The sequence below is a fragment of the Mytilus edulis genome, chromosome 8 (assembly GCF_963676685.1).
Source record: "Mytilus edulis chromosome 8, xbMytEdul2.2, whole genome shotgun sequence".
NCBI lineage: Eukaryota > Metazoa > Mollusca > Bivalvia > Mytilida > Mytilidae > Mytilus > Mytilus edulis.
Genome location: NC_092351.1, coordinates 71,741,053 through 71,885,231, shown reverse-complemented (window position 1 = coordinate 71,885,231; position 144,179 = coordinate 71,741,053). Strand labels below are relative to the sequence as shown.

At 31.8% G+C, this 144,179-nt stretch overlaps 4 protein-coding genes across 11 annotated transcripts; 2 read left to right on the top strand and 2 right to left on the bottom strand.

Moving 5' to 3' along the window:
* The first annotated feature begins 25,561 nt into the window (after positions 1–25,561).
* Positions 25,562–39,164, top strand: LOC139486188 (serine/threonine-protein phosphatase 6 regulatory ankyrin repeat subunit A-like). 2 transcript variants are annotated; one of them, XM_071270979.1, is made up of 8 exons: positions 25,562–25,865; positions 28,796–28,939; positions 29,722–29,806; positions 32,045–32,086; positions 33,210–33,423; positions 35,277–35,387; positions 36,570–36,736; positions 38,145–39,164. In XM_071270979.1, the coding sequence occupies exons 1-8, from the start codon at positions 25,848–25,850 to the stop codon at positions 39,041–39,043; spliced, it is 1,680 nt and encodes a 559-aa protein (XP_071127080.1). In that variant the 5' UTR covers positions 25,562–25,847; the 3' UTR covers positions 39,044–39,164. The 2 variants fall into 2 exon arrangements, with proteins under 2 accessions (XP_071127080.1, XP_071127081.1); XM_071270980.1 differs by lacking the exon at positions 35,277–35,387 and having other exon boundaries at positions 25,739–25,865.
* Positions 39,165–41,482: 2,318 nt separating this feature from the next.
* Positions 41,483–83,619, bottom strand: LOC139486187 (prestin-like). 4 transcript variants are annotated; one of them, XM_071270976.1, is made up of 19 exons: positions 83,503–83,619; positions 63,653–64,057; positions 62,677–62,787; positions 61,412–61,623; positions 60,767–60,931; positions 58,867–59,022; positions 57,971–58,053; positions 57,335–57,482; positions 56,644–56,757; positions 54,911–54,988; positions 53,694–53,789; positions 53,152–53,258; positions 52,345–52,414; positions 51,510–51,674; positions 51,006–51,251; positions 50,335–50,389; positions 46,458–46,573; positions 45,152–45,237; positions 41,483–42,866 (listed from the first exon to the last, which is right to left on the bottom strand). In XM_071270976.1, exons 2-18 carry the CDS (start codon positions 64,002–64,004, stop codon positions 45,154–45,156), a joined length of 2,358 nt encoding a protein of 785 aa, XP_071127077.1. In that variant the 5' UTR covers positions 64,005–64,057; positions 83,503–83,619; the 3' UTR covers positions 41,483–42,866; positions 45,152–45,153. The 4 variants fall into 4 exon arrangements, with proteins under 4 accessions (XP_071127077.1, XP_071127079.1, XP_071127076.1 ...); XM_071270978.1 differs by lacking the exons at positions 45,152–45,237; positions 83,503–83,619 and adding exons at positions 67,941–68,040; positions 70,201–70,269; XM_071270975.1 differs by lacking the exon at positions 83,503–83,619 and adding an exon at positions 67,941–68,056.
* Positions 83,620–101,427: 17,808 nt separating this feature from the next.
* On the top strand, positions 101,428–115,380 carry LOC139486208 (heat shock 70 kDa protein 12A-like). Its single transcript, XM_071271002.1, has 4 exons — positions 101,428–102,564; positions 104,310–104,528; positions 112,278–112,428; positions 114,250–115,380. Exons 1-4 carry the CDS (start codon positions 102,190–102,192, stop codon positions 115,341–115,343), a joined length of 1,839 nt encoding a protein of 612 aa, XP_071127103.1. The 5' UTR covers positions 101,428–102,189; the 3' UTR covers positions 115,344–115,380.
* Positions 115,381–117,631: 2,251 nt separating this feature from the next.
* LOC139486206 (scaffold protein ILK-like) lies at positions 117,632–139,262 on the bottom strand. 4 transcript variants are annotated; one of them, XM_071270995.1, is made up of 14 exons: positions 138,864–139,100; positions 135,377–135,542; positions 134,692–134,787; positions 134,093–134,189; positions 132,505–132,585; positions 131,078–131,104; positions 129,789–129,874; positions 128,906–129,015; positions 128,475–128,596; positions 127,469–127,590; positions 126,453–126,527; positions 124,291–124,390; positions 122,787–122,917; positions 117,632–121,384 (listed from the first exon to the last, which is right to left on the bottom strand). In XM_071270995.1, exons 1-14 carry the CDS (start codon positions 138,950–138,952, stop codon positions 121,235–121,237), a joined length of 1,452 nt encoding a protein of 483 aa, XP_071127096.1. In that variant the 5' UTR covers positions 138,953–139,100; the 3' UTR covers positions 117,632–121,234. The 4 variants fall into 4 exon arrangements, with proteins under 4 accessions (XP_071127096.1, XP_071127097.1, XP_071127098.1 ...); XM_071270996.1 differs by lacking the exon at positions 131,078–131,104 and having other exon boundaries at positions 138,864–139,255; XM_071270997.1 differs by lacking the exon at positions 126,453–126,527.
* Between the last annotated feature and the right edge of the window lie 4,917 nt (positions 139,263–144,179).

Here is a 144,179-nt window from a genome sequence, read left to right as displayed (position 1 = left end):
TGTAAATTATTTATATGGTGTCTTCAATCTATTCCAAAATTTTAAACGGTTGTCCCCTAGATTTACAATTTATAATTGTTGCATATCAAATTGTGTTCAGTTTGGCAAACATTTAATGTTAATATAAACTGCCATTTTGATATGACCAGATCTTTACAATAAAATAAGTAACATCAGGCATTTTTCACTAATCTACCAGGTTATGTCAAAACAGTACAAAACGACAAAGCCCCATTATTTTGGTAACTGAAATGCTGCGTTGATTTTATGAAATTACTAACAGGTAAAAAAGAAAGTTTAATATGTGATATAAGCGTGTTGAAAATATTTACGGACGAAACTTTTTCATGAAATCTGCACAAATCCATTTACGTCGGATAAGTTAAATAAAGGTACTCATTGGCAAAATAGTTTCAACGCATTGGTGTAACTTTCAAAATATGCACACTATTTTGGTGATTTAGTATCATATGAAAGCTGAATGACTGGTAAGCATTATATAACACTTGTTGACTGTATATATATTTATCTGTCTGGCGGCGGCGAGGCTAAACATGTTATCTGGCGTCCAACCCTCCCATAACCTGGGAAAGTGGTGTACATGTAACAGTACAGCATAAGAGCAGACTAACAAATCTGTTGAAAAGGGTAAACTCATCAGGTGGATACACATTTTGACTGTATATATATTTATCTGTCTGATAATAAAAATAGTATTAATTTTAAAAAGAGGGTACATGACTTGTTAAGTTTAAAAGTTGTGAAACATGTAAAATACAAAATGAGAAAAGCTTTCCTTTATGCAATGCTTGTCCTTTATTTTACTTTGTCACGTTCATGCACTTTAGATCTTCATATCTTAAAAAAATATTCAAATAGCATTTTCTATCATAACTTTATCGATAGAGGGTTACTGCCCTTATAGCACGAAGAGTCCCAAGTCATACGCATAAATTGAAATCATCCTTTTCACAGATGATATGTTACTGGCAGAGCTTTTTCCTCAAATGTGACATACCGACTTATAGCTGGAATGGAGTAATTTTTAATCAACAGCATTTTCCTATATTAGTTATTAATAAAGAAATATAGTTGAGTACTTTAATTCGCCGTTTTTACGTCATGACGGCTAACCAATTGGAAACTGTACCTATACGCCTTATTTTAAGTCTAGATTTTTTTTATTCGTATTAGCATCTTATAAATTCATGCTGATTTAAATACTACAATGAGAAACAATGTGACAATGATTAAATTTAATAGTGCCAAACCTGTGATTATAACCCGTGTCTATATGCATGCCACAAAACCAGGTTCAACCCACCATTTTTTCCTTTAAAAATGCCCTGTACCAAGTCAGGAATATGGCCATTGTTATATTATAGTTCGTTTCTGTGTGTATTACATTATAACGTTGTGTCGTTTGTTTTCTCTTATTTTTTAGTGTAAATTCACATTGCGATAAGACGTGTCACGGTACTTGTCTATCCCAAATTCATGTATTTGGTTTTGATGTTATATATATATATGTTATATTTGTTATTCTCGTGGGATTTTGTCTATGTGTGTTACATTTTAGTGTTATGTCGTTGTTCTCCTCTTATATTTAATGCGTTTCCCTCGGTTTTAGTTTGTTACCCCGATTTTGTTTTTTTGTCCATGGATTTATGAGTTTTGAACAGCGGTATACTACTGTTGCCTTTCTTTATCTATAGCAAATCCTTATACATCGTTTGGTGATGCGCCTGTCAGATGCGGAACGTACAGATAAGGTAGTAGGTGGTAACAGGTGAATATACTACGGGTATCGGTATCGGTATCGGATTCGACCCGGAACTTGTTAATTATTAGCAATACCAATTATGTGGTAAACAAAAGTGTCTGGAATGAGGTATGTCTTTATCAATACTATTGTCCTTTATAAGCTATATAAAGTTGAATTGTTTGATTTAGTTTTTACCCTATGACGGCTAACTAATTGAACATCGTTATATTAGTATTATAGATATTACAAATCCTAAAACAAACGTTTGGTGATGCGCCTGGCAGATGCAGAATGTACAGATAATGTAATAGGGAAAACAGTACTATTTATTCTGCCATAGTCGTCTGTCTGCGACAATACTAACATTTCCTAAATTTACCATTTGTTGTGATTAAAACCTGGATGAAACAGTTCAGTTCTCCTTAAAGACATTTTGGATTATGATGACTCACAACAACACTGTAGCATGACGAAATGTGAAACCAAAGACTGCAAAACTTGTGAAATTTTAATAACACATGCTGAATGCACTAGTATTTAACCAAGAAGTCATAGTTTACCAGAAGTTACGATGATCTGAATTGTAAATCGATAAATGTCGTCTACGGATTAGAGTGCAACCTTTGCGGATTGGTATACGTCAGTGAAACGAAAGGAAGGCTAAACAAACGTATGTGCGGTCATAGATCAGACATAAACCTCAATGCAAACGACATTCTGTACCAGCATTTCAATCAGCCCGATCATTCCATCGTTTCTATGACAGTTTGCATTATCGAAAAAATATACCGTAGCTCTAACAATCCTAATCTTTCAACGCCTCTCCGTAGACAAAAGGATGACTACTGGATTCGACAATTGGGAACTGCGACACCATATGGTTGCAATTACAAAATTGATGGTATAGGTATTATATCTAGTCCTTCGTGTAGGTCGGTAAATGTGATGAATATTTTCAACTCTACTCCTCGATGTAGACGCAGTCATGGTCATCGTCATTATACATCACCTACTCTGCATTATGTCTCTATTAATGACTTGCTGCCATTAATACAAAAGCCATTAGGTATTCATCACATTCGCACGAAATTTATTCAGTATCCCTTTCTAAACGTCATTCTCTGTTGAATTTATATTTGGAAACCACTGTTATAACCCCTCATTCAAACCAATACAAACTCATAGCTCTAATTTTGGATATTGCAAGTCACAGACTTTTCAAGCCAGTCCGCATTTGGAAAGATGAAAAAGAGAAAAGATCTTTCCTTAATCTTTCGTTTGCCAACAAAGGTCTCGATGGCGTCAACTTCGGTTATATCCTTCATCATAAACTAGTTGAATCGAAAATACCTCCTCATTTCAAATATCAGTCTGTACCAATCATTTCTTTTACCTTTTACCAAACCTATTGCAACTGAAACTTTCAATTACAAACAGGTTTTGGAGGATCTCAATATTGACGACTTCAAATCTAAACCTCCTGATTGCACTTGAGCTAGTTCCCAATTCAAATATAATCCGGCTGGCCACGTTATTACCGGTGACCTCAACATTGTTAATAACACTTCCCTACGAAATGTGTTATCAAAAGGTCCGAAATATCGTGAGCCTAAATCCATCAATTGAAAATACAACTTTAAAATTTTGATGGATTCAGTCGATGATTATACCAGGCAATGGGCTAAGCGCGAGAAGGAAGATGTAGACACTCTTTCAGAATGGATAAAGGCAGTGAGGTCGTTGATACAAATCAGAATTAAAAAACTGATTGGGTCCATCAAATTTTGAATTTTATGCATTTTTAATGCATTTTTTATTTTTATGTATATTATTTTTTTAACTTCTCTGTAACCTTTGCAGTCAGGAGTCTACTTCGTCAAAATTATCTCCCCATTACGCCAGTTCATTTTCACAATCGTAGAAATGGAAGCCATTGTAGGGATGACGCGCTACCAATATTGCTCTTGGAAACCGATAAATTTATCCACATTGCACCATTACGATCCTTATATGTCAGTTGTATATTAAAATACAAATGTATCAACTAGCTAATGAGCATCAGTTAATAATCTTGTCTGCATTGATTCAACTTAAAACTTTTGTCTGATCGGTTGTCAGGTGGAATTTTCGAAAATTCATAAACATTTAAAAAAATTCTAATTAAATATTTCGTGAAAGGGCAGACTAGATTTTTTTAGTGTATGAAGACTATAAACCCTAGTAGTCACACACAAAAAATTAGAATTTTTCGAAGATATGCATTTTCATCATCCAACTTGAAAGACTGTCGTCAAGTACTTTCAGTAAAAAATAGCTGTTCGAACACACCTTCTCTATTTTTGTGACTCATTAGATAGGTATTTCACTTGACCCATATATTTCATCTTTTAGTACTGTGATTTTTTTCTGTTATAAAGTCAACCTGTAGCTTTAATATATAAAAATGATAGAATCTGAAGCGAGACATTGTATGAAATATTCTTACTTTGTACGATATCAAGACAAAATACTCAACTCAAACACGCCCTAACATAAAAAGGTGCACTCGATTTTCTCTTTTCGATACAATTGTTACCCATTTTTTGGAATTTTTTCTTCAGTCACATAATGGAAGTGCAGACACGAAAATTACTGAACTAATAGATTGATATGTTCTCCGTCCGTGGTAATTTTTTCATAAAAATCGGAGGTTATGCATTTTCTTCATTCAACTTGAAAGATACCCATGTCGTCGACTTGATATCTAATTGTTCTGCTTAACTATGTACTAAATAAATTGAAAACTTATGAAAATGGTGTTTTTAAAATAAAACATCTCGTAATTGAGAAGAAAATTGCAATTTTGTTTGTTTCTATTAACTTTTAAAAATTTCGTCACTATAGTAAACAATACAGTAAACATTTATTGCCTTCTCTAACAAAGAGCTTCAATTCTTTTGTTCTATTTCAACCTGGTTTCCGACTGTTTGTACTTGCATGCTTTTATGAGAATAAACTATCTATCTATCTATCTATCAATGCTCATGCTACGTCAATCTTTAAAGACCCAAATGTTGAAAAACACTTATCCTACCTCCATGACAAATATGATAATGTCCCCGCAGATAAAGCCCCAAACAACATCGTTTTTGCGTGTAAAACTCATTACATTAACTGCTTGATAAACGAATTAGGTAATGACAATTCACTTGGAAACTCAACATATACCCTCACGACACTTACCAAAGAGGAAATCCTGGATAATCATAGGTCTGTTCTATGTTCCTTTTGAATTTCAACCAAAGATGAAGAACTGGATCCTCCATCACTTTATTGGATACCTAAAATGCGTGTCCTTACAAACATTGGTATATTGCTGGGTCTTCCAAGTGCTCCACTAAACCTCTTTCTCAATTATTAACATCTATTTTATCAGCAATCAAAGACGGGCTCTAAAGTTAGTGTGAAACTGCCTATTCTAGAGGTGGCGTGAATCAGATGTCGATACTTAAAAATTCCAAAGATCTTTTAGAGTACATACAATCTAACTCTCTTTCATCTTGTTATAGTATTAAAACATTTGACTTTTCTACACTTTACACAAGTATTCCACGTTCCAAACTAAAAAACAAATTGAAAGAGTTGGTATTGCTTTCTTTCATGAAAAAGAATGGCCAACGTAGTAGGGAGGGATAAATCCTACTTTGTAAAGGATCACTCTGATTCAAACAAAAATTCATCTAAAACTGACATTATCAAGACGCTTGATTTCTTGATTGACAACATATTAGTTACGTTTTGGAGGACGTGTTTTTCGGCATTTCAATGGGAACAAATTGTGCCCCTCTTCTTGCCGACTTGTTTCTTTTTTATTATGAAGCTGACTTCATACAGAAACTTCTTAGGAAGAAAGATAAGAAGTTAGCAATATCCTTTAACTCTACTTGCCGCTATATAGATGATGTTCTTTCACTAAATTATTCAAAATTTGGTGACTATGTTAAACGCATCTATCCCATCGAACTAGAGATGAAGGATACTACAGATACAGTTAAGTCGGCCTCATATCTTGACTTGCATCTAGAAATTCACAATAAGGGTCGGTTGAAAACAAAACTTTACAACAAAAGAGATAATTTCAGCTTTCCAATTGTGAACTTTCCATTTCTAAGTAGCAACATTCCAGCAGCACCTGCATACGGGGTATATATCTCCAAATTGATACGATATTCCCGTGCTTGCATTTCTTATCATGATTTTCTTGATAGAGGGTTGCTGCTGACAAGGAAGCTATTAAACCAAGAGTTCCAAATGAAATCACACCTTCGTAAATTTTACGGACACCATCACGAGATGGTTGACCGTTATGGAATAACCGTTTCACAAATGATATCGGATATGTTCCTTACGTCGTAATTACAATCCCCTTCCCTTTCATGACCTTCCGAATTAGACTATTTACTATTATCATATAAGCAACACGACGGGTGACACATGTGGAGCAGGATCTGCTTACCCTTCCGGAGCACTTGAAATCACCCCTAGTTTTTGGTGGGGTTTGTGTTGCTTATTCTTTAGTTTTCTATGTTGTGTCATGTGTACTATTGTTTGTCTGTTTGTCTTTTTTCATTTCTAGCTATGGCGTTGTCAGTCTATTTCGATTTATGAGTTTGACTGTCTCTCTGGTATCTTTCGTCCCTTTTTTATGTGTGGTGTTACTACTGTTTTTTTATTATTATTATTATACTGTTTTAAAAATTGAAGCCAAATAGTATCATGACCAACTTTCAACAGAGCTTGTTTATGTTATCCATGCCCACCGAAATTTTTGAAGTCTTTTCGAATAATTCTCTAGAAGATATTTCAAAAGGTTTCAAAATTTATATTGTAAATATACACACTGCAGTTATTCATAGATAAATAAAAATATAAAGTGTACCCTTACATCCAATCACAGTACTCCTAAGTTGACTTTCTTCACCTGCCTTGCTTTGGTACACAAAAGACCAACCTAATTTTGGGGAAATGTTATAGTACTGTTTTCCCTAAAAGGCAACAGGCAAATATACTATTTGTATCGGACTCATCCCGGAACTTGTTAATTATTGGCAATCGTAATTATGTGGAAAATAAAAGGGTCTGGAATGGTGTATTTTTTAATCAACACTATTTTCCTATATCAGCTATAAATAAAGTTAATTTTTTTGATTTGTCGTATTTACCCCATGACGGCTAGCAAATTGGACCTCGTTATTTTAGTATTATAGATAATCTTTATACAATATTAAGTTAATGTAAAAAATAATATAAACTTTTTAGTATCAGGCTGAGAATCTGGGGAAGAGCGAGGTTCTATCGATCCCATCTACAGTTTTGCGCCGAATACAAAGAAGTTTATGTTTTATTACATTGACCTAATATTGTTTTATACTGCAACTTGAAGTAATACATTGATAGCATTTTAAATTGTATAACACAAATTTCAAACATATTTTCATCCCTTAACGAACCCCTGGTTGTGGAAAAAATGAGCCATGATGAAATTGACATTGCACAAAATATAGCTTTGTTACTATATTTAGGAAATAAACACAACGAGTTGCAGCATAAAACAGTTTTAGAAATATGTTAAATGGCTGTTATACTTGCTTCAAACACATCAGAATTTCCGATGAAGGATTATTTGTGAATAAACGTAATTAAATGCACTTATAATGAAACACAATATGTGGTGAGTAAATTACCACTACAAAAAAGTAGTACAATTAAGTAGTTCAAGTATGTAAAACAAGAAATAAGTACAGTTTAATTTAGGTCTGTAGCTGGAATGTCAGTAACTGCTAGTAGTTCTTTGTTAATTTATGTATAAATACGTGTCATTTTGTTGACTTTCTTTTGTTACCTATTCTGACATCGGACTAGGACTTCCTTTGAACTGAGTCAAGAATAGAACAGTTGGCTCAATATCTTTAATTGTTTTTACATAGGCGATAATAGTAACGTTTTTTCCTGTAGCTCAGTCCATATCGTAAACTTGGATATGTATGATAGCTCGTTTCGAAGCTGTGACATTTTCACATATGTGGTTGAATTTTCGGGTACGAAGTGAGATTACTTTTTCCGTAAATTAGCAAACCCCGACCATCCTTTTGTGATGCGGCTCCTTGTGGTAAAATATCCCCTTTTTAACACAATAAGTTCTTTGAAAATTTAATACTTTGAACACATTCAATAGCTCCATAGTTTTTACACATTTATTCTATGTTCCTCTACTTTCCTAATCACTACAAATAATTAAGTTCAGTCATTTGTTAAAAATAGAAAGGCATGCCAAATAGAAACATGTCCAATATCACTACACAGAGATTTTTCTTTACACGTGACTTATTTTGAGTTCCTCATTTCGAGGCGCATTAGGGATGTTGTCCCATATTGCAATCCATAGTTCTGATTTTTCCAAATATTTTTATGTGATCTTCATCGGTATGACATTCTGAATAAATCTGTGTATTTTTGTCCATTTCTGAAAAAAAATAAAGTTGTTTCAGCACTATAAGGCAATGACACTTTTATCGCTATATTTATTTATTATTATTTTGAATACAAAGTGTATGCATAATTAATTTCTTCCAGTATACCTTCACTAGTCAAAAGAAGGACAAAACATCTGAATGTAACCTTAAATTACAACACACAGACCCTGTTAAAACATTCAATAAAATTTTCTGGTGCCTAAAAGTGCATTTTGACAGAGAAACTATGCAAAAATGAAGATTTCATAAAAAAAACACCAAAATACTTAATTATTCTAGCCAGTGGAAACCTTGTATTTTATACTGTAGAAACCACTATAAACTACTGTAAAAGTCATTTGAATCATATAATTAGAATGCAATGAAGTGCAAATTTTCAAAACTTGTTCTTTCTCATAATTCTATTTGAGAAAAAATGTTTTTTACATGTATTTCAGTGAAAATCTTTTATCAGTGAGATCGGCATGAGGTTTTAAAGGAAACATTGTGGCATCACACGTAATATGGCGTCATTAACTAAGACATATCAAAATAATGCTAATTATAGTTTGCAGTGTTACATGAAGAACAGTTGTCGCAAGGTTTAACTTGAAATATGGAGTCGAAAAGATCAGTAACCAAGCATTTTCATTTAATGCCAAGACCATAGCAACAGTTTTCATATCAGTATATTTCTAACATACCGACTGTAATTTGAATTGCATAAATACCATAAATAAACAATTTAGAGCTTGTCAAATAAAACAAAATGCTTACCAGTTATTCAGGACTTTTAAAAACCTCTAGTACTATATGATATAAAAGAGATAATATTCCCCTGCAGATGCGGGCGTGTTACTGTGTATGATTATACCCAAGTTCGTTTAGAATATCTTTGAGGCAGATATGTTTAGTAATATTATTATTTTTTTTTATTTTTTGTTCCTTGCATTATAAGCGAGTTATAAGTTCACCTAGACTAAGTAGTGTTTAATAGTGTGATCACTAGTGCCATGATTGTGTAGTGTAGAGTCCCAACTTTCCCTCCGCTGTATTTACAAGGGTGTCTATTTATGACTGAAATTATCCATATTTTTTTTAATGCCTTTATTATGCATGATGTAGCACTGATTTTGACACTGTTGTCAAAGATAATAAGTCAAGCTGTATGAAGGGTATCCTTCTTCTATTGAATTGTCAGACTAAACAGGATCATGATTACACACATGTTTTTTTTTTGTTTTTTTTTGTTTTTTGTTTTTTGTTTTTTTTGTTTTTTTCCTGTTTGGCGACTTCGTTTGGGTTAAGGTGCTTCATATTCACACTTGTTCATTGTTGCTTATTGATACCATGTTTGGTATAATTGTATATTATTGCATTATTATAATAAAGCACCTTTCGCCAAACACTATTAGTTGTCAATTGCGTACAATGGGAGGCAACTCTCATTGTACCTAATTGATAACGCCGTGTACTAGATTTGCCTCCCCTTGTTGCGTCATCCGATGCTTAGTTAGCATGTGGTTTTAGCAAGAGCATGTTCCAGCCACATTTTATTATGTATTTGATTAATTTTTTTTTTCCTTCCTTATAATTTATATTTAATCTAACCCAGATTGGGTTAAGGTGCTTCATATTCACACTTGTTCATTATTGCTTATTGATACCATGTTTGGTATTGTAACGGGAGTGGAAGTTTCCACTGGCTTCGTTTTCCCGTTGTCTACCCAAGTTCTTGGATATTGGACAAAGTACGTAAAACTACGTAAATATAAACAAGATGTTTATTTGAAGACATACATTATGGTTGAACATACGATTACATGAATAAATATAATAAATATACGGTGGTGGCTAGTCTACTTGTATAAATAAAGGTTCCATATTCCCAAGCCAAAGTATGAGCGTCTACTCATTTCAAATCCTTAGTGTAGACTGCCCCGAACCCGGTGAGTGACGTCATACTTAAAGTTCCTATGGACAACGAGCCCGGCCGGGCACGTGCCAGAACAGGAAGTCCCGACAAGGATAATTTCATGGCCGAACTCGGAAGAAAGAGGAACTATAAGTCATACTAAAGTTAACCAATTTCTCCAAATAAATAGAATATAGACAAGTAAACAAAGTGACCACCATTACACTCCCCCTCTCTTAAGACATAATGTGCCCACACATTAGTCCAAAGATCGGTGAGGTATACTTACCAAAATTTAGAATACAGACACATATAATTATCAACAACAATTAATTTACTGTTAAGGTCATATAATAATTATAATTTGGAAAATAGTTCAAGATATTCGGTCATTCACTTAATGTTCAAAAGTCACAAATACATGTACATCACGAGACATCACCACGGAGTAAGGAATCCAATTATAAAGTTTGATCGGAGCATCCAGGCATACATCGTGTCCAAGGTTCCAGGTAGGTAAATATGGTAAAATTCGTCTAGTAGTTTCCAAATCTGTAAAGTAGTCCAAGTAAGTGTTCCCCAGCATTTTTAAATTCCATGTGTTTTAGTTACGTTAAACTTACCGGCATAAAGGCCAATATAAAATTCAATATGTTTCCTCATTGTGTTTAGCTATCCATGCACTGAAACAATTTCAGTGTAATCTCCCATATTCTGTCAGACACTGGAATAAATTAAGAAGCACATTCTTCTTATAAAATCCTGACTCACCAAGAGTCTATAAAAGTCTATATACACGAGCACTGCATCACTTGATCGGGTGCCCCAATATCTAATTCTATAGGTCACCGAAAGCATATAGCCCATGGTATTACTTTAACCATATAAAACACACATTTCTATACTGAAATCCATACAAACTGATTGTTTGTTTATCAAATATAATCAAAAATTAGAAAGTCATATAAAACAATTGGACTGTAATAATAAATCATTCCTTGTATTCCAGCAATCCCCAAACAATATTCTTAGTCATGTGGACAACATACCCATGGTGAACCAATTAAGGTTTACAATAAAAATGTATACGCAAAATATATACCTATTCTCGCGCCATTCTAGCACCTAAGGTATTTCCAAATTGCCTCTGTATACACCACCGAAAGCAGCTTCCAACAGCAGCTAAAATAATGAGTGTACGTTCTTCTATTATCTTTATTCTAGTCACAACTCGTACCAGACAACCCTATTCCAGCTGTATGACAAAAAATGTCATTTTAATCCAAATCCTCGCTATATCCACAATTTCTACATTTACCTAAGCCACATTGCTTAGCAACTGAAAAGATTCAGTATTATTTTCCTCAACTGACGTAACAATCCCACCAAACTGAAATAATTCAGTTTATTTCCAAAGATCAACGTTAAAATAAATATCTCGAGTAAAAAAACTGTACTTTTACTCCTTTTTACAATATTAAAATGAACTGGACAAATTTCCTGTGTATAATCCATGATGGCACAATAAAGCCTATAACTTTCGGTACAACTTTGAAGTTTTGTATTGTTAATTCCCTCCTTTCCATGCAAGAAAGCTAAATAATTGCTATTACATCGACACAGACAAGACATGGATGAGATTTACTTTTAGTCGAGTAGCAAGTATCAAGTTGCAAAAAGCGAGTATCAAGTTATGAAAGGTGAGTATCGAGTTATAAAAAGTGAGTAGCGAGTAACAAAAAGCGAGTATCGAGTTATAAAAAGTGAGGAGCAAGTAACAAAAAGTGAGTAGCGAGTTATAAAAAGCGAGTATCGAGTTATAAAAGTGAGTAGCGAGTAACAAAAAGCAAGTATCGAGTTATAAAAAGTGAGTAGCGAGTTATAAAAAGTGAGTAGCGAGTAACAAAAAGCGAGTAGCGAGTTATAAAAAGTGAGTAGCGAGTAACAAAAAGCGAGTATCGAGTTATAAAAAGTGAGTATCGAGTAACAAAAGCTACCATTTATATTTTTGGTTTTTCAACGAATGATCATCTCATGGTCTGTTTCCCTTTTCATTACTTACTAATTCTGAAGGCTTTCAATACAATTCGATACCTTGCTATTTTATATGAATTCATTGCAAAGGATAGTCGTTTTACTTTATTTATAAATTACTCTAAATTAGGATAAATGTTTTTATTTCGTCATCTAACCTGATTATTTGTTTATAGTTTGCTTAGTATCGACCCGATGAGTTAAAACTTAAAAGCTGTTCTCTTCAGAGTTTTACTTGGTTGTTCTTATGTTGTGCTGTATCGGTAATGCCACTGTCCTATGTTAGAGGAAAGGGACAGATCCTGCACATACTTTTAACCTCCCTAAATATATATACGGTTTCCTAACTTACCTGTTCCAAGTAAGAAATCTATGATTTTTGTTGTCTCTTGTTACTGTAATTCATATATACATGTTTTAACATTGATGATTTCGTATTTAAATCTGGGTGTTGTTTAATCTCATCTGAATTGTTTTACATGTGAAGTTGGGGGATTACAGCTTACTTTGCGGCACAAGCCAATGCTCCATGTTGAAGGCTGTACTGTGACCTATAATTGCTTACATTGAATAGATTTTGTCATGGATGGAGATATGTCTCATTGGCAACCAAAGAGGGGAGCAAGGGGTTTAACTGTTATGCTGTTATGGGCCAAATTGATTCTTTGTTATCTGTTATTCTGAAAATATATTTGCTGTTAGCTGTTATTGGACTATTAGGGTTTTTGTTATCTGTTTTTGTGATAATATATTTGCTGTTAACTGTTATTGAAAATTGGAATGTTCGCATTTTTTTTTTTGACAGCCCATATTTGGTAGAAATTGAAGACTGTTGAACATTGGGGTCTACCACTAGTAATATTGTGGTCCCGTATTCGGTGAAGGATTTCATTAACATATATACCCATCACAGATCAACACATAAACATATTAATATCAGTGAGGTCAAAGGACAATTCCAGTATAATTCATGATGATTATCCTTTGTAATAAAATTCATCTTTTATGAACGTGTAGCTTGTTGTTCGGTGTGAACCAAGGCTCCGTGTTGAAGGCTGTTTTTTTTTTTACCTACAATGATTTACCTCTATAAATTGTTACTTGGATGGAGAGTCTGTCTCATTGCACTCATATACCACATTTTCCTATATCTATGTATTTAGAATCATTTTTTTTTGTCTGGAGATAATGTTCCTTGTTTCCCGTACGTACATATTAAATTCGAGCATTTCTTTATATGACAAAAAGGAAAATATATGTTCAGGGATATCTGATGAGGATCTCAATTAAGAACTACATGTAGGTCCTTACTACCAATATTAATATGCATTTTTTAACAAAACTAATACAGATATAGTGTATGTTTCCTGGATTATTGCTTAACGTTTTGATAAATATTCCCATAATTAGCTAATTTGTAAATTTATTCATAAAAATACAAAGTGTAATTATGAAAAATCTTTTATTCAAACACCAATATACAAATTGAAATTATAGCCTCAGTCCTCCCCGGAGTTATGTTGCTTCGTTTTCCAATACAAAGCACTAGCATGTCAAGAAGAATACTAATTAGACTTGTATTATTTTTAATTTTTGTTTCTTGTGTACAATTAGGAGTTGAGTATGGTGTTCATTAGCAATAAACTAGTTCATGTAGTATAGATATTTGTTTATGGGCCAGCTGAAGGACGCCTCCTGGTCTGGGAATTTCGCTCTGCATTGAAAACCTGTTTGTGACCTTCTGCTGTTGTCTGTTCTTTGGTCGGGTTGTTGTCTCTTTGACACATTCCCCATTTCCATTCTCAATTTTAATTCATCTCCAAACAAGCGTTATGGTATGGTTATAAAAGTATTCTTTCACAATGGAACAAGTAATGAAATTCATCACCTATATCATTACTAGAGCAAAAATTACAGGTTTTGAATCCAAAAATTACTATTTAAAGTTCCAATTGAGGATAACATATTATAAACTTTGTCATAAGTTTACAAATTCAAAATTTAATTTGAAAAGTAAAATTCTTTCCTTGTATCTATTTTCAGTTCCTTAATTGTAAAGAAAAGGTGTATCTTACAGATAGGTTTTCACTATATTTTCATTATTTTTTTATACTAATTGGAAATTTCAAGCTGACGTACTATTTTATAAAGATGTCTCTGTTTATAGTTTGATATAGACACATGATCATCTAGGGGTAAGGTAGTTGGCTGTGACACAACGAAATGGGCGTAAGCAAACTTAAACACACATGGGGGTCTTGCACAGTCGTACTGCATTTATAAGAATGATATGTATTTTAGTATATTACTTTAACATTAGTTCTTTCAAAATGGCAAACAAAATATATCAATTTAAATTAATGAATTAAAATGAATATCCTTTGCAATGAACTATGATGCGCTGATATAAAAATGATAAGTACCTTTTGTTACTCGCTACTCACTTTTTATAACTCGATACTCACTTTTTATAACTCGATACTCGCTTTTTGTTACTCGCTACTCACTTTTTATAACTCGATACTCGCTTTTTGTTACTCGCTACTCACTTTTTATAACTCGCTACTCACTTTTTGTTACTCGCTACTCACTGTTTATAACTCGCTACTCACTTTTTATAACTCGCTACTCACTTTTTGTTACTCGCTACTCACTTTTTATAACTCGATACTCACTTTTTATAACTCGCTACTCACTTTTTGTTACTCGCTACTCGCTTTTTGTAACTCGATACTCACTTTTTATAGCTCGATACTCACTTTTTGTTACTCGATACTTGATACTCGACAAAAAGAAATCCTCGACATGGATATGCAGACAAAACTGCATGACAGAAATGCAAGTACAAAATGTACTTTTTAATCCAAAACAATTTGAAGTATAATCAAAACAAATTATTTGACTTTCCAAATCCAATTATGACAACAAATATGAATACGAACCAATAAACAGAACTGACAAATTAAAACAACTTTTTCATGGTTAGAACAACAATGAGTATTCCCCATTGGTACCTCCATACAAACATTCCTTAGATGGCAGGTGCTTTGACGTCGAAAATATGACGTCATATTGTAAACATGGCGTAAACAATCGCCGACTTCCTGAAAATTGAAAAGCCATAAAAAGCTTTAAAATACTTCGAATAAATGCAGTTAAATGTTTAATTTTGCTGTGGTGGTGTACACAAAAATGTTGTGTTTGTTTTCCTTGTATGCAAAAACAGCATATTTCCTCTGAAACGTGAACAAAATGTTCTACTTGTGCTCCAATTTGGAATTTAAAATCTGGATTTCTAATTACAATTTCTGAAGGTAAGTCACCTTTTATTACTTTATTGTACAAAATAATATGCAATGCAGTACTGGTCATTGTCTGACCGGCACACACAGCGGAAATGATAAGTAGGCGAACAATAAACTGTTCGATTTTGACTCCTAGGGATACAAAAATCCCTTTTATTCCAACCATATCGCCGAACTAATGTACAAACACAATGTTTGTTTAAGTTATTGTCCTCAAATATCCCTCGGACGAGCCCCCCATGTAACGGGAGTGGAAGTTTCCACTGGCTTCGTTTTCCCGTTGTCTACCCAAGTTCTGGGATATTGGACAAAGTACGTAAAACTACGTAAATATAAACAAGATGTTTATTTGAAGACATACATTATGGTTGAACATACGATTACATGAATAAATATAATAAATATACGGTGGTGGCTAGTCTACTTGTATAAATAAAGGTTCCATATTCCCAAGCCAAAGTATGAGCGTCTGCTCATTTCAAATCCTTAGTGTAGACTGCCCCGAACCCGGTGAGTGACGTCATACTTAAAGTTCCTATGGACAACGAGCCCGGCCGGGCACGTGCCAGAACAGGAAGTCCCGACAAGGATAATTTCATGGCCGAACTCGGAAGAAAGAGTTACGGAACTATAATAAGTCATACTAAAGTTAACAAATTTCCCCAAATAAATAAAATATAGACAAGTAAACAAAGTGACCACCATTACAGTATAATTGTATATTATTGCATTATTATAATAAAGCACCTTTCGCCAAACACTATTAGTTGTCAATTGAGAGAGCAAAAATCAAATTCTTGAAAGTTTTATCGCAAAGAAAGAAACATGCTTCTCCCTTGTGGCTTATCAACCTTCATTTACATCTTTTATATTAGCAGTAACGAGTGCTAGCTAACTAGCTTAATAGTGGGTTACACTAATGTCCTGACAATGTCCTGACAAAGTCCTGACAGAAATGTAAATGCCTAATACTTTTTTGTTATTGAAAGGATTTACTTGAAATTTGGAATCAAGCAAGATGAGAACTTATATTTAATAAATAAAATAAAAAAAATAAAAAAAAAATAATTTAAGACTTAAAAAACTTGACCTGACCAACTTGACCTCGAAAATACTATTGTCCTGACGATATGAAACGGCTAAAAAATAATTTATTATTGACAGGATAGACTTCAAATTCGATACCAAGGAAGATTAAAACATTTATTACAAAAATATAAGAAAAAAAAAAGAAAAAAATAATTTTAAGAGTTAGAAAACTTGACCTGACCAACTACACATTTGTCGCGACTCATGTCCGGATCGATATAAAAATGATTCTATCTATTTTGTTATTGTAATGAATGAATTCAAATTGAGTAGTAAAGAAGTTTGCAACATTTAACAAAGAAATTAAAAGAAATAAAAAGAAAAAAAATGTTGAAAAGACCAAAAAACTTGACCTGACCATTATAGGCTATTCACCGAAAAAAGGCATGTATCTTTAAAAAATAGAATGACTATGTTAATTGCTTAAATAAATGTCTTTAAGTTTGAAAACTATCATTATCTTATTAAATTTTTAAATGACTAAAAGAAAAAAAGTGAACAATTATTGCAAGGGTAAATAATATTGACCTGACCACTGTAGGACTTGATAAGTTTTCTAACTTGTTAACCTCTTACCTTAAATTAGTGCAATTAAAATATCCCATCACAATAATATTAAAAACGACATTGAACACGAGAGATACAGTTGAAATGAAGGAAAGAAAAGTGTTAGGCCCAGTCCCAGTTGCTGAATGTGAATATTGTTTATTCATGTTAACATTCTCTTATTGCTCTATTAGTTAATCTGATTAGGGGCTTGTGATGATTAGATTAAATAAAATGACCTATTTGTTAATCCAATTAATTAAATTATGAACTTGTGCTATCATTAAGACTGATTATAACACCGAAGTTATACCAGCGCAAAATTCGGAAATAGTGGAAAATATAGATATGCCAGAAACACCAGGAAAACAATCGTCCACAACGGAAACACCTAAATCGAAGAAAAAAAATAAATTGAAATGTAAGGAACAGGATACGAACACTTGTGAAACACCTAAAAAGGGAAATAAATTGCGATTTTCAGAGGATGAGGATGAAATACAGCTAATATCGCCGTCTGTGTCACTGAAGAGTATAAACCTGCCGACTTCCGATGAAAAAGCGAAAATTAGCAACAAACGCTAAGAGTTCAAACCATACATTGTACACCTTGGGTAGCCAGTTTAAATTCAGAACACAAACTTATGTTGGAAAATAATTCATGGCTATGTTCCGAAATTATAAATGTGAGCATGAATATAATAGCGAAACAATTCCCACTTATATCTTGATTACAACCAACAGGTTTAGCGCCTCTTTTCGATGAAGATAAACAGTGTTGGACAGAAAATTTCGGGACATTCATCAGTCAAGATACACCATGTGTGCAAATTCACCATACCGGAAAATCTCATTGGATTACATCTCTGCAAACGAAAAAGGATAGTGCCGTTTATGTGTTAGATAGTCTCAGTACTTGAAATTTGTATTGTTATAAAAATTTGTATTGTAATTGAAATTTGTATTTGTCATTGAAATTTGTATTTGTCATTGAAATTTGTATTGTTATTGAAATGTGTTGTATTGTGTATTGTTTATTGTGTTGTAATGTGTATTGTATTGTAATTCAAATTTATATTGTGTATTGTGTTGTATAGTGTATTGTGTTGTATATTGTGTTGTATTGTATATTGTGTTGTATTATGTATTGTAATATAATTATTCTTTGTATTGTACTTGTTAACGGTATTGTGTATTTTATTGAAATTATTATTGTGTATTGTTTATTTTATTGCATGGGTAGGTATTTGTTTCTTAATTGTTCTGTTGGAACTTAATTTGATTGAATCATTTTTCTGTAAGAGAAAATTGTGTGTTAATTTATTGTATTTCTTTGTGATTCCAATATAATATTAATGTATATGCTTGTATACACATCCTTTTCAAACAAAACGAAGCCCATTTCCTGCTTTTATATGACATGTATAATCACTCAATAACTAGATAAAACAAAATTTATTGATTGTAAAGAAAACATTCCAAATTATGATTATAATTTTATTGATTCTTGTCACCTTTCTTTGCCTTTATTTTAATACATTTTTTAACTTAGTTATTGCACCAAGAAGAAAAAGAAAACTTTCTATTAACTTAGTTATTAAAATCAGTAGGTAGCTAGCTAATCACAATACATTTTTATAGTTTTTAATTGACAGAGGTTAATAATTCAATAATTAGTTTCATTAGTCAATCTGAATTATTTATCAAATTAAGTAGATTTGTGTTACAAAGGGGTAAACAATACTCACAGTCACTCAGCAACTCATATTTCCCCTATCTTTTCATTTAACAAAATTTATTTGCTTTGGATGTTGTATTTTATGGATAGGAAATATATAAATTCAATTACAATATAAGGTAAGAACTAAAAATGTTGTTGTTTGTGTATACAGTTTAAGGGGTTAAGTCAAGTATTTATTTCCTTTGAAATATTTTGTTTCCAATTTATTGCAGCAAGTATAAAAATAAAAACGTTACAATTTGACTTGGTTTCAATTAAGAACTCAATCATACCAACACTGTTGCAAGTATTAGCACTTTTATATCGGTCATTTACTCATAACAAAGTCGATGTTCGTCAGGTCAAGTTTTTTTCACCCTTAAAGTATTTCCCCCCTATTTTTTTTCAAATGAGTATTTACTCAATGTTACTTTCTTGTCTTGTGTCAAATTTGAAGTCAATCCGACCGAATTTGTGAAATAAATTATCAGTTTTATATCGGTCAGGACATTTGTCACGGTTGGACGTGGTTGGTCAGGTCAAGTTTTCTAACTCTTAAAATATTTTTTTTTTTTCTTATATTTTTGTAATAAATGATTTAATCTTCCTTGGTATCGAATTTGAAGTCTATCCTGTCAATAATAAATTATTTTTTAGCCGTTTCATATCGGTCAGGACAATAGTATTTTCGAGGTCAAGTTGGTCAGGTCAAGCTTTCTAAGTCTTAAATTATTTTTGTTTTATTCTTTTAATTTTATTTATTAAATATAAGTTCTCATCTTGCTTGATTCCAAATTTCAAGTAAATCCTTCCAATAACAAAAAAGTATTAGGCATTTACATTTCTGTCAGGACATTGTCAGGACAATAGTATTTTCGAGGTCAAGTTGGTCAGGTCAAGTTTTCTAAGTCTTAAATTATTTTTTTTTAATTTTGTTAATTTTATTTATTAAATATAAGTTCTCATCTTGCTTGATTCCAAATTTCAAATTAATCCTTTCAATAACAAAAAAGTATTAGGCATTTACATTTCTGTCAGGACATTGTCAGGACAATAGCATTTTCGAGGTCAAGTTGGTCAGGTCAAGTTTTCTAAGTCTTAAATTATTTTTTTTTTATTTTTTTAATTTTATTTATTAAATATAAGTTCTCATCTTGCTTGATTCCAAATTTCAAGTAAATCCTTCCAATAACAAAAAAGTATTAGGCATTTACATTTCTGTCAGGACATTGTCAGGACAATAGTATTTTCGAGGTCAAGTTGGTCAGGTCAAGTTTTCTAAGTCTTAAATTATTTTTTTTTAATTTTGTTAATTTTATTTATTAAATATAAGTTCTCATCTTGCTTGATTCCAAATTTCAAATTAATCCTTTCAATAACAAAAAAGTATTAGGCATTTACATTTCTGTCAGGACATTGTCAGGACAATAGCATTTTCGAGGTCAAGTTGGTCAGGTCAAGTTTTCTAAGTCTTAAATTATTTTTTTTTTATTTTTTTAATTTTATTTATTAAATATAAGTTCTCATCTTGCTTGATTCCAAATTTCAAGTAAATCCTTCCAATAACAAAAAAGTATTAGGCATTTACATTTCTGTCAGGACTTTGTCAGGACATTGTCAGGACATTGTCAGGACATTAGTGTAACCCCTTAATAGTTGAAAAGGTGCAGCAATATTGTTTTCAAAAGTTTTGTTGATCCTCCCCCTTTTTAACTGAGAAAAGACAATATCTTGTGATTTGCTAGTGTGCATTACAAATAATAATTCATGATTTCCTTAATACATGTACATGTTTGACTGTTTATTAACTGCATATGATATCTACTGACCATGGGTCAAATTATTGGATAAAAGCACATGTGATGATGTATTTCACTTTACTCGTATGAAGTGTGTTATCTCCCTTGATTATCAGTTATTCCTGTAAACCGGAGTGATAATTACATAACAAAGACTGTATTGTGTCATGTTCACTTACAGCTAAAACTATTATGTTAGTTGCCTTTTTCAATTCATAAAAAAAATTCCTTTCGGATCTCTCGGGGGTATAAACAAAGTTAGAATTGTGCCTAAAAAAAGTGTTCAGCCCCGTGCCAGGATGCATTTTAAAGGCGAAAATTTCATCGAGTATTTGCTGGTATTTATCTATAATGGTTATCTAAAATCATCTGGGATATCTAGGTATAAATAAAAAAAATACTAACCATCATTTTCACACTTTTTCCGGGTGTACAAGGTGAAATCATCCATAGATCACTCTGAAAACTTCTGATTAATCTATTTGTAATTTGGCTCAATATCTTTAATTGTTTTTACATAGGCGGTAATGGTAACCTTTTTTCCTGTAGCTCAGTCCATATCGTGAACTTGGATATGTATGATAGCTCGTTTCGAAGCTGTGACATTTTCACATATGTGGTTAAATTTTCGGGGTACGAAGTGAGATTACTTTTTCCGTAAATTAGCAAACCCCGACCATCCTTTTGTGATGCGGCTCCTTGTGGTAAAATATCCCCTTTTTAACACAATAAGTTCTTTGAAAATTTGATACTTTGAACACATTCAATAGCTCCATAGTTTTTACACATTTATTCTATGTTCCTCTACATAGAAACATGTCCAATATCACTACACAGAGATTTTTTCTTTACACGTGACTTTTGAGTTCCTCCTTCCGAGGCGCATTAGGGATGATCATGTTGTCCCAGTTGTTTTCATTCGTTCGGTTGGTTTGAACTTCTGATTTTACCATTTAATAAGGGACTTTCGTAAGAGTTCAGTAACCATCGCTACAATAGGCCTATAATAAAAACGATTTCCGAACAGATAAAGTGAGTGTCTGGATAAATCGGTTATTCAATATAACGGAATTTTGTGCAACCGGTATTTAAAACATCCCGCACAATCAAAGACCGCTTCACTCCTTATGGGTCTTATTGCCGGACGGGAAAAGTCACGGTAATTTTACCATATTTCCATAGATTCATGTCATTATTACCTTGTAGTTGTAACTAAGAAGGAAGAATAATGTGTTAAAAATTTGACTGTCCCTTTGGTATCTTTCGTCCGTCCCTCTTTTAGTTCTGGAAACGCTTGTTGATTTCTACAGCAACTTACAAGTGTTTTAACGAGAGGTTTTATGGCTATTTTGTTCTCGTTTCGAAGGAGTACATCGGCCAATATTAGAGTGAAGGATAACTGTGTGTAGTGATTTTGAGATTTTCCTTATTATCTATAAATATATCAGAAGATGTGGTATGAATGCTAATGAAACAACTTTCCATCGTATGATTAATATGTAGCTTCTTATGGTTGTGGCTTGTTATATATTTCTTGGATAAAGAGGTATTTCTCGTATCACTCTGCAAGGAGCTTTTCACTAATATTTTTACTGCAGGTTCTTTATGCACTTTTATTTGGGGTGTAATTTATCCGTTTCGTTTGAACAGACAAAGGTATGAACAATTACAATTACCGTACGGTCTTCAACAATGAGCAAAAAAAACGTATAGTAAGGAATAAAGTCCACGGGAAAGTAAGTTAAGTTTATTCTGATATCTTCTCTGGTCCTTTTGAGAACGGGCATTACACAAAACGATGCTAGCTGCTGAAACGCAAAATAACAACATTTTCATAAACGAATATCAAAAGAATAAGATGTGGTATGATTGCCAGTGAACCAACGATCTAACAGAGAATAAAGGATAAGGGTGGGAAGTCCTTTTAGATCACTTTATTGTTATGAGAGAGAGGCAAAACATACCAATGGGACATGCAAACGCACAAGCCAAAAATAAACTGACAATTCTATGGCAAAAAAAAATAGACCAATAAAAAAAGAAAAATATAAAACACAGAACACAGAAAATTAAAAACTGAGCAATATGAACTTAACCAAAAACCGAAATGATCGGAGGTGCTCGAAAAAGGTACTGGTACACAGCTACTTTTGCATAGGTACTATTTCTGTACTAAAAAAATGCAGTACTGGAAATTTACTTTTAATATTTAGTACTATTTCGTTACTTTAATACTATTGTAATATTTAGGTACTTGTAACTTGATTTGTACTAAATATTTTGGTACAGAAATAATACAATATTCCATGTTTGAAAATCATAACTTTAAGAGATTTGAAATAGAAAAACTTTCAAAATGCTGAAAATGTAACAGTAGTAACCAAACATCTGTAGTACCTTAATTTCAAGTACAAATAAAGTACTGTAAAATACAGGTACCTAAATACTACAAAAAAAATTAGAGTAACAAAATAGTACTGAATTTTAAAAGTAGATTTCCAGTACTACAAATTTTTAGTACAGAAATAGTACCTATGCAAAAGTAGCTGTGCAGTGTTGTTAATCGAAGTACAAACCCGGTGATTAGTTTTTATTCGGTAGGTCACAATCGACGGAAAAGAGGACGGGATTGTGGTCCGAGACTTTGAAAATATCCGTCGACATCTGCAACTTTGGAATATCATATTAACTGGGAGATATTCATACCATATACAGGCGCTGCTACTATATATTGCTACATAGAAACGGAAAGTTAACAATTGGGAATCTGAAATCATCTTTTTGTGTCGTAAAGTTTTGTTATAAATCGACACTGCATTGTCAATGTCTGGATGTGAGTCATGATATGAGGCAGAATTAACTGTATAATTATGTTGTGTCCTTTATTTCAAATTCGATGGGATAAATTCCTTCAACATATATAGTTACCAAAATTGAGAGGGCATCATCTAAATAACTGAAAGTAAAGCTAAAGGAAAAGTTGATAGTTGATGGCAAATTTTTGATAGACTCTGTGTATGTTTTTTACAACTTGTTTTAACTTGGAGAGAATCAGCACAAGCCATATCACACAATCTTGGCTACTATTGAACAACCTCTCAATGTCAATCAGTTGCTTTTATCGTTGAATTTCTGTTTCATGAAGTACACCTCCCACATCTCTTTTAATTTATACATTTGATATTCGTTTTTCAATAAAATTTTACCTACGTATTTTGAACAGATATATCATGTTAAGGAGGTTTTTTTGCGAAAAATACCAGTCGAGAGAATGTTAAATTTCACGAGCCGTAAGGCGAGGGAAATTCATTCTCAAGACTGGTATTTTTCGCAAATACCCCTCAATAACATGATATATCTGTTTAATTACACCGAATGTTAATGTACTAAAACGCATTGGTGATCGTGACGTTACAAGCGTCCAGTCGGATAGAGTATTTTTTGGCAAATACCACGGCAAAGAGGGAAAAAAGGGCATAACCTTTTAGCAAATACTCCGGCGGCGTTAAAAATGAACGATATTCATTTGATAACAGTAAATTGGTGAAAAATACACTGGCTATTAACCAATCAAAACCCCGGATTCTTACATAAGGTGTAATTATCTTTCATATAATACTGACAAACACTTAGCAGTTATTTTTTCATCATTTTTCATTATTGCCATCTGGTCCTAAATGTATATAAATTTATGAGACATTTGCTTCATTTTGTACCAATTGTCAATCAACGAGAAATCAATGAATGCATTAATTTGAATGAAATGTACATTGTTGATTGTAAGATAACTGATTTCATCGTATCAGATGATATTTTAAAATCTAATACATTTATGTCCATCTGTGGTTTTAAAAATCATTATCGATAGTAAAATCAACCAAGTATAAATTGCTCGCATGAATGATTTATAGTATGTACAAAAGGGTTGCTTACAAACAAATATGTTGTGGTGTTAATAAACTCACGAAGACAGGTGTATTTAGTATGTGTTAATATGACATTTACACGTCTTTGAAGAGGTATGATATTTAGCATGTTTAGAGAGCTTAATTGAATTGAAGTGTTGCCACTTGTACACTATAGATGGTAAGTACGTTAAGATATGCTTTAATATAATATATATAAAACTACTCAAGCTGAAAGCACTGATTTTAGCTGCAATTTATTTAACTTCTCTGCAATTTTCTTTTAATTGAAAAGTTTGGTTATTTGATATAAGAAGATGTGGTATGAGTGCCAATGAGACAACTTTACATCCAATTGTATATTAGATATGTTTTAGTCAGGAAAAAAACTCCTCTGATCTTTGTTTTTGATTTTTATAGTGTTCACATGTGCCGTTTCTTTTTTGAAAATGGACAAAAAAAAAATCAAATTTTAGGAAATGTCATGTGCATGTATAAATGTGAAATGTTTTGTAAATATATGTCTCATAAGCCAACTCAATTACTGGGTATTGATTGTTTTAATGTATATTTGTATTGTATAATTTTGTACACTCAGTATGTGACACAAAAATATTTTTTTTTTTATTTATTTATTTTTTTTTATTTTTATTTATTTACCTTCTTTAGTTTTATTACATACATGATGATTTGTATGTGTTATTTTTATCTCCAGAATTTTCTGTAATTTATTCCCTATTCTGATTTTTTTGAACCCCCTTATTCTATTTTCTCTTCTTTTCCCCTTTTTTTTTATCTTCCTTCATTTTTTTCCGTTTTCTATTGATTCGGTCCATATTATCTAGAATACCATCATGCAAGCGATTTAAAACACAGGCACTCAGCTACTCGAATCCATCCCCCTTTACTGCTGAAGACTAACTTTTTTACTCGCCGATTTCAAAAATATATTTTACTCTATGTTAATTAGATGTTTGCTAGGTTAAAAGTTCATACTTATATTGTGTTCTAGTTAAGATGTAGATAAATACCAGAACAGCATGAGATTGATATGCGATAATTAATTAACAAGTATATCTATCACATGTATCAACTACAAGCGTGTATGACAAAAATATGATGTATGTATACAAGTGATAAATCGTATGTATGTAGATATTTAAAATTGCTGAAATACTGATAATGTGTAAAGAAGACGGTGATTTTTTAAAAACTTTTCAGAGTGGAAATGGAATACGAATAGCAGCAGACACTCGTAAACATTAAAGGTCGGTTACTATGGAGATAGCTAAAGCGGTATGTATATCTTATGTAATACTGCATAACTTAGTCGTGTTAAATAAATGATTGTGAGACTCTCCGTGAATGAGTAAAGCGTTCTCATACATGTTAGAATGTATACATACATGTAGATGCTCTTAATACATAGTTTTAATAGGTTTAAGGCCAATTTTATTCGTTTCATTCGTATACCGCTAAATTTTACAAGTTGTGGAATTTGAATATCAAAGTATGTCTTCTTCATACCTCTTTGGTCCAGTTGTTTGGGATGTTGTCTCTTTGACATGTTCCCCATTTCTATTCTCAATTTTGATAGTTTTAAAAATGTAACACATTTCCATTAAATTCATAAAAATATTCAACGCTTCATGTTGCTGCAAAATGCATTTTGATGCTTAACATAATAATATTCTTACGCTGTTTTTTTGGGTAAAATTTTATATGTACAACAATTAGACTATTTGTATGAGGCTTACACAGCAAGTTATTCAGTGTTGTCTGAAGCCCTCATGCAAAAGGGCGTATCTAACAAAAATAGTTCAATTTGTATCCGATGGACACATCTTGAATATATATATATAAACATTCTTTAAAGTTTAAACATAATAAATTGTTTTGGGAACATTGTACATAAACATTGTAAAAATCTACAAGACGGACATTCATTACATAGGAAAAATTGCAACATATGTTTTTCATATGTTTTCAAAACATATTTTAAACAAATGAAAACATATGTTGCAATTTTTCCTATGTAATACTTCTTGTAGAGTATTAAAGTTTGTCAAAATCTTTCAATATTGCGGCTTTGTGTCATCCAATTATATCTAGAAAACCTCTAAGAACATATATTGAGCTCTGATACAATGAACAATTTTAATGTTAAGTTTTAAAGAATTTTTGAAAATGGTCCTTATGAGAAAAAGTAATGGTCCTTATGTGAAAAAGTTTAGGTTAACCTGGCTTCTAACGAGTGAAGAGCGTTATATGTTTAATGTATTGTGTAGAATTCACAAATCGTACAGCAAATATTTGAAATGTTTAACACTGGGGATAAACTAACTATAAGTAATACATTCCACGTCTTCAATACTGGCATTTGTTGGTGTAAAACGATTAACATTTCGACTCATTACTACCTTTAAAATAGTCTGGGTATTACACTAAATATGCATCAAATATTTCCACTAGACGTTAAACAAACTGCAATAATCAATCAAAATAAATAAACGTCCGGTGGCAAATATTTCATGCATAAACAGAAAAATCAATATGATGGTTCTGCAAGTGAGCTGGAAAACAATGTCATCTCATCTCAATGGAAGTTTATGATGGTCCCTAAATAAGTTTAGTAAATTCAAGAGTGTACTATTTTCAAGAATTCCTTGAAAATAAGCCTTAATTCCTTTTGGTAATCTAGAGGGGACGATATTGACCTCATGATAGAACATTTATGTTGACCCTATAGCGAAAAAGATAATATTAATTTTATGTTGTAATGTCCAAAATTTGATTGAGTGATTGATTGGTGTTTAACAGTGCGACTTTCAGAACTTTTGTTCTATTTTGTGGCAGACCGTTTTTATAGGTGGAGGATACCGGAGATTCCGGAGAATACTACAGACCTCCGGCAGGAAAAATGAAAATCCTAGTCAATTACGATTGAGTCGAGAGTACATCCCAAGTGCATGATTCAAACTCACAACCTCAGTCGCGTGTAGACAGACATGTGATATACTTCGACCACTCGGCCAGCGAATCCTCCCAACCATTTGGAAATTATAGAAAATATTTGAAATATATTGAAGGACATGATCCCAATTTCATTTACTGTTTATAAATATTGATTACTTTGATGATAAATAAATACTATAATATTGCCTTAAAAAATGCAAATAGAATTTTTTCTTACGGACATATGAATAAAAGAAAAATATAATCTTTTTCGCATCAATGTTGTGTCTTATCTAAGAAAATGTATTCTTAATTGTAAATATATCTTATTTATGTGTTAATAATGTTCTTCGATCTATGCTCAATTTATAAATATAGGAAGATAAGGTATGAGTGCCAACGAGACCACTCTCCATACAAGTCACAATTTATAAAAGTAAACCATTATAGTTCAAGGTATGGTCTTCAACACTGAGCCTTCGCTCACACCGAACAACAAGCTATAAAGAGTCTCAAAAAATTACTAGTGTAAAACCATAAAATACTTAATAATATCTATATAAAAAAACGAGAAACGAGTACACTTAGAAACCACATCAACAAACGACAACTACTGAACATTAGATTTCTGACTAAGGACAGGTGAAAACAATTGCAGTAGAATTAAACGATTTAATGGTACTAAACCTTCTCCCTTATCTGAAAAAATAGTTTAACATCACAACATAAAAAGACACACTATAACATTTCAAAACTTAACTTTAATAATCAAAAACATTTAATTGTGCATGTAATTTTTCAATCTGTATCATATAATATTCACACAAGTGGTTTTGATTATGAACATGTATTGAATAATATTTGTTAAACGTTATTGATTAAACTATAATGAATGAAAGACAAGTGCGACATCTGTTAAACTATAACATAGAAATAAAATAAAGTGTTGCACAATATTGATTTTAGGCGGGGGGGAAATCATCTTCATAACACAGCTAAAGAAATTAAATAAGGTGTTTACTTAACTTATATAAATTTGCTTTAGGTTAATACATGTGTTTTGTATGTGTAGTATTAGAATAGTTGGATAATTATTTGCTTGAAGTCCAGTGGCAAATATTTCATGTATATTCAGGCCGAGAACAATTTTCTGTGTATTATTGTTTTTTACATTTTCATCGATTTCAATATTGTTTTTATAGTCACTAGATTTATCTTAAGATTCAAATCAATAGTATTACGTTTATTACACATGTTTTTAATATTTTTAGAGCTTCAGGTCTGTTGTTGACACCTGTTGGGAGGCCATTGACAGTATCATATATCGGGGCTCCAAACAGGAAATCCGTGATGCCATCCGATACGGCAGTACAGAGGAGGTCGTTCATCTTGTAGATAAATGCAACAGTGAACAGGTGAATTGTTTGTTATTCAGATTATGTTGTTCCCTTCCTACTAGAAAATTTTAAAACAAACCTTACTATCATCAGTATAGACGGTGCAAGAAAATCCCTACTGCATAGTAAAATTTGAGAATGAAAATGGGGAATATGTCAAACAGACAACAACCCGACCAAATAGCAGATAACAGCCGAACCACCAATTGGTTCAACGCACTGAGAAAATCCCGCACCCGCGGAGGTGGTCCGTAGCTGGCCCCTAATTAAAATTGTGTACTAGTTCAGTGAAAATGGACGTCACACTAAACTATAAAACATATAAATGAGCTAAAACTAAAAGAACACATACAAGATTAACAAAGGCTAGAGGCTCCTGACTTAGGACAGGCTGGAAAAAATAGTGCAAGAAAGAATGAAATAAAAATACCTAGATAGTGCAAGAAAAGAATACATTTTAAGAGGGGAAACCTACTAGATGATTCAAGGGGGAAAAAAAACAAAAAAAACTACTGGATGGTGCAAGAAAAGAATATTTTTTGTCCCGTTTAAGAATTGCAATGAGACATAAAGATTAATCAAGGATCTTTATACACCACTTACTACACAAACCCTTGGTGTAAGCAATCATGCTTTAAAACAATTATGTTCCATCCTTTCTATTATTGGCCTTCTTTAAAAAAAAAAAATGAACTTTAAAGGTTATTATAAACTGTTTGACGAAATCAGCATATCTTAAAAAATAATTAAAAATAATAATTATATTTTATAACCTTCAAACTTTACATTGTCTTTCAAAGGTCATTCGAGATGCCATATGTTACTGTATAGAACTGGGAAAAACAGACTTTCTTCAATGTATACTACAGAGGATAGATAATTCAGGTATTTTGTTATAGAAATTATAAGTCTGATGTGATTATGGGTATTATTTTCATATCACAAAATGTATCGCCAAGTAAACTTAAAAACTCATTATTGTCACCCAAATCAAAACTTTTCGAAAGAAAATCCACAAATAAAGTTATAGAACCTAGAAATAGAAAAACAAACATTTTGGGGCCCTTTATAGCTTGTTGTTCGGTGTGAGCCAAGGCTCCGTGTTGAAGGCCGTACTTTAACCTATAATGGTTTACTTTTTAAATTGTTATTTGTATGGAGAGTTGTCTCATTGGCACTCACACCACATCTTCCTATATCTATGTAACCGAAACTAGCTAAGGTCGTCTATGTCTAGGGGTATAAGGGTTTCAAATAGTTCTGCGTTTATAAACATTTATATTTACATGAAATGAGTATCAGTGATATTACATAGTCACAAACCATGCTTATTACTATATACGTATAAGTATAAGTATGTCTGAGCCAATGACAACTCTACAACAGATATATCCATCGGATCACCAGCAGTGATGGTGATACATGACTGTGTACATTATGTATATACAAGTCGTCTAAACATCAACCCAACAATGTTAGATCTGTAAATTTGCTTTCGCAAATTTTTGGTTCTTCCTTCGCCGGGATTCGAACCCATGCTACTGAGCTATCGTGACACCAAATCGCCTGCACTGTAGCTATATACTTGTTTTTAGATCATAACACATTTAATTGTTCATTTACGTTAATATTATTAATAGAATTTGCAAAACATTAAAACAATGATGGTGAAAAAAGGTGAAAAAATAAATAAAAAATATGTCATCCACGGTGCGATTCGAACCCACGACGATTAGAAGTCCGGCGCGCTATCCCCTGCCCTACGGTGCAAGAATGTTCAAAACAAACACAAATTTAAACGTTTTTATTGGCGTTTCTAATGGTCCTTTCTGTTATGGGGGTGTACAAATACACTGCCACGTCCGGTCTTTGATTTTGTAAAAAGTTATTTTGCTCTCAGGTAATATGATCTAAGAAATTATAAATTAATTAAGCGCTTTCCAAATGATCAAGTTAAATTACTTTATAGTGTGTTTTTACACCCCTGTTATAGTTTAGAACTGGGACATATTATAATAATGTTATTATACAAGTGTGGACACATATCAGTGTGGATATACAGATGTTTGACAGTGTTTTCGACAATCGTGTATAGTACATTACATGCAACTATGTACACTCTTGTAATTAAGTGTTGTGCATGTGCAACATTCAATTAGGGGTTTCAAGTCCTTTTAACATTTTAAATTTGGAAAATAAACTTCTTTACCTTCCCCTTCCAAGACCTTCAACCCCCCCCCCCCCCCTTTACAATAATTTTTTGTTGGTGAATTCCCTTCAACCTAATTAACTTCCAATCATTCCCAGACTTCAATTCCAGAACCGTGTCCACCCAGTAAAAGATCAGAGGGATAGGTTCCAGGGGTTGGAATCTCCCTTTTTAGGACGATCAATGCATTTGAATGGGACATATGGTTGGAACCCCACCCCTACTATCTCCTGTGTTCTGAACCCCTTTTAAAAATAGCTGGATCTACCCCTGCACCTCTTCGTGTTTGTATCATAGTTGTTAAATGTACAATGCACTGTGTTATGTCCCCTAGGGATCTAATTTGGATCAATAAGTATCTTATCTTGTCTGTATATATGTATCATAAAACACACTGCGACTTTTATGAAGCAAAATGCAAAAGAAAAGCGTATCAAATAGGTACAACCTCGAGGCTATAACATAATCTAACGGAAATCTTCAATTCAGTTAATTAAATACATTGTTATAGTTATTTATTATCACTATTACTGCTAACAGTTATGTGGACTATTGAAAAAAATATTCGTGATTGCCGCCGGTTGGGACTACTATATATCCATCTAAGTACTTATTATTTTAACCGATAAATTTTAAGAAATAAGGAGAAAAAATAAAGAGAAGGAATCTATCTGTACGTGAATAGAAGTCAGAAAAATAATGAGCGAATGGAATTTTATTTCAATAGATAATATGGCCATTTAATGGAGAAGCCAATCTCTTTTATAATATGTCTAAAGTAATAATAACTAGCTCATCTTTAAAATCTATGTAGAAAGAATTATTTTATTAACAATAAATCAGGAGAAGAAAATTTCAAGACAATGAGATATGTATGGTGTGTTAAGTTTCATCTGTTTTCTCTTTTTTTCCAGGGAAAGAAAGGATGATTATCACAAAGCAATACAGAGAAGATCGTAAGTTTGTCGTGTTATTATGTCTTTCTGCCATTATGCGGAAAGACCTATTGGTTTTGTTCTGATTATAAGGTCTTTCTATTTTTCAGTTGAAAGACGTTTTGCTGTTTTTCTGGTTATTAGGGCTTTTCACTTCTCCATGGAAACCCCTATTGGTTTTTGGGTGTTTCTTTTCTTGCGCAACTTTTTTTTTTTTGCGCTGTGTTTTAATTTGTTTCAAAAGATATCTCTATGTTTTTTGCATATGTAATTTCATACAGTCTTTACGCTTTTGAAACTGACCATGTTTAACCGAACACTTTTCTGTGTAAGAGTTATTACCACGAACACTGTTTTTCTAGTTATGAGATCTCCTTTGCAACCGTAAAAGAAAGCGACAAGTTTATTTTTCCAAATTCTCATTATATCCTCAGGATGTTACGTTTGATTTCGACCGAAGCTATCCAGAGACTCCGTATGAGAGTTATTCCCCGATATGAATTTGATACAAGTGATATGTATTTCTAACTGGTAAACCATAAGTAATAGAGACCTGGGGTCTCTTTAAATGAGGTCATTGGTCCCAAAACAAATTAGTTCAAGGTCAGAGGTCAAGGTTAAAAATTTTAAAATATAGTTTTTGTCTTATTGTCATCTCTGGGTTTTTTTTAAACCTATAAATACATAAGATATTGAAATAGATATTTTTACTAAATTGTTAGTTTCGACATGTCCTTACACATACATTTTGGTTGAAAAAGGTACGCTTACATTAAATTGCACTTTTCTTCCCTCTTATATTTAAAATTACGCATAATTTTATGATGATATAATTTATTCACTATTGTCTTATGATTTGAGATCTTTGGTTTATGACCCTCAATTTGAGTTCAAGTTCATAGGTAAATTAGACGTTGTGTACAAAAACCCTAACCTATTTCAGTTTCGTGATATGAGTAGGCAACACGTTTATGAATCTCTTTATGTTATATGCAAAATGCACTGCCTTATCCTAATGGGTATTTATTAACTATCCTAATGGGTATTTATTAACGAATATAATTATTCTATATTTAAGTCAACCACGAGCTAAAGCAATCATATCCACAAACTACAAGGCAATACATCATTTTTTTCTTTCAAGATTCTCCTTTACACATTGCCTGCAAATTAGGAAACCAAGAGGCTGTGTCATGCCTTCTTTATAAAGGCTTCCTTGTTAACATCGTTGATAAATCTAACCAGACGCCATTGTGGGTAGCAATATCAGAGGGACAACACTCAGTAACTGAAATGCTTCTAGCAAATACTGAAATTGATGTAAATGTTTACGTGAAGCAATCAGTAAAAGGAACCAGGTAAGATTTTTATTGTATCATTTTCGTAACAACAATTCTATAGACTATTTGCATATTGCCGACTTTACACTCTGGAAATTATATTTTTTCGACAGTTTAAATACTATGTGGTAGGATATCCTTGTGCTTTGTCAACTTAAAGCAACGTAAAGAAGTAAATTCGGAAAACAGTTAAATTTTCACTAAAATTCCACCGGTTAAAATTAGGATTAATTTAACTTTCATAACCTGTCGAAAAAAGAAAAGTTTGTAATGTGAAAATAGTCTATTGTGGCAATTTTGAAAGATTGTTAATTTTAAACACTATGCATCAAAATTCAGATCTGGCGGGAGACGTTATATCATTATTGACCATGTTGACCTTGATGTAAGCATATATGTATAACTCATAGATGTATAAGATGGGTTTATTCATCTATGATGAAAGTCAGTTGCTATTGATCATTATGATTAAAGCTCAGCGCACCTAGATAAACATCAACTATTGCTGATCTCAGAAGTTTCGAACGTAAGTTATGCGGTGTGTACATACAATTATCAGCTGGTCAGTTTGGAGGATTCTTGTGGGGGATTTCTGGAATTATAATTGTATACTATGAAAATATTAGTATAATTTTCTAATTTTTGTAGTTTAAAAAAGTATTTGATAGGTCTTTTTTTCTTCAAATTCAAAAATAAACATTCACCACAAAAAAATCTAGTACAAAAACCAGACACTAGTAACATCAGCAACAATAAATGTTGTACAATTATTATTGTTTAATATTTGTCTATTTATATTTTGATTCCATCAATAGCTCCATTTTTTTCTCCTGTCTGCTCCAATATACATGAAAACATATATTTTTATATGAAATTCATTGTTACATTTTTTCTATAAACCCCTAGTCTACATTTTTTCATTACTGTTATTTTTATAGCTAGTCAGTGGTCATAAAACTATTTGATTATTTTATCGATTTACCATTGCCAAAATGTTCTTATCTTGTATCAGTCAGACACGTGCATTTGTTAATAAGCTAATCATCACCAACACTCATCAACAGTGCAAGATATTGAAACATATTTTTCTTCTGTGTATTTGGAATAATAAGAAGTAACAACAATTGCTGAAAATGAAATTTTGATAACATTTACTAGTTACTTTGTATTTGGGTGCTAAACATATCAGCACATCAGAAGGGCGATTTTCACCCTCTCACACACATCTCTGGTACCCAGACCGGAGTTTAAACTAGAATGGGTACTATGGGGGCCTCGGTTGGTCAAAGTTGCTCCCGACTTTGACCTGGAGATCAATCTGCTGATATCTCTTCGGTTTGTCTGTTCCCGCCGAGCAGCCCGGTGGTTCTCTCCGAGTACTTCGGCTTCCTCCACCATAATAACAGACTCTGCCCGGTGTCCTAACACTCCCTGGTGTTGGGTGGGGATTGTCCTTGTAAATATTGAACATTGTAAATACGTTAGTGACACATCTCCATTAATCCCGATAGGGAGTGTACACGGATTCCACTGTACCCTCGCAGCTCTCGAGGGGTGCTCCGTAAACGGAGGGATCTACGTACATACATACATATACACCTTCATATATCCAAAAGTGCTGAAAATGACGTTAAACATCGACAATCAATCAGTTTAAATCATCGTGTTTCTGTCCCTATTCTATGACGTTTGCAGATAAAAAAAAAATGCCACCACAAAGCTTTTTATTTAAATTTTATTGGATGCCGATAAGCAGTTGCGCTTAATATCAGAACGTGCATAACAAAAAAAAAATTTGTACAACAGGTCACGTCAAATGAGTATAATTCTATCCCTTGTGAGTACAGACTATTACTTCACTATTTCTACAGGGAAACCCAGAATATAACAGTTTTACTTCAAGCAGCCATTCTTGACGACATGAAATCAGTTATTGCCCTTTGTCATCACAATCCAGATACGAACTTTGAAGATGCTACTGGGTATGTTGAAAAGTGTAAATGATTAAAATGACATCATTATGTACATAGGCTTCAATGGTAGGCTTTTTTTCTGTTCTACGTTTTCACTATAAAAGATCCGTTGAGAAACTGTTAAATTTTGAATTTTAAACCCCTTTTGGTGTGAATATAGCTGCAAACCACATATGGTGCTGCAAATTTTTTGACAGAAATGTGGCATATTTTTTTAGGAAACTCTGTGGTTCCGGAATTTCGAAATAGTATGAATGAAGAACACCCCTTGCTTTATTTTGCACTGATATGTTTGCTCATCTCAGAGTTTCCCTCAAATATCTCGCTATTTACACTTATTTCTCATAATTTCAATTTCTTTTCTAATTAATAGTGCAGCAGATCTAGATTTGCTTCTATATGTATACTTATTATCTTGGATAAAACCTAATTGCATGGCGTCGGTGATCTTGAATGACTTCTTGTTAACCTTGTAATAAAACTGAACATGTAGCTGGCTAGCATCTCGGTTTTAAAACTTAGCATTATATATAATTATCTTTTGTTTATTATTATTTTTTAATGTGTGTGTATTTGAAGTTTTTTGGTTTGCCTTCTAAAAAAGTCGCGGTCTCATCATCTTCTGAGGTTTTGATATTATGATGGTGCTTATTTTACATTCCGTTTTGGAGTTAGTTTAATTTTATGTAGAACCAGCAATGCAGAAACACGTGTTATGTGAATCATATTTCTTCCTCTTTTTATTTTAACGTCGACAATGTCGATGGTAGTATTTATATAATTGTGTCGTTGTTACATTAAGTTGCTGTATCCTAGCTTGGTACATTTATATTGTATTGATATGTGTCTATGTTTTAAGTCCGGAATTATTATTGTTTTTTTTTAATCGTTTTGTCTGCGATTGCAATTACACAAACTTCTTTTATTTTTGGATGTTATCGATATTTTCATTAATCCTCATTTTGTGTTAAACGTAATCGAATGGTTGAATTCACAAAAGAAAAGGATGAATCCTACACGATTAGACTTTTTTTCTGAGGTCGGTACATACACTCTAAACCATTTTGGATACCACTATTTGAGTAATGAGCTAAAATAGCTCATTCTAAAACACGTGCGCTGAAATGGTCAAACTTAATATGTACGTAAATAAATATCTTAGTTATCAATTAATGTTTTTTTTTTGTTTAGGAAAACGGCTTTGCATTATACAAGTTGTAACGGAAGAACAGATGGCGTACGCACCCTACTGCATTGTGGAGCTGATATAAATAAACTGACCAAAGATTTCGAATCTCCTTTGTACCTAGCATGCCAAAAAGGCCATGCTAAGGTTGCAAGACTGTTACTTGAATCAGGTGAGAATATTTATAGATGAAGGAAACATAACCTTTAAGTAGAATAGTAATTTGATAATCGTCATTGGGACAGGTTTAAATCATATATGTAAATACTATTACATGAAGCTAGAGGGAAGATGGCACAATAAGACCTGTTATTGGTCAGCAGGCACACTATGTGCCATTTTCAAAATCTAAATTGTCACTTTGTGAAGAGTTTGGCAAACAAGCGTTTGAGTCTTTAATATTCTTTTTTATTTATTCAAACGTCACTGACGAGTCTCAATCATAGAGACCAAACCCGCTTCTAACGTATAAAATTAAAATCTAGGTGAGTTTATTTGGTTAATCGATAATTTTTCTCCCCTGTAACGGTATAATTTGCCCTTGAATGATGAACTAATCTCCCTGTTGTTTCAATTTTAGTTGAACAAGATAAAACATTGTTCTCTTTTATTATCTTTTTTGGACCTATAACGGGCGAATAGGTACTTCATTTTATTGTATCTTTCTCAAATAGCTATTATTTCTCTAAGTTTTCTTTAAATTATTGTCACACTCTACTATGTATCGTCAATGTCAAATTAAATCATTTTAAAATGAACGTTTTTCAGAGGCAATCTATTGTTTCTGTGCTAAATCCACAGTTAAAGTCTTATATCACGTGTCACAGTGGGAAACTGGACAAAAATTGACTGAGACTTTTCGGACATTTTGTAAAAGATTTTGTAAAATCACTGTTTTTGTTATATTTGCAATATTTCACTAAGGGATTTTGTTATTTTTATTGTGAGAGGTTTAAGTCAAGTTTAGAAGATTAAGCTAATCTAATTTCATGTTTTAGTTTGATTTGTAATTAGCGACATTTTACTTCAATTGATCTATTATTCGTAAATGTTTAATTCCTTAAATAAGTCTGTATGTTCTACTGTTAATTATTATCTATGTGCTAATTTTTCTGTAATCCCTTAATTGAATTTTCTCACTCAGTTAGAGAAATATTTGTCAAGTCTATTCAAGTAGTTTTTGGTTTGTTATATAAACTATGTTATCATTTTAATGTGGCAGATTGGATTTAGTATTACACTGAGCAGTTTCAACTCTGTACAATTTTATTCCATGCTGAACTTATTAAATTATACATCGCGCTTACCAGAGTCGTCTTTTGTTAAAAGAGCTAGTCCCAGAGTCAGAGTCGATGCAAACTCATCGTACTGTTTATTGTGTGTGTGTGGTTCCAGGCCAACACATTCCCAGTCACAGATACACCCAGTTTCTATTTGTTACACATGTATGCATCAACCCCATTGAGGTATAATTGTGCATTATTCCAATAAATTATAGCATAAACGAAGGTGGAAAATACACAACCTTACAATCATTTTTTTTAAACATAATTGTTTTATATCATATTTGTTTTTTTCAGGAGCGATTATCAACAAAACAGAAAAACGAAATGAACACACATCACAGCTAACGTGTCAGAAATATCCACTGATAAGTGCGATTGAAAACTGTCACACGAACATCGTGTCATTGCTAATTTCACACGGTGCCGACATACACCTATCACTGTCAAATGGCAGAAGACCACTCCACATCGCCTGTAGTGTAGGGACATTGGAAACAGTGAAGGTCATATTAAAGTCACGTGGAGATGTTAATATTAAAGATTCACAGGGACAAACTCCATTGTTCTATTGTTTAAGAAATGGGATATTTCAAATTGCTGTGCGATGTTATCGAATAAATAATAAAGATAGTAAACTTTATCAAACACATAAAATTGATGAAAATTTAGAACTGTTAAAAGAAGGAAATAAAATTATGGAATATCTTTTAAAATGTGGTGCAATCGTCAACTGTAAAGATATTCATGGATTATCTCCCTTAGATCATGGAATGAAGACACATCGGCATGTCACGACTTTCATTTTGTTAAAATATGGTGGGAAAACAGACCGGAAATATTATGAGGAAACGTCATGGCTTATAAATGAAACATATAATAATGAATTCACCAACTTATTCTTATTGTATATCTTAATTAAACATGAACTAAAATTCAGAAATGTACTACCTATGATTATGAAAAGATCCAACATCATAACTGGAAGTGCAAACGATTTTATATTTGAAGAGTTCAGTAAACCAGCTTCACTGAAAGATCAAACCCGAATTATTATACGAAATTCAATACACAGAATCACAGGAAAAGAGTTTGAATCGAATATCCACGGCCTTCCATTACCGAAGACACTAAAAGCTTACCTTGTGTATAATGAAATTGAACCAATGTTAAATATTCAAAACGAAATTCTATGAAAATGTTACACTATAACCTCTTTATCTGTAAAAGATACGATTACTACTCTTCATGTTGGCTCTCACCAGAAAGCCAATTTATATATACGTTACAAGATTTATATGAAATGTTTTAATGGTATTTTGTGGTCTACAATTGCATTTACTCGACCTCTCTTACGGTGCTTCGATTGGAGTCTTTCTGAGAGAAAGCTTGGCAAAATCGAAAGTCCCTTTTCAAATGTCTATATCAAAAGCTCAAAATCATCAAACGAACGGAAAACAACTGTCATGTTCCTCACTTGGTACATACATTGCTTTGGCCTTTTTTAACATATTTTGGTTCGAGCGTCACTGGTGAGTCTTTTCTAGACGAAAGTAACAGCGTGTTTAGCGCTAATATAAAATTTCAATCCTGGTATCTTTGATGAGTTTATTTCATCATGTAGAATATGGTGGATGATTAAACATGGTTTTATAGCTAGCTAAACTTTTGGCTTATATGACATTCGCGTAAAGTTCAATTGTATTGACAACAAAGAAAACAAGAGGGTGTCTACTAACATCAAACATATTTACTTTTGAGACTAGACTAAATAAGTTCAATATGATCATTCCCTATTTTGGATTCGGAAAAAATGCGACATTGTACAATAAACACGACAATGTTCATTATTGGGTGAAAACACCGTTCACACGAATCATCAATGATATAGTCCTGCTCTCATTCTATAAATCAAAGGTTGAACATGTTGTTTATGCATTATTTGCCATTTATGGTAAGCAGATTGATATTAATTATAGATTGAGCACATTTGATACATAAAAAGATGTCGTGTCCGCGACTTCAGAATAACAATGATTTATCTCGAGCTTTACAACCGTTGGAGCTAAATTGGAAATGCCTTTCGGAATTTTGGTTCTTCGACTTTGTACTTTATTTGAACTTTTGACTTTTTGATTCGAACGTCTCTGGTCGTCTGTTGTGTCCAAAACGCGCATTGACATAAACACTTGTAATCCTTGTATCTAGGGTAAGTTTATTTACAACCATTGGTTCGATGCCACGACTGGTGGAGGATTCCTTCCACAAAGAGTATCACCACTACACTAGGCAGAACTTCTATGATGACATGAATTAGTATTGATATGATCATAATTATAAATTAACCCTTCACAAAACTTTCAAGTTTCAAAAGAACAAAGATTTTCTACCACAGGAATTAATTACCTTAGCTATATTTTTCGAAACTTTTCCCAATGCTTATCAACTTAATATTTTATTTGGCATATCTTTCTGTTGATTCTAGCATCACTAGTGAGTCTTTTGTAGAAAGTAAAATCACAAAAATACTGAACTCCGAGGAAAATTCAAAACGGCAAGTCCCTAATCAAATGGCAAAATCGAATGATAAAACACATAAAACGAATGGACAACAACTGTCATATTTCTGACTTGGTACAGGCATTTTCAAATGTAGAAAATTGTGGATTGAACCTGGTTTTATAGTGCTAAACCTCTCACTTGTATGACAGTCGCATCAAATTCCATTATATTTACAACGATGCGTGAACAAAACAAACAGGGTTACAGCAGTCATCAACGTGTCACAATCTCAATCAGAACAAAAACAAACAAATATTTAACAAAAAAGCACAAAAAAGCATATATCAAATTTAACAACCAAGTTAGTTCATTGCTTATCATGATCCTTTGATAACTTTTTACTTATTTTTGTATTTTAAATCAACCCAGAAAGGATTGAAATATTTGACGTCCTGTAACTGAATAGCTAGGTTCACTTCAACTAGGTAAAACACACTCGTGTCTGGCTTACACAATTTCAACCTGGTATCTATGTTGAGTTTATTTAATGTGCGATTCGTGGATTAAAAAAACTATTATCATCGTTGAGTCATGTGAACGTTGGTTTCACTCTGTTTTTAACATTGTCATGATTATTCCAGTGACAAATATTTTCACTTTCCAAACAAACGATAATTGTATCTGATACGCGTAAAAGAAATAAAACATGAAGAACAACATTTTTACCATGGATTAAATATGACAGATGGAAGGTCAGATCACCTAAATATTGATGAATTGATTGATTCCTTTGCATCCAATGGCACGTATTCTATGCATCCGCAGAACAAAATCAAATTAGCAATCAATATAATAGGTAGCTTCTGCTAGATGTGACGACCGGGATGAGAGCAGGTAATTTTGATATAGGAAGACATTTAGCCTTGCATTACATATCATACGAGCCCTCAGAGAGGTTTTGCAATACATGATCATCAGACTTTGCTGCGAATGTATTACCTTTTTCGGAGATCCAAACGCGAGCTCACTGTGGTAATAATTTTAACCGCTGGAAAGTGATCAGTCCCGATATAACAATCTTCCTTTATCTAAGTCAACCTTTTCATGTATTTATCGAATAATACAAAACTACATTAACATAACAATATTTTTATTTACAGTTAATGCATCAATATCATACAATGTCATGAACAAAACTGTTTAACAAGAATATCACAATAATCGTATCTATATCGTGTGTTCAACATGAACACGCTTATTTGGCAGACCAACACCAGATATCTTACGGTTTTATATGACGTCATACACATTTTAAAATTTCATAATTTGTATAAGACTATTTTTGTATTGAGCACTTCCTCACAGAAAGGCTGAAAAGAGATTTTTTGGTTCGTTTTTCCTTGCCAAATAACCCATTTGGTCACATTTAGGTCGATCAAAATTGCAATTTCAGACAAAAAGTTTTTCAGTCTAATAAAAACGAGTTGCTAAACGTGTAGCTATATGGTCGATTGCAATAAAACAAATGGTATGAAATTTCAATCTCATTTTGAAATGTTTTGTTTCTGGTGTAGATTTTTTTTTAAAAACATACATTAAGGTTTTTATCATTTAGAGCCGATTTATCAGGTATTTTCTTACACAGTAATAAACAAATCATGGACATGTAAAGAACTAGTGACGTATCCCACCTATACTGAACTCGTCACAGTGACATGAGTTATAATCTATACTACATAATACCCTGATTAAATAAACAGTTTATTAAAAGAAGATAGAAAGAATACATAAAAAGAAGAATAATAGTATATGAAGCAAACAAATATCATATATACATACAGTATGATAAATAAGGCAAAGTAAAATGAACAATATTTATAAACGATGCAAACATTACAAAATGTCTTATTTTGAAGAAAAGAAAACAAACCAAATTACATGCACTTTTTTAAATGCATTGCCATATTTCAGTGACCAATATGGCCGAAAAACAGTATGCTCTATTTACCAGCATTACTTGAATTGGCATTGCATTTATTAGAGTTGAGCATTTATGGGGACATTTGTAGAAAAAAAGGAAACAGAGATTTAATAGGAATTACAAAGAAATTTTTCACAGTGTACACTTTTGTTTACAAGAAAGCATGCTAATTCTATTTGTATTTTATCAGTTACTATTTAAAATTTGTTTAAAGACAGTAAAATCTTAAACTATAACCTAAATTGTTTTTTAGATCAGCAAAAACATATGAACGATGTCTGGTGTAAAGTTTCATTCGTAACAAGTATAGCAGTGGCACTAGTGGGATTAAAACACAACATTTGTTCAAAACTATAACATCATCAGTACTTAAAAGTATGCAAATGGAATAACTAGTTATTAGTTCGTATATCCTTCTTGAAATGATCGGAGTTCAATCTTCGTTTTACCCTTACTTTCCACTGCTTGAATATCAGGAGTGATAACTGGTACCCGTATGATCCTACTGGATTTATTTACATGTGAATATTTTCGGGCTGAAAATAAAATAAAATTTGTTTATTAATTTGCTACATTGTTATAAACAGATAAGCGAGTACGACATGCTCATTTTTACAATATGATTTTACGATCAAAGAGAATAAATTATCGAATTTAAGTTTTATTAATTTTAAAAAATTCTCTGTAGATAATAACATAATAATTGGTCATTCGTAAGGTATACATACAATATATATTAAATAAACCAACGTTGATCTTAATCTGTATTCAGCCTATTAGATCATACACTCTTTCCGAGGGTTCCAGAACATAACATAACAAATTAGCAAACCGATGACCTCACTTCTTTTCTTACATCCTGGCATTTAAGGCAAACACGTGGTCAAATTAGTTGGCATCACTTAAGGATCTTTTGTTACATATTTCTTAAAGGTATTTTTATTGCATCAGTTTATTCTTAGCTTCTAAGTTACACACTGTCAGGTATTTTGAATTCATTTTCAAGTGATTGCTTTAAAGCTATGAACGAAAACAAATATATACAAATCTGGGTATGATGTCTGGTTCATATATGATACTAGAAGTTTTAATTTCTTTCAACTATTAAGTCAGTATTATTTAACAGAAATGCATGATATTTTCAAAATTCGATGTCGATACATATCCAGGAGTCAATAATGGGGGAGTAATCAAGTTGGACGAATAAAAGGTAACTTAATTGCTCAACTTGAAAACCACGACAGATGAATTGAGCTTGAATTGGCACAAATTGGTAAGGATTATGATGCCTTTATGCTTTCCCATCAAATATATAATTGTTATAGAATTCATATTGTTTAACACATTTTAATAGCAAAAGGAAAAACAATGTATTGATTGAAAATTTCTGAAATTCTCTGAGCTATTAAAATAGATATACAAAATTTCATAATGGAAATAATAATCATTTCAATGGCATTATGTTACATAAAAATTCAATATGAAGAGACTGTCATCAAAGTGAGAGGGTTAGCGCTATAAAACCAGGTTTAATCCACCATTTTCTACATTTGAAAATGCCTGTACTAAGTTAGGAATATGACAATTCTTGTCCATTCGTTTTTGATGCGTTTTGTTATTTGATTTTGCCATGTGATTATGGACTTTCCGAATTGATTTTCCTATAATTAGATATAGGAAGATGTGGTGTGAGTGCCAATGAGACAACTCTCCATACAAATAACAATTTAAAAAGTTAAAAAGTTCAGTATTTTTGTGATTTTACTTTTTTCATATCAATTAAATACCAACACCTCAAAGCACCACTCCCAACAGAGATGAGTATCATAAAGAAATAAGTATTGAAATCTCTAAAAATCAAGAAGAACTGATATTGTACAAAACACATATAACATGCAAATATTAAGTAGTTATTTGGTACCGTTTTATGGATTTTTTTAATTCAAAGCAACAAAGCATAGTTGAAACGTCAAAATGTCTATGTGCATTCAAATTCAGATATAGTGTATGCAACAACCGAAAGTATGTACTTATTATCGATATTTATAAGACAATATCCTGAAATACCGTGAATGTGCAAAAGTTTTTTCGTTGGTGTTCGAACAAATTCATTGCCTTTACAGAAATTGACTTGAAGTATAGGCAAGATATTATCGGTTTATTGTTAATCATTAAATTTGTTAAATTATATTCAAACTATAAGTTCCACTGAAAAGATATGTTCTTTACAGGAAGAAAATTGGTGTTTTATGCGACATTTTTAAGTCTCCTATTCATTTTACAAGTCATAAATGATACACGGGTATTAGCATTTCTAGTTATTGTATCATTCACTTTCCGGATGTAATATCATTAATGCATATTCATACAAATTAATGCAACAAATAGTTTATTTATCGTGATTGGGAGAAATTGAATAGCAAAACCACCGATGTCAGAATGAGTAATTTAAATTCTTAAAAGTGTTTTTTTTTCTCTTTCATTGTTTCCTTATAAATCATAATGTCAAATCTGCTTATATTCTGTCATAAATTTTATTAGTAATTAATATCATTTCAATTACTATGTTGTCAATATATGATAATAAGATCAACTAAAACTAAAGAGAGGTTGAGAGAAAAAGGATACTAGTATGGGTAGTAGCGATAGTAATTTCCAGTAAATCCCATTCATTTCCGGTCATTTATTTGCAAATTCTTCACCACCATTTAAAATAAATAAAATGACATTATATCATAAAAAAGATCAACTAAAACTAAGGTCAAAGAAAATGTATATGGGAATGTAGCCATAGTTATCCCCAGTGAATTTCTTTACTCACTGTCAAGTATTATCGGAAATTAATTGTGTCTCTGTGTTAATTTCGGATTCCTCCATAATAGTTTCAAGATAAATTTGCAATTTTCTCTGAAAATTCGTAAATTGTTAGTTTTGTTAGTCATGTGCATGCAAACAAATATCATTAGTGTAAAAAAAACATAATTGTTTTCATAAAAATTCCAATGCAAATAAATTATTATATTACAGTCAAATAAAAGTAATGTATACCCCTAAACGTCTCATTCGCAATTTAAGATGTGTTGGGGTTTTTTTTAAGTTACAACCATTGGAAGAGATATCCATTCCCTAGGGTATCACCAGCCCAGTTGTCAGCATTTTTATATTGACACGAATTATCATTGATGTGGTCAATCAATTGTGAAATGGCGATCGTGCAAGTCCGCCATGGTATAAAAAAAACATCCTCATTATAATCATTATCAATAAACAGTTTACAAAACTTTGCATTTTTCGAGAAAAAAAAATCGAAATTTTTTTTTCGAAAAAGGATTTTTTTACAACAGAATAGGATTAGATAACTTTAGCTTGAATAATCTTTCGAATTGTATCGTTCTCAATGCTTTTAAACTTCGTACTTATTTGACATTTTTACTTTTGTTTAATTCAATGAGCCTTTTGTAGACGAAACACAAAGCGTGGTATCTGATGAGTTAATAATGATAGTCACTGTATATGCCAGACAATTTTGTCAATAAAACGAACTATACACCACTGTCATAAAAGTTGGCGGTGTTTAGCTAGTCTTCCATGTATTTTTTTTCAAAAAGGGTTCAATAAAGTAACAGTTGTTTCGTTGATTCGTTGATTGATAGCGTTTTATTTTGTCAGATTTTATGGACTTCACCTTTTTGTATTTGTCTTCGAATTCGGTATTTTGTTATACTGTATTATAACGCCAAAAGCCATTTACTAAAATGAGATACATTATATATTAATTAGTGAATAACAAATTGACCTTACTAAATCAAATATTTTCATTTAATCCATCTCATCAATAACCCACTAAGAAAAGAAAAGTAATTGACTAGTTCACATCACTGTGATATGAAATTGCAATTATCTTCATTAATGAAAACAATTTTTCTCCGCCAGATGCTCATTTCGACAATAGATATGTTTTTAGTGATGCTAGAGACAAAAAATCTGAAAATCCGAAACTCATTAAAAAGAGTTATACTGTTAATATTATTTGTTAGTAGAGCAAACGTTGTAAGTGCAGAACCAAAATTAATTTAAAAGAGAAACATAGCTCTATTTTATCATTGAAAACGTTTGCTTATTCTTACCTCCTCTGCTGGCGATGCAAGTCTAGCAGCAGTTACTGCATCTTCAACTGTCATATACGTATTGTCACCATATTTTTCCACAAACTTCGTCTTTTCAAGCACTGACCATGCCTGATCTGAAAGTGGAATATATGTGTGTAAGATTCAAATAAAACGGAATGAGTTGTTCTTAAAATAACAAAACATAATTATGATACAGTATTCTATAGCGGTTGATATTTCTGGTATAGCTGCCATTTTTGGAGAAAGAAAAATCCTCCGGCACCTTAACTTGATTATGTACCGTTTCTCTTTTCACTGGTTTTAAATTTGCAATTCACTAATCGAAGCTTACGAATAATTTCAGTTATATAACTTTATTTATCTGTTTTAGTGCAGTCTAACTGCGTGCATTGCCTCATACAAATAACTTACATCTTCATATTTAAGAACTTCATTGGGGGTAAAATCGTTGATCGAAGTACATTTTGTGCGCACAGTCAACGTTTTTACAACCCTATGAAGTTACAAAAAGAAGCATTCAATACTTATAATGACATTTTTTTAGCTAGGATCATGAAAACACGATTTTTATTAAGTTTTTTACTTAATTTACCTGTGCACTTTATTGTGGGACCTCGTATCATCATGAATGATACATTTGATTGTGTAATGAAGTTGATTAAGGAATAACGCGAGATTGCAGTGTAGCCAATCAGAATAAAGTATTATAATGAAACATACATCTAATTTAATTATTTAAGGTTAAGTTATGATGAGCAATGTTATGCCAGAACCCTGATGCAAACCGTAGTGTTGTTATTTCTTTCCATGAGGTTCCATCATATTCTATTTTGACCTGATGTCAGGGTGTAAGCAACTAGGACAACAGTTAATTATTAAATCTAATCTTGTTCACATTTTTGACAGTCTAGATTCGTTCTTATTCAATTCTATAAACAATCGATTCTTATTGTGTATCGAACACTCCACTGTTACTAGAAATAATATATATATATATATATCAATATTGTAACTTATTTACATTCGAAAAAAAATAAACATTGATTAAAATTTGAAACAACATTTCTAAATACTTATTTTTGAGAGACGATATTCACGGCCGACACTCGGCTAACCGAGAGTTTGGTCGGTTAATCTATATTGAGTATGCGGCTATATCGGCGGTTGGTCTGTTAATCGGGTTGGTTATACGTCTGTTAAGAGTAAAACTCAAAATTTAATGTTAAACTCTGTTAAATATACAGATTTTTGCCATATTATGAGAACCACATCAAAAAAAGAAAAGTGTCTGACAAAATGATATCTATCATAGAACATTTTCCATCAGTAAAAAAAATGCATAGCCGGCGCAGTTTTAAGTAAAACGAAAAGGCGTCTCGCAAGTATGTGGTTTTTATGCTTGTACGCATAGCAATATTTTGGATAAAAGGCTAAAAAACAATTTTATATATGATTTAAAAGACACAAAATAGTACTTTGGTTCTAAAAAAATAATTGTCATTGATAATTATTTCATAATTGTTATATAAGTTGAGTAATACCATATTTTAATGAATATTAGGGGAATACAGTCTGTTAATGGTTTGGACAATTTAAATCGTGTCAGTTAAGAGTTATTTAGCCACGACAATAGTCTTACTACCTTTAGTTTATATTTTCACATTGAAAAAAATGAGATGTACTTGTGACGAAAAAATTACAATACGGTGCAACAGTATCCTTATAGAAAGAGAACTTTTATTTTAATTTTATTTTTTTGCATTTCATTGAAGGGTGTGTCACTTCAATATAGCGTTATATGGGCTGATTGGCCGCTCGAATTCGCACGAATTTATTATTTACGCCAAGTTATCAATCAGCCTTTTTTTTGTCTGTTCAAAGTCTGTTATATCTATGAATCTGTCATGTGTTGCAATGCAGCTGGTTAAATTCCATGCGTTTTCTTTGAAATACTAAGGCTTTTCTACCTCAGGAATTGATTACTTTATGCCGGCGTCACACATTGGCGTATAGACCGGCGTGCACCAAACGTACAGAGTTAATTGACAAAGTCGGTATACGTTAGTTGCATGCCATAGGAACGCTTAGGCAGCAACCATTTGATTTTCTGGGGGGGGGGGGGGGGGGGGCTATGGTTTTTTTTGGAAAAGTTTGTTTCCAGTTTTTGGAGAAAAAAATAATTTGTTTTTGATTCTGAGAAAAAAAATTTGTTTGTTTCACCCTCAGCTGCCACTATATGTAATGCTAAAATTGAAAGAAAAAATTTGTCCAGAAAAAAACCCCATAGCCCCCCCCCCCCCCCCCCCCCCCCCCAGAAAAATGGTTGCTGCCTTAGCAATCGTTCAAAGCGCGTTGCATAAGTTTGTAGTACGTCGAAATACAAAGGTAAAATTGAGAAAGGAAATGGGGAATGTTTCAAAGCGACAACAACCCGACCATAGAGCAGGCCAAGGCCACCAATGGGTCTTCAATGTAGAGAGAAACTCCCGCACCCGTCGGCGTCCTTCAGCTGGCCCCTTAAAAAATATGTATACTAGATCACACAAGACTAACAAAGGCCAGAGGCTCCTGACTTGGGACAGGCGCAAAATTGCGGCGGGGATAAACATGTTTATGAGATATCAACCCTCCCCCTATTCCTCTAGCCAATGAAGGAAAGTAAATACGCTTGATGAACGCTACAATCCCAGGAAATGTGTATGCAGCATAAAAAAACATACAACGTACGCCAACATACGTTTCTAGTACGCCCAATACACGCTTAAATCTCGTTTTGCACACGTTACAAATATGATTGACAGGTTAAATGCATCCAAAATTACTAGCGTATTGGCAGCGTAAATGATTTTGAATACGCCAGTGCTATACGCTGATATGTGACGCTGATATGTGACGCCGGTATTAGTTGTGTTTCCTCAATGCTTTTCAACTTCGTATTTTATTTGGCCTTTTAAACATTTTTTTCGTCACTGATGAGTTTTTCGTAGACGAAACGCGTGTCTGGCGTAAATATAAGATTTCAATCCTGGTATCTATGAGGAGTTTATTTCCGGTATGTATTGTCTTTTGAAATTAATATTACTTTGATATTACACTTTTTGAAACCATTTCTATCAATTTTCAGATTCCATTGTCTAAATTTATGTTTCATTGTTCATGTGTTGTTTCCATATATTCTAGCCACTAATCTTGAGTCTATCCCTTTAAATCAGATAACACCCCATATAGCAATTATATTATGCTTGTAATGTCATTCATAACTCTTAACAGACTAATTAACAGACCCAGTTTTATACATCCGACCCATTAACAGACCACATTTTTATAAAACAAATGATTTATGTCACCAAAATACAGTTTTTCGTGTAGATTTTTTACATATTGATGTTAATATGGTAAACAAATATAATGCCTGTCTTTTTTCGATGTTCAAAATATTGCATTCAAGTAAACTCAACCAACTTGTCATTTTTGTGTACATTTTGTGTGTGTAAAATGTGTATAAATTTACTGATGAGTAACTCGCCTTTTCATTTTATAGATCGTTCATTGAAGCTAGAAAAAAAATAATTACACCACTGGATTCAGTACTCCAAATCGTTTTGTCAGACATGAATTGTTTTTATGATATAAATATAATTAAAAAGTTATACAATGAAACATACTGATCTTGCAATGATTTTCTCGATAACACCTGATTAACAGACTTTAGCCAACCCGATTAACAGACCAACCGCCGATATAGCCGCATACTCAATATGGATTAACCGACCAAACTCTCGGTTAGCCGAGTGTCGGCCGTGATATTGATCATTTATACATATTATTATTCTATCGGTATTATTTTTTTATTTTCAAATTTATTTATACATACCACAAATGCACGCCAAAAGCACTGTCACATGAATTGACTTATAATCGTCACACAACTGTAAAAAATGAATTAAACATATATCAATGTTAATCAACTAAAAAGTAACCATTTCTTTACAAAATAATAAGTAGCTACTCCTTTAATTACTTTATTATTAAAAGCTTAATGGTTGTCTGGTCACGTAAGAATTTACTGTTCAATTTATTAGTTAATGGTCAATTATATCATTCATCCCTTTAAATTATAGTTATAACAAAAGGGAAATACGGTAAAGTAGTTAATGAGAAAACAATTCATCAAATGTAAACAAAAACTTAAGTTGCTCCTTTGATAACCGTGTTCCCAATTAGTGTGGTAATATAACCTTGTATATGTATCCTGGATTCAAATTGGTTGGTTGGTTTTTTTTTTATTGCCTTTGGTTTTCTAAGTAAAATAGCGTTCATATGTAACTATCGCCAAAGTAGATCCATCATGATATAAATGTGTTGTTCAAACATATTTTGGGGTCCGATTTGACCTATTATATAAAGTGAGCTAATTGTAAATGTAGAATAACTATCATTAGTCTATGTATAAACAGAAAAACATTGGCGTGAATTTAGAACATATAACAAAATGTTTCGAATGAGTAAGCAAATTCTCATTAAAAAAACTATTCGTAGTATTACCTGTTTAAGAATTTTTCCGCCCACCGTATCAATGAAACACATGGAGGAACAGTCAAGAATGATATGGTGGACGTATCCACAGTCGGCCATACTGGTATCTATTGGTCTCCCCATTGGAGCAAGATCATTTGATGTTGGCAAGAATCCGTTCTCTTCTAATGAGCTTCCTGGATTTGAGCTTCTAGTCGAGGTATCAGAACGAGCTGAACGGAATGATGATATAGACTCTAGCGATTTGAGGGAACTCTAGATTAAAACAAAACATCATCAGAATGACTATCATATAAAACATCAAATGAGCATGTAGGATTTTTAGTTATGGTTCATATATACGTTTGTGACATATTAAGAACAGAATGAAAATAATATCAAACAAATTAAATTACAAGTATTTATTCATGTTGTCTAAAATCTTGCAACTTCAGTCATACGTAGAAAAGATTGCATTCATTTATACATTTTCCATTTGCTAAAACAACGTTCTAGTAAAGTTCACTTTCATACCTGTCTTCTGAATTCCGATATGGATCCAAGTCTTTTAATTTGTTTCCTTACACGTTCTGGTTTTGTATCTGATAACGTATAAACTTGTCGGAGGAAAAGGTCGCCGTTTGCAAAATATAGTGGTGCGTTGAACCCGACAATTCTTATTCCAGAGAATCCGCGAGTCTGTAAATTAAATTAAATCTAGTCATGTTTATATTTGTTTCATAATGATGTGTCTGTAAGTTAAACAGTTGTTCGTATTATAAAGATGACAATCATGGTGCTGGTATTTATTGTATTTGAGAATATCCAGATGTTGAATTTTGTAATTAATAATAAAGTTTTATTTTTAAGTTTGCTGAGATAAATATTATAAGAAGTCAATTTAATGTATGATAAGATCAATTCATATACGGTATCAGTATCATACCGTGGAGCCAGAGTGGAACGAATTTTTAAATATTAGAAAGGAGTTCCATCAAAAGATTGGTAAAGACAAGAGAAACATATAGGAAAGAAGTTTGTTAATGATGTTTGATTTTGTCAGTTATTGTGAACCTTCCCGATTGTGAATTTACGATATTTTTGTCATTTTCAACATTGAAATTCTTATCATGTATAAATAATATTTTTTAGGTATATTCTCAATTTCTAGTTTCAACTACCATAGTTTTCAGAAAAAAAATAAAGATGTCACAGGAAATCATAAGATCAATGATATTGTATGTCAGATCTGAAAATGGGGTTTTACCTACGAAATCGACTGTGTTTCCTTTTTGTTCAGAAAATTTTCTTAAGTTCTTCAAACGTTCATTTTCACAACTAAAGCATACATTATAACAATTATATGTACCTTAATATATTTAGATTCATCTGCGAATGCATTAACGGGATCGATTTTCTTTAATATCCTGGCCTTAGCACTAAAAAATAAATCCTGTATTTAATATATATGCAGCAATTAGGATAATGATTATAACTAAATATTGAAGCTATTCTTTTGTATTGCAAATTCAAACTCAATATTTAAGATTTAAAAAACAGCTTGTATAGTAGAAATGAGTCATGTTTTATAACAAATAATATTTGTATCATATTTGTAAAATATGAAAATTAAATAACACTGATTAAATAGACCAACCATTTTACATACGATAAACCCGTATGAGAGATTTGAATTCCTTGAGCATTTCAATGTGTTCTTAGACTTAGTCGCTCGTTTTTCAAAACGGATTTTTATAGATATGAAAGTGAGATGCAGAATAATACGACATATTACTTAAACATATAATTACTTACAGATTTGAAAATAATAAATAGTTATCAAAGGTATCAGGTTTACAATTTAATACGCCAGACGCGCGTTTCGTCTTCATAAGACTCATCATGACGCTCATATCTAAAAATTGATAAAGCCAAACAAGTACAAAGTTGAAGAGCATTGAGGATCCGAAATTCCAAAAAAGTCGTGCCAATTATGGCTTAGGTTATATATTCCGTTTTACAAAAAATTTAAAACACCGAAGTGCTGACTACTGGGTTGGTGATACCCTCGGGGACGAAACGTCCACCAGCAGTGGCATCGACTGTTAATTATGAAAATAAATGGGACTATTGGAAATATTTTAAGAAATGTAAAATTACATAAATACAAACTTACACTTGAGTTCTGACGACTACTGTCACAAACGAAAATCCAATTCCTACCCACAAGCCAATGTCTACATAGAATACTACCACTGATACAAACGTTACTATCCATATAACCTACATGATAAAGAATCATAGAAAAAATAAGTATTCAATTCGTCATTTTAGAATATGAAGCAATCAGTTGGTGTTTTTTTTTTAAATCGAACACTTTAGCGGATGGATAGTTTAAAGGCAGACGGAAGGGAAAATGACCTTATGTTTAATTTTGTTGTATGAACGCCCTATTTATAAAATAAGGTCAAAATAATATTGTTTTGTGGGCGGTTTACATTTTGATTATGACTTTCAATCTCCTGATTTTTATAACAAATGCAACCAATATAAAATTTGTATCAGATACTTGTGCTTTGAGTCTACTTCACAAAGGTACATAATTGGTTGATATAAATATAAATAGCTGATTTTGATAATTTGGTAAAATATATAGGCAGTTCTATCTATACGGACTGAGAATTATACAATATTAATGGATTACTTGATCATACTTACAAAATCATAAGCTGATACATGAAAGAGCTTTCTAAGCTGGAACAACTGCATAAACATGCTTCTCAATGCTACCACAATGATTGATGATAATACACACTGAAAGAATAAGTTAATTTCAGTGTTTAAGAATAATATTTTTTTACTCAAGTTTTTAAAAAGATTTATGACTTGTGACGATAGCTTATCAGATTATTTCGTCATTTGATTAGGGACTTTCTGTTTTGAATTTTCCTCGGAGTTCAGTTTTTTTATGATTTTACTTTTTATCCTGTAACAGAAAATAATTATTGTTTTGGCGTACATATAATTTAAACTAGCAATCTTGTCCTATCATCGCCTCGGTGAACAAGGTAATCAAAACATAAGATTTAAATTGACAAACAGTACATACGGTAAATAGTTGGATCCAGCAGCAGCATCTATGTCATACAAATGGGGTTTAAGTGAGGTCATAAAAGACGTGTATACACTTGTATGCAAATTTGTCCGCCATTACAGAAAATCATTTGATGTCACAACTAAAAAAAGTGATTGTTTGAGGAAATTAATCGGAGGTGACATAAAGTCATTCGGAGACAAAATACAGCTAAATACCAAAAGTGTTAATAAGTTTATTAACATACATGTACTGTGATATTCCAGGTATTTGGGTTCTTGTGAATAGTAGTCTCAATGATAATATATACCACATCACCTTGTTTGTATCTATATCTCATTTCAGATTGTTACAATAACTAACTACGTTTTGCAGCTAAGAAAACTACCTTTTGGCTGTTTTATATTTGTCCTTTTATACTCTTAAACGGTTTACATGTATTGCTTCACACACAATAGCCGTAAACTAACAGTATTCTCGAAAGAAGGTCTGGGATAGGGGTTCTTTGTGGCTGCATTCTTTTTTCAAGGCCATTTTATTTATTGCCGACATTTATTTTCTATATTCTAATTTTCTCTATTCTTTATTATTTTTGTGCCCATTGTTCTAATTATGTACACCCCATCCAGAACTTCAGGTAATTCAAACGATTGCATGATTTTCTTTTTTTTTAGGTTTGTGACACTTTTGTCTTTTTCATTTTTAGCCATGGCGTTGTCAGTTTGTTTTAGATTTATGAGTTTGACTGTCCCTTTGGTATCTTTCGTCCCTCTTTTAGTGTCTTAACAATGATACACATATTAAGAAGATGGAGAAATTGACCTATTTAAGAAATACTTACATTTGGTAGATCTTCAAAGAGAGGTCCAATGACCAAAATAACAACGAGCACAAGAGCGGCAGAAAATACACTCGTTAGCTAAAATGAAAAAATAAAACTCAGTTTTTTTAAGATATAATATAATATAATCCAGTTTTCCGTCTGATAATTGTCCTACTATTATAGATATTTCTGGTTAACTACAGGTTGAAGAATAATAATTGTTTGCCAGTCCTAATAACAAGTTATTATATTGATTGTTCCTGCTTTTGGTCCTGGTTTTGGTCCTGGTTATATTTTATTTTTTATTATACTTCGGAAAGAAAGTGTTGAAATCGGCATTTAAAAATAGTTTCTAATATTTTTCAAAGCACAAATTATATGAACTTTTATTTTTTTGTAGCACACTGAAATGGTGACGTAGAAAAATATCGAGGAGTACCGATTGCTAATTTCTAATTCAAATATATTGACACATGGCAAAAAATATCTGTTTTGCAGACGGTAAATAACGTTTACATGCATATGGTTTTCAGAAAGGATAGTACATATCATGATTATAGAAACGTTTACAGACTAATATCTTAGAACCGATATCTTATAAATCACGAATTATCTGGCAATGTGCTTGTTCTAGACTCTAGGAGTCGAGATTAAGAATTGAACGATGGACAGATAGTGCGTGAATTTTTCTTGCTTCCTGATTTGAAGATATTACGAGACGTGAATAATCAAAGTTTATTGATTGGTTAGGACAATCCAAACCAAGTAAATGTCCTTCAACCCCGTAAAGTATCGGATTTGTCCTCTCTATTTAAGCAATTAGATTTTACACAGGTAACCTTTATCTATAAATATTCGAATCTTCTGGAGTAAACAACAACGTTAAACGATAATAATTCATAGCGTGTGACCTCACGTGTGTGGTAAAATTTGCTGATTAATGCACGTGGCTATTCTAGTAAATGAATTTATCTACAAAGCGAGAGCACTTTCCATTTTCATCAGCTAAGAGTCGAATAGCCTTTTTGAAAGGCTAACGCTTGTACTATAAAGACTTCGATCAAAGTATACTTCAAACATGGCAGAAATAATCTGATATGGTTTTCAGAAAGAATAGTTCAAATCATGGCTATGTTGACGTTTATAGACTAATATCTTGATATAGATAACTTGTAAATAAATCACGAATTGTAAGACCATTGTGTTTGTACGTATAAAGACTTCGATTAAAGTATACAAATGGAAATTGATTGTTTTCATAATAAAAGACATAACTTTATTAGCAATGCAACACATGTTAATCATGTATTAATATGATAATTGTGGTTTGAACGTTATAGCTATCAATAAATCATTAAGTGTAAGAAAATATGTCTTTGGTAAGAACAATCATTTAATAAGTCGATTAGGATTAATAAATGCGTTTTATCCATTATTCGCATTTGCCTTTCCAATCGAAGAAAAGAGACGGGCATATGAAATAACTTATCAAACTTCCCATAATACTTTAATAAATATTCATCAAACACTGCTGTCATTCAGTTGTGTACAAACATCAGATTTGTATAGCTTCCAATGTTGTCTTTTGTTGATTGCAGTTGGTCGTTCTTTGTATTTTGCCATGACGTGGTAAAATTCTATTAGAATTATGAGTTTGAATATTACATAAGTATCTTGCGCCCTTGTAAGTTTAGATTTAAATCATTATATTACATTGTCCTATCTTTCAGTAATCAAAATAGGTTACTTACCTGAGTTTTACCACCTGCTGATTCTTGGACAGAGCTACGGGAAACAGAAGCTGCAGCAGGATAACAGGAGAAAAAAGATCCAAATATATTAGATACTCCATATGCAATGAATTCCTAGAATAGTGAAAAGAGTATGTGTGTTTATGTGTTATATATACATAAACAATGAATCCATAGAATAGTGAAAAAGAGTACAAGTATTGGTTGTTATATGTCCCAATTTTGCAATGATTTCATAGAATCGTAAAAAAAAAAGATTCCTAGGCGATATTTTTGGACAGAAATTGCATGAACTGGCAACTGTAATGCTCAGACGTCTATTGCCGAAATGTACATTTAGTGCAGAAAAATGGTCTGCGTTAATGGCATTGCATTTGAATGTTTATAAAATAAAATTATGTACTCAAACTAAATATATAATACCTAAGCTGTTCGTTGACAACATAAAAAATGCATAAGACACAACCAAAAAAAGTACCAAATATACAAAGAAGATAATTCAAAGCTTGTTGCCTGATGAATACAAATAATACAAAGAACAACTGGCTTGGACTTCGCCCGGGTTACCAAGGTCCTCTCTTACTGTACAGAACACTGTAGCATTTGGATTAGGGACTTTACGTTTTGAATTTTCCTCGGAGTTCACTATTTTTGTGATTTTACTTTTTTCAAATAAAAAATATTTATATACCTGGTTTGAATCTATTCTGTAATGATGTTTCTTTGCCATAAGAGCAGCAAGCGAAACAGACTGAGCAAATGCAACAACAGCAACAATTATAGCTTCACTGAAATTATCTGTAGCATCTCTGAAGGAAGGAATTTTAGGCAGTGGTAACCTGGAAAAATAATTATCCTGGCAATTAGGAACCATATGTTTTATTGGAAACTAGCACATGCTGATAAAATAAAACGTTTGGATTAGTACTATAAATATAAAATTAATTGTATGACTTAAGGGAAAAAAGATTGCTTTGCATATCTATTTATTCAATTTTGTCCGTCATAATTCATATTAAATTTTTTAAATTAGTTCGGCATAGGTTGTTTCCTGATGGTCAATGCACCAATATAAATCGAGATTCCTAGTGGAAGTTTTCGGTCTCGTTAAGACGGTAGCAATAAAACAATAAGTCAAGGTCTCAAATGGCAGACTTGTAATATGTGTGACTTTATTTTACTGAATAATAACTAGGTTCTGGAAAAATAAGAAAATAATTCCTCCTACGATTCCACAGTAGCAGTTGTACAACTTAAACGTACGTTCTAACTTATAATACAAAAAAGCACTTTAATTGAAAGGATTATCATATAATAAGTTGTTTACCCAGCAGGGACTTTTCCAACAGTTTTCATTCCATATGTATCATGAAAATGTCCATAATGAGAGGCCAGTGTACCAATGACAACCTACAATAGAGAACATATTTATCAAATGGGATATAAAAACAAGGCCGCTTATGTAACAGCTGTGACCTTGTTTCAATAAAAAATATTGTATAAAAAAATAGCAAAACAAATAAATGAATAATATAAACATTGTTTACCATCGTGCAACTCATTTTTTTATTAGTTGATAAATACTACAATCTTGTTGTTATGACTCTTTTTATATATCATAATAAAATTGAGAATGGAAATGGGGAATGTGTCAAAGAGACAACAACCCGACCATAGAAAAAACAACAGCAGAAGGTCACTAACAGGTCTTCAATGTAGCGAGACATTATGTTTGTATTACAATATAAAAAGTAAAGAAGATGAGGTATGCTTGCAGAGATCACATAAAGTGGATGTATTGCTTACAACCACTTCATTTGGACTTTAGTAAATAGTTGTCACGTTGGTGGTCATGCCACATCTATTTGCATATATGCTTTACATCATACGCCCTGGGTCAATGTTATTATCCATAGCTTGTGCACTGTTACATTCGCGCATATCCTGATGGTGTTAGGTACATATATAACTCCGCAATAACTGTGGTGGTTCATAAAATTATCAGTTTGTCACAAAATTGTCAAAGTCTCTTAATGCCGTATAGCATGTTTGGTGTGTTTTATCATTTAATTTTGCCATGCGATTGGGACTTTCCGTTTTGAATTTTCTCGGGAGTTCAGTATTTTTCACAGACGTCTAACAACAATGTTCACGTGGCCTGTTATAGCAAATAAGCTTTCAATTTGGAGATCGCCAAACCTACCCCATCTTATTGATACTTACCACTACTAATTCAACAGGTATAGGTATCTTCAAGTGTTTCTTGAATCTCGTGTTGACTTGAACCTTGACTATATACAAAATCACAATACAAATAGCCGACATTATTATTGTAGCTGGATTTGTATCCCCAATGTTCTCAATAATTGCTTTGTACGTCTGAAAAAAAATAAAAATAATAATTAACTTACAAATAAACTCATCATAGATATCAGGACTTTCGTCTACAAAAGACTCCAAAAAAGTGAAAAAAAGCCAAAAAAGTACGAAGTTGAAGAGCATTAAGGACCAAAATTCCTAAAAGTTTTGCCAAATACAGCTAAGCTAATCTATTCCTGAGGTTCGAAAAGCCTTAGTACTTCAAAACTTCTATTAAATTTTGTAAACAGTTAATTTATAAATATAACCATATCAATGATAACTCATGTCAGCACAAAAGGTGTTGACTACTGGACTTGTGATACCCTCGGGAAAATAAATCTCCACCAGCAGTGACATCGACCAAGTGGTTGTAAATAAACTCATCATAGATATCAGGACTAAATTTTGTATATACGCCAGACGCGCGTTTCGTCTACAAAAGACTCATCAGTGACGCTCGAATCCAATAAAGTGAAAAAAGGCAAAATAAAGTACGAAGTTGAAGGGCATTAAGGTAAATTCATGGTATACCGCCATCTTGGATTGTACAATCACAGTACAAAATCGGTCTAGTTATTTGCCCAAATCAGCAAATTTGGAAACAGATTTGCAATTTAACGGTTAGACTGTTTATTTATATAAAGAAAACTTGCTAATCTATTGTATTATTCAAAATATTTTAACAAATATCAACCTTTTTGGTTTTTAAAATAATTTTTTCAAATGAGCCATTTAAGGGGAGATAACTCTTAGCACAACATTTATACTGGGCTAATAGGGAAATTTTTTATTTTTACTTGTGGCAAGAAAACAAGTTCGGTGACACCATGTTTTCTTTTTATTTTCTTCAAACATATTATAAAACCTATCTTCTCACAATTTATTTCAAAATTCTATCTCATAGAATTTTGTTTATGCACTGTTATGTGTTTTTTCATTAACAAACTAACCAAATTTAGGCAATTTTCAACGACTCATAGCTTGAAAAATAGCACTGTGACCCATACTTTTTATTATATTTTTGAAAAAAGCATAGGAAAATCTTCATTTTGTCAAATTATAAGAAAATTCTGTCTCAAAAAACCTTTACTTATGATCTACCTTAAGGACCAAAATTCCTAAAAGTTTTGCCAAATACAGCTAAGGTAATCTATTCCTGAGGTAAAAAAGCCTTATTATTTCAAATTTTCTATTAAATTTTGTAAACAGTTAATTTATAAATATAACAAATATCAAAATAATTTAATAGCGCTTATTACTATAACTTGCCGATAAAAGTGCTAATTAGTTGTAAATAACAAAATAATTAAAACTTATCTGGAAAGTGTTCATTTGCTGAAATAATATTGATATATATATATAGGAAGATGTGGTGTGAGTGCCAATGAGACAACTCTCCATCCAAATAACAATTTATAAAAGTAAACCCTTATAGGTCAATGTACAGTCTTCAACACGGAGCATTAGCTCACACCGAACAACAAGCTATAAAGGGCCCCACAATTACTAGTGTAAAACCATTCAAACGGGAAAACCAACGGTCTTATCTATATATATAAAAAAGAGAAACGAGAAACACGTATAAATTACATAACCAAACGACAACTACTGTACATCAGATTCCTGACTTAGGACAGGTGCAAACATTAGCAGCGGGATTGTTTTTTTTATGCCTCTATAACTTAATATTTTACAATAACTGTAGTTGAAACACAAATAAACTAATATTTTGATTTCTTCATATACTAGTATATGTACTTACATTAAATATTTGATATAAATTTGGAAACCGCTTTATCTTCAATCCAAATATATACTTGACTTGACTAGTGAAGACATGTACAGCAGCGCCGGTGGTAAATCCACTGACCAGAGGGTCGGACATGTACGTGGTAACAAATCCCAAGCGGAAAACACCAAATAATGTCTGAAATAAATTATCAGTATACAGTATCAATACTATTATGGTACACATGATCTCTAAAAAATGAGATCTAAAAACAAGAATATAATTTTGTTCGGAATAATGGTATATTTTTAGAAATATATATTACGTGTTTGCTAATAAGCCAATATGATAAAAACAATTTTGAAGTTAACTTATAGTTGTTAATTTCTATTTCATTTAGTCTCTTGTGAAGACTTGTCTCATTTGCATTCATACCAAGTCTCCTTATTTAGAAGGATACGTTTTTTTAATACATGTCTGTGTTATCATTACATGTTTTAAGCTACATACAAAGAATTGATTCGCAAGCTATTCGTGCATTTGAAAGGCACATACCTACAACACCTTATTCCCACTTGGAAACAAAAATAAAATTTAAAAAAAAATATGGAAAAAAAAATAGAACTACCGGAAGGATTTTAAACGATATATTACAAATATAAACTTTTCATCACTTACTTGTATCACACCGACAAGAAAGCATACAGATGCCGCTAACGCCATCTTTTCTACGTCCAGCGCAGAAATAAGATCCGGTGTACCCGGTGTTGTTGTGGAATAATTGCCACCGGTCACATTATAGGGTTCGACTGTTAATGTTACAACTCCTGGCTTTTCGTCCAGTTGTGAAACTATAGATCCAGTCATTAGACTTACTACAGCCACAGTACCTTGAAAACAATAGTAAATTAGATAAATTGCTATTTATTTAAGGAGGAGATTCTGTTTAGAATGAAATCCAAAACAGTGTGGCCGTGGCCATTGATTGACACATTAAATTCATCCATTGACTGGGACAATTTTCGTGAACGTTTGTCTGTAACGACCACTGTTCACGACGTACCTACGATAGACATTTAAACTGTAGGGTCACCAAAGGTTTCTTAACGCCTTTTATTATAAAATAATTCGAAAAATTAATCAGGAATAACCTTTATGTTTTGATTTATATAATTTATATATATCAAAACATCGTTTTATTTCTGAATAATTTTTCGAATTACTTTATTAAGGTGTTGAGATCCTTTGGTGACCCCATAGTTTAAGTGTCTTTAAAAAGTACATAGTGAGCAGTGGTCGTTACATACAAACGTTCACCTAAATTGTCCCAGTCAATGGATGAATTTGATATGTCAATCAATGGCCACAGCCACACTGTTTTGAATTTCATTCTATCATAATGATAAATGATGTTTACGATAGATAAATAAGTATGAAATCCACCGAAAAACAAAGAGATGTCTGGAGTATAACGTTCTGTCTTTAACAAGGGTGATGTGTTTATATAATTTGTCGAGCTTTAAATCATTCCATGTCTATCAAAGATGTTCAAAAGTTAAAAAACAATTCCAAGATCTGCTATCTCAAAATGACGAGAAACATAAATATATTGCATACAACAACTACTGTTGAGGGTCCTGACTTCAGTCAATCACAAGAAAAACAAACGAATGGCTATTTCTTTAGATTGCAATTTTTAATTGAGATTCTAGAATGTTGATTTTTAGATTATATGTGTACCCAAATTTAATTTTGAACGAGCACAAATAACTTTTTAGTTTTGTAAAATTTACACCATTGTTGTATCAACTGTTATGGGTATGTTTGCAGTGGGCAATTCTTTGCAGCCTCCCAACTTTTGATTGGATAATTAATCTAACGACGATCGCAGTCTGTTTAGTTATCACCCTCTATAAAACAAAAATACTATTGTCAATACTTACCCATTGAAATATGTTTTGATGTTCCGAATATATAATAGAGAAGAACGGGAAAGAATGCTACATAAAGTCCGACAATAGGTGGGAGATCTGCTAACATAGCGTAGGCCATACCTAAAACAAATACAACATTAAAAGTACATCTTCTAACATAGCGTAGGCCATACCTAAAACAAATACAACATTAAAAGTACACATGCATTGCAGTTAATATATTCATAAACTTAAAATACCGATATATTGATATTTACCAGTTGTTTATGTGTTCAAATAATGTCGTTTTGTATAAAAATGAAAACAATATATTTAGAGTAAAAGTACATGCGAACATTTACATATCGGTATACATGATATAACAAACAAATAATTTCACTTTACTATAAGCCACGGCGTTAAAAGCACCCTAAAGATTCATTTTAAGTGTATTTTCATGAAATGTTTAACTCCAATGTTGTTGTTTTTTCTAATGGTAAAAAAATCAAGAGACATATACAAAAAAATATCGTTTACAAAACAAATCCTTTAATTGCCTAGTAGCATCCACAGATTGCAAATCTATACTTGAAGCATGTGAACATGTCATATTGAAACAAGACGTGTAATTTCAAAAGCTTTTCTGTGAGGAAAAAAGAAGTGAATGTCGAGAGAAATCTTTAATTTTTGTGTTATTAAAAATCAAAACTAAAATGTAAGTGTCAGTCATGCCATTTTGTTTTGAGAAATGGTTTAGTGGGGTCATTTTCGTCCTGTCTCATTAGTTTTAATCCCACGTCTCCATACACAAATATATATGCAGTAGTACTCTTAGACTTATTATAAATTTTTTTATGACTACATACCATTGATGCACTATCAGAGCAGCCTTAATTGTGAATTTATTTTAATTGTCTTTTCTCTTGCAGTCTCTCTGTTTATTCTTTTGAAAGACATATCACGAGAGCTAAAGTGTTTTTTTCTTTTCTTTTGTATTTAGACGTACCTTGTGGAAGTTGCATAACACCAACGGTAAATCCAGCAATGATATCATTCGGAAGATCAGTTCTAATTTTATATTTTTTCATAATGTTTATACTAGGCACAGTTTTAAAGAAGCCCTTCTTCAATTGTTCTGAAGAGCAATTACACATTGAGTTAAAATGGTCACAGCAAGAGTCTTTGATAGAGTCCTCGCTGTGGGGTTGACGGTATTCCTTTCGGAAGGTATTGGCCTGGTGTAGTTTCGGAGGTTCGTTGCCATTGGATATAGATGTTTCCGCAATGGAACCAGTTTCGACATCCACATTTTGAACTGTTTGCTGAACTGTTTTTATGTCACCATTTGAGTCGGACATGACTATATTTTGAGAAGTAGAAAATGTCAGCTAATTTTCTCTGTTCTGGTTGTCTGGGAAAAAAATTAAACAATAAGTATCAACATATTTGAAAAAAGTCCCAATATTAAAATTAGCTTATTCGCTGCTGAAATTCACAATTCATGCAACATTTCATATAGAAAAAAGAGATGGGGAAATACAAAGGGGACATTCACAACTTATAAATCAAAAAGAGAAACTTGCTAAGACATACACAGCTACTTTTGCATAGGTACTAAGTCTGTACTAAAAATCTGTAGTACTGGAAATTTACTTTTGATATTCATTACTATTTTGTTCCTTTAAAATTATTGTAATATTTAGGTACCTGTATTTTACAGTACTTAATTTGTACTTGAAATTTATGTACTACAGATTTTTGGTTACTACCGTTACATTTTCAGCATTTTGAAAGTTTTTCTATTTCAGATCTCTTAAAATTATGATTTTCAAACATAGAATATTGTATTATTTCTGTACCAAAATATTTAGTACAAATCAAGTACTGTAAAATACAAGTACCTAAATATTACAATAATTTTAAAGTAAAGAAATAGTACTAAATATTAAAAGTAAAATTCCAGTACTACAGATTTTTAGTACAGAAATAGTACCTATGCAAAAGTAGCTGTGTAGCAAATAACATTTAATGACGAAAAGACAAACAACCTTTCACAAAACACTACATTATATACATCACGAATCCAAACAAAAACCAAAACGACATCAGATGCTTTTGAAGGGTAAGAAGGTTCTACTTCATATGCAACTCCTGTAGTGTTTCTTCATAAGCTCAGTGATCATTTTATCAAGTGATTTAGCATTTCGCAATTGCGGATTATGACTCTTTTCCACCAATAATAACTATTGGAATCTGAAATTTAGATTTGCTGTCAACACACACTATGTACTCTAATATCATATGTCAATGGCATAATCATATAACAGCTATAACCGCACAAGCTATGATCTATGACAAATTTCAAATAATGAAAAATTTGATATAACTCTTAATTTCATAGTTGTAGCACGGTAGTTAAATATCGTGTACACATTTTTTAAATTAAGCACGGAATGTGAAAAAAAATCTGACGGGTGTCCTTCGAAAATATTAATCTTTAAATATAATTTCATCAAAGTACCGACCTTGAACTTATGGGAGAAAAAAAATTCAGATTATGATAAAAAAAAACAACATGCAAAATTGATAAAAATACTTATGTGCTACTACCAATTGAAATTATAATTTGGTTCCCACGCATGACTTATGTTCTGGAATATTTCTAAGAGCTTGTTCTTAGAGTCCCGTATTCTTATTATGACAATTACCATGTAAAATCAAATCTGTTATACTTGTTAATCAATATTACATGTTTCCTACAACAGTATTTGGATTAACCTTTATTCATGGCATTCCGCTAGATTTAATGAACTAGAGTTTTTGAGTCATAGTCTCAGACGTTTGACTTTTAATGTTTCATGAACATAATTGTAGTTGTTTTAATTTATATTTTTTTTTATTATTCTTATTTGACCTTTCTGCACTGACTATCCATGGAACTTAATTATTTGAAAAAAATCTTCATTATTGTCTTGTGTTGCATTCCTATAGCTTTGAATGAACTTACGTGTAAGGCTACCATATTTCTAGGCCAATCAAACTTCTGTTTGTATTTTTAAATTGTATTTAAGTTAAAATATATACAACACTGAATTTTGTTAAATTATGAATAATTTAGAGACGAACAAACAATAACAGTTACATGTATAAACAAGTCATGGACATAAAAAAATGGAATAAATTAATTTTCCGTGTAATACATGAAGTTCCATGAAAACGAATATATGGGATTTGAGATAAGAATTTGTTCCAAGAAGTTGATTTCTCTATAAATGTATTTCTACGAAATAAAGTCATAAATCCCTAAAGTTCTGACAAAGTCATAAATCGGAACTTGTACATGTAGCTACAACTTCAATTCGCCATAATACAGTAGAGTTGTACAAATATATAAAAACGTAGTTCTTAACTATTAGTATATAACCATTTATTCAAATAAGGAATATATCGACCCTAAATTAAATACATGTACATGTATATATAAATGCACTTTACAAAATGATCACTAAACATTTACGTCTATCAAATGACACTGGCGAATCCCGCGGGGATGTTGTAGTTGGACCCCCCCCCCCCCCCAACCCCACCCCACCCCACCCCCATCCCCATACAAAATTTTCGTTTCAACACTGAGTCTAATGGACCATCAGTCCTAAATGATATCATCAGCTTGGTAGTCAGTACTGTCGGTTCTCATGCCATTGAAAACAAACCTTTCTAAATTTGCCTGTTTTTTTTTTTATTTTTAAATTACTAGTATCAAGAAACTTAGGTTTCAATCCCTCGGGCAATGTTGTTTTTTTTTTATTTTAGGATTTTTTTTTTATTATATAGCTCTTCTACAGTTTCGGTTTTATACATCCTTGGATTTTGTTCAAATACTCGGTTTTAAGCATTCCTGATCAACGTTACCCCCAGAAAAGCGCCTCAAACCCATGCAATATATATCGTGTTGTTTTCATGTTTTGACGTACTGCCAACTATAAATAGCGTCAACTATAATATTAATTTCTTATGTTTGCTAGCGTATTGCCAGACATCGTACAGTTCTATTTCTTGTATATATATAATAACTACATATAAAAACGAAAAATTCGAGTATCTATAATTAAATTAAAAAAACGTATGTGTTCTTTGGAACTTTCTATCGTCAAGAACATGAAATATTTGCCACTGAACTTCGATATTGATATCCATATATCGATCACTAATTTCACATTTTACTCCAAAAAATCAAATTTGAACTTTTGACAGTAATTAATCCATCATGCAGCGAATATCAAAAATATTATATGCTGTTCAATAAATATTCTTAGCAGTGTATATAGTGTTTTTTAAATAGATGAATTTCGTGAATTTCGCTTATGAGACTTCTCTCGCAAATTTTGGAAATGAAAAATCCGATTCATCAGTGTCCAAAGTGTTAAGAGTAACGTGTATTCAAAAGTTGAAGGAAATCGATAAAATTCATAAGAAACCAAAATGAGTGAAGACTAAATGCGTTGCGTTTCTATAGGTGTAACTTAAAGCAATTCTCGTTTTAGCAGATAGTAAAAATACTCGGGAATTAGTATAATAATTTGCTATGAGAATAAGGAGATATGGTATGATTGCCAATGAGACAACTCCGAACAGTTCAAATTAAGTGATAGTAAGCATTTAAAGGCAACCGTATGTGCCTTCAACAATGCCAAAAACCAATATCGTGTAAACGGCTTTAAACGGCTCAGACTTGAAAAACATGGTACTTAAGCCTTTGTATATTTTAGTTTATGCAGAGACATATTGTATTATATGTCTCTGGTTTATGTCATTTATTCGAGCTAATTCAATCTTTTTAGCATAAATAAATTACACCCTGCTTTTAAAGGTGCCATCCTTGTTCCGCATTATAGTGAGTTTTTTTTGCTTATCGAGTTCATAGTTCAGAGACCATGTACATAGCTATGGACTTGTATAACTTTGTTTGTTTATATATTATAAATACCGCTGACAGACTTTTCAACATCTGTCATTAAAACGATTCATGAATTGATTTTTTAGGAGAAAAAAAATAATTAGAAAATCAAGCACCAAGACATGAATTTTTTTTATTTTATATTTTAAAAGTTTATACGTCTAGGCAATAACATGTAAATTAGCTGCATGTTTTATTCAAAGAAAAATCAACACAACGGACCGTGAACTTTTAAACTTTCAAAGCAGGCGACACAACCATTCCTATTGCAAAATGAACAAATGGGCACTTCACTGAAACAATTTCAAGGGGATCAACCTCGTTTAAAGTTCCCTACCTTAATTTTGAAGTAACTTCCATTTCACGCCATGGTTGATTTTTGAGTTACAGTGAAAGCGACTATATTTATTGACGTGTTAAGTCGTACATATAAGTATCTGCAACAGATGTGGATATTGATCAATATATGTTTTATTCAAATGTCAGGATAAACTAAGTTGTGATGTATATATCGGGCAAAAACCTATAAGTAGTAATTAGATGGGCGGTATTATAATTTTCTTTTCTTTTGTCTATCTTTTTTAATATTTTAAAATGAAAACTAGTTACATTTCATCGATTGATTTTATATTGTCATTTGGGAATTGCTATAAACTGCTGTCAAATAATTCGTGCATATTCAGACGATTAAACAATCAATGATAATATTGAAATATCAATTATTTAATCTATCTCTTTCTCTCTCTCTTTTTATTTTTACTTAAAAGTTCAACAGGTCAACATACAGCATAATTTTGAAATAGACATTTCGGGGCCTTTTATAGCTGACTTTGCGGTATGGGCTTTGCTAATTGTCGTAGGACGTACGGTAAGTAAACCTATAGTTGTTATTTCTGTGTCATTTGGTCTCGTGTGGAGAGTTGTCTCATTGGCAATCATACTACATCTTCTTTTTTATATCTTCATTTTCATTGATATCGATGTCGTAATTGTTTTAATATTATGGTGTGACTCTCTATGTCGAACAAATAAAGTTTATATTTACTTGTATGTTACTATATATTATGTATAAATCAACAAAATAATTTCAAAATTAATTAATTAAAAATAACTACAGAGACCTGGGGTGGTGTTCTCGAAGCTATCTTAGGACTAGCATAACATAAGATACGTCTGAGATAGCTTCGAGACACAACTTAAGAGTGTCCTAAATTGATCCTACGTCCATCCTAAAATTGGTCTTATCTATGACTTAGGACGAATCTTAGGATACTTTCGAGAACACCACCCCAGGGTGATTGTTTAAAGCTTGAATCGACCCAAAAATATCACTCATACGTGTAACATATACATTGATTTTTATATAGAAAAAATACATGTTTTCTTGAGCCTTGTTTGACCCTTGACGCTTGTAATCAAAAACATGATATATTTTGTGTAAGAATATCTTGTAATCAGGCATGCGATAAATTCAACATACGCCTCTAATAAAAAGATGAAAAAAAAAGAAAAAAATCCATTCATACTAGTTATAGAAGCAGTTCGTGTTTAATTAAGCGGACGTAAGTCATGTATATATTCATATTGTTCTACTGTTTAACAAGAAACATCAACATCTGAAGTATTTGAATTAGTCTAGATATAAAGATTGATTGGTTGATGTTTGCTTAATGTTCATTGGTCCCATGCAGTCAGCTGATCTGTTCATGCATTGCGATCTTTCAAAGCTGGAACTTATTGTAAAGTCTGGGATACTTATGGTGACTGGTAATAGATGAGCCAAACCAATTATGAATTTGCCAATGAGACAACTTTTTACCAGAGACCAAATGACACAGAAATTAACAACTATAGGTCACTATACGGTCATGTCAATTTATAATTTTCACTGGACGATAAGTAAAAAGCAACCAAGAACAAGTGTATGTTTACAACAGTAAACAGGCGCGGATCAGATGGGGCGCACCTAGCTCACGCCCCACTCAGTTTATAAAGGAAATATAAATGTAAATACAGTCCACTAATTCGCGCCTCATCCTAATTTCAAATCATGCCTGGTAAATGCATTTTCCTAAGGCAGGATAGAGTTGTTTTGATTTAAACAATTCTCGTTTATGCAAATTATTCACAGGCACTTGACCTATATACCTGTTATAGGAATGTATATGCTAGGTAAAACATTGACAAATGGTACCAGTCAAGGCTTTTAGTATGATATGTAAACAAGTACACGCTTTTAAGTGCACATGTTTTTTCTTTTCTTTTGATAAAATGCTATTGCCACAAATTTACATAATTCGCGATATGCGAATTTCGCACTATGAATACAAATGATATGCGTTTTTTTTTACTTATTTCATGGTTTTCTTAAATTAATGGATCTTAATGAATTATGAAATAGTGTTTCTCTGTGGTCGGGTACATGATATATAGGTTTCAAAAAATAGAAGGATTGCAGTTTTTAGAGATATGATCGTTTGATTAGTCACAAAATGTAATTGAGAAAGAAAGATTATGATTTAAATCGAGATTTTTTTCTCGCTATTACATTTAAATAGCTTATTTGATGCTTTGGTAATATAATAATAAATACTTACCTCAATAATTGTTTTTTAATCATAATTGAAAAGTTTGTCTGTCCGTAGTTTATAAAGAAAAATAAATCGTAATTGGCTAATCTTTTGTTGCTGCTTTTACGTACGACGTGCTAATGGGAAAGCACCGGACGTAAACACTTGCTAAATGTCATGACCAAATATTTCTTGTTTGTATATGATTAAAGAGATGATATAATTAAAAAAGAACAACAACATTTATAATTTTATGTTTATCTATTAGTACATATATAGAATGTACGTATATCATTAATATTTAGTGTTTGTCTCCCTTGGTTATTCGAAGTATATAAATGCATCCAACACGGGAATGTACCGATGTTTGATGTGGGTAGCTTTTTGTACAACTGGAAAAGTTAGGACAAACTGAAGTTTTGTTACTATGCAGAGGTAGTTGTATAGGGGGAGAGAGTGGGGTGCCTAGGTCCCCCTATGGAGCTATATATATATGTGGTAAATGTAAAGAATTTTTAGAAGAACCACTCCAAACGTTGCTTCCTTAGGGAACCCCACCCTCATAACCCCAAAGTTATATGTTTCTGGACTCCACTCTCATAATCCCAAAGTTATATGTTTCTGGACCCCACCCTCATAACCCCAGAGTTAAATGTTTCTGGAACCCACCCTCATAACCCCAAAGTTATATGTTTCTAGCCCCACCCTCATAACCCCAAAGTTATATGCTTCTGGACCCCACCCTCATAACCCCAAAGTTATATGTTTCTGCACCCCATCCTCATAACCCCAAAGTTATATGCTTCTGGACCCCACCCTCATAACCCCAAAGTTATATGCTTCTGAACCCCACCCGCATAACCCCAAAGTTATATGTTACTGAACCCCACCTTCATAACCCCAAAGTTATATGTTTCTGGACCCCACCCTCATAACCCCAAAGTTATATGTTTCTAGCCCCACTCTCATAACCCCCAAGTTATATGTTTCTAGCTATATTTTTTTTTAATTTCTTGATGATTTTGTGGTTTGCGAGTGCGTTTATAGATCATGAGCATATTTTTTGCCATAATTTACGTATATCTTTCTTGATAATTTATAGATATCGCATGCGCTCTTTGAAAGCTCGTCGTTGTATAATTGTGCACAATATTTACTGCAAAAGCGAGTAAGGTGCTTCTCTAACTCTAAAAGAGCATATATGATGTTTGACAGTTCTTGATTGAGGCTTCCTTTTGAAGTTGAGGATAAAAATGAATATATTTACTCACATCCAGCTTGATCGAGGGTTTTATTAAAACTAATAATGTGTGTGTATGAAAATAACACTTTATAATTGATTTTGCATCATAAGAACCTTTCTGAATTTCAATCAGGAACAATAAAACCCAAACATTTGTAACGCAAGAATGTATTGCTATAATGTAATACTTGAGGGGTTCATGACCATAATGAGCTCTAAAACATGTCCAATCTGAGGTAAGTGTTACCAAGTTGAGTTGGAACCTCCGTGTCATTATAACGTCTAAATATGTCAGCGGCGATTTTACGAGAAAGGTCTGGTATTGCCAAGCCAAGTCCTGATAGAACCGAAGTCTCTGGTTGTTTGTGGATTTTTTTCCTTCAAGAAAAGCTGCAAACAAATTTGATGAATTTTAATTCGACTTTTTGTTTTTTTTTCGACACTTATATATCCCGTCTCGGCTTTTGCAAAAATAAAAACATTATTATTTGAATCTTGCAATAAGGAGGAATTGTATTTTGGACGAGAATTTCGCTTGCTATGTACATCCCCTTTTTACCTTGTAATTTCAACCTACATGATTCTGCAAGCAATGTCAACAGTCACGGTATCGTTTCTAGGGTAATCATAGTTGTGTCTATTATCATTCAACGAATCGGCGAATATCATCATATTCAATTAGCTTTTTTGTGTAAATAATGCGGGTTAATGCATGCGCTTCTCAATATGTAATATTTTCACATATTTGAGGAACGGCCAAGATAAGAGAAACAATATAAAGACTTAAGTAGTGCGTTTTTAATATATGAATGTTTGCCACTGTTTCAGTGTTTCCAAAATCATTATATGCTTGGCTTGTTTTGTTTTCCTCTATAAATTCTTTGTCAAACATGCTTTATTATTCCAAGTAGAGTGTATCAATTTTACTGTTGGAATATGTAGCCGATGCATCTCTTTGATTAATTTTCATATGTGATGTGTATTACGTAAATGGCATAAACCCACTTTCTCTTGTTTAACAAATTACCTTTGTCAGTGTCGACAAATTGACAGCAAAACATATGTTTACCAATGTGTGCGGTTTTGTTTACGTGTATAAAGTCAGATAAACCGAATTCAATTGTTTGTAAATACTTTAAACTATTTTCTATTTATTTTGATGTTGAAAATGGGTGCATCATGTACTGGGAAGGAATACATCTTCAGTCGAAAAGACACTTGAAATTAGAGCAACTTTCAATTTCGTGTCATGCATTTGCAATTGTCTATCATACTCAAATTCCTCCACTGCTACATATATTTGTCTAATTCATTTCAGGTCATTTTCTTCCAAAGTGCTGTTCTCACGGGAAAGATGATTAAGTGGTGTGATGTCGGGTTGTGATATGGTCCACGGCTAGGTAACACATTCCTCCAGGAAAGTTGATTTTAAATTAGTTTGATATTTTTTTTTGTCCCTTTTAGTCGTAAAGCTGATAATAATCATTGCTACAAATTTAAACTTCCTTGGCTTTCAAACATTTAGGTTTTAGCGTTCCTGATGAAGGTAAACCAAGAAAAAGCTGAGTCAAAGGCGCTTCGGACGCACGCCATTTATCATGTGTTATTTTCTTTCATAAACATAAAAAAAGGGGGGGAAGCATATGACCGATTAATAGTAATATAACATGTCACAGTTAGGATTTTTTTAGATAATATCATACGGTTTCTTGAAAACAGCTGATTTTTCGTCAACTATTACGGCAAATAGTTATCAAAGGTACCAGGATTAAAATTTAGTACGCCAGACGCGCGTTTCGTCTACACTGTAAGACTAATCAGTGACGCTGACTGCATGTTGCACTCGTACAGAGCAGGATTCGTTCGAATTCACCTAACTACACCTTTAGTGTAATGAAACTGTTATAATCTACACCTTGTATTTATCTATCTCTTTTAACACTACTCATAGCCGCAAATATATTGTCTCAATACAAACTTTATCACTTTTATTTTGACGTAGAAAAATTTTAAAAAAAAGGAGCTGTGGTATGTGATTGCCAATGAGACAACTCTTCACAAGAGACAAAATGACACAGAAATTAACAACTATAGATCACCGTACGGCCTTCAACAATGAACAAAGCACATAGTACATAGCTTTACAGCTTTAATGACCCCGAAATGGTAAATGTAAAACAATTCAAACGAGAAAACTAACGGTCTAACTTATGCATGGGTTGCATATAGTTTTGACTGTATTAGTCATATGGAGGCTAACATTCATACATGTATTAGATATCGATTCGATAAAGACATGCATATATAAATTATTATTCAATCTGTAAGTTCTGGTATGCCGTTGACATTACAAATTCCGCTCTGTATTATAATAGAATGAATAATTTCTCGGTATTGTGCATACATTTTTAAGATAAATTCGATATATACATTTACATTCAATTGGATATGCAAAATTAAACAAATCAGCTTAACCCTGTCCTTGCTGAACTGAAAAGATTTCAAATTTAAGACTATCTTTCATAATCCATAATATTTATCATGACAGCACTTATGATGATTTAACATGCATTTTCTTTCTTGCAGAATTATGTACATTGTGCAGTTGTTTGAAATATTATGCATAATTTTAATCTTATTGCACCTCGCAACAGATTGTTGTTTGTATAAGTACAATATGTATAAAAGCTGTGTTTGTATATATCAGTTGGTCAAAGTTTACATCACAATTCATATTTATTTGAGATAATCACCTCATTTTTCTTGATGAAATATAGGAAAGATAATAATCATCACGAAGTGCTGACATGATATATTTTGAATTGCCCTGCCTTAGGGTAATACTTTAGTTCGGAATTTGGTTTGGAACGTTTTGTGGATGATAATCTTGGTCTTTTCAAATATCAAACATTTTATATCTGTAGTTATTTTCCAGGGTTTGATTTGATCTCTTGTTTTCGTGTTTTCAAATAAAAACAAGCAATTTAATTGATCAGATTAAAGTTCATAATAAATTAAAAATGAAAGAAAAACATCGTTGCACTTTCTGCAACTAGTTCTCACGATAAGAATCAAAGCATTCTGAATATAAAAAAAAAACTATAGGTAATTCCCCGAAAAACACTAATCCCTCAACAAATTTAAGATAAATGCTTGGTGTCTTCTTAGCGGATGGGACAGAGGGTACACAAAAGTTGCATCGCATTTTTTCTCTTTCATTTACATGTTTTTCTTTTCCATTGCATGCTATATTTGATATGTATGCTGACAAATTTGAAATGTACGTTACAAGGTAAACGTTTGACACCGACCCCAATGCGCATGACACCTAAGTAAATAAATGTCACATAAACGTTTATACATACGATACATTTAGTGTTTCGTAATTTGTTAAAGTGTCCACCAAGACGTTTTAATTATGACAGACCATGAAACTAGCACATAAATACGATATTAAAACATTTAACACTCATCAAAATTGTGTTAGGGGTCTCTAAAACAGTTTTATATATTATATTCAAACATACGAAATAAAATGTTTGAAAGTCTGCGCTGGCTTCCAAATGATTGTAAAATTAACATAGAACTACTAACCTCGGGTAGTTGTCTTCTTTCTCTAGAGCAAGATCAAACCATTTTCAAAAATGTCTTCGAGTTTATTAAAAATTTGGAAAGATTTCAAATTGTCTAGATAGCAAACCATGAGCGCACACACATCATCATCTAAGTAAAATTCTTCCCCCTTTTTTTGTCCTTTTTATTTTTCTTTTTTTTTCTAAATTTTAAATTTTATTTTTTGTTGTTTTTTTCTTCTAAATATTTATTTTGTTTTTTTTTTTAAAATTTTATGTATTATTATGATTATTTTCTATTTTCCGTCTTTTGATCCATATTTATATATATATATATATATAAGTACGTCTGAGTCAGTGACAACTCCACAACAGATTTATCCATCGGATCGCCATCAATGATGGTGATACATGGCTGTGTACATTATGTATATACAACTCGTCTAAACATCAACCCAACAATGTTTCGCAATTTTTTTGTAGAGCCCAGGTGGTCGTGTGGTCTAGCGGGACGGCTGCAGTGCAGGCGATTTGGTGTCACGATATCACAATAGCATGGGTTCGAATCCCGGCAAGGGAAGAACAAAAATTTTCGAAAGCAAATTTACAGATCTAACATTGTTGGGTTAATGTTTAGACGAGTTGTATATACTAAATAGATATACCATTCTATATAGACATGCATGCTCATACATATAGTTTTGTATTATATTGCTATAACTGTTAAACGAAGAAGACTTCATAAGTCTGTTTGACTTGTGTCTTATCCAATTTATACTTGAACAAATAAAATATGTTTTAACTAAAAAACTGTTTCTGTTGGCACGAAGGTTAAACTATAAATGTTTAAAACAGATTGTTTGACATCAATGAAACATCCATTTAGAAAAGCGGAGACCGAATCTGAAATGATGGTTCTTTTCGTATGAAATGTTCCAAATAAAACAGATACATTTTAGCATGTACATAAATGTTAAAAGCAACATATTTTCAACCTATTAGTCAGTTATTAATGTTTAATGACTGTCAGACTGTGACTCTCTTAAAGATATGGGTAAATAAGACATTTCAAAAATTTCTCAAAGAAACACCTCTGTATCAGAGTTGTGGGCGTCAAATGTAAGCGAGTTCCGTTAAGAAAATACCTTCATCATGCAATTGGTCTATTGTTTTAAAATCGATGTTTTTCACGCAATGGAAAAACATAGATAAGTGTTCGCCAAGTACCACAGCGAGCAGACTATAACTTCAAATTAGCCGAATAAAGGTTTGCTATAATTATCAATTTTTTTATGTGATCCCTTCCAATCTTGTAATAAAAGCAACTTTATGACGATTCGTTTATTGCAAATAAGCAACAAATTCTAATTTGCATATGGTGATTAAATCACTCCGTTCAAAGAAGATGTGTGGTAAATATTCGATTTAATTTGTTGCAAATGAAAAACAAGAACTTCAGCAACTTTATAGTATTGGATTTATTTTCTAAATGAGATATAGTTTACCACCTTATACAAGTAATGGTGATAAATGCTGACAAGACCACATTTAACATAAATGATTAGTTGTAGAAGGGACATAAAGTTACTGATATATGAATATAGAACCTTAATCACAATGTTGATTGAACTGCGGTTATAACCTTGTAGAAATATTTCATAAAGTACCTGAGCATTGCAAGGTCAAATTAAAAAAGAAGCCTGTAAACTACCGGCAATTTATGAAAAGAAAAGATGTACATAATATGGAAAAGTATTTGATAAAGGGTAATATCTCCAACAAAACGTTAGTAACTTAGAAGCAAATTCGTGTTATTTTTTTGGGGTGAGTGGGAGATACGTACAGTGACGAATATTACATACAAGAGGGGGACAAATCAAATGATAAGTCAATAACGCAAATTCTATATTATGAGTCGACTTGTTTAGAATTCGATGAAATAATGGCATACAATAGGACATTACACCCTTTAAAATATTTCTCAAGTTTTCCTTTTAAATCCATATCATCGCTTTATCAACAAACGGGTGTACATTTATACATCCTTCATCATAAGACGGACTCCTCGTGCTCAATCGTTTTTCATAAGAAAGATTGTTGAAAATAATGTAGACATTTTTATCTTAATAAATATATCATAACTACCCAACGCCCTTATAAAAAATATTGTTGCCAATAATATAGACATGTTATATATGTATACAACAATACAAAGGCATATCTCGGATAACATATATCCTTTATCAGTACGATGGCATGTAAACCTTTTCAATCGAGTATGTAGTTTTCCTTAAACAATCTTGAACATGATACAAATTCTAAATCGCAAACACGGTGGAAATATTCTACAATCGCAGAGTTTATGCAAATTAAGGATTTACGATGGAGGCTGCGTATGTATGTATCCAAAATGTAACTAACACATCCATCCGCTAGAGTTAACTTATGCGATTTGAACAAATCTTGTCATTGATCTACTTTCGTGCCAACGTTCTTATCCAAAATCTCCACGAATAATTCTCTATCACCCCTTCGTAAATTTTACGGACGCCATCACGAGTTGGTTGACCGTTATGAAATAACAGTACCGTAATAACAGTTTCACAAATGATATCGGATATGTTCCTTACGTCGTAACTACAATCCACTTCCCTTTCATAAATGTGACCTACCGAATTATACTTTTTACCGGATTTGATATCTTATAAGCAATACGACGGGTGCCACATATGGAGCAGGATCTGCTTACCCTTCTGGAGCACCTGAGATCACCCTAGTTTTTGGTGGGGTTCGTGTTGTTTATTCTTTAGTTTTCTATGTTGTGTCGGGTGTACTATTGTTTGTCTGTTTGTTCTTTTCATTTTTAGCCATGGCGTTGTCAGTTTATTTTCGATTTATGAGTTTGACTGTTCCTCTGGTATCTTTCGTCCCTCTCTCTACTCCCAAGTGTAAGTTGTGTTGTGGTCAATGGTGAAAAAAATCAGTCGCTCGACATCAGCCTAAGTGTGGTAATGGGATCTCAAATGTTGATTGAGATGCATGTCTGGTGTATATAAGTGACCGTACTTCTGTCTCGTTTTACAACCGTATTATATCAAGTATACTCATAATAAACAATAGTAAATGAGAAGGATAATTTGTGCGTTACCTAAACCATTTGGAATTGGTACTGCATATCATTTGGCTGTTTGTGGTGTTCGTGTTGCTGGATATATTGTTTTTGGTGTCAACGTTTTATAAATTATTGTTGGTCGGGCTTTTTTCTTTTCTTTTCCATGATATTGTCTGTACTTTTTCAATTCATAAATCTTTGTTTCCTTAGGTATCCTTATATATTTTGATTCTTTAGTGTTAAATCGACTTTTCTGAGTTAGGTAGGCGGAAGAGGTTACCATAAAACATACATTGTCTGTGTACATTTAAAATGTTGACTCAGCAAACATTTAATAGCCAAAAGGTGCATCTACATTTTTTGTACTACAGATTTGCACCAATGCGAATGAATGGGTCTTAACATTTCACAGAAGATGAAAGGAAATGTAATCCTACGCAAAAAAAATAGGTCAAGTTTTAACAAGAAATGTTATGTTAAATCTAATGCTTTATGAACATGTGTTGCATGCATGGTTAGTGCACAAATTAAGCACTTAACCCAGTGGTTAATTCTTTTTATAACTTGTCAGTCTCTTAGTATTTGTGTTTTTATATTAAGATTAAATGATAGTTCAGACGATCTACGTTTTGTGGTAAAAACGTATGTTTTATATCATTACTTTCATTTAACGTACGATAATTGCACAAACCGCAAAGTACATTTTATGGACATGATGTTCACTGTAGCAAATCCAGGGATACTAGACACCACACATGGATATGAGTTGCCACAAATGGACATGAGATGCTGCAAATGGACATGACATGCCGCAAATGGATTTGATATCCGGATAAACACTTTATTTAATACTTTATCTTTTTTTTTTTCATTTTGGAACAACTATTTTGGAAAACGTTAAATATTTCAAACTAAAACATATGTTTATTATTCTTTCCTATCTAACTCGGAACCATACAGTAGGAGTTAGTACTTCAATAATTGCTCACGTTTACGCGAGGTAAAACTAAGGTGCATCACATTAATAGTTATCAAAGGTACCAGGACTATAATTTTATACGTCAGACGCGCGTTTCGTCTAAATAAGACTCATCAGTGACGATCAGATCAAAATATTTGTAAAGCCATAAAAGTACAAAGTTGAAGAGCATTGAGGACCCAAAATTCCAAAATATTTTGCTAAATACGGCTAAGGTAATCTATTCCTGGGATAAGAAAATTTATTACCAACAGCTCAGTTTTTGAAATTTCATTCCCTAACGATCCTTTTCTGCATCCCCTTCTTTTCGACAAAAGTCGCTGATGCGGGACACATCGTCGTCGCGTGTTGTTTCAAGCGTCGTTGGAGTCACTGACAATTGTAAAAGTTTATAATTAGGTTCACTTACGGTAAGTCAATGATATTTGGTATGCAAGTGTATTATGAGCTTTATATATCATTCTAATGGACATAATGGTGTCCCCCTCAGTCAAGGTCCATTATCCAGTACACATTGTTAACATTTGCGAATGAAACTTAACACACAGAAGAGAAATATCTCTATATATCAATATATATCTTGTTTTTATCTGAGCTTTGAGTCATTTTGTGGTAACGCAAAATATATTTTCGTCATCAAAAACTTAAATGGTAAAACTTATCTTGACCATAGGGTAATTTACTGGTTTATTGTTGGTTTTTTTTACAAACATTCTACGTCTAAACCAAGTAATCACAAAGCACAATGAAATGATCAAAGTCATGACATGACGTCTGTCGTGGTTAGTTTCATCTGATCAACTTTTAAAAACCTATCTTCTGACACAAAAAAAGTACATGAACATAATGATTTTGATGTTAAACTTCTTGTATGATTATAGTAGACAACAATTTGATACAAAAATAGATCAACAAAAAAGATTTCCTCCTCTTTATATCCGCATTAGATTTTCGCTGTAGCGAAATATGGTGTATGTTGGAAGTATGACTTTGTAACGAAACAGAGAAAGCACCAAGTAGCTGCTAGTTGCTATAACTAGCGCTTTAATTCCATTTTTGAATAAAATATATTCTTGAAAGTACCATGTGTTTGTTTTAATAATAGTTATGCGTTGTTGGAAAACTAGCTGTTAGAAATCTTTCAAAATTAACTTCAAAATTAACTCCACATGGTCATGACGTGCCCACAACACCAACATTTAATATTATTTTGAAAGGTATTCTCATTTTTTTCTTATTTGTTTGTTTTGTGTTTTGCATTCTATTTTGATGTGCACGTGCTACGGTGTTATTAATTTAAGCCCCAGTCACATTGTCACGTTTCAAAAACTATGTTTTGAAAGCGTAGCAAAACGGGAATATATACGTAACGAAACGTATCAAAACTTAGTGATCCTTTGTTCAAAACGGGACCTGCCCCGTATGTTTTAAAAATTCAACAACAAACGTAGAGAAAATTGAAACGAAGTAGAAACAAACTTAGCGGAACATAACAAAACGTGCTTACTACGTATCAAAACGTATAAATGCGTGGTGGAAACGTGGGTCTACACATACTAATACGTAGCAAAACGTGAGAAGAACGTAGCACAAACCTAGTAAAACCTAGCTTTCAAAATATCGAGACATTTTTATTCAAAACGTAGTTGAGACGTAGCATTTTAAAACGGAATAAAATGTGACAGTGTGACTGGGGCTTTACATAAAAATGGAATAATTGATGGTTTGCTTAAAATATAGATAACATAAGTCGAAAAGAAGATATACAGAAATTGTTGTTACTAATCCACAATTTTGTTGTGATTTGATATTGTTTTTCTGAATTATCTTTTAATATATACAATTTCAAACTACATATATTGCTAACTACTTAAAAAGTTAAAGTCGTCGATAAAGCACGAAACATATACTAAAGCAAGTTTATTGATAACCTAACATGTCTTTAACATGAGGTAAAAAAACGAACAAACGGAAACGTATGTCCATATCTTTTATAGTGATTTATAAACCTGCTTTTTGCAGCTGCATCAATCACATTTTATTTTGTGATCTATTTATATAAAAATGTTATGTAATGCATCAAGCAGGTTAGTTTTGCAGAGGTGCGGCATGGGGGTATTGCACAATGTTTTACTGTGATTAAGTATAAACCCGGTTCGTGAAGAGATACATGTAGCATGTGTAAGGTTCAATAATATTGATTGAAGACAATTTGTACACATCGAGGCGTAGCCGAGAGTAAAGTATACAATTTTCAAAGGTAAAATAAGGATGGTGCACATTTCACCCTTACATTAACGACCTCGGTGAAGACTGTTAAATGGTTAAGATGAAACAAGATTTATTACAACATGTAGGCGTTTTATCATCATTCAAGTACACTGATAGCTCATGTAGGTTACAAGATAAACAGTTTACAGAATTTGTATTTTTCAAAACCGATATAAGTGCATCCGGCACGTGTTTTTGGTCATATTGTAGGTATCAGACGAACGGATTGGTGAACCATTTGTATTGTACCATTTGAGCATCAAATCAAAAGAGAGCTAGCTTACTTAAAACAGTAATTATAGCATTTGCCAAATTGAGTTGTAATCTTAGAGTTTGAATGAAGAAGCATTGGAATACTTGTTATATGATCTTATATGCATTGGTAGTTGTGAGGCCCCTCATGGGGGGTCCTAGTAATCACATAATCACCATTTTTTGCCAATATAATCACATAATCATTAAATATTTGCTTTTCTTTAGTAATCAAATAATCATAAACTAAAAATACAGTCCTAGGTAATCAAATAATCATGAAATATTTGGCTTAATAATCAAATAATCATTAAAAAAACGGCCAAGTAATCACATAATCAAAAACCCCATGAGGGCCCTCAGTTGTGTACGAAATATTTTGTCGACTAAGCAGCCAGCAAACGTAAATCAGGCAACCAATTGCAGAATGATTTGGGTACTGTGCGAAAATATCTTCCAACATTTATTTTTAATAATACGAAATATACCTGGTAGTTTAATAAGACGAAAATTGCATAATATCTTGGCTGTCAATAATAATCAGAGCATACTTTTGTAAAATGTCCATTGTAAGTTCTGTTGTTCAGAAATAAAAAGTACAAAATTTTTTGCATTTTTCCTATTTTCATAGAGTACATCCTTATTGTCTAAAAATAAGAATATGTATACATAAAAGATTGCTTTAACTTCACTATCTTAGTTAACATTGAGGGGTAATTGAGGTATGCGCCAACTGTGGGTTCTACATCTATAATTCTATACGATTAAATAACATTTACTTTTTTCTAGACTAGTCAGTAAGAAAATTACACAAATTACACCTCAGTGCTTATGTATAAGTATAATAATTAGGACTTCTCGACTAAAAATATAGCATAAAAATGTGTATAAAGAAAATGCATATAACAGTCATGGTTAACTTACATTTTCTTGCAATAAAATACAAACCAGTATTTAAAGCCTAAACCAAGTTTATGATAGCAAAGCTTACTATGCGCAGCTTCTGTAAGGTCTGCGGCTTTTAATAAATAAATAGATACATAAAAAAATCCTAGCTAGACAATTGACGCAAACTCGTGATGGGAGATTATCAAACTTTCCCTTTAAATTTTAAATCGGAAGTCATCTTACTAAATCATTTGAATTTGAATAGGGATCGTGATTCATTTCCTCTGTATCTATTTATAGTGCTGATCTAAACCCGAAATCACTTTTTGTTAAGCCACCGCAAAATTTTCGATCATGTAAAACTAACCTTTTATTACCTAAAAGCAACTGAAAGGTGATGTTTAAGACAAACTGACATAAACTTCAAGCTGTGCATGCATGTTCAAAAAACTAATAAAGTTTTCAAACATATTTTTGTTCGATTTTACAATGTTTTGCCTTGGTTGCACTTTTAATTCTTTATATAAACTTCAAATCATCAAATCTAAAATAATTATCATAGTTTACATGCATATATAATTTTCCCAAAGCAAAACAAAATGTGCATTGCAATTTTATATCATTCATATTAATTCTTTTTGATGGTATATAACTTCGTCATGTATTTGTTTATTTTTTTTCGTTCATTTTTATCCAAAAACGAGAATCAACGGAACATTTTCCTTGTGTGAATTACTTTTAAAATTGTAAAAATTAAATAAATTAAAAATAAAAATAAAAATCTGCAATAAAACAAATTTCTTTTTTAAGTTTTATTTGTTTTAAACGAACAAATTTTTTTTTAGAATGATATGAGGGTTTGATCTCTACTTGTTCTTCTTTTGAAGTTTGAAAAACGATGCATTTTATTTTTATTTTTTATTTAAATTTTCATACAATTTGTCATTGTTTTGAGGTCATTAGTTTGACCACAATGAAGATATAAAATTAATTAGAACTTTTTGGAGCTTACCTTTTTGACTCTCCCAATTACAGTAGAAAAAGTGCAGCGAGACTGAACCAACTTTTACCTGTATCAAGTGAACCGACAGGTAATAATTCTTCTCCACCTGTCATTAAGACAGTTAACTTAACAATCGAAAAACCACATAATTATTTAAAAAGGTAAAAATCTGTTACTAAGTTGAAATTGACATAATATGAATACGTCATTTGATTGGTTTTTAAATAGATCGATGTCATGTTTATTGAAATTGATGTGCAAATATTTGTTGTGATTGAAATTTATGGACACAAATTATTGTAATTAAAATTTATGGGCAATAATGATAAATGAATCGATAATGTATCCTAAGTAATTGTTTAAATGAAAAAATATTTGGCCTAATATAATAATTAGTAATTAGATATTAACACTTTTATGGGTCAAACAAAAAACACAAAATTAAAACAATTTAGAACTCTAAGTATACGTTGAAAAAATCATGTTTGTTATAATGAAAATGTTGATGAACACGGACCTCATTTTCGCAACTGTAATTGAAAGTTGATTACTTGCGTTAAGTATATACTGCAAACGTTGCCTATTTTGGAAACCTACGCCCCACCGCTTTTTTTTCAAATACTAGATCCACATCTGTTTGCTTGCTTATGAGTACAAGTAAACAGTATTCTAAAAATATTTAGATACTAAATATATAATATAATCTGTATTGCAAATTACACCCATAAGGGTCAAGCAAAACACACAAACAATTATACAATTAAATGCATTGAAATCGGTTCACTCTTTAGAAAAACTATTTTGTGTAATTGGCAAAAATATGATTTTATACTAAAGAATTGAATGCTTCTTTGTTTATCGTCATTGTTGTATAAGAGCGTTGACCGAATGTCACTATAACATGCTTTAGAAAGTGCACACAAGATCAGCACTTTTACAACCCAATGAATTTTAAAAAAGAAGCATTCTATTCTTTAAACTACATTTTTATGCAACAACCAAGAAATTAAAAGTTGCATCAAGTTTTTCATTCCTTTCCTTTTTCTATGCATGTTGTAACATCGTCACGTTTAGCACGTGCATACATAGCTTTTGCACTTAATATGGAAATAAAATATGATATTGGAGTGCCTTGCAAATGTGAGCAATCAATCAAAACATACATGTAATGTAATTATTCACTCATATTTTGTTTTATATTTTGTATGTGATATATACGTCAGTTTTGTGTGAATTGGGTTTTTTTTTGCTAAAACTTTATAAAACAAAAATTTAAAAATATGAACATGACAGTTTTTATCCCTTGAGCTATCATGTATTAATAATAGGGTTCTTATCATTTCAAATACTTCATATAAAGAAAGAGGCCGCGCCGATTAAGTGTAAAAACAATTAAAACGTAAATAAAAGTCTTTACCGGAGGGTCAGATTACAGTTTTTAGTAGCCATCAGTAAACTATAAAAGTGCAGGTTTTTTTTACAATTTTTAGCCATATTGTTCAACTTGAACAAGTATTTCGCTTTGCTACTCCTGCTGTAATGAACTCGGCAATCATACCACATCTTCTTTTTTTTTTCGTTATATTTGTCCAAATCTTAAAATTTTAGAGTACTCAGTCAAACACGACTGATGCAGGTTTAGCCTGGGATTCTGGCTCACTGCTCGACAGTATATCTGAAATTGTTTGATTTCTATAAAACCTGAATTCCTTTAAACTCAACATCTCCGTTGATTGGTTTGATTGCTTAACATTTCTATATATACGAATGGTGGATTTATCTTTTATTGCTAAACGTCTAGTTTCTAATATTCCACGGGGCCTCGGTGGTTAAGTGGTAATGTAGAGACATGTAAACACTGATGGTGTTAGTTCTAACCTAGCAGGTGGCAGAGGTGTTCGACTCCAATCTTTATTGACTAGGGTCGTCGATGGTCAATGATTCACTCTGGACGATCAAACTTCATCCAAAATAAAAACTGGCCAATAGTGCTTAAAGTGGCGCTAAACACAAACGTCCAAACAATCAATCAAATATATGTATGCATATTCAGGACATTAAAAAAACCCAACACAAACAAATTAAAGCAACAAAAAAAAGAGGGAATAATTGCAAATATAACATAATAGAAAAAAAATTCTGTTCTTTAAATTCTGTGATAAAAATCCAAATTAAAAACAAACAAAAATGGTTTCAAAGTTTCTGTTATGTTTAAACTTCAGTCTATGCTGACTGACCCCGAAATTAATAATGTCTGAATGAATCTTATTTAAAAAAAAAAAAAAAAAGCTAACTTATATATACATACGTCATTAAGTTTTTTTTTTAAATAACACACAATTTATATGTTGTATTGGTTTTTGCTATAGTTAAACGTTTAGTGGCAAACATATTTTAAGCAGAGGATAAGGGGCATACATTTTTGGAAAAATCATCTGTTCATATGCAATGGAGAAATCTAAAAGAAACGGATTGTCACTTTTATTACTGTTCACCATCAAACTCCGAAACAGTGGTGACGTTGCTTCGTTAAAGTCAACGTAGCGTAGTAAAGAGGACGTAACCGTTGTTTCGGAGTTCGGTTCACCACCTCACTGGGCAACACATCACCGCTACTAAAGAACGGTCCAATCACAGGGTCTAGCTAGTCCTTTGGTTCTTTTCATGTTTTCTCAAATCTTTGCTAATTTGATTTTTAAATTTTTAGGAAAGCCAGGTCAACTGAAGGGACAGTATTTGTTAAAAAGGCTCCAACAGATGCTATTTCACCAAATTGACGATTTTTACCATTCATTGTATGAAATACCAAATTAAACATGTACCTCTTCGTTTTTTTCTACTTTTAAATCATGTCAAAACAGCTTAAGTTTATATCGCAGGGTCAAGGTGGTATGATTTACAGTGACAATTTTTCACGTCTGCTTTTCTCATCATACATTTTGTTTATTGTGTAAGAAAGTATTAACTTTTAAGGTATTAATGTCATCAACCTTACAATAAAACATGTGTTATTGTCAAGTTAAACAAGTTTTGGACATGCAAGGTGTGGGTAGAGTGTTATGTGTGTCACATAAACATGATTTAGATTAAAGTGTGTATGTTAGGTCACGAGGTTAAACAGATGGAACTAAAGTTGAAAAAAAAATGTTTGTGTTAAGCAATGTCGAGCGCCTCTTCAACGTTTATATTCGATTTTTTATTATCAAATTATAAGGCCTTGATCATCACTGCAGAGATGTACTTAATTGTCGAAAAGTGCATCTGGTGCAGTTAAATTTGTACCATTAATGTATCCTATATAATAAGATGTGGTATTATTGCCAACGAGATAATTCTTCACTAGAGAAAATCGATAAAAACCACAAATTTCAGAGAAAATAATATTACGCGCAGTACAGATCTGCGAGTACCCGGAAAGTTATTTCAAAGCCAATACACCAACTATTAAAACATGTATATATGTATAAAAGACTTGTGTCTGTAAGTTGTGTTACCATAGTATATAAAAAAAAATTTAGCAAATTTTTCAATTTTTACCTCAACGTTGTTTTGTTTATCAGCTCATAGACATAATTTAGCCATGTGACCGTAACGTCATCAACGTTTTTTTTCATGGTTTATTTCGATTTAAACAATTAAATTAATAGAAATATCTGTAATATTGTTTCTGTCTATTCGTAATAACATTTAAAATGTGGTGCACACGCGGGTTATTCAGTGTGCACCACATTTTTATGTTATTTCTCCATAGACAGAAAAAATATTACAGCCATTCCTTAAATAAATTTACGTATTTTATACTATGATATTTAACGAAAGGCACGTTCTTTTTTCTTCTAAAGATATATAGCTAGACTATTGTCTTGTATAAAATTAATTTATCAACATTCAAAAGGGTAAAACCTAAGAAAGCTGTTTTAGGTTACACACATATTGTAGTCATGAGTTCTGCATTTTGACAGTAAAAGAATGGACCTTCGTTAAAGCGTTTATTGGTGTGGGATATATTTATACGCAAACACGCCCGGTTGGAATGGAGATGTTATTAAATGCTCTGCCTCGTGTAGGAGTCGTGCCACACTATAAACACTTGAAATAACTCTTTCAGAAGTTTTTGGATGACCAGTTACATACATGTCGCATTGCAATCTCACACATTCCTATTTTCCAGGGGCAGTCTTTTGTCCCTGTCCTATTTGGTTGGCCGTATTTCAGAATCAACCGATTGATTTCTATCGATTTTTTTGATTTTCCTGATTATGAACATAAATCTCTATAATTACGATATTTACCATTTGAGTTCGTTTAAATATGTTAATGAGTAAGGCGTGGTGTATATGTTTTGTAACATTATTCAAGACTGCAGAATGGCCTGTCGATTTTTTTATCCAATAAAATATCAGTGGGACTGAGTGTCGTTCTAGCGCTACTTAGCGTGCAATCCAGAAAATTGAGCCGGTTCATTCAGTGCTTACATGTCGTTAAAATAAATTAATTCTATAGACTAGGTAATCTCCTTTTTTATTTGAAAAAAGATAAAAGATAAGGGGAATACGGCACACCAGACATAAAAAAAAATTCTGAAGTGACCGACTCGGGCTCCTGTAGGGCACATACCATTTGATTTTCTGGGGGCCTGGAAATTTTTTAGAACAAAATATTCCGACTCTGATATCACATAAAATATTCTTTAAAAAAAAGATTTTCCTCGACAAAATTTTATTGGAATTTTTTTATTGCATTTTTTTGCAAAAATAATCCGGCTCAGGTACAACAACAAAATCCCCCCGAAAAGTAAAAGCTTGTTTGGAAGTTAGTGACGGAATACCCAGAAAGTAGAAATCCTATTTGTAAAACAAACGAAATCCTTGTCCTCGTGCATTCACTAAACTGTCAATTACATGGAGGGGTAACAGAGAGGCGGAGTAAAAATACCAGATTAAGGTGGTACCCAACACTTTCATTAAAATTATTGGCTCGTTTAATTTCCATAAAATTTGGACAAAGTATTCTACTTTGACCCTTTAACCAAAATATAATAATTTCAAAAATTTTGAACCAACCAATTTACCAGAAAAAATACACTGGTTATATAACAGTTTGACAAACACCAATTTTGATCATTGAGAATCTTAATATTCCCTTTACAACACTATGTAATTAAAACATTTAGCTGATTTTACAGAGTTATCTCCCTGTAGTGTTAGGTACCACCTTAAACCATAGTCTAAGCTCCGCCTATCTTGCAATTACAAAGTATGTCATGATTTTTTTTAATGGAATACCATATCAATCCTTATATTAAACCATGGTTTTTCAGAAACCGTACTATTAAGCAGATTAACCAGACTCAAGCTAGCGACCAATTCTATCGACCAATCAAGCTAGCGACCAATTCCATCGACCACTTAAGATAACACTGAGCATAAACACGTAACAGAACCATTTCGAGATACGTCTGAAAATAAGAAAATGGCATTGTACTACAACGTTCTACTAATATTTAATACGTGATGTATCGCTTTTGATATTAATTTTGAATTCCAACAAATAAACATGAGTAGCGTCTTTGCTTGCTGGAGTCTAATAATCTAAATCAGTTATTCAGTTTTTGAAGAATTTACATTACATGGTATGATACATTAATTTCAAATCGAGATTTATGTTTTAACTAGATATACTGTTTCCAGATTAGATATCTAAAAAAAAACCCTTATGGTCCAAATACCTCATATGGTCCGGCCCGTTGATAATAAAACGAATATAATACTGATATGGTCCAATCATACGCGTACGGTCAGACCATATGAGTATACGCATATGGTCATGACCGCACGCATATGGTCCAAATATTGATATGATTCGGAACATATTCGTAAGTATTGTAAAACAGAATAAAAAAATTTAAGTACAGCCGTTCAAATGTCAACTTACGGTGAGATAAATAAAATGCTTAAGTGAACAAGGAACTAGAATAATCATGTAAGGGTTTCTATATCCTCGGCATCAAGTTGTCAAATATCTAGTATTTCCTCAAAACCATATAGGTTTGAGGGGAGTGGTTCTCGAAACAGTATATAGGATATAGTCCAAGGCACTTCAGATAATACTGAAAGCAGTAAAACAAATAAAAATGTAATAAGAAAGAAAAAACAAAATTTATTCAATGAATTTCATGAATAAAAGGGTCTGGGACAAGCTTTCAATCCCACTAGGTGTGGGTAAAAACTTTGCCGTAGGGAACTGTACAGAAAGAGTGAAAAAATTAGCCCATACCCATTACTGTATAGGTACCTCAGACTTTGGATGGACAGTGAAGTCTTCAGGTGCACTTTCCCACCCAGGAATTGATACGAAATGAAGATATGGATAAAAGCTATCAATTTAACCACCTGCGGTCAAGAACTTTGCCGTAGGGGGGTGGCAGTAAAGCCACTGCTGCCACCACCCTTAATGGACAAAAATGAGAAATTGGGTATTGGGTTGTCAGCTTCTGGTGCACTTTCCCACCCGGACATTTTCATCAATAAAAGGGTCTGGGACAAGCTTTCAATCCCACTAGGTGTGGGTAAAAACTTGGCCGTAGGGAACTGTACAGAAAGAGTGAAAAAATTAGCCCATACCCATTACTGTATAGGTACATCAGACTTTGGATGGACAGTGAAGTCTTCAGGTGCACTTTCCCATTCAGGAATTGATACGAGTTGAAGATATGGATAAAAGCTTTCAATCTAACCCAGGTGGGAAAGTGCACCGGAAGCTGACAACCACATACTCAATTTCTCATTTTGGTCTATTATGGGTGGTGGCAGCAGTTGCGTTACTCCCATCCCCCTACGGCAAAGTTATTGACCGCAGGTGGTTAGATTGAAAGCTATTATCCATATCTTCAACTCGTATCAATCCCTGGGTGGGAAAGTGCACCTGAAGACTTCACTGGCCATCCAAAGTCTGAGGTACCTATACAGTTATGGGTATGGGCTCATTTTTCAGTCTTTCTGTACAGTTCCCTACGGCAAAGTTTTTTCCCACACCTAGTGGGATTAAAAGCTTGTCCCAGACCCTTTTATTCATGAAAATGTCCAGGTGGGAAAGTGCACCGGAAGCTGACAACCACATACTCAATTTCTCATTTTGGTCTATTATGGGTGGTGGCAGCAGTTGCGTTACTCCCATCCCCCTACGGCAAAGTTATTGACCGCAGGTGGTTAGATTGAAAGCTATTATCCATATCTTCAACTCGTATCAATCCCTGGGTGGGAAAGTGCACCTGAAGACTTCACTGGCCATCCAAAGTCTGAGGTACCTATACAGTTATGGGTATGGGCTCATTTTTCAGTCTTTCTGTACAGTTCCCTACGGCAAAGTTTTTTCCCCACACGTGGCGATGTCGTTTCTTTCGTGTCCAACGTACATTCTTTCGGCAAGCCTCACAAGCTCCATATGGTAAAGTTCGCCACCGGACATGGCTCAAATGAAAGGTAATAAATCAGAGCAGGGCCCACTGAAATGATATTTTGGGGGTTAAAACCTTCTGGGAATTGAATCCCACCTATACTTTCTCAATAACATCCAAATATTAAAAAGAATTCCTTGGCTCTGACTCCAAATATGAACAATTTTAGGGGTCCTGAAATCTTTTGAAAACTTCCGATGTGCTATTTTTTAACCTTTTCTAATTGACCGGACCAAATCACTACTTTACTTTAAAATACATGACCCATTTGTTTTTACAGTGTGCTTTAATCCCCCTTACTTGCTATTTGAGGCATAAAACATGAAGAATACATTTTGAAGCGATATGGAAAAAATGGCAAGTAACACACTGTCCACACTAAGGACTATATTCATCAAAGGACGATAACTGTGTACCTGTGTACTCGGACCATTTGAGGATGAGGAATGTATAGAAAGCCAGTATATAGTAATTCTTTCGAACATAAGATATTTCTTATTTCGTTTATTTGAAAGCTTATCCATTGTACTCAGGAACGAGTTTAAGTCAACTCACATTAAATAGTTATTCTATGCTACGCCTACAACAGTAGAGACCGTAATGTTATCTGATCTGTAGGTTTGTTCGTTCGTTCTTTTTTTTCGTGTATCCATCCATTTATACTGTATTAGATTGAATCTTAGACGACATTGTAGTCAGATCAAGTTGAAACTAGGTACACATGTTTATTAAAATATGTTCTTTTTAAAATTATTTACGGTTCTCTGAATATGGAAAATAATTATGCGAGCAAATCATCATAGGCAAACACTGTTGTTGTTTTTTTACTAATTCAATTCGTTTACTTTTTATTCTCATTTCTTATCCGTAAATTACTCGTATATAACTATTATGTGATCGGGGGATATACGATCCGTTTTTAATAGTTTATTTGCAATCCTTGATTTTTGTTTACCATCTCTGTTAAGAGTTTGGAAAACCGAGAAAACGTAAAGAAGACCTCAAAATATAGTATATGCCCTTCTCTATAGAGTAAAATACGTGAAGGAGCGCACTTTCCATTCTATAAATACATATATAATAACATAAAGTATGTGTTTAAGTAGGGGAATAAAAATCGATGCAGACATTTATCAAGCAAACTAGTCAGTACATTAGGCTACAGACGACATTGTTGTTGTAGTGTCCCTTCTGACTTGATATGATGGATATCTCTAGTTATTTATAGGTTAAAAAGCAATATAAACCGTATTGGTAGCTATATTTTATTTTTAACAGAACGTTGTTTCATTATGTTGTTTTGTGGTTTTCTCTTATACCACATTATGATTCTTTGACAAGTTGATTCTCATTGTGTTCTTCAGTGGTCGCTAGAATTGGTCGCTAGCTTGATTGGTCGCTAGGATTGGTCGCTAGCTTGAGTCTGGTAGCAGATTATCAGGTGAAAACTTGAAAGGAAAAATGCCGTATTATGTTACAATAATCAATAAATCTTATAGTTAACGATTTATTACCTTCTTATTACCTTCTTGTCAATAAGGAATATAATTTTTTTTTATCAGATCAAAGAATAAAATTTGTTTAATTTTCTTATCGGGTAATATATAACAGAATTATTTTTTTACTACGACGTGACAAAGCCAATTTATAATGCGTCCTGTATATACTTGTATCTGTATAAAAAGTGAAAGAAAAGTGTAGGTGTATAAAGAATAGATGATCAGGATTTTTACAAATTGATATCATAAAATTCAGTTGCGAGCCACAATGTGAACTTTTTTCCAGTGACAGTAGAGAACGAGCAAATAACTTCATATTGTGTCGAGCGAATGTAGCGAACGGTCAAATAACATAAAACAATTTACGACTGTGTCACATCTATTTCTCGTGTTTTTTCTTGCAATTTTCCTCTCAAACGTAAGCTTGAGAACATGCACGATGCGCATTCGTCTCAACTCGGCCGATTCCGTACCCTCATCTGAGGATTGCCGAATGGCACGATGCGATGACACTGATAAAAAAATTCATTCAGACTTTTTGACACCGCTGGTAAGTTCTGATCACGTCTCAAAGCCGTCATACGAAAACTATGGAGTGAGTGAGTCACTGGGATGGTGATACATATATACACGTAGATATTGTGCGTTCTACTTCTCAACGCAGCAACTCCTGATACTGTAAGAGAAAAATATTTATGATATTAAAGTTTGCACACTTGAATAGCATAATTATCAAACAACAATAAACTTCAGTCTTGGTTTGAAAATCAAATTAAGTGAGAGGGTTAGCGCTATAAAACCAGGTTTAATCCGCCATTTTCTACATTTGAAAATGCCTGTACCAAGTCAGGAATATGACAGTTCTTGTCCATTCGTTTTTGATGCGTTTTGTTATTTGATTTTGCCATGTGATTATGGACTTTCCGAATTGATTTTCCTCTAAGTTCAGTATTTTTATGATTTTACTTTTTAAAATTAACATAAAATGAACATTAAATCAAGAAACACTGATAATGATCTAAAACATGACTTTTTAGATTTCACATCAATTATCAGCATCAATTAGATTGATACATTCATCAAAACTCAGAAACAGTGTTAACGTTGTTACGCAAAACTTTCAGTCGGTGTAATGTGGCAAAGATGAAAATATCGCTGTCTGAGTTTGATACCGTATCTACGGGGCGCCGAATGGGACTCTTGTGGTTTTGTACAAAATTCAATTCTGTCATAACAAAATCATTTTTGTCTTACAAAACTATGTGCTACAGACTTGTTTTGTGAGAACTTCAATTTTGTGATGACAAAATTCATTTGTGTAGACAAAATTCATTTTTGTCATGACAAAATTCATTTTTGTAGACAAAATTCATATTTGTCATGACAAAAGTCAATTTTGTCTAAAAGGTATGCAAATATAAACATATTTGCATACAAAATTGACTTTTGTTACCTGATATGGAAATTAAATCACAAAAGTCAATTGTGTGAGGTAAGATTCAATTTTGTGAGACAAAATTAACTTTTGTGAGACAAAATTGACTTTTGTGAGACAAAATTGACTTTTGTGAGACAAAATTCAATTTTGTCAATTTTGTTGCGACAAAAGTCAATTTTGTTAATTTTGTTGAGACAAAAGTCAATTCTGTCAATTTTGTTGAGACAAAAGTCAATTTTGTTAATTTTGTTGAGACAAAAGTCAATTTTGTTAATTTTGTTGAGACAAAAGTCAATTTTGTCAATTTTGTTGAGACAAAAGTCAATTTTGTGACGACAAAATTCATTTTTGTGACGACAAAATTCAATTTTGTAACAACAAAATTGACTTTTATGTGACAAAATTGACTTTCGTGAGACAAAAATCAATTTTGTTGAGACAAAATTCAATTTTGTTGAGACAAAATTCAATTTTGTTGAGACAAAATTCAATTTGGCAATTTTGTTGAGACAAAAGTCAATTTTGTCAATTTTGTTGAGACAAAAGTCAATTTTGTCAATTTTGTTGAGACAAAAGTCAATTTTGTCTCACAAAAGTCAATTTTGTCAATTTTGTTGAGACAAAAGTCAATTTTGTCAATTTTGTTGAGACAAAATTCAATTTTGTCAATTTTGTCAATTTTGTTGAGACAAAATTCATTTTTGTCAATTTTGTGTAACAAAAGTCGATTTTGTATGCAAATTAGTTCACAGAAACCAAACTAAACTAATTTGAATACAAAATTGACTTTTGTCGCCCAATTTTCAAATTAGGTAACAAAATTCAAGTCTGTGTAACAAAAATGAATTTTGTCATGACAAAAGTGACTTTTGTCCGCTGATAGATAATTTTGTATGACAAAATTTTAAATTTGTAGTATGATACAAATTTTGTTAAACTGAACTTATTTCTGTTGAACAAAAGTCACTTTTGTCCGTACAAAATTGAATTTTGAGTAGAAAACCACAACAGTCCCATTCGGCGCCCCGTAGTATCATGTATATAGCTTTTTTCGCTTTTTTGGGAATCTGCTACACTTGAACTATTGAAGTCATAAAACAATCACTTTTTCTATGTGACGTCAGACATTTTCTGTTTTGACGTCAAAATGTTACGGGAACTTTTGTGATGTCGAGTTCAAAATATAAGAACCAATAACTTACTGTTTTACAATTGTAACGTGTGTAATAGATAGTAACTGAAAATGTTGTCAAGTTCTTTAACTGTATTGTGTAGTACTTATCTTTAACCTCTTGATCAATATAAATAAATTCATTTTCTATCATTTCTGAAATACTTAAAAAGCGTTTAATAATATCCAGTGACCACTGACCTTGACACCAAACTGTTGTAAGAGTTCTTCATCTTCATTGTGAAATTTTACCTCGTCAGAAAAATACATCAATTTTCTACCTTCATTTCTGAATTTATTTTAGATCCTCTTTTAATATTTAAACGGAAATTCTCGGAAAACCGATAATTTAAATACTGAACAATAATGCAATTCATCAATTTATCTCCCTACACATATTATAACCCTCTTTTCGAGAGGCACTCCAAATCTCCGTTATAGATATCATCGTCATGTTGATCTTATAATGATGTATTTCCCATTTGGTATACGTAACAGTGGTTAAAACTTAAAAGTTTAAAAGCACAATATCATAAACATTTTCTTTTAGACAAAAAAAAAGTTATATAGGTATCAAATTTACCTGCACGAAAAGTAACTCTTAGTTCAATTATTTATTTTAATAGAGAAGCCACATTGATAGTAAGATAATTAAAGCATCCCCTTTTTTATGGATAGAAAACTTCAATACAAACAATGTTGTTTTATACATTTATACTTTAATATGTTCCTATTGGAGGTAGACCACTGTTTGTCAAACTATATGGACGGTTTGATTTTCTATAACGAATAGAATAAGCTCATCCTTGCAAACAATGTAATTTTTACTTGAATTGAATCAGTTTTCCAAGACGTATATATTAATGCATATATACGTGTTCCGTTCGTGCAAAAATATAGCAGACTGTTCCGCTTTCCTTCTAAATATGATATCTATTAAAAATGTACAGCAGTATAGTAAGGGTAGATATTTCATGACCAAAAGATGGAATCAACTCGGTGCATAGAACGTTCAGAGCGATGTATACAGTTGTAGGTCTCCATATTACGCGGCCTTCAACAAAGATAAAACATTTATATGTATTGTAAGCTATAAAATGTTTTGAATAAATTTAACGAATGTTTATTTTGCATAGTTAACACCAATTATTTATCCATTTTTATGTTATCTGCTTGTTTTTGTGTGTTTTTTCTAGTTTAAACAAGGACAAGGACGTCGTGATATATAACAATTGCAAGCACATGAAGAAAGTAGATCAGTATATAAACCATTATTTTTTTCTTCGCAAAACTAGCTTTACTGTAAACAAACTTATTATCGCGTGAGATTTATTTCCGCGGCTTTTGCTAGTAGAAACAGGAAACGCTGTTGTAAACAATACAGAACTGTTATATAATAGTAAAAATGATAATAAGAATAAGAATAAGAATAAGAATTTTATTAGTATAAAATCCAAACAATAGGATTGTTACTAAAATATACAACAAAAACAAACAAACAGACAGTGGCATATTAAATACAAAACGATAGTCATTAAACACTACAAACATGTAGCATTGAAAGAAAAACAAAAACATAGATTATAAGAATTAATTATAATACTATTTTTGACAGCATGCCTCCTCTTTAAAATTATCAATTAAAATATTATGCTTATGTTACAAAAAATATGTTATAATATATAATAATGATATGGACTATCCTTCCATGACACAAATTTTAAGCTGTATACATGCACGACATGCAGAGCATTAAAAAAACAGACAAAGCAAAGGAAAAGCGCTTATATTGCTGTTCTATGTCTCAAATTAATTATAAGTCACAGTTAAGCATTATGCAAATGTGTTTACTATTTACAGTACAAGCAATGCTAGTTTACTAACGGTCTCTTATAATATTGTCCATAGTACCTGACTGTGATTTTAGACATTGCTTTCATTACTGATTGTGTTGTTTTCACTGTCGACTAGCAATGTTTGAAGACTTAAATAGCAGTGTTTAGTAATCACTGTGTATGTACCTTTGACACATACTTGAACTCATACCTTGAATTTATAAAATGTGTTTTATCAAATTGATATATTTGATTGTGACATATCACACGTATAAGTTATGTGTATGTGTATGACCCATGATCAACTTCGTAATGGTTTCATACAAATTTATTACAACCTTGACTAAAAAATAAATTACCTTAAAATAGCACTGTTACACATGCACTCAATTCAACGGGGGAGGTAAACAATACGTTTCTTTACCTCTTAATAGTATTATTACACCTGCATAATGATAAATTAACAAAGTTACATTTGTTTAAAATGTGAATGCTGCTTCTTGTAATTTAAATCGATTGCAAAAGCGTTGACCGACGTACATGCATTTTGTATGCCGTGATGATGTTCCGGACCATATGAGTATTTGGACCATACGCGTATGGTCATGACCATATGAGTATATGACCATATGCGTATACTCATATGGTCCGAACATACGCGTATGGTCCGAACATACGCGTATGGTCCGACCGTACGCGTATGGTCGGACCATATGAGTATATACTCGTATGGTTATTGACGGGCCGGACCATATGAGTATTTTGACCATATAGATATTTTTTCAAAACGTTTCAATAATACTATTAACTTTATCTAAAAAAATACAATGATGGTAACATGACAATGTATTAATTTAAAGGCCACGTTAAAATTAAATATTGATGCCAAAGTTAATTTTCATCGCTTATTACATTTTTGCATGTAGGCTTACGGTGCCATTTACTTCCACACGGTAAGATAACTTTTTTTGCATTTGCACGTCATCCTTTTCAGTTACACCCTTTGTTTGCAAGTGGAAAGATAGTCTTCTCTGCAGCTGCGTGCAGTGATGCCGGGGTTTTGAGTTATTCCGATGTGTCTACGGTGTTTAGGAAGCTCTAGATTTCAAATATCGTAATATGACTACAGTACATCATATTCACAAAACAACTTAAATAAAATATGTTCCTTGCCAGTGAATTCTTGTGTAACAGTTGATTGTGAAATTTTCGGAAGTTATCTTTTCAAGACGACATATTGCTATTCACCCGTAATAGCAAATCGGTAATGGACATCGGTATAAAATGTGTTTATTATAGTTTTGACTAGGTAGTAAAATTAACCATGTGAAACTTCTTATTTTTTATTTAATTAATCTCTTTATTATAATATGATAATAAAATGACCTATATGATAGCGTAATTTTAAGGAACGGTCATACCATATGAAGAGTTTAGAAATATTCAAAGTAAACTGTAACACAATGTTTATTACCCCAACCATACGAGAATGGTCGGAACATATTAGTATTTATACTGCACTCGTTCTATTTGAGCAGTCAAAATGCGTTGACTGTATATTTCTATGCCATATACAGTCATTGACCTGATATCACTTTTCCTCATGAATATTTAAATAGAAATTGTCGAAATTATATTTAATTATTCATACGACCTTTTCAACCTGTTCTTGTTTCCAATGTAAACAACGATGCGTTTAACAACTCAAACTTGTTTCTTTTGCAATTTTTGGGAAAACATATTTCACTTATTAATATTTTTTTGTTTGCAACCTATAAATCATTATGTTTTATGTTTATTGTTGATATTTTAGTCTGCAACGAATTCGTTCACCATTGATTGCGGTAATGATGTCCATTTCATCGTGTTTTATATTTCTCCGTCTGTGTGATATGAGGCCTTTTTAAAGGGGGATTTTCCCCAATATTTAAATCAAATAAATAACATTAACAAAATAAACAACAATAATTAAAAATGTGTGTTTTTTTTAAGATTGCAGTATAAAGACAATAATAGTGCATTGACTTGACATATCAACGATATAAGGATTCGGCCCGAAACGGGAAAAATGCTCGGCACAGCCTCGCATTTCCCCGTTTCTAAGCCTCATCCTTATATCGTTGATATGTCAAGTCAATGCACTATTATTGTCTATATACCAATATGGTCATGACCATACGCGTATGGTCCAAATACTCATATGGTCCGGAACAATAATACTAAAAATGAGCGCATCTTCAAAGCTTTTACAATCTTATTGAATTCTATTTTATGCTACACATATTAAATAGCAGGTTAAATCAAGCTTTTCTTTTTTGATATGTATTGTTTTAATGTTGTCGAGGAAAGTACATGTAGTCACAGGTTTATTTTATACGAAAATAAAATTTAACTTTTGGAATGCCTCAGCCAATCAAAATAACGGAATCATATGGAACTTCTTGGTAATGCAATTATTCGAACTACAGGAAGATTCGTGTCCTATTTTCAAATCCATACTTTATTGTCAATAATAGATCAAAATATGTATGGCATGCCGTAGTAAATCATCAGGTCGATTTTACTTTTGAAAATCTTTATATATGACCCATGCTCATCTCTGACAGTGTTAAAAAATCAACAGGCCACCAATATCGTTCGCCAGACATGTGTTTATTCCACACACGACCCAACAATAGGGCAAAACAATTAGAAGGAAAAATTAAAGCGGCAAACCTCATTACAACATGCAAAAAAAACACAGTTGAATGTAATTTCTGCAAACCAGTCGTTGTAATGTATGTTAATATACTAATAGTTTGCAATAATAACTTTCATTAACCGATTGCTATTCATGTACATTTAATATGTTCTACATTGTTGTTTTTTTTCAGTTTGTGGTCAAATGTCCCCTTCATCACGTAATGTAAACATACAGTTAATCTAAATATAGAAAATCATATACAGAATATTCAAAATATTCGTAGAAACCAACAGGAACAAATCCCCTTCATGTATCTCAAATTTTGTAAAATTGTAACCGACACATCTTCTTTGGAAATTGACCAATCTTTCTAAGAATTTGAGGACTTCTTACTCTGATGACATAAAGAGAGAATATTTCCATCAATATTAAACCTTTTCAATTTTAACGTTTACAAATAACAATTTTACATTTTGGACGGCAATTCCCCCCTTATGAACCCCTATATTATAAAAAATTAATGCAGAAGAAGAATTTTACTTTGCATTTGGTCAAGTGTGATCACTTTATAAAAAAAATATGAGTTTTGATTTTTAACAATTAAACGCAAGTTTAAAAACTGAAAATGTTGATGTGAGACCACACTGTTAGAGAACTATGTAGCTTTTGTGTGAGGAATGCTTTGAAAGAACATTTTGTATTTCTATTTAAAAAAAAAATCACCAAAAATTAGCTTGCAGTGTTTAAATGTGTTGCGTTTCTATTGTCACTCAGCGTAAATAATTTGTACTTACCTTTAAAAAAAGGCTGCAGTATTTCATCTTTGTTTTGGTTTTTTAAACATTTATAAAAAGCGATTTTAACTGGGATTTCCATTCATTTGGGCTAATTTCAAAATGTACAAAATCGATATCAATCACTCAATCAGTCTTTAAAAAGATGAAATATACACGAAAGACACAAATAATATTTTTAACGAGAGATACATACTAGCCTGCTGGTATCTGCTTTATGCTTAGACACTTAAATTTATATGACATACTAGTAAATTAAGCCAACAGCCTGATCTTATACTAGATCTAAATATCTCACCCATTACTATGTATAACATGACTTTAAAAAGTGACCTATTCCAACGGTTCATCCATACCACATGACGCTCCGCTATTGGAAAAAAGAACAAAAGATAAGAGCAACAACACATTATTTAAAAGAAAAGAAGTTAAAATATCAAGGAGTATTCATTTATTAAATTAAATACACCAAAAATATTTAGAAAATGGAGGTTCCTTCTTAGAGCGCCTGTAATATCTATATACCATACAATTACGTTCTCTGGATACCCTGCTTTTGTTTCAGCAGTCATATTCAAATTACTGATCAGGTCACGTTCATTTTGACGTCGATTTTGCAGTGGACGAACCTAAAGTGGGTACTTTTACAAAAACTCTAAAGCCGGCTTTTGTTGCAAATAAAATGAAAGAAAACAATTTGGGAGGAGGAAGCATTTAACAGTCCCAGCTATACAATTTCGTTTTAAGTACACTTGTGTCATTATATATCAAGTAGTGTGAACGAAGATCCAGTTCTCTATAGAAATTGCAGAAAAAGTTAAAGGCCAATCAAATCATAAAGAATAGAGACAAATAGACAAAAATAATAGAGAAAAGAGAATAGATCCATGGTGCTAAACATAAAGAATGGAGAATGATGGGCCAAATAAAAAAGACTGTATACGAAAATTGAAAATTAATCAAAGGACCCCAGCCCAGAACCTCATTGCTATTGTTTTCACGCTTAAAAATCTGCAACATTGGAATCCCGGAAGTGTATTTATATATACAATGTATGTATATACACTATGGTATGGACTTTAAAGATTCATGTTTGATATAGGTCCAAAACAAATATCTGTGTGTTTCCTATTACATCTTTTTAAAGAAAAAAATAGGGTACGTAGGTAGGGATTTATGTTTATACCTTTTTTTTACATTGAGTCTATGGGAAGGACATTCTGACTTTGACCGTGCCTATTGAAAATGATAAAAAAAACCTTTTGGTTAGGCTATTTTTTAGCTAAAAAATAGGAAGGTAATAGGAAATACACATCTTCTTTTTTACTTGACCTAAAAGAGCAAAATGCATTAAAATCCATTACATTTATTAAATGATTGATCTTTTTATTTAAAAGCATTAAACACAGATGAATAAGGAAGTGGGATAATATGAATGAACCATCACCCACTTAACGCCATTAGTGTTTCGAAAATGCAGGAAACAAAAATAGTTCACCTTGACTTTTTCCGGACAATTTAGATTTCTCTATAAATTCATTAAAATTTAGTTATTGAACGTTATGACAAATCATTTGCACTCGTACGTCCTTGTGTGTTTTAATATGGATTTCTACACTTTAAAAAGAAAGTAAAATTTTGTGAAATTGCCGGTTTTTGATAAAGAAATGCACTTGAGGAGTTCTTAAGGACATGCATAATATTGTGTTTTTGTGCTCATCTTATTCAATTTAAATCATAAGAATTTAATTCAATACGTTATGTATACCTATTGACATTAGCAACTTTAAAAGGTAAACATTTACTTCCTGGGTATATTTATGGAATATAACACTTTGAGACGCCCCAAGTGTATTCACCAGGGTGAAAATACAGCTTCGGAAATGTCAAGTACGGATAGTAAGCTAGTGGTAGCAGCAATCGACTTTGGAACTACATTTTCAGGATACGCTTTTTCTTTGAGACATGAACACGAAAAGGATCCTTTGTGTATTAAAGTAAATCCGAAATGGGAATCTGGAGGTCGATGGTTGATATCTCATAAAGCTCCTACCACAGTGTTGTTAAATCCGAAGAAGGAATTTCATTCGTTTGGATACGATGCTGAAAATAAATATTCAGAACTTAGTTTGGATGGGGAGCATCACGACTGGTACTATTACCGACGTTTTAAAATGGAACTTTATAAACAAAAGGTATCTATCTTAATATGAAATATGCAGAGTGTTTACCAGTGATCCATGCCATGGAACCCTCCTTTTTGTTTGAAAACAATTTTTTTTGTATGGGAACTAATGGTTGAAACCCCCACTTTTCATCTGGCTTGCATGTGTTGGAAACCTCTTTTAAAAATGGTAGACTGGTTCGCCTGTCTAGATCAATGTGCATATTACATATTTCATATTTATAGAACAAGGTGATTATATATAGCGGGATCCCAGTCTATTAAAAATGGTTGGTTCAGCGCCTGTATACTATTCTTATATGCTACAGAAATGGGTTTATGGTGGGTTGAATTTGTCGTATATATAGGTATCAAATATATAATTGAATTAATGTTGAATGGGTCACGTACACATCATGGTCTCAATCACGATTATAAAGTTTAAACTACATTAAAAAAAAGATTGTATTGTCACGGTATAAGCTAAGTTACTACATATGTTAAGAAAATAAATCAATACCTTTTTGTGCTATGTCTATATGTATAGTTCAATGGGGATTTTCATTTGACAAAGTTTATTTAATCTGATGTGCAATACTCTAAAGATGGAAAAGTATATTTGGTACACAGGGGTTTTCCTTGAGTATTAGGAATGACAATATTATGTCATTGTATCATTGTTATCTTATTTGTTAAAATATATAATCCCATGCACACTTGCATGTAGTGTACTATATCAATATTGTAATCTTTATGACGTACATGTAGGTATTAAAATAAGGTAGACATATAACAAAGTCATTGTTTACTCCATAGTCTGTTAAAAATAAATAAAAGAATATCTATCGCGAATTGTGAGTAATATAAGAAGGGTAACACGCTTTGAAGATTAGCGATATACTGAGGAGTAAATTAAAATCTGGGAAAATAATCGAATAAGTGGGGACACACGCTTTGAATATTTGCGATATAGGTGGTAAAAAGTATGATCTGAGAAAATAATCGACATTCTGGGTTGTGGAAAAAATGAACAAACAATCCGGATTTGGATAATGAACACCCCAGTTTCACCCTCTCATATAAAAAGATGAGATATATACCAAAAGGAGAGGCGTAAGATACCAAAGGGACATTCAAACTTATAAGTCGAAAAAAAAATGGCAACGTCTTGGCCATCTTCGCTAGCCAAGGGTTATGATCCACTACCTCCTCTCCACTTTGGACCCTCCTTTATGGAGAGGATGGGAGTGGATTGTAACAATTGGCTAGCGAAGATGCGTCATGGCTAGAAATGTAAAAGACCAACACAAAACAGTACACAAAACACAACATATGTTTATTGTCATAAAAATCATTCGGCAAACCTCGCTTCTCTTCATTTGTAAAATCTGCTTTGGTATGCCGAATGCCAATAACACTAAAGACTGAGCAACACGAACCAATACAAAATCTACATGGTGTGATTTAGGATGCTCCGGAAGAGGAACCAGACTCCTCATGTGGCACCCTCGTGGCAAGGGATGATTTCTGATAAAAAAGAAAAGCGATGGCTGAAAATAAAAGATAAACGACCGCAAAACATTACAATGAAAACAGACTCGACAGCATCAACCCAACTTTGGATGGGATGTGGATAGCGGTGCTCCTGAAGTGTGCGTAGCTGCTATTCCAATAGTTGCACCACTTTTGAAGTCAGACGTTTATAATTTCACAAGCAAACTTAGATATGATCAGAATATAAAAATGTTTCATCTATATTATTTGTTATAATTGTAGTCCTTATCAAGAGAATCAGAAATTGAATCCGTTGACGGGAAGCTAATGCCAGCATTATCTATCATATCATACGCAATAAATTACCTACGGGAGTCTCTAGTCCATGTTCTATGTAATAGAATCAATAGTTTCCTAGAGGACGACATATTTTGGATTATAACATTACCAGCAATATGGAGTGATGCTGCTAAGCAATTTATGAAAGAAGCTGCTGTCAAGGTAAGGGAGATAACTTAGTTTATTGTCATAAAAATCATTCTGCAAACCTCTCTTCCCTTCATTTGTAAAATCTGCTTTGGTATGCCGAATGTCAAAATGTTTGATAATGATACAACCTGGCATTGCCTTTTGAATTGCAGAAATAGTGGCGATAATTGATTTAGATTTTCTTTTATCGCAGTATGGGAGTTTGAGATTGATCAACAAGTATATTGACCCATAATGTTCTGTTTTTTTTATAACTGCACTGCACTATATTTGCAGACACTACATGTGTTGGGCCAATGGATATATCATTGGTGTGATGACAATTGCGTCTCAAGAGATTGATTTTCTATTAATGCCAAGAATACAGAGTCATTTACTATTCCAGCAAAGACCACCTTTCTTCCTACAAAACCCAAAACAAACCAAACACAAATGAATTAACAAAAACACCAGCACAATGCCCTATGTATATCGGGAAACAGATATTTAAACTACATATATTGCATGACAACAGTACAATCTACGAAGTGACAAGTTAAGTCGGCCTTCCTCATAAGCTTGTAGAAGTAGGTTTGATTTTCAGATAAGAATATATCATTGTTGGTGAAAATACCATAAATAAAACATGCTCTGGTATATCAGATCAACTGATATATGTAAGAATAATGACATTACATGTATGTTTCGTTATAATACGTTATTTTGATCGGCTAACAGCAACCTCGCGTCATTCTGAAATCATCCTGCATTTCAAAATGAAACGTAATATTCATGATGACACAAGCTTCCACAAAAAAGTGCACATGTAAATAAAGAAACCTTAAAAAAAATGCAGTTATAAGTATTGTATGCTTTATAAAAATAAAAAGCGTTGATCCTGCGCACGTTGTTTTTAGCTTCCACGCTTCATAAAAAATGTACTTCGGTCAACACTTATACACAACAATTAACATACCAAAAAACCATTCAATTCTTAAATACAGAATAAGTCATTTGAAATGTTCTTACTTAAGAAAGAGGTGAAATCGCTTCATGTCATAGATCCTCTTTACGGTCATCATACAGGGGTTTGATGTTGGGTTTGGCTCTGCTGGTGCAGAATTTATTGCAACAAGAATAACACATCTTAACGATGGTGTTGTTTAAAAAGCCTGTAAATCTTAATAAGATCCATGTAGACTCATTAATCTTGAATAAAACTTATTCTGAAAGGTTGTCGGTTTTCATCGTTTGAGTCTTTAGTCCCACACACCTAAGTCAGATATATTACACCGTGTAAATATTTATATTTCGGCATTTCAAAATGTCATGTTTATCTCAAACTGTAGGATGTCTTTTATATAAATCCATTGGATGTTTACTGATTGATATTTTAGTCATATGCAAGCATGATGTATCTTATAGTTATAATTGGTTTTTATCAGTCCTCAGAAAAACACTACGCGTACTCTAAAATCCATATTATTTTTCTTTAGTTAGTTTGCTAGTTGCTTTCGTGCTTTTGTCGATCTTGTAAGCCCTGTTCAACTGATTTTTGTGAAACAGTTTTCTCAGTGGAATATCATACAAAAACTATTTAAAGGCAGAAAAATTCAAGTAAAAAAGACTAATAACGGGGAAAACTTATAAATGAGCCGTTAGAACAAGAAATTTCAAGAAGAGATCTTTAACTTATCATAGGAAAAGGGTCTGACTAAATAAAGCAAAATATGTAAATACGAAACAGATGATCTTGTCCTTTATATATAGTATTATTCATATCATTCATTTCAACTTTCAATTTCAGAATGGATATCTACAATATATCTTAACACATAGTAAATAAGATGGAAAAGTTGTTTTTTTCACAACTTAAAACATACCAAATATTTGCGCTTACTTTATATTCTGAAAAAACACCACATTTTTAGATTATATACTTCTTTTAAAAGCCATTTATCATATTTAGCTGTTACATAAATTTTGACGTTTAGTTGCACTTAGTCGCATATTTTTTTTTATATAAGATCTCACAATTATGTAAACAGTTTTCTGTATGACTTTACTTAATAAGAATTAGGTTATCAAAATGGAGAATGAATATTTGACAGTAGTCAAAATGAATAATTGAATAATTGTAAAAAAACTAAAGAGTAAAAGAAAAGAATGCCCCCCTAATTATACAATTATATAATTTCCCTTAGATCCACATAACACGACTTTGTGCAATACCGAGAGAAAACCTGAACATAATGTCATTGCAGAGAGGCAAACGGAACAAGAAGTATACACTATCTTAACTATGTAAATTCCAATCTTGTACATTCTAACATCGCTTGCAGTACACTGTAGTTTTCATGCAGAAAATTGTAAAGACATAAAGAGGTTACAAAATAGAGAATAATGAACAAAAAGTGAAGAATATTGTGCAAACTATAAAGCAAATGAACTGTTTATACACTTCTGTTGCACCAGAATTAATTGTAATCCGGTTTCCTTAACTGACTGTCATGAATTGACAGTGGCGGATCCATAACTTTTCATAACGGGGCCCGCAGACTGACATAAGGGGGAGGCTCTAGCCATGATTAAGTGATTCCCTATACCTGGTAATCAACCAAATTATTTCCACAAAAGCCCAACCGCCCCCACCCCTGGATCTGCCTATGATTGACAATATAGTAGATACTTAGCGTGTAGTATTTATTTCTAAACGCCTTTGTCAATATTTTTTTAAGCAATAGTATCTTATGACAATGTATATAGCTACATTTTTCAGTTATGAAGAGAAAAAACTTAATGCTATACCTTCGAGTGTATATAAACTAAGAATAACAGAGTTACATTTGTAGCTAAATAAAATTGAGAAAGGAAATGGTGAATATGTCAAAGCGACAACCACCCGATATATTAATAGATATATATGGGGTATTCATCCATAACATGTGACAAAATCAGTTCATGCACACACAAAAAAAAACACAAAGAAGTATATTAATAGATATATATGGGGTATTCATCCATAACATGTGACAAAATCAGTTCATGCACACAAAAAAAAACCATAAAGAAGCAAAGTCTATACTTTTATCAATTATTTGAAAATAAACAACAACAAAAAGAGCTAGTTTTGTAGATTAATAAGTACACAACTTTTGTTAAGCATGTCATTGTAGCTAAATTATCACTTTATTTTAGGTATATACAGTTAGATAAATTGAAAGATACTGTACATTTCTAACAATTACGGAAGATAAATGGATGCATTAATAAGACAAAGCAAATAATTATAATAACACGGAAACTTACAATACAAAATTAAACTATTTTTGTCAGTCAGTGGAAAAACCAGAACAACTGTTCCTCTAAAAGACATGTATCAAAGTTTTCTACGTAATAAGGATTTGTTGTATTCATTATAAAGGAAAGATGGTTTCGTCGTCCGTTATCGGGGTCGCTTGGTCCTTGGTACAATTGTTGATGATGTCTGAAATGATGTAATGTGTTGTTAATTTGGCTTGTATATGCAATAACGCTCGTTCTAACTTTTCTAACAGAATGATGTCTGTCATTTCGCTAGAGACTTAGAGCTTACAAAGTCAACATATAAATTCGTCATGCCAAAGTAAAAAGGGAGGAAAGTAGTGGGAAATGAGGGAAAAAATACATATGTAATTTTCTTCATTAGTTTTATCGTATGTTTTCTTTTTGTAATGTATTAGAATCGGATTAACAGTACTGCAGTTGAAGAGCTGCCACCGTCAATTTTGATTTGACGGTCGCAAATCTCCGTTTTACTGTCTCTGCTACGCGTCGCCAGTAAATCTGCATTTGCGACCGTCAAATCTACAATTGACGGTGGCAACTCTTCAACTACAGTACTGTTATTCCTTAACTCCCCTATAACAGACGGTATGCGACTTCTTTAAGAAGGGGTCAAACGGCACATGATGCTCATTTCCCAAAGCTTGAATTTCAGTATTTTTTCCCTCATTTCCCATATATATATAGTCTACATACATGGTGTATATTATAAACAAATTACAAGACTATAAGTAATGGGTAGAGATATTTACCAAAATAGGTCATAATTTTTCCATCAGTCTAATTGTTAAATATAGAACCATTCAGAAAACCGCAGGTGGTGTTTTTACCTGTACGAGCGTTAATACATTATTATAGTTGTAATTTATGTTGTTTTCATATCTAATTAATTAAAAGATTATCAGTTTATTTAGCCTCTTTAACCCTATTTTCACTTCTTGGTGAACTGCCCGAATTGCAAGGTCAAGGAAAAGGTGTAAAGATAGTTTGTCAATCAACTCGTTTGATATTTTCTCCTCTTTTTCAAAACAAAAGTTTTCAAATTGTTTATATATTGTCATTTAAAAAGCTATGAGGTCCTTCATTTTTGTATTCTGTAATTTTAATGTCATTTTCCACTATTCTTTATATTTGCTAATCTTTACTATTTTAAATGATAAAAACAAATTTGAATTAGTTGAAAGCTTCTATGATATTGTAATTTAATTATGAGAGTCGAGAAAAAGGGTTTAGTTTTAGCATGGTTTTATATAACATGAACTGGTGAATTCAGGGGAGGCAAAACAAAAATGCATAAAATCGGCAATAAAGTTTTGGTATTTCAACCATTCTTTTTATTTACATTTACGCCCCCCTTTTCCTCGAACCCTGGATCCGCCCCTGACCTGGTGTCGAACTAGTCGGTGACTGAATATTCATATATAGTCTTATTCTATTCAAAAGTTGCGATGTTTGTATCATGTGTATAGCCCTAAACAGTAATTGCCAAAATAAATCTTATTAATGTAAAATTCCACATTAACCTTTTGGAAGACAGATGAAATGCCAGAGACATTATGAACCATGCACCATGAAATAATAAATGGACTTTACTATGACATTAGCAAAACGCCGTACATCCTTTTCCCCAAGAACATTTATTTAAAAGCTGTTTTGGTTCTTGGAAGTTCTTCATATACATTTCGTGTGAACATATTCAAATTATACACTGTGACTTTGTCAGTATCATGAATGAGAAAATTGACATTGTCATTCATTACATAATTTGCATGAATTAAGAAAAGGTACATAGCTCAAAACAAAATCAGAGAAACCCAATGATTGGTGTGTAGAACATATCGTCCAGCAGCAAATATTATATATATATTCATGAAAATTAAATATGTAAATGTTATAAACAGGAAAATATTCTACTTTTCACTGAGCAGGAATATAATTAATGCTCACTGAGATTTTTAATGCTCACAACTACAAATTTCTCATTACGCGGTAACTTGTAATTTTAAAAAATGTTGCATGTTTGCGGGGAACCAGCAAACACCTTTCTGATTGCCTCGTTGATATTCCGATAGAGATTTCTCGATTTCGAGGCTAGCATGCACGACTAGACCATCGTGGTACAGAGGTCGGTTAAATGTATGAAATGTTTTAAAAGATTTACATTTTTGAAGTTGTGACTTGATTTGATTTAAATCTTTATTGCCGTTTAAACAAATACAAAAACATAATATATACGATAAATCTAAACTAAGATCACGTATATGTATTTAAGCTACTAACATGTAAACAAACAAAGGTTTCTTCATTTAAAGTATACAAATAAAGTCATCTGGTATCCTTCTTTTATGTTGAGCAAAATATATACGATACGGTAACAGTTTATTTAAAGATTCCCGCCGGGGTCCGCTACCGTCATTTCTTTACCGACTTACTTATGAACTTATATGGACCCCCCCCCCCCCTCCCCTTGTTCTGGGTTAGGAATCATCCCTTTTTAAAATGGCTGGATCCGCCCCTGGCTTCCCAATATTTACTATCGTATAACGATTCAATTAAAGAAGCACTAGTAGATTTGGAAGTTGTCATTTGACCTTGGCTTCTTTAATTTTCACACAACCTTAAAATTTACTTTCAGTTGTTTAAAAATTGATTGATTTTATTTTTATCAAAAACAATACGCCTATACTTGTGATATTTAAAAAAAAAATCCCAGAAGATCTGGTCCAATCTCTGAGAATCGGGGTGTAGTCTCTATATATATAACTGATATTTTCCAGACTAATTGTATCCTTTCTAGTTATACTGAACTTACGCTTTATTGTCTAGTTTCCGCATTTTTAGCATAACATTTCCACGTAATCGATTTAAGTATCTTATTTCCGAAAAATAAAAAAAAAATCATTTCCGTATTATATTTATAAACCGCGCAATACTATCACCTACTAATTTCAAAATTGCCAAAACTCGACCGATTCCGTTCCCCCATTATAATAGCGGAGTCACCCGAGGATTGCCGATTGCTATATAGCTAGACTAGAATCATGATAAAAGGCTTATATACCGATATCGATTTAAAGCGTAAAAGTCAAATTCGAAAAATACCATATTAATTGCGTTAATCTTTTACAGGAACAGTTGCGTTAATCTGTAACAGGAACAGTTGCGTTAATCTGTAACAGGAACGCTCCGTAATAACACATGCATGGCAAAATGGAATTGTTTTTGTTTTAGAAGAGGGGGTGTATATGTGCATGGTTTTTTTTACTCAATACCATGTTGGTTTTTTTTTCAATTCATTGGGTTTTTTTTTTTGGAGCCTTTTGCTTTTGTTTGTTTCCCTCTTTTTGTCACTCGATGAGGAATATCAAAAATATTTACATTGCTATGATATGATATTATCTTTCAGTTTGTAAACAATTTGTATATGTATATGACAATGCATAAAAGTAAATATGAGGTAAACAATAAATTACATGATGTAAACACATAATTAATTTTCTGACCACAAACTGAAATGTGTTTACATGTTTAACTGACCCTCAACATTTTGCAGCTGCTATTTTGGGTCTAAAATGTATCAAAATATATATAACGTAGTGAAATCTTGACAATTTCCGTATTTGATGACGTCAAACTAAGAGCCAATAATTCATCAACGCTAAAAATATACATGGGGTTTTTTCGAAACATATCTGCGTCAATGAAAAAAAAAACATTTGAATAATTGAAATGAATTGACCGCTTTTCTGTAACAAAACAAAGTTTACTTCTTGTCGAGTAATGTGTTACAGTACCACAAAATACTGGCTGTGTTTACCACACATTGTCTTGTCATGACTCATGAGATGTTTACAAAATCAATGAAAACCAAGAGTCTTTTTGTGTATAGTAACTTCATAGAGATTTACTATGAAATTTCTAACAATTAATAATTTTATAGACTCGATTATCCAATAATGTCAAATTCTAAATTAAGAAAATGTAATCTGCAGTATTGCAAAATCGCAGTTACCCAACAATACATACAAAAAAGAGACTATACTGCGTTCGTGCATCTGAAATTGCTCCAAAATAAGATACTAGTAAAACTTATTTGTCAATGATTCATGAGTTTAGATATATCACTGAAAGGCCATTTTACGATTTGTCTGCTCTTTGGTCGGGTTGCTGTCTCTTTGGAATATTCACTATTTCCATTCTCAATTTTAAGTTCGCTTCTAATAATGTAACCTTCACCTCGAGTTTCTGTTTGAATCCATGCATGTAATAGCGAGCCAACGAATCATTGTTTTGAAATCAAGTAGTAAGCTAATTATGTAAAAATAGATACAAATAAAACAAAGAAGGGACAATAGAAATTCTGCTATGTTACAATAGAAAAAAATTGCTAAGAGTAATGAATTTTCAATGGTGAATCTAAACTGCTTGTATTAATTGTATATTTTTATTAATTTGTAGGCGGGTATTCCCTTAAAGAGTCTGCAGCTATGTTTAGAGCCGGAAGCAGCTTCTGTCTACTGTCAACATATCCCATTTGAGAGGTTGCAAGGAGGTCGAGGCATCAGTGCATTCCAAGCTGGGACGTCCTATATGGTGCTCGACCTTGGAGGTATTGTTTTTTTTTCTATTATCAAATATCAATCAATCAAACCATCCATCTTCAACCAACCAGTAATATGTTGTATTGCATTTGTGTCTTCGTAAAAATAATTCGAAGTTATATAGAATCATTTTCATAACAGCGTGGACAAGACCATTTCTTGGCGCGATCAGGTTGTCAATTGACTGGGTCATATTAGGTTAACGTTTGTCTGTAACGCCCACATGTTATATCGTACGTGTTATAGACATTTACCCTGTCGAGCTGTATGCCAATGGTTCTTAACGCTTAAATCCAATTATACGAATAACTAGCAGAGGACTAAACCTTGTGTTTTGATTTACATTTTGAATACTTAAACTTTCTTTTTTTCGTGCTGCGTGTACTTTACTCCTGTATTATCCTTAAATCCCCACTGGAGGGCCTCTGACAGACTAGGTCAGCACAACATCACTGTTATGGATAAAGGTGATGTAGTATTGTAACCAACATAAGTATATTGCGGTTGTCCACGCTGTTATGAAAATGATTCTATTACTGCTTTTATGCAATCGATGTAGTTTTATACGGAATGTTGTTATAGTGTCGAAAAGAAAATGAAAACACAGGTTACATTTTTGAAATAACTAGATAATATTGAAATAAACATCAGCTTGCTTTAATATTTGAATTAATAGCATTGCGAATAATCATGATAATGAAGCAACGTCAAAATTTTCTGAAAGGATATTTCGACGGTTTAACAACTTCCAAGCCGAAGGTTAAATAAATCGCTCATGCAGTATTTTAATATCTCCTTATTGTTGCTATATATATTTTTGTGTAAGTACCAAAAGCTAAACTTCGCACATCCGGAGTTATACGAATCAGGAAATATTGGTTATGCAGTTAGGTTGAAAGTTATTTTAATTACAGGAAATCGGAAAGACAGTCAATATAAATATGAAATTGACTGAATGTATATATGAGACATCCAACGAACTACTAAGGCAAAGCAATATAACTTAGGAGCAATTTAGTTTCTGTTTTGAATTTTTCATTTCACATATCTTATATTACAAAAAGGATCCGCCACAAGTTGTCAATACTTGAATATCCCTTTCCTAAAATTGTGATCTTTAATCTATAAATGAAAAAATACATGCAACATCAACATTAAATAATTATAAATTGGTACAAAAAGTACACAATTACACAAATATATGTGTAACAAGACAACAGTCCTACATGAAAATATTTATTTACATGCATACTAACTTAATTCGTAATGAAGATATGTTTCTAGAGGTTATCATGTTAGCCTCTTCTAATAAAAGGCAATACTTGGTGTGTTTTGATTAATTTCAAATTTTCGCTTCCATTTAGTCAAGTACCTAGATCTACTGACGGGACAACATTATTTTATCTAACGGTTGATTTCTGATTTGTTAATGAAAAAAGTAAAATAACGAAATTACCAAACTCCGAGGAAAATTCCGAATGGAAAGTCCGTAATCAAAAGGTAAATCAAAAGCTCAAACACATCAAACAAATGGATAACAACTGTCATATTCCTGACTTGGTACAGGCATTCAGAGAAAATACGAAATGTGTCTTCAGTCGGACTGTCGCACGGATATTTGGTAATTGTTTGCAGTAACGATTCTTAATATTGTCACTTGCAATAATCTTTTTCAAAAAACTTTGCGTTACCCTTTTTGTATAAATATCTGCATGACTTGAAACAGGCACTTTAGAATGAACGTTGTTTCAGGATGAACAAGAGTTTACGAAAAGTTTTGATTGACCAATATGACGAATCAACTAACACAATTTGTATTTCTATTTTAGGAGGTACTGCGGACATAACTGTTCATCAGGTGTTGGAGGGGGGTCATATCAAAGAACTCCAGAAAGCCAGCGGTGGCGCATGGGGAGGTGTCAATGTAGATAGTGCGTTTGTGCAATTTCTAGAAAAATTATTCAGCATTGAAGTCGTTCAAACATTTCGTGAAACGCATTTATTTGACTTCTTGGAATTAGAGCGAGAGTTTGAAATGGTGAAAAGAAAAGTGAAAGTTGACGATTCTTCCAAAATTACAATTAGGATTCCGCCATCTTTTTTAGAGATATTCCGAACAGTTACTGATTGTGCTGATATCAAAGAAGCTTTAGAAACTACGTCGTATCGAAGAAGAGTAAGCATAACTGGAGATAAGTTGCGAATGGAAGCAGGGATTTTACGAGAAATGTTCGGTTCTATTGTTGATGATATCATTCGACAAGTAGGCTGCTTGCTTACTAACAAACGTAGGTATGATATCAACCATATCATCATGGTTGGTGGACTTTCAGAATCCGAATACATGCAGAAAAGTATTCAGAATGCTTTTCCAGACGTTAATGTGATGATACCCGAGGATCCCGAACTTGCCGTTATGAAAGGTGCAGTGCTATTTGGATTTAACCCTTCGATAATATCTGCGCGAGTTGCTAGATTCACATACGGGACAAACAGTTTCATTCCGTTTATAAAAGGACAACATCCCGAAAGTAAAAAAGTTGTAATGGACGGCAGAGACCTGTGTGAGGACTTTTTCGTGAAATATGTAGCAGTCGGTGACATTTTACCGATAAACACTGTAATCGGGCCAAAGCGCTATATGCCCATTCGGAAAAAGCAGAGATGTGCTAATGTCCAAGTGTTCGCTAGTTCCGATCCGGATCCTTATTTTGTTACGGACACAAATTCGCAATTTATAGGACTATTGACATTTCAATTCCACGACAGCAAAGGTGAGTTAAATAGGCCGGTTCTACTGAAAATGATATTCGGAGGAACTGAGTTAGCGGTAGAAGCGATGGAAGAGAAAACTGGAAACACTGTAATGGCTTCCTTTGAATTTTTAGATCCGAACGATCAAGAAAAAAATGCAAAAACGTAGTTTAGTTTTTATTGTTAATAAATTTATATAATTGTTACTTTTTTATCTAGCAATGTATACCGTACGTAAGCTAATTTTGCGACATTGTTGGTACATTTTATAGATATTGTTTTAAACTGCTATTTTAGGCCCATTAGTTTGTGTTACATGCTTACCATATGACTGAAATGGGACCTGAAGTATTGTGTTAAAAAAGAAAAGAAAATATGAAGACACCTAGCGGTCAAACAATGGGAAGAAATGTTAAAAGACGAGAAATCATGAGTAGATTTAAAACAGACAACATAATAGTCACCAGAAAAAGTCAGACAGACAAACAACAAGACAACACATTTTCTTCCAAAATAACACTGGGTCAACTCTGGAGGGATCAGCTGTTCCTTCTTCATGTGTTAGTAAAATATCTGAATGAATGTATTTACTATTTATATATCTGTTACTTTTTGACTGATTTTTAAAGTCCTGATCGTTACGTTGGGAACGTTTCGAGTGCAGACCAGATGTCGTGGGTTCGAATCACGATCCAATCAAATCAAACACTAAGTATATAGTGCTCATCGCTAAGCAAGTGGGATTAAGGGGTAAAACCAAGGTTAGTAGGAGCCTCTCGGAGTCGAAATGATTTGTTCGGGTATAGTGTCCGAGTTCACTTGAAACTTTCGAGTTAACTTTACTTACTCGGGTTTCAGCAATACGATTTTACTTGAACCACTCGTGTTAACTCCTCGTAACCTGATTCCAACCCTCAGCAAGCCAGGGTTAAACTCGAGAAACTCTTGAATGACGTCAAACCAATGAGAATATCTTATTTTTTATGCTTGGTCAGGGCCTTACCCTAGAGTTGCTTAGAGTTGTTCCGAATTTCAACTCTAGTGCGTTCACGTGATAATTTATTAACTCTGAAGTCGATTGTAGAGTTTCAAGTGAACTCGGCCATAGTGTGACATGTCTTCCTGTGTGGAATTTTTGTTGGTCCAGTGCAAAGTAGGTTTTATATTCTGTTCTCGGTTTGATTTTGCATTTTTTTCACTGGACGTTACACAACAATTAATGCACCCAAAATCATCTAAATCTGATGATATGAAATAATCAAAAATATATATTTTTATCATTTTAAAATTAGTTATGGGCGTATAAATATTTTTGAATATTTTGCTATATCAGTTATAAAATGTTTAAAAAATGAAAAACAAAATCAGTGATGGAATTATTATTATATCTAAATGGAAATCTACCTTTTACCAGCTTATTTTCAAAAAGAAACAACGGAGCGGCCATTGAGAAAAAGTGACTTGATCAATCGTAAATGTATTTTTGCTGATTTCATGTGCATTAAAGAGGTAGACCTAGGATAAGGGAAATAACTCTTAAAATCATTAGTACGTTTGTGTCAGCCATTTTCATAAATATGTTCTAAGCTTCTTGGATACATAGATTATTTCCAATCTGTTTCAGGTAAATGCTTAAAATTTATTGAGGAAACTTGACTTTAACAAATGCATAACTGATTTAAAGAGTTATCTCCCTGAACCAAGGTCTATCCCCTTAAGATTAGGGGAAAAAACACTTTGCCACAAACTTGAATAAACTCCCAACTTCAGTGCTGACAGACTTATTCAGGTTAAGGTGAAGATTGGCATGTTAAAATAATTTTTAAGAACAAGTCTTTAATGGAGAGTTGTCTCACTGGCACTCACACCACATCTTCTTATATCTATTAAGTCAGGAGCATGTTGTTAAGTGGTTGTCATTTTATAGGTGTTTCATGGGTTTTTTATATAGATTAGACCTGTTTCTTCTCCTGTTTGAATTGTTTTGCACTAGTAATTTTGAGGCCCTTCATAGCTTTCTGTTCAGTGTGAGCCAAGGCTCTTTGTTCAAAGCCATATTTTGACCTATAACTGTTAACTTTTTATACATTGTGACTAGAATGGAGACTTGTCTCATTGGCACTACTACCACATCTTCTTATTTATATATAAAAGCATAATGTGACAATAATTCAGAGTTTTTTTCTAGTTCATCATTTTGTTTATAGATTAGATTGTTGGTTTTCCTGTTTGAATTGTTTTACACTAGTCATTTTGGAGACCTTTATAGCTTGATCTAAGGTGTGAGCCAAGTTTCTGTAGTGAAGACTGAACTTTGACCTATAATTGTGAATTGTGACTTGGACACTGTCTCATAGGCACTCATACCACATCTTCTTATTTATAGTGATAACTATAGTTTAACTATCTGGACAACACATCCACAGATGCCTCCCATTTATAAATCAAGGTAAATTATTAAGCATGTATTTTTTTATTATTATCATAACACATATCAAATAACAATAAATGCTAGTCATAATACTTCCTATTACACGGTAAAGCATACTATTTATAATTTGTCTCCTTTTCATATCTACCCACGTCACAAAAATACACATATCAAAAAAACTCATCTTGCATGGTTTAAAATATAAACAAATGTTCAAAATTATTCTGCATTTAAGAAGTGAATGTTTCTTTTTGTAACTTCATTGGGGTGTAAAAGCATTGACTGAAGTACATTTTGTATGAAGCGCTTAATACAAAATGTAAACATAATTTATTTTCTATGATTTATGATAGCATCTAAAGGGCAACAATCAATGATTTATACAAATGCTTAATTTAAGCAGATTTCAATAACTGTTTAAAATATTTCTACTCATAGAATTTACATGAAATATAACAATATGAATCCACTACATTCTTCAAAAGTCTTTCTGGCTTGTTGCGAGCAATATGAAATAACAGTTGCATAGTATTAAAGAAAGCAGTAGTAAAAAATTAATATTTCAGTAGAACGAACAAGTTTTTCAATATATCACATTAAAGAGGCACTTTCATGATTTTTAAAAATCAAATATTGGGTCATCTTTTTTTTTAACAATCAACAGGATTTAGAGCATGTCATGCAGATTTTTATTTAAAACCCCAAAGCTGTACAAATTAATAAGATATTCAAAATTGTGTATTATAAACATTTGTTATAGAAATATTTGAAAATATATGTAATTCAAGTACAAGAAAATTAACTCTGAAAGAAATAAAAGAAAACTAAAAGTTCAACAATGGAAAAGTTTCAAAAAGTGTAAAATACTAATGGAAGACATTTGTAAGATAATGAAAAAATAAATACACTGAACAAGAAAAAAGTTAACAGAAAATAAGTTACAGTTGACAGAATTTATGGCAGTGAAATTAATAACCCATAATGTATTTATAAAAGGGAGATAATAATTAATGGATATGGTTGATATAAGTTATCTCCCCTTTAACATTGAAAATTTTCTTTTTTAAGTGGACATTGAATACAATGAATCAGAGCACATATAAAATTAACATTGTTTTGAATTATGCAACTTATCAAGATGTTGCAACAATGCACTATGAAGATGTATTTAATTTAGTTTTGGTTGCTATAAATCATTAAAGATTTGAATCTTCCCAGGTACCAATAATTTGTATTGTTATATAATATACAAAGAGTTCTTTTAGAAATAACAATAAATAGCATATATCTATAGTAATATTATCTGATTAAAAAAGGACAAACATAGAAATATACTTTTAAAACATATCTTACTTCATCTGAAGGCCATAAAAAAAAAAAAAAAATTCTCTTACGGTACATTTTTTAAAAGTTTTTAAAACTCAATGAGGAATATTTTTCTTGTTTGCCTTGAAAATGTACAAAAACTCGATTCAAATTGCTTTCAAATAAATCAATTGCATTTTTAGCACATAACAAAGAAGTGGTCATTGATTTTATTTTTTTCACACTATATGGCAGGGTTGTGATTTTGTTTATTATGTTACGGTTTTTATTCTTTTTTCAAAATATTTGGCCAAAAAAATAATATTGGAAAATTAACAAAAAAAAAAAAAACCTTGTTGGACTTGCCTATGTGCTTACATAAATTTAAACCAATACTATTATAATAACATCACTTATACGATACATAAACATACATAAATATAAATCCTATAATATATTCATATATTTTACATAAAAATTAAGCACCAGTATATCATTCCCTGGATTTTCGGTAGACTTATGTATGGCACTTTATTTCAGTCTAGGAAACCCTCAAATATATATTCAACAACTTTATCAAGCACTGGGAAGTGCTGTTGAGAGAGGTTGCAGCACAGCCTGATGTTTGTAGTATTTAAAATAAATTATATGCTAAAATGTCAAATATTTCACTTTAGAAAAAGGTAAATGTTTCACTAAAGGAAAATTGAGTTGTTGAATAGACATTTTTTTCATATCTTAAACAGTTCTCGACTGCTGTCTTGACCAATAGAGAGAAAGTAAAACATTAACATATCAATGATATTTCAACACAAGTATTATGACCCGTTTCTTTGGCAGTTTACATCATTTTGCATAATAGCGTAAGGATAGATTTTCTACTTTTGTTAAATTCTTCAGAGCATAATAAAACATGATTATAAAACTGAAATAGCAGCTCAGGTAACTTAACAAACTGAATTAATGTTTAGGCTAGTTTGTTCATAACATCTATATTATATGTATGTAGCTAAACTTCCAATTTTTATCAGCATTCAAAAAAGCAAATAATGTTATATCATTAACAAAAATTAACAATACTTTATCAATAAAGCATCACATCGATAAAAACAATGAGATGTTATCTTATAAAAGGCATATAACAAAACACATGAGAAATTTTATACTTTTTCATTTGTATTACCATTATATGGTCTGTGATGTTTAAACGTAGAAATTATTCCTACTTTATAGAATATGGAAAGTATGGCCATATGTTAATATTAATCAAATATAAAAAATATTCAATCCAATTTTTAAATAAACAAGGTAAAAAAATAATTAATGTTATATCCTAGAATTTTAATATCATTTATTTTATAGACACTCTGTTGTGTCATTTCATGCATTTTTAATCATTTATTTATAGACAATTAGTCTAATTTCAAATATACCAACTAATTAAAGCTGAGATCGTCAAACTACAAATATTCATGCTTTATTCCATTTTTCAAGTTTTTTTAGTGTTTTTCAGAAATAAAATGCATTTCTCAATGTATGAAAGACAATTATTAACACAATACAATGTTAAACATCTTGACATAAAAATTTAAGCTTTGTTTTTTTAAAAGTTATTTTCATGTATTTTCCATGCAAAGAATGCAGAATATTAAAACATTTCACTTTCCAGCAATACCATATTCATTGTCAGTTATTATAAAGTATATTTAACGATCAAAACAAAGCAGAGGCGGATTTAGGGGGTGGCCCAGGCCCCCTTTTTATGGGAAAATTTTGGTTGGTTATATAGGGAATCAATGAAGCGTGACGGAAGCAGGCCCCTTCTAAGGCAGTTACTGGGCCCCTACCGGGTACTTGTGAAAATTTCTTGATCTGCCACTGCAAAGTGTCTGTCTAAATGGTTCTAAATTTACTGAATAGTAAATATCAGAAAATTATCTTAAAAGACAAAATGTGACTCAAATTATACATTGTGCAGTTTTATATCTATCGTATGGTTTGTTAAAATCAAAATGAATATTTAGTTCAAAATTTGTCTATTTGTGATAGTTCATATAGGTTTCAGAAATTGTTGTTTTATACTCTAAATACATGTTTATTCCATCCTTATTAATGGAAATAAAACTTCATTGAATTATTGAAGCTTGATATTAATTTCAACTCCTTTTTTTCTTCAGAAATATCAATACTCTCACAATAACTATCATTTTCAGCCATTTGGTTTAGATTATTATTTCTGCTTGAGTTTTTCATGAATGAAAATAATCATGTCAAAATTTTTACTTTCACAATAGCTTCTACTTTCGGCCATTTTGTTTAGATTATTATTTCTGCTTGAGTTTTTCCAGAATTGGAATAATCATGTCAAACTTTGGTCTCTTGCCTGGTTCTTCGTTCATACAGATTTTCACCAGACGTGACATGTGTGATGAGATTCCGGGAGGTATTGTCAGACGTAAGCCTTCCATTGCAATCTGAAATTAAAAAAATATCAATCTTAAATACCAGGTACCAGATAGATTTTAAATTCTCAGATTTTTTATCCTGATTTATGTGCATGTTGTTAAATCAAGAAGTTTATGCTACCTTTTTGAAAAAAAAAAAAATATTTTACATTTTTCTCAATTGAGAAATCGTAATCTTTAATAATATATTTCCAATGCTTGACGTAAAAACAACAAATCAAAGAATGCAATTTTATATATAACTAATATAGAACAATGATGTTGATTAAAAAATTCCACCATTAAAGCCCTTTTGTTTTCTACATAATCAATACTACCAGTAATAAACAAGTTTCAGGTCAAACAGATACTGTTACCAATAGTACATGAAGGAAATACCACCATTAAAGCCCTTTTGTTTTCTAAATAATTTGATACTACCAGTAATTAACAAGTTCCAGATCAAACAGAGACAAAAACACAGACAGTTTAACCATTATAAATATGAATACTTTATAGCGCTACTGACCGGTTCATTATAAACTGGGAATCATATCTGTACTATATAAGAAACCTCTTTCTTATATATACCGTACAATATAGCATCTATAAATCATAAGTAACCAACTGACACAAATTTAGTAAAATTTCAAAATTACTTGATGATTGCTTATTGTAGAATTTAAAAGATATTTGTTTCAAGCATTTTAATTCTTAATTTTATTAAATAATTATTTAAGATAAATAAATAAAAAAAAACTCAGGTAATTTAAAAATCATCAACTTAAGGGGAATTAACTCTACATAACATAGGCATTTTTGTTTCCTTGAATCAAGATTAAAAAGGCAGTCTGATTCCATGATGGATTGTTCCAGATAGAAGGTTAAAGTGACTCTATATTGAGTACTGAATTCAGTCTAGTCCAACAAAATGTATTGTCTTTAGCATTTACTTCAAAATTAGTAGAATTGCCAGGCATGGGATTAGTTTAAAGACGTAGAAAATAAAATTTTGCAATGTTCAGCCATGTCATTTGTATGTATGTACATTGTAATAGTTATTTTTTTTAAAATAAAAAACACATCAATATCTTACATACCGGCCAACTTTTCAAAATGGGGGTTTTGCATGCAAGATGGCTGTCAAAGTCCTAAAAAAAACCTTCAAGGGGGCCTTTAAATACATTCTAATGTTATTTTTTGGCTTCTCCATACTTTTTTAAGCCTAATGTGATTGTAAAATAAATTGATTTGTTTAAAATTGTGGACAAAATTGCTCTTTCAAAATTTCAATTTTGGAGCCTCCATGGGGGAAATCCCCCGCAAATAGTGACAGTTGGCAGGTATGATCTTATGAATACTGTATTATATGTGTCTTTCAATCCACTCCTTTCAATTTTTTCCTTAAATATAAATAAATGTTTTTATGAACCTTCATTCCACATTCCATAGGTGTCAGATCTGCATGTGGAACCTCTCTAGTCTCTAGTTCCCATAGCAACACTGCAAAACACCACATATCAGCTGCTCTTTGATTTATTTCTGCGGGTTTACGTGTAAGAGCTACAACAGAATAAATGAACATTGTGACAATCTCAAACTTTGCTTACAAGCATTAAATACTTTAATATGAATTGATTGGCAATCAACAAATCCTATAATTGGTTTTAAGGAATACATTGATTACTAAATAAAAACAAAAAGTTACAATTACCCCGGTACTACAAATGAGGTATTCTGAGAAAACTTCAGAACTAGACTTTTATAGCTGGCTGTTCTGTGTGAGCCAAGACTGTCTGTTAAAGACCGTACTTTGCCCTATAATGGTATGCTTTTACAAATTGTAAATTGGATGAAGAGTTGTCTAATTGGCACTCATACCACATCTTCTTATATCTATAAAACACTGTCAGATGAATTGTTTTCGCATGTTTTTCCCCCACTTTGTATGAAATTTAAGATACTTCTTTGAATGTCAAATTTTTTTATTAGTCTTGCCACGATTACCAGAAATTGTCCACCAATTCGCCGTTTCAGAATCTAATGCATTCTAGGTAATATTTTCAAAAGCGTACACCAATACGTTGTGATTGGTTTAAAACGTTCTAAACAATGGAATTCCATCTAATGATGTAACAATATTTTTATTTTGGTGTACGAACAATGAGATTACCCATAGTCCTTTAGATTCTGAAAAGGCGAATTGAACATACTTATTTATGGTATGTAAAAAGAAAAGAATGAAGCTACTGTAAACAAAGATGAAACAGATAATCCAGGATTTCAAATAAGTCGCAATCATAAACTTTTCTGAATTATTTCCTTCAAGCATGTAATTGTTCCGAGATTCACGGAATGCATTTCCCTATCCACGATTTCCCTCCTAAACAATGCGAAAGCTGTTACTGTGCAAGTTAAAATAAAGTAAAAGTAAAAGTGAAAAAAGATAAATCAACACAGCTCAATTGTCACACTTATAAAGCAAGTGATTTCAGTGCACGCTTTTGTCAATTGTTTATCAATATAAACGTGTCGGAGAACATCAGAAGTTTGTCACGGCCGTTTATTAGCAAAGATGGTTTCCATATTTAACCAATGAACGCATTATTTTGTTTGTAAATTACACACTACAGATTCATTACAAAAAGTTCAAATATGTAAAAAGGTCTTAGTTTAGTATATGTGTATGTATTAGATGAATAATTTAGTGAACATAATTTTTACCACCAACTCATTTTATATGACTTGGAAGCAGCAACCCTCTCTCAATCAATAAAATTTTGGTAGGAAACACATCAATTGAAAACATATACCAGTTAACCATATACAAAAGCTCCTTGATTTTGCTTCATAAAAAGGAAAAGTTCACAATGGGAAAACCTTTATGTTTATAACAAATTTTGAACAGAATTTCACCCTTTTAATTTATCTTTTACCTTCTGGAGCCATCCAAGCTGGAGAGAACAATTTGCCTTTCTCATGGAAGGAGAATTTATAGTCAGCCATATTGATTCTGGCAGACAAGTCTTCATCAATCTGAAACCAAACAATAAAAGATATAACAAATTGCTCACACTTTGAATTATCATTTACCCCAAGATTAAATCTGATAATCATTGCTAAATTCATTCGGTTTGTAAAAGAAATAAGGAATGGTTAAAGAAAAACGTGGTTGCCTTTTATACTTGAAATGTATCGCTAATAACCACTTTTATTATATATTCTTGGTTGATATATAATATTTATGGTTTACATTTTTGTCTTATTTAATTCTATTTTATAAATTTGGTGTTAAAAAGACATGTCAGAATTCATCATCTTATCTCGAAATCATAAACAGTGCCTTCAAAAATATGTTGACCTATCAATATCAAACTTTTTTGTGAATTCCCAAACTGCCTCTTCATATGAAATTCAATACAAATTAATATTTGTGGGACTTTATCAAACTATAATGCACATTTTATTTGAAGAAATTGTGTCAAAATTCAACATTATTGTAGTATCAAATCAATTTTTAAGTCGTTTCAGCTGGCTAAAATTAGCTTTTTTTGTGTTTGAATTCTAAAATAAACCTTATTTGCCATAAATAGGCCTGGACTTGGTAAAAACACAATCAGTGGTAAGTGAGATACACATTTATTTCAGTCTATATTGGTGCAGATATTTAACAGTATACATTAGACCCTATTACCATAAAACCAGATATAAACTCAAATTATAAAGGACTATGGATTCATTAATGATCACAGATAACTTGGACCAAAAAAAAATTGTTTGGTATCTCCGGACATTTATTATTTTTTTCCAGGAAAGACAAAACCACAAATTTATATTCAACTGATACAGGTTATTTTTAACACTTCAAATTACTGAAAAAATCATAAATCAAAAACAAGTAACATGGAACTGGTTCAAAAGAAATATGTGGATAACTGTTACCAAATTAAATAGATCCACAGTACTTGAAAAGAGTAAAATAAGGGTTAAGGCAACATTAAATAATATATTTTCATATATATAATTATTTGTATTGGAACATAACTACTTTACATTTAGTAACAGCAAAAACAAATACTATATTCTTATTTCTTGTGACTATTGTAACAATAACATTAATTTTTAATAAATAAAAAAATATCTCATTTTTTCATGAACCTTAAATGAGACTAAATTTTACAAAATTCTGACTATTTTTTAACAATAATGACATTGGTCTTGATACAAAACAGAATAACCATGCATGTTGCTTTGGATTTGGACCCAATTATTTCAAACATTAAGGGCTTTTGTAGGAAGGGAAGATGAATAGCATTCTTTTTTTTTTCATAACAATTTTGCAAAAAAACAAAACAACCCTGACACAGTTGAGAATGTATCCTGCAAACGTCGAGATTTTCAGAGACACACATTCTACAAGAAAGTGCAGTACACTTCAAACAGCATAATTCAGAAACTTTTGAACAACAAAGAAAAACCATCATACTAATAAAACAATGCATGCACTGTAAACTTAAAATGATTCATAAATAAATAAATCAAAAGTCAAACTTCTATTCTAACATCAGATAATAAACAAAATATATGAATAATCTATATCTCATATCAAACACAACAACTTAATATGTATTTCTTTAATAATGTCATATGCACAGTAAGTAAATTTTAACCATAAAATGATTTTTTAATATGGAATTATCTGTTTAGAAATATTTTTTTTAGAATTATCTGAATTACTCCCCTTTGTTCAATATTCTGTTATGTTTTTATGAGGTTTTAAATTATAATTCAATAGTGAAGCACAATTCGACAATAAATGTCTCTCCAGTGACGCCAAGATATTTGACTATCAAACGCTATTTAAACAGTTATTTCTAATTATCAAATTAACGAAAGGAATTATTTATAGCAGTACAATTATCCAAATGAAAGATTTTTATAACAAATTGCATATATATAAAACTATTCTGTATCTCAAAAAAATCTAATAGTGCTTTTTCTACACTGAATCCTACAAAATCTACCTAAATATCAAAAAGAAAATGTTGTTAGTAGTTAGATTTTAATCACTCTCTAACAATGGGAGGCATTCCTTTACCCCATTAACAACTCCGTCAGTATTCCTGTAGTACTTAGGATCGTCAATATTTATCTTAGCCAGATCCTCATCAATCTAAAATGAATGCATTTTACATGTATTCCAATTTTTGTTTCATATTTGTGCTATGCTCAAATTTCAAATGGTTGAATCCTTTTTGAGCAAGTAAATCTATAAATACTCTTCATTGCCATTTCCATGGAAACAAAATGGCTACTGCCATTTATCAGTCTGATTGGACTTCAGAAGTACAAAATATAAATACCTTGAACAACAAACGTAATGTGGATTCATTTATGTTCGTGTAGCAATTTCCTCTGAGTGAGGAAAACTTGCATTTTCATAATATTAAATTTTGAGGTTTTGGAAATAGTCACATATTTGTTATTCGTTTGAATTTTTAAATTCGTTGTTCCCCTGTTCCCACGAAATCCATGAAAATTGGTATTCAACGAATAGTTTGAACTTTTAAATTCGTTGTTCCCCTGTTCCCACAAAATCCATGAAAATTGGTATTCAACGAATAATTTGAACTTTTAAATTCGTTGTTCCCCTGATCCCACGAAATCCATGAAAATTGGTATTCAACGAATAATAATGAATCCACAGTACTTGAATTAACAATGTTCATCTTTGATCAAGAATTAAGATTTTGATTTTAACCCCATTGCTCATTTCAGCAATATATTTAGAATGTGTACCTAGTCAAATTAAGCAATGATCCTAAAATTTCAATGTCAGAATTTCCAATTCAAATCAATTTCAAAATATAATTTAGATGCAAGTGAACCTTTATATAAAAAACATAGAAAATAAAAACCAGTGGACAACTCATATAAATGAGGCCATTAAGAAAAAGAAAACATAAAATAAATCATTTCGTAAATTTTAAGCACCATAGTATCTTAATCAATTTGCCAAATACAAATTACACAACTTATAAAAGAACATACCTGCAACATAACAAATATAAACATTTTAAAAAATGTAAAAAACTTGCAAATAATATAGTTTACCATAATATGTTTGCTGGTAATGACAAGATCAGGAATCATTGGTTCTAGTGTGTGTAAGAACTCCATCCCTCTAGCAATGTCTATAGCAAATCTCAAGGCTTGATTCTGATCTACTACTATACCTAGTAAAACAAAAATTAAAGAGATGAGGGCGATTTTTTCTATTTTTTACAGCTCAACTATTGTCTATCTGATTAAAAAACACAGATCTGTGTCCACACTTTGCTAACAAGGATCTGACAACACTCAGTTTTTCTTTCTGTTTTAGTTATCATAACATGAGCTAGTGAAATTTCAGCCTACAAACTTTTGGATGATTGTAGCAATTGAACTACCTTGAAGGTGCACTAAGTGCATCTTCTTATTTTTATATTTAGTGCATATAATTAATGTTTCTTGTTTGTTTATTTAAGAATTGAATGCTTCTTTTTGTAACTTCATTGGGGTGTAAAAGCGCTGACCAAAGTACATTTTGTATGAAGCACAGAAGCACAAATTTTACAATTTTCTTATTTAATTCACCTGTGCACTTTATTGTGGGACCACATGTTATCATGAATGATAAGTTTTATTGAGTGATACAATTGCTTAAGGAATAACATGTGGTGTGCAGTTAGCCAATCAGAATAAAGTATTACTATGAAACATACATCTAATGTAATTATACATGTATATGAATCATGAATTCTTTTTTAGCTATTGTAGAAATAGAAACAAACTAGTTATGCAAGTTTTTTCAGTTATCCTTTTGTTAACAGTTGGATGTTTAACGATGACTTATGATAACAGAACACAGTTGTCTCCCTTCGATGGATACCATCTTGTTCAGTTGCTCACTTTGGTAAAATCATCTTTGCAACTTTTAAAAAATGTTTGTGCAGGATTATTTTCTTTCAACTAATTTATAATAATGAATATAACATTAAAGACAAGTTTGAAATGTTACATGGTAATTTTGAGTAAAGATAATGTTGCTATAAAATAACTTCTACTATAATTGTCTAACCTGTTTCCCCGTGTAATACATTGAACAATGATCCATAAGGCATGAACTGACTAATGACTACTAGATCTGGTGGTTGGTTACAGCAAGCTAATACAGGTAGAACATTTGGGTGGTTGAAGATTCTGTAAAAATACAATATCATTTAATGCCAACTAATACAGACGAAAATTTCATGCTAAATTAAAATATTTTGATAACAAATATTGCTACCTTAAATTCACTTAATTGGTACAGTTAATATTGAATATAGGAAATTTTATTAGCTACCCTGTAATACATTATGATTGTGATTATCTGGTGATTACTATTTACCTTTCCCCCTTAAAAAAACAGTGTTAAAAAATCTTAATTGCTAATAAATTTATCTTGGATAATTTTTAATAAATTTCCATTCTAGGTTTGAGGTGGATACTCTCATATAATATATCTACCTAAGTCTAGGAATTTCCTCTTGGAAATCTCTGGACATTCTAAGAGTACATTCTCTAATACTGAGTATTTTAGCTACGATGTCATTTCCTTCCCACTGGCCTCTGTACATCTAAAAAATAAACATCTTCTTATTAATATGATTTATTTTCAATGTACATTATTAAATTAAGCCGTTAGTTTTCTCGTTTGTATATTTTTACATTTTTGATTTCCGGGCCTTTTAAAGCTCACTACGAGATATGGGCTTTGCTCACTGTTAAAGGCTGTACAGTGACCTATAGCTGTTAATTATTGTGTCATTTGGTCTCTTGTGGAGAGTTGTCATATTGGCAATCATACCACATTTTCTTTTTTATGTTTACTTACAGGCTCGAGCTATGTGGATGCAGTAGAATGTGTGCTTGGGCCTGTTTATAGTGTATGCACTTATATTTATACAGTTAAGTTTTTTGCTTGTGATAGAGCTGTCTACATGATTCATTATATTAATGTCCTATTTCTTGTACATTTACTATACTTTATTCCTACCCCATTCTATGCCATTTCAGGCCTTTCATAGCTGACAATGCAGTATGGGCTTTGCAAATTGTTGAAGGCTGTATACTGTACAGTGACCTATAGTTGTTAATTTCTGTGTCATTTGGTCATTCTTGTGAAGAGTTGTCTCAGTGGTAATCATACCACAAGTTCTCTTTTATATATAATTCTTAAACACCTAAAATAATTGCTTACCTCCCCTGAATGAGTGACTGATACCTGATTACTGAGATTTAACTGTTTGATATCTATACCAGTAGAAATGCTTACCTCCCCTGAATGAGTGACTGCTACCTGATTACTGAGATTTAACTGTTTGATATCTATACCAGTAGAATTGCTTACCTCCCCTGAATGAGTGACTGCTACCTGATTACTGAGATTTAACTGTTTGATATCTATACCAGTATGTCTTGAAAGAAGAGCATCTCCTTCAAATCAAAATAAAATAAGTTTTAACATAAAAAATATGCAATAATTTTGAAAAATATTAATGACAATCACACAGTTTTCAAATTAAACCCTTAATTTTTTTTTAAGGATTCAATGATATACTACAAATCAGTCTTCACGATGAAGTATTAAATCTACAGGCATGGAGCTCAATTTTTGAAATTTTTTAGTTAGATTCTGTTGGCCTGTAGATATGATTTTTACAGGCCCGAGAGCAATTTTACTAGCCTGGGCTGCCTGGGCTGCCACTCAGCGTGAAGACTGGACAAATATATTGTTTGTCCTATTATATTCACATAACATTGATTTTAAATTATATTTAAAAATAAAATATATATCAGTAAAACATTCTGATCATCTTGCATTTTTTTTAGTGAGAAACACAATACAATAAACTCTTCAATTATTCAAACATTTATTAGAGAGTTTTTCTTTATCCTAAAACCAAAGGAATATCAGATCACTGCATATTCAGGAACATTCTAGAGTTTATCTGTTGTTTTTTAAGTGACAAATTAGTGAACATTCTAGAATTAGATGAAGTGATCAAATACTGGTAAGATTTGTGATTAAGTAAAAGGTGGATTGAGCATGTTGAGACAGACATCCTCAGTGTACATTTGTTCACAGAATTTACCACCAGGCAATTTTATCAATAAGAGATTATTCTAATAGTGAGTGAAAAAGGCACTGGTCCAAAAAGATTAAGAAAATTCGTTCTATGTTAAATGAAGTATTCAATTCACTTACTAAAGAGTTATGGGATTCCGAACCTACAATTGTTATTTGGTCTTAATGTGAGTGCACACATCACCCTTTTATTTATTATGGTCAGCAAGAGGTGAAAATGAACATACTGCTGTTATTTCAGAATTTTTGAAATAGTAATTTCATGAAAAGTAATGTTATTTGTTTATTCTCATGTAAGCCCTATGAAAAAGACTGCCCTTCTTTTTTGCAAAAAAAGTTAATGTGTGAAAATCATTATCCATGGGAATCATGGAAACAATTGATATTCAACGTGAACACTACTGCCTCCAATGTTTGTTATCAGATTATGACAATAGGTATGTAATCCTTCCAGACAGGCAACCTTCCGGGAATCTATTTTCTCCTTGTTTTAAAAACTCAAAGGGCTTACATGAGAATAAACACTGCAAGGGAGAAACATGTATTCATACCACAATACGACAGGAAAAATTTTGCAGCTGCATAACAAAAATATTGTTTTATACATCAGTAAAAAAAAAATTCATTAGTACAAGTTCATACAGAATAACAAAACAAAATAATGTAGGAAGTTAGTCATTGATAGTTTTTTCCATAATTTAGTATCCATGGATAGAATAAAAGTATGACAAAAGTTTGAAGTCAACATTTTTATACACTTACCACCTTTTAATTTACAATAAAATACAGTAAAAATTATAAATGTTTTAGAAATATAAAATTTTTTAACCATTTTATGTTTTATACAATCTCAGCTTTGCTAAAGCAATAAATTACACAAAGTTTATGCTGACTTTTTATGTCCAACTACACAACTGCATAGCCAAACACATCATTTTTAGTGGTGATTTTTCACAGGCTACACAGCTACTTTTGCATAGGTACTATTTCTGTACTAAAAATATGTAGTACTGGAAGTTTACTTTTAATATTTAGTACTATTTCTTTACTTTAAAATTATTGTAATATTTAGGTACTTGTATTTTACAGTACTTGATTTGTACTAAATATTTTGGTACAGAAATAATACAATATTCCATGTTTGAAAATCATAATTTTAGGAGATTTGAAATAGAAAAAACTTTCAAAATGCTGAAAATGTAGCGGTAGTAACCAAAAAATCTGTAGTACCTAAATTTTAAGTACAAATTAAGTACTGTAAAATACAGGTACCTAAATATTACAATAATTTAAAAGTAACAAAATAGTACTGAATATTAAAAGTAAATTTCCAGTACTACATAGTTTAGTACAGAAATAGCACCTATGCAAAAGTAGCTGTGTATACTGGTGATTGTGAGTGATTTGTCATAAATTATCTTTTGTGTTTATTTGACATGGTCATAAATCATTGTGTTATCCATTATTAAAGAAGACCTATAATGTCTTTTTCAGGTTTTAGTGCATTGTTGGGTTGCTTTCTCACTGATGTATACCTTACCCCATACATCCATTTACATCAGATATAAATGATATAACCAATTTTCTTGCAACTGTTTTTTTTAGATTTTTATATCTATTAACTTCTATAGAATCCTTGTTAAATGTTGATATCAATATAACTTATAATATTTTATGAACCCATTTTATTTAGGTGATTTCCCTTTGATATATGCCTTGATATAAGCCACATCAATTTTGCTTTAAACAATTTTCTCTTATACATTAAGTGTTATCATCAGCATTCCAATATCAGAAAATAGCTCTTGTCATTATCTAACAAATCATTGATACTTTTACAAGAAAGACTTTTCTATCAAAAAAAAAAAAAAATTAATCTGAAAAAATAGAAATTCAAATGTTTAGCATATTGATATTAAAAACATCAGCAGTTGACACAACATGTAGATAACCTGATAATTCCTTATTATAGACTTACTGCTTCTTGTTTTATAGCCAAGCCAGCTTCTGTCTTTGAAAGGTATTTTCTGTAGATCTTGACCTAGCTGTAATGCTCGTTCTGATTTAGTAAAATAAAAAATAATCATTGATTACTAGTACTTAAATTTCATATTATAGATTTTTTCAAACTATTTTGATACAAAAGCAAGACTTTGTAAATTCCAATTATAACACATAACTAGATGATGGCAGATCTTACATTGTCTCTGTTTATTTTTTTTTTGTCTCCAGTTTTGCAATTTTGGGTAGATATAGAGCTTGACATAATTTCCCATGTGTATTTTAATATTTACATGTCTATTGTACATGTACTGTGTAATCATTATTAATCGTGGGATACCAATTTTCGTGGATTTCGTGAAATAAACAGTAAAACGAATGAAATTTTTTCTAAAGGCTTGTAAGAAAACTTCGTTGAAACCACCGATTAAATGTCCATGAACATTCCAGTTTACCTTCATTCACGAAAATTGGTAAAAACTAAGTTTCAACTTTCAATTCCCTCAGGCAAAGTTGAACTAAGTTGGATTTGGCTATTTTTTTTATGTCCTTTTTGAAAGTTCAACTTATCTTATAATTCGTTGGATTTCAAATATTTGGTGTTGAGCTTCCTGGTGAAGGTTAATCCAGAAAAGAACTTTGGATGCATGAATTTCATTACATGTTGTTATCCTTTTTTCAAAGAAAAACAATCTTCTGAACTTGACTTAGCATTTTATACATTTGTTACTTATACATGTTATAAGGTTACAATATTACTACAATTTTCATCTAAATGGATAATTGGATTTTCAAATCTTTCTAACATTCTAGTTCTCTTTTCTATTGAAAACTTTAACATGTTTATATTCTAATACACAAAAATAAAATCATCTATCACAGTTAAAATTCAACTAATCATCAATTTGCCATTTCAGAATCTAATGCATTCTGGGTAATATTTTTAAAAGTGAACACCAAAGCGTTGTGATTGGTTTTGGAAATCCATCCAATGGCGTAATGTTATTTTTATTTTGGTGTACAAAAAATTAGATTACATAGTCTTTTCACATCTGAAAAGGTGAATTATTTTCTGTGGTCCTACATCAATGTGTTGCTTTCTAGTTAAGAATGTACTTAGGTGAAGTTATAGAATTTGTGTCATATGTTCGGACTCCTTGGTGTTTTTCCATACAATACATGTTGTAAAATATTTTGCCTCATACCACCCATTTATTTTTTCATATAAGACTTAATAGCTCATGAAAGGTCATTTACCAAAATTTTAGAAGATTCTTAATTTTCTTTCTTTTGTTTTGAGACCCAAATAGTACCAATGCTTATATTAGGTAAAAGTCTGAGTCAGTCTTTTCCCGCCATATTTTAAATCTCAAATATCTCAAAAAGGAGGTCCACGACCTATCAATATTTTTAGCTTATCTTTATCCTTAATTGATGCTCTACCAGTTTATAGTATCAATTTTAATTTCTTAATTTCCTAATTTTTACCAAACCTCACCTAAGTACATCCTTAGGTGTACTTATTTATAAGCTTACAATAACTAGTATGTTTTCTTATAACTTACCTTTAAGCATGCTTCCCAGTTTTGGTTTGGCCTTTTCCAGAGGACTTTCATTGAATTTATTACAGATACCAACTATAGCACCATTATTTACCAGATCCTGAAATAGGCAAATTATATTCTATGTTATTTATGTACTAATGAACCACAAAGTTTGTAGGAACAAGCCCATTGATGATTTGACCATGTAGTCTTTGTATAGGAAGTAACCCCAATAAACAGTCTTGTTATTCAGTGGTTGTCGTTTGTTTATGTGTTACATATTAGTTTTTCGTTCATTTTTTATATAAATAAGGCCGTTAGTTTTCTCGTTTGAATTGTTTTACATTGTCATTTCGGGGCCTTTTATAGCTAACAATGCAGTGTGGGCTTTGCTCATTGTTGAAGGCTGTATAGTCACTATAGTGACCTATAGTGGTTAATTTCTGTGTCATTTTGGTCTCTTGTGGAGAGTTGTCTCATTGGCAATCATACCACATCTTCCCTTTATTTTATACATATATATGCTAAACATGTCTTCTTTCAGACTACCATAATAACATTTTGTATAAATTCACAATGTCACAATGTCATGACAGTAAGATCATATAAATAATATTCACCTCTGCAATCTGATCTTTCCCCCAGAATGCAGCATAATGAAGTGGTGTATTACCATGCTCATTGACAGCATTTATGTTGGCCTTGTTGTGTAATAACTGAAATATAAAAAAGATGTTAATCAGCTGTCCTATGAAGAATGAATGAATTTTATTGCTCATTAACTATGAACAGATTACATAGTTACAGAGAATATATATATGTATAAACATTTACATTAAATATTAAAGCACATGTGAACAATATGAACATAAACATTAAAATACAAACTAACCAGGAGGAGTGACCCTCACATTTATAATTCTTATAAATCTACATAGTTTACAAGAAGAATATAATTATTAGAGATCATCAATTGTTGGTATTTATAAATATTTGGACGAAGAGTACAATAGTGAGGGTTGTCAAATAAGCAACATAAGCCTAAACATGCTAAATAGTAGATTTGAGTATAAGATTATCTTTATAATTGATTGTTTTTTGTTCTGAATCCTGATTTTATGAGTCAACTCCTTAAAGTCTCCTTTCCAAATGATTTTAACAGTTTGTTCTTATAATGTTGCATTTCTTTGTTACACTACAGTCCAAGATTAACAGGAGAGTTGACCGCTCACAAACTTGTTTAACTCAACACATTATATATATTATGTAATTTCTATATATGTTTAACTCTATACTTCTATTTACCATCATAACAATATCCCTATGTCCATGGCTTGCTGCAAGATGTAAAGCTGTGTCATCCCCCATGTTAGTGGCATTAATTCTAGCACCCCTGGCAATCAGCATGTCCACTATGTTGGTCCTTCCTTCCCGTGCTGCCCAGTGCAGCAAACTAAATCGATGGTCATCACTGAAAAAGAAACAATACACATATGCGTTATAGGTTCAACATCTATGATCTATGGTTGTTTTATTTATTCAATAAACATGCCAAACAGACACAGACTTAAAGGCCTTCACATGTTACGATGTACATGTAGAAACCCAAAGTATTTTAGTATTAAACATTGTCATGACTGTATGACTATATCAATTTGCTTCTTGAGAAAATCTGATAAAACAAGCTCCAGAAATGTATGCAGTGCAACGAGCTCTTGATGAAATTGGTGCATTATAACCAATCGAACTACAATGTATTGATAATTACTATGTCAGGGCCACTTTTCATAATTTCCCTAATTTGCATGGATTTATATAAAAATAATTACATTGGTGAATTGTGCAGCATGTGTTGATATAGCATTTGAGCATTAGTAAACCTCTAAAATATATTTTCTATTGAATTTCATATTATACATGTACTGATTTGACTGTTGTTAAGAGTGGAGAAATATTGCAATACACAAGTTATAGTGGTGAAATCTTTTTCTCTCATGATCTTTATCCTTCCTTTTTAAAAGATTTGTAGAAAGTTGTGTACTTTTTATGTGACGTCATCAGATATTGTTGTCTTTTTTCATGACCTCACAATTAAATTTCATTCTATCATTTGCTTAGAACAGACAATCAAGATAAATTTTGAAAATTGCACAAAATTAGAGAAAACAATATCTCTTTTATGTATAATCAGAAACTACAAGAACAAATTATTCACATTGACACTACAGGCACAATATGGATATATAAATGGTTTCATAATTATTATACATGTAACAGGCTATTATTTGAACTTGGAATTATTTTTATCATAGAATTTGCATAATTTCTCGTGTTTAAATTTTTTAATAAATTCCATGTTTATTTGGTTTTATGATGTTTTGAGCGGTTCATAGCATTTTCCATACAATGTATTTTGGTTAGATAGTGTTGTGCGCGGCACAGTACATTCTTGTGAAAATATACTATTTTCTTTGTAATAGAAAGTGTTGTGCGCAGCACAGAACATTATAGTACAAAATATACATGGAATTTATTAAGAATTTCAATAACAAGAATTTAAGCAAATTCCATAATTAAAAATAATTCCAAGTTCAAATAATAGCCTGTTATGTATAACATTGTATGCAAATGTTTTAAGAGAGGTATGGGTACAGTGTTGGATAAACAATAGTGATCATAATTTCAACTTATTTCTTCTCTTAACCTAAATTACATGTATGCATCATTTCCTTAGATTAGTACACAATTTCAGGAAATGCTACATTAACATTAAAACATGATAAATAAAATATTATAATATTATTGAAGTTTGACATGAAAGGTTGTCATATTTTTTTAATGACGCCTTTCCTGTTGCTATTTTCCCCACTTTAATACAAAAGACTTATAAAAACAATGCAAAAGTTGTGAATTAACAATACAGCTTTATACATGTAACATGCACAATTCAAAACATGAACATGCAAAATTTTCTTTTCTTGCTTCGCAAATGAGAAGCCAATTTTAGAAAAAAAAAATTTAAAGAAACTTTAAAGTTTATTTTATACATGTTATGTAGTCTTGACTTTTATCTTCATTTCAAAACAACTTGAAAGGTTAAGAAAAACCAAGATAACAGGATAACTTGTTAAGATAAAACTATAAATGAGCTTATATTTTAATTGCAAGGATCCAGCTGACCTGCATAAGCTAGTCAGTAAAATTTTGAACTGAAGAATAGGGTCTATCATCATGATCATGTCCATTGGCTTCATTAAAATGTCCATTATTAATACAAAGCTTATCAGTAGCTGCTTTCTATCATTGTACACTGTGCGACCAAGTCAAACCGGTACGTTATATATCAGTATATATGGTCGGATTATGTTTCTGTGTGTAAAAGAGAGTTGTTCCCCTTTTGCCAGTATTTAGTATTTATGTTTGTGACGTCATCTTTGTCTGATTAAAATGTAGAAATGGAAGCTGATGTGTTTTTATGTGTCTGTATGTAATCGCTTACATCCATGCTACCAGAGCTATTCCCCTAGTCCGTAATAGGTATTTGAACATGATTCACAAATACAGCTGAATTATAATTATCTTAATTTCATTCAAATATTGCAGAAACCAATTTATTGGTAAATTTCACTAATGAAGATAAACTGATGAATATCGATAAAATATTAATTAATGCATAGTTTAGTACATTTTATTAGTCATTCTAATGCTACAACGCTTGTAATGTTCATTTTGATTGGATAACGTCACTTATTTACTTGGGACGTACGTGCAAGCGCAGACAGCATATAACATATTTTAATTAATGTTTAAACTTTGTTTTCTGTCAGTTATAAAGACTATAAAAAAGTCTTCATTCAAGAAAATAAAGGAATTGAAAAATTTGGTACTGCATCAAACAAGACATTAATGTGGTGTAGTCCTATTACAGATATTATTTATCACATTTTAAGTTATGGAATTACATTTTTTGTAAGAATACATGTACAATATACATGTAAATGAAATATAAAGTACAAAATGTATTAAACCAATTCAAAAATAAAAAAATTATCAAACTCCTGTTTTTTTATTTAATTGTATTGCCGAGCTTTTTTTCATGAATTATTATAGTTAATTGATTGACTGGCTAAACAAATAAAAATGCTATAACATGATAACATTTAACCTTAAAAAAATAATAAGCCTCTTTATTTCACACTTTAAATTATATCATCAAAATTCCATACAGCAAGTGGTTGTAAACAGATGCATATTTCCTCACACTAACATTCTTGTGTAATGAGAGGATATACTGATAACTTCTGTCATAAGTGAGATAGTAGAAATACTACTGCTCATTCATAACAGTCAATTTACAAAATAACTCCCCAAAGGAAGCATAAAATGATATTTAAAATTATAAAAATCAGTTTAAAATATTACTTAAAACAATATTGTATTATTGAAATCTAAATGTTTACAGAGACTAAGGTATAAACCACTTAAAGTTTTTAAAATAATTCATGATTAAAGTTTATAGTTGTTGTTTTAAAGCATCCCCTACATGAACCCCTGTGTTAACCATATCCTTGTAAGGAATTTGCATAACCCAATCAACATCAGTGGGAATCTGAATCACAAATGGGGGGACCTAAAGGGGCATTTTCATACCATTTCAAAAATATACATATTTTAAAACTGAAATTGGTTGCAAATATATAGATTTTCCAGTTTTCATAGACAATATGTAAATTGAAATGTTATTAATAGTAGAAAGCTGTAAATGATCCTGAAACATGCAATATTTCCTTACCCCTGATTCAGATCGTTTTCTGTGTTATCAAGCCAAACTCGCACGTGAAATGCATTTCCTTCTCGCACCTGAGTAAAAATATCTTCCATACTAAAATATTGTTTGACTGTTTATCTCGATTGAAGGACAAATGTTTTAAAAAGCAGTAAAGTCAATGTAAACAAACTACAGTGGCCAAGCCCCTAACTCCAACCGGGCTTGGTTTAGATACGATAGCCGATAGTTCTACAAAATAATACAAATCAAGTTATTTATCGATCACACATAATGCCTTTAAATACGTGTCCATGCTAATTTTCAGCCAATTCTTGTTGAACTTTTTAAGAAAAAACGCTCATTTATGTGGATCTTCCCATCCCAAAACTGGCCTCCAGATTATAGAAAGTGTATCTGAAAACCAAGTAAATATTGCACAACGAACCTCAAAACAAATCAGTCGATGTTAACTGTATACAAGTAAAACGGTAAATTTTGTTAGATTAATCTATTAAATAAAAAAATAAAGATGAGTACAACTGGTTAGATGAGTAAATCAAGTTATTCTGTGATAGTATCCCATGTAACCAATGTACATCCATGAGTGTTTCTTCTTTTCGGTTATCATATTTTCGAATCCATGATATCTCGGCCTATAACAAAATCGGACTATAACAAACTCGGCCTATAACATAATCGGCCTCCCAAAATCGGACTATAACAAACTCGGACTATACCAAACTCGGACTACTAGAAGAATATTAGTATAATGTTGGTTGTTGTTGTTATTGGAAATTAAATATCAAACTAAATATATCTTGTCTTGTCTATAACTGAACTTCAGTTGTTTTTTGTTTTGTTTTTTGTTTGATTACTAAGCTTGTGTTATTATAAGAATGTTCAGTGAATTGTAGTTTTTTTTCTGGTTTCTGATCATACTATGTATGGTGGAGTCTTGGTGTGATTTATCTGTACAATGTAATACTATTTAATAAGAAAACATAGGGTTTACAAATTTTATTTCAGTAGATGTCAACAAACAATTAACATAACAATGATTGCGTCATTCAGTAATATCTAATGTTACTTACGAAATATATAAGACATATATAAAACACATAAAGCACATTTTAAACTCAAAGGCATTTTGTCATCATCTATAAGACTGAAATCATGCAGATATAAATGGTCATTGTCATAGCACACTTAAAGCATACATAGCACATTTAAAACACACATAGCACATATAAAACATACAAAACATATACATATCAAATATAGAATTCTGAGTCATATCTGAGATAACATGCAAAAATGAATGTTATTGTCAAGGCAAAAGCACGAGTATAAACATAGGCAGGAGTAATTAACAAAAAAAAAAATTTTCTAGGTAGTGTAAAAAAGAAAACTATCGTCCGTCAGCAGTGCGATACCTTTTCCGAAAAAAAGTCATATTGTGCAAATGAAATAACCGATTTAACCAATGATTTGTATAGTAACAAATTACAATACAAATCCTTGATTTAACAGATTATATTCTTTTAATATTGGTTCATCATATTTTATAAATTCAAATTAAATTATTTTATTCAAGAAAACTCACAAAGAGCATAAAATGAACAATATAAATGCATATGTACATAAATATTGAGAAAGAGTTATAGCTGACAAAGAGATCTAATACACACATAAAAAAGGAAATATTATATTATATGGTATGATAAATATCAAGGGAGACAACCCTGTTCTTATGTAAATACTCTATTAAGTTACCATATCCATACAACAAATCAGTTTTGTAAAATATACTCAAACTTAGAAATCTAGATATATTTCTACATACATTGGCATGTTCATTACTCATAAGCCAAATAAATTTGTTATCTGTGTAATTCATTTATATGTCTAATTCTTATTGTATTTACTATACCTATACTAACAAACTTTCAGAGAGCAATGTGGTTTTGGAATTTTGTGGTAATACTTAAAAATTGAAAACCCTGCAGATAAAATTACAATACTTGATTCGTTCAGATTGGGAAAAAAAGCTGAAAAAAAGAGACCAATCCTGGTAAAGTTTGCAAATTTTGAGATGCGGGATCTTGTAAAGAAAAGTTCAAAGAATTTGAAAGATTCACCTTTTGGAATTTCTGAACAATTACCATTAGAAATACAAAAACGTAGAAAAGAAAAATTACCACTACTGAAGGAACTGCGCTCCAGGGATATCAAGGCATATTTTGTGAAGGACAAACTTTTTGTGGGTGGTAAAGAGTATACATGTCCCATAGGGGCAGCACAGGGAACAATTGAACAATTTAAAATGTTTAAGTTGGAATGTACATGGTTTAAATTCTTGTTATGAAGACAATGGTTTTTTGAATTTTGTAAATACTTACGAAATTTTGTTTTTATGTGAAACTTGGTTACAAGAGAAAAATATTATAGAAATAGAAGGTTTTGTGAAACTTATATGTTTAAATAGAAATGTTAAAATTGGTACTCGAAGTGAAGGTGGATTAGCTATTTTTTGTAAAACAAAGTTATCAGATGGTATTTCTATAGATAGAGAGATAGACTGTGGCATTGTTATAATTAAACTGAATCATGAATTTTTTAATACTGCAAATGATATCTACATATGTTTTTCTTATATTCCACATGAAAAATCAATTTTTTATAACAAATGTGATGTTGATTTTTATGATATTATAGAACGTGTTTGTTTAGAGTATAAAGAAAAAGGTTCATTTTTAGTGTGTGGCGACCTAAATAGTCGTATTGGTGAAATTGATGATGTTTTATCAAATGATAACTTAGATCTGTATTTAGAAAGTGTAGACCACGTGGAAACCTCGATTGTTCCGAAAAGGCACTCCGTAGACAAAACCGTTAACGCATTTGGTCGAAAACTTTTACAGTTATGTTATAATACTGAACTTACTATTGCTAATGGAAGACTCGGAAATCGTGTTGGAAAATTTACATTCTGTACAATGAATGGAAGGAGTGTCAACGACTACCTACTTATTTCACCTAGCGATTATAAACTTATTAAGAATTTTGATGTGCTGAATTTCAACGAATTTTCTGATCACGCACCATTATTATTTGAACTTGAATTCCGAAATTTCAGACCGGAGTTATCGTTTCCAAAGATTCGCAATTACATAAAGTGGGATATAAAAAGATCTAATGAATATATAGATATCATACAACAAGAACAAAATAATTTATTGTCTTTAGTGAATAACATTACCAATACAAATAACTTAAATCATGCTGTTAAGGAATTTACAAACATCTTATTTGATCAGATTTCTTCCCTTGTATGATTGGAGTTCGTCAGGGTGAAAATCTTTCCCCTTTTTTGTTTTCCATATTCTTAAATGACTTAGAAGATTACTTTAGAGAACTTCATGTTTTACCTTTAGAATTAATTAAAGAAAAATGTTATAATGAATTACATGTATTTTTAGAAATTTTTGTTTTGTTGTATGCAGATGACACTGTTATTTTTGCTGATAATTATGATGAAATGCAAAATGCTCTCAAAGTTTTTGAAAACTATTGTAAAATGTGGAAACTTAGTGTGAATATTGGTAAAACTAAAGTGATGGTTTTTAGCAAAAGAAAATCGAAAATGGATTTTGATTTTAAACTTGATGGTACATCTCTTGAAATTGTAGATAGCTATACATATCTTGGTCTTTTGCTTAATTATAATGGGTCATTTGTTTGTGCAAAGAAAAAGCTTGTAGAACAGTCGCAAAAAGCACTTTTTGCTGTTTATACAAAGATTAGAAATTTACATTTACCTATTGACCTACAACTTAAATTGTTTGATTATCTTGTCGAACCTATTTTATTGTATGGATCAGAAATATGGGGATTTGAAAACATTGATATAATTGAAAAAGTTCATCTACAATTTTGCAAGAGAATTTTAAATGTGAGATCAAGTACTCCAAATGTTATATATGGAGAATTAGGAAGGTTTCCACTAGAAATTAAAGTAAAATTAAGAATGTTATCGTTTTGGAGTAGAATGGCTAAAAATGAAAAGAAACTTAGTAGTTCTATGTATAAGCTTATTTTCAAATTACATGCTGATGGTATTTGTGAATTTAAATGGGTGTCATTTGTAAAATCTATATTTGACAACTCAGGATTAGGTTATATGTTTTTCAACCAATACATTGATTATTCAACTTTCAAACCCGTTATAAAACAGATTCTTCAAGATCAGTTTCTTCAAAAGTGGTCCAGTAATATTGATAACTCGTCTCGTGGCGAATATTTATAGTATAACTAATCGCCGTATTTGAATATCAAAAATAAGACAACGCGTGACCGAACGACGCATGGATTAAACGAGTGCGCAGCACGAGTTTAATCCATAGCGGTGTTCGGTCACAAGTTGTCTTATTTTTGATATTCAAATATGGCGATTAGTTATTCTTTTTATTACATTGGCAAATGGCTTTTTTTTTATGAAATTAATGTAGAAAATGTAAGGAACTATATCTTTTTCCTACGCATTGACAATTTGTTTTGATCCGACCTTATCGACGTCTTGACAACGCCTATTGTTGTATGACGTCAGAGAGTGAAATAACCACGTTTATTTCACATGTGAAATTATCGGTTTTATCTATTAACTGAGAAATCAATGTAATTCATTGCAACCAATGTAATAATATAAGTTATTTAAATCTCAGTTTGGTCTGGAAAATTATCTATTACGTCTTCCAGAGGATAAAAGTATCTGGATTTCAAAACTGAGAACATGTAACCTAAAAATTCCTATGGAAACTGGCAGATGGTACAACATCGCTAGAACAGATCGCATATGTACCTTATGTAATGAATCATGTATTGGTGATGAATATCATTATTTATATGTATGTAATAATAGTTCTATTACTGAACTTCGGAAGAAATATATACCGAAATATTATACAACATACCCATCTGTACTGAAAATGCAAAATATGCTGTCATTGTGTCACTGTCAGTTATTGTATAATCTAGCTATATTTATTAAGAAACTGTCTACCTTCATTTAGAAAGATGCATGTATCTTACAAGTTTTATTATCTTTAGAAATTACACTTTTGTTAATAGTTACCTGTCTATTCTGTCATTTATTGTATTTGATTTGTAATTTGTCCTCATGTAACACATATTTTGTGTCTGAGTGTAAATAAAGAATTGAATTGATAGTGCTCATAAAGTTTTTGGTAGATACTTGTTAATACACCAAGATGAAATTAAAGTTAGGCCGAACAACGAGTGGTTTTATAACAATTGTGCAATTGCACGTAAAGATTTTCATGT

Bases quoted from the DNA above. Each gene is read 5' to 3' on its own strand.
- LOC139486188 (XM_071270979.1), top strand. The intron at 29,807-32,044 runs GTATTTTGTTAT...CTTTTTTTCCAG, and splicing joins ACAGAGGATAGATAATTCAG to GGAAAGAAAGGATGATTATC. The intron at 35,388-36,569 runs GTATGTTGAAAA...TTTTTTGTTTAG, and splicing joins AACTTTGAAGATGCTACTGG to GAAAACGGCTTTGCATTATA.
- LOC139486187 (XM_071270976.1), bottom strand. From the start codon at position 64,004: ATGTCCGACTCAAATGGTGACATAAAAACAGTTCAGCAAACAGTTCAA. The intron at 53,790-54,910 runs GTAAGTATTTCT...TTATTCTTTCAG, and splicing joins TCTTTGAAGATCTACCAAAT to TGTGTATTATCATCAATCAT. The intron at 45,238-46,457 runs GTAAGAATAAGC...ACGAATTTTCAG, and splicing joins TTGCATCGCCAGCAGAGGAG to AGAAAATTGCAAATTTATCT.
- LOC139486208 (XM_071271002.1), top strand. From the start codon at position 102,190: ATGGAATATAACACTTTGAGACGCCCCAAGTGTATTCACCAGGGTGAA. The intron at 104,529-112,277 runs GTAAGGGAGATA...ATTAATTTGTAG, and splicing joins TGAAAGAAGCTGCTGTCAAG to GCGGGTATTCCCTTAAAGAG. The intron at 112,429-114,249 runs GTATTGTTTTTT...TTTCTATTTTAG, and splicing joins TATGGTGCTCGACCTTGGAG to GAGGTACTGCGGACATAACT.
- LOC139486206 (XM_071270995.1), bottom strand. From the start codon at position 138,952: ATGGAAGATATTTTTACTCAGGTGCGAGAAGGAAATGCATTTCACGTG. The intron at 128,597-128,905 runs GTAGATATATTA...GTATTTTTACAG, and splicing joins GAGGAAATTCCTAGACTTAG to AATCTTCAACCACCCAAATG. The intron at 127,591-128,474 runs GTTAGACAATTA...TTGTTTTACTAG, and splicing joins TGTATTACACGGGGAAACAG to GTATAGTAGTAGATCAGAAT.